General features: G+C 49.5%; 3 protein-coding genes across 3 annotated transcripts in view; 1 reads left to right on the forward strand and 2 right to left on the reverse strand.

Annotated features, from left to right (window-relative positions):
- The window catches only part of BSG (basigin (Ok blood group)), a 37,172-nt gene extending 27,743 nt beyond the window's left edge, over nucleotides 1-9,429 (forward strand). Inside the window, exons 6-9 of the mRNA XM_083594276.1 lie at nucleotides 8-197; nucleotides 3,700-3,724; nucleotides 4,833-4,902; nucleotides 8,568-9,429. Coding sequence (XP_083450402.1) covers nucleotides 8-197; nucleotides 3,700-3,724; nucleotides 4,833-4,890 — 273 coding nt within the window. The 3' untranslated portion in view covers nucleotides 4,891-4,902; nucleotides 8,568-9,429. The remainder of the gene's footprint in view (nucleotides 1-7; nucleotides 198-3,699; nucleotides 3,725-4,832; nucleotides 4,903-8,567) is intronic.
- A 23,774-nt stretch (nucleotides 9,430-33,203) lies between these two features.
- Nucleotides 33,204-81,040, reverse strand: HCN2 (hyperpolarization activated cyclic nucleotide gated potassium and sodium channel 2). The gene is made up of 8 exons (XM_083594456.1): nucleotides 80,577-81,040; nucleotides 54,921-55,344; nucleotides 46,664-46,825; nucleotides 43,145-43,363; nucleotides 39,488-39,634; nucleotides 38,498-38,738; nucleotides 37,560-37,724; nucleotides 33,204-35,963 (listed from the first exon to the last, which is right to left on the reverse strand). The coding sequence occupies exons 1-8, from the start codon at nucleotides 80,942-80,944 to the stop codon at nucleotides 34,969-34,971; spliced, it is 2,721 nt and encodes a 906-aa protein (XP_083450582.1). The 5' UTR covers nucleotides 80,945-81,040; the 3' UTR covers nucleotides 33,204-34,968.
- Nucleotides 81,041-95,278: 14,238 nt separating this feature from the next.
- The window catches only part of POLRMT (RNA polymerase mitochondrial), a 46,751-nt gene continuing 32,029 nt past the window's right edge, over nucleotides 95,279-110,000 (reverse strand). The window contains exons 17-21 of the mRNA XM_083594375.1: nucleotides 108,457-108,555; nucleotides 105,331-105,403; nucleotides 103,659-103,750; nucleotides 101,610-101,683; nucleotides 95,279-96,328 (exon numbers count right to left, since the gene is read on the reverse strand). Coding sequence (XP_083450501.1) covers nucleotides 96,279-96,328; nucleotides 101,610-101,683; nucleotides 103,659-103,750; nucleotides 105,331-105,403; nucleotides 108,457-108,555 — 388 coding nt within the window. The 3' untranslated portion in view covers nucleotides 95,279-96,278. The remainder of the gene's footprint in view (nucleotides 96,329-101,609; nucleotides 101,684-103,658; nucleotides 103,751-105,330; nucleotides 105,404-108,456; nucleotides 108,556-110,000) is intronic.

Below are 110,000 nucleotides of genomic sequence, written 5' to 3' on the forward strand. Positions count from 1 at the left end.
CCTCGAGAAGGACCCGGGCGACTACATGTGCAACGGCACCAACGAGAAGGGCGAGGGGAACGCCGTGATTAGCCTACGGGTGCGCAGCCGCCTGGCAGCTCTGTGGCCGTTCCTGGGGATCGTGGCTGAAGTACTGGTCCTCGTCACTATCATCTTCATCTACGAGAAGAGGAGGCAGCCCAACCAGGTCCCTGACGGTAAGTTGCCTGGGGAGGGGTCAGTGAGCCTGCTTTGGGGGACAGGAAACACATGGCTCCTCTTCAGCGGGCTTCTTTACTTTTAAGAAACTGGGTTAGGGCAGGCATAAGGACCTCCTTTAACGTTATGGTCTGGCTCTACCCCTGAATGGTTAGGTGGATTTTATCAAATGAAAGATCCAGAGAGCATCACCGCCTTTTTCCAGAGAGGTCCTTTTTATTTTTATATATATATATATATATAAACCCAAAATCCAAGCCTTATACCATCTGTCCCTGGGTTGAATAAAAACACTACGTGAAAGCTCCCCACGCTCCGGATAAGCCCTTAAAGGCGTGCCCAACATTCTTGCCCCTTTTCCACATTGACCCTCGCTCATGCGCCCTTGTTTCAGAGTTAGCCTTCCTTCACAATGACCAGCGTGAAAGGAAATGCCCAAAATATAAGAGTTTTTCTTGAGCAGCATGGCAGGTGGGCGTGGAGCGGTCCCCCTTTTGCGGGACGGATTCCCTGTGGCCTACCAAACCATCCCTTCCGATTCCAGTGTCCAGGCTGTGAGTGCTGGTGCTCTTACGCTGTCCGAAAACAGGGGAGGCATTTGTTGTGAGTGTGCAGGTTGGAGAAGATTCAGGGGGATGGAGAACAGACCAAAGTGGGCCACAATCTTGCTCCCCCCCCCGCCCCGTTCAGAAAGAGCTGCCTAGAGAAGGGGTGGTTGTGTGAGGGAGGAAAAAGAGTCCTGGATGGGGGACAGGAAGCGTTAACAGCTACCAGAAATTCTGCTAGTTGAGGTTTCACCAGTTCCCCTTTCTCTGAGGTCTCCTGAAACAAGCACAGAGCTGTCCAAAACAACAGACTGGAGCCTTTAATTTTTATTTTTTGTCACTGCCACGGAAGTATCCGTAGTCCCTATAAAACAGCTCTGTGCATCCTATTATTGGGTGTTTGTTTCTGCAGATCTGCTGTGCCTTTTTTCTCCGATGTGGATACACCCTTTTCAACTGCATGCCACCCCCCCCCCCAAACACACACACTTCTTCTGCCGTGTAGGGCTAAGAGCACACTTGGCTGTTTTTCTAAACTTACCTCTGTGTTTTGCATCTGCTGCCCCCCCCCCCAACTAATATGCAGTCGCCATCTTCGGGGGTTTAGGCTCCTGAAAGCTCTACTTTGAAATATCTGCCATGTGGAGGAGGCCCACTGGACTCCATCTCTCACCAGTCCCAGTATGGCCGGTAGCAAAGGGTAATGGGAGGGGGAGGAGTTTGGAGTTGGGATTTGATATCCCGCTTTATCACTACCCAAAGGAGTCTCAAAGCGGCTCACATTCTCCTTTCCCTTCCTCCCCCACAACAAACTCTGTGAGGTGAGTGGGGCTGAGAGACTTCAGAGAAGTGTGACTGGCCCAAGGTCACCCAGCGGCTGCATGTGGAGGAGCGGAGACGCGAACCCGGTTCCCCAGATTACGAGTACCGCTCTTAACCACTACACCACGCTGGCTCTACAACACATTGGGAGTTGTAGTGCAGTGGCAGCACCCGGGCGGCCACGAGCTCGCCACTCACACTTTACAGTATGGATTTATGTAATGAATCTCTTGCTCCTAAAATGCTTTGTTGAAAACAAAAAGCTGCTTAGGGCTACATTCAGCCACAAAGTTCACAAGGTGACATTGGGCCAATTGTCTGATCATAGAGCGGGCAAGACAGTACAAACCCCCAGTGGGGTAAAGAAGGTTTGTGTGTTCAGAAAACCAAAACCTTATCTCTGTGGTGTGGTGTGTCCTTGCTGGCATTATCTTTGCACTCTTCCTTCCTCTTCTTCGGCTGCATGTTATCTGCTTGTGGTAAGTGGAAGAGCCAGCTCCCAAGTATCACCCTCTTCCCCATGTGTTGGTGATGGTCTTACCTGCTGTGTGTGTGTGAGAGAGAGACAAGACATCTAGCAGCCCTGTGCTAAAATGAGAGTCTAGTGATATTGGGAAGGTGACAGCGTCCCTGCCCCTGTTGTGAAGAATAGGCATAGGGGGCTTCTCTGCCCATCAGATGGCAGCATGGTGTCCACCTGAAAGGGTCTGTGTGTGCTCCTGCAACGCCGCCGGCAGCCATTTTCCTCTAGCTCATAGTGCTGTTTCGTTGTGCTCTTGTGGTGGTTCGGTCCAGAAATGTGGAGACCCTTTTTGTTGTGCTTCAGCCTTCAAACAGCCTCTTCGCTTGCTCGCTCGCTTGAATGTGCTTCCCTGGTGTGGAGTCGGCAGTCTGCCACACCAGCAGAGTTGGGGGAGCCTGGGAACTTAAGATTTCCCAGGTCTCCCTTTCTCTCTAAACCTTACAAAGCCCACAATGGCCAGCCCTTGTTATATCAGCAGTAAACTGGAGGTGAACTTGAGAGAGGGTTTTTTGTCCTAAGGGGACAGATACCCACAGAATTTTGGAGTCCACGGTTTTGACGGTACAAGCTAGTTAAAGGGGAACTGCAGTGTTGAGCCCCTCTCCAGCAGAGATGATATGGGTGGGGGATGTCAGATCAGTGGAATCCTGTGTCGCTCTTGAGAGCATGTGGACGGTTTCAGGGAACCCTTCATCACATGCGCAGAAGCACACAGGCCAGGCAGTCGCGTTGTGGGGTACACCCCCGCTGCCAGAGGGTGGGTGGGAGTTGTAGTTCAAAACATCAGGAGGGCATCAGCTTGGTGAACGTTGGTGTGCAAGCAGTGTTAGAAACTCAGATATATATATAAGCTATGTACCAAATGGGCTCCTTACACCAAGGTTGCAGTTGCAAAACCAAATGCCTAGTTGCCATTTTGGGACAAGGCGGCTCTAAAGTCTTTGATTCTCAGTTAAACATCTGGCTAGTCCAGGTGTCAACCTTGACCTAGGTTAAGAGCTTTGAGAACTTAGGAGAAAAGTCCCTTGTTCCAGGAACAGTCCACATATATATTGGCCTATTCTGACGTCTTTTTCTTAATGCTGACTGCGCCTTCTCGGTAGTGGCGCTCGCCCTATGGAACGCCCTCCCATCAGATGTCAAGGAAATAAACAACTATCTGAAGCCAGTCCTGTTTAGGAAAGTTTTTAATGTTAGATGTTTTATTGTGTTTTTAATATTCTGTTAGGAGCCACCCAGAGTGGCTGGGGAAACCAAGCCAGATGGGTGAGGTATAAATAAATTACTACTAGTACTACTACTACTGCTCAGGCTGCACAAAAAAGATATTAGGTTCCAGAAATCCATTCTGATTGTTTATTAGTGTGTGAAAACATGCCCAGATCCCCATACGGTAGAGATGTCAGGTGCCATCCTGGTACTCGGGTATCTTCCCTTGGTCACAAGTAGCCAATAGCCAGGTGCAAAATGCGCATGGCAAATTTCAAGCTGTAGGTGTCTTTAGGCAGGCTGGGGTGGCGAGTTGGGAATGCATACGCCAGTCATCCAAAACTGGCTTTCTAATCTTGTTTTTTTCCTCTTTCCCCCCGTCTTGCTTCCATCTCCCTGAAGATGACGATGGAGGGTCTGCACCACTGTGAGTATCAAGGCACAAACACGTGCCCCTTCCTCCTACCCAACCCCCCCCCTCTCTCTCATTGGTGGGAAGTGGTATTGAAAGGGGCTGAATCTCTTTAACCCTCTTGGAGGGGCTGCATTGTTCCTGGCAAAGCACACAGTTCTATTGGTTGGTTCTTCTCTCTCTCTCCATTTTTATTTCTAAACTGCTTAGTGGGGTTGGAAAAAGCCGGGGGGTGGGTGAGAGAGGAGCTGTACTAAACAGAGATACAAAGAGCTGCATCTCTCCAAAGATCATCTAGCAAGGCCGGAAGTGTCAACTGTGTGCTTGGCGTGAAAGCTGATAGCTGGGATGGCCAGTCTAGGGCAGATTTTGGGGAGAGAAGAGCCAATCCCTTCATGGGCCAGGTTTAATCAGCGATCTCTAAACAGGAGTCAGACCCACCAGCCCACATCCAGTATTTGTTTCCTAAGAGGCTGGGAGCCCTGCACTTTCCATGGGAACCTCTGCCTACCTCAGTTGCTTAGAGCATGGGTAGGCAAACTAGGGGCCGGATCTGGCCCAGTCGCCTTCTAAATCTGGCCTGCGGACAGTCCAGGAATCTATGTGTTTTTACATGAGTAGAATGTGTCCTTTTATTTAAAATGCATCTCTGGGTTATTTGTGGGGCGTAGGAATTCGTTCATTTTTTCGCCTTCAAAATATAGTCCGGCCCTCCACAAGGTCTGAGGGACAGTGGGCCGGCCCCCTGCTGAAAAAGTTTGCTGACCCCTGGCCTTAGAGCATGGTGCCAAGATTGCAGCTTTGATCCCCATATGGGACAGCCGCTTATTCCTGCATTGCAGGGGGTGGGACAAGATGATCCTTAAGGCCCTTTGCAACTTTGCACGTCTGCAGCGGTTGCACTCCCCTTGTCTGAATCGTCCAACTAAGCTAGCCCCAGGTTCTAGTATTATTTTGGGTGGGGCGTCCTGCAGGAAAGAATTTGGGTTCCTTATATTAATTTGGGTAGGAGGGGGCACTTGGATTTTCCTGCTTTGATGCCTTTTTGTGGCCCATCACCAAGTTCGGAGATTTCCTCTGGGTCTCACATGTCCTGTTTCTTCTCCGTTCCTTTCCCCTCCAGGAAGAGCAATGCCACAAATTATAAGGACAAGAATGTGCGCCAGAGGAACGCAAATTAAGCAGACGGCAAGGTAGGGGTTCAATCTGGGTGTCTGGAAGTGGCAGGGTGGGGCAAGAACTTCCAAAAAGGTACCATATTTTTCACTCTATAAGACGCACCAGACCACAAGACGCACCTAGTTTTTGGAGGAGGAAAACAAGAAAAAATATATTCTGAATCTCAGAAGCCAGAACAGCAAGAGGGATCGCTGCGCAGCGAAAGCAGCAATCCCTCTTGCTGTTCTGGCTTCTGGGATAGCTGCGCAGCCTGCATTCGCTCCATAAGACGCACACACATTTCCCCTTACTTTTTAGGAGGGAAAAAGTGAGCCTTATAGAGCAAAAAATACAGTACCTAGCCTTTCCCAGAGATAAAAGCTCTGCTTGCTTGCTCTCTCTGGTTCTGGCTTAGGAAATGGCTCTTCCAAATTGCCTAAGCAGGGGCCTTTGTGGTGTTTATGTGTGGGAGAACTGAGTTTGAATCTCCACTTGGACATCACATGCACACACACCTCATAGGGTGTTCTTGGGCCTGTCACACCAGGCCAGGGGTGTTGTAAGGGGCAGAGCAAGATTACTCCCCCCATACATCACCCTGAGAAGGGCCAAGGTAGAAAGGCGGTTGATCAGTTCCATGGATTAATAATTGTTTGGAACAAGAGGGAAGGTGATCTAACACTTCATATATTGTCGGTGGTATCGTGGCCCTCCTCAATCCTGTCTGTGATGTCATTCCCAATTCACAGATGGGGAAACTTGTGTGTTGAGCTCTATTGGCAGGGTGGGGACGTATTATACAGCCATACCTTGGAAGTCGAACAGAATCTGTTCCAGAAGTGCGTTCGACTTCCCAAACATTCGGAAACTGAAGCGTGGCTTCCGATTGGCTGCTGGAAGCTCCGGCAGCCAATTGGAACACCCGTCGGACGTTCAGGTTCCAAAGAATGTTCACAAACCTGAACACTTACTTTCCGGTTTGCAGCGTTCAGGAGCCAAAAAATCTGAGTATGAAGGTGTTTGGGATCCAAGGTATGACTGTAATAACCTAGGAGCAGGACATTCTTAGTTACTGTATGTACCGCATTTTTCGTTCTATAGGACGCGCCTTGTTTTAGAGGGGGAGAACAAGAAAAAAAAATCTCCCCCTCTCTGCCCAGCGCCCCTTCAGCGAAGCGGCAGGAGGCGCTGCACAAAGAGGGGGAGAATTTTTTTTCCTTGTTCTCCCCCTCTAAAACAAGGTGCCTTCAGGCGGCTATCGTATTTTTCGCTCTATAGGACGTACTTTTTCCCCTCCAAAAATTAAGGGGAAATGTGTGTGCGCCCTATAGAGTGAGTGCAGGCTGCGCAGCTAAGCCCAAAGCCAGAACAGGGAGGCGGAGCGCTCTGTCCCGCTGTTCTAGCTTGGGTGTAGCTGTGTAAAGCCTGTCCCGGAAGCCTCACGCCTTTGGAGTGCAGCGGGAACTCGCACTGCGCTCCAAAGGCTTCAGGGATCTTTGAGGCTGGCAGTGGGGGAAAGCAGCGCTTCCCCCCACCGCCAGCCCCACAAGCTTGGGGGGCAGCAGGAAGGCGGCTCGCCACCTTTGTGCTGCTCCCAGACCTCTTTGAGGCTTTTCCCCCGAGGAGGGAGAAGGGACTGACTGGCCGTGTCAGTCCCTTCTCCCTCCTGGTCGAAAAGCCCGCAGGAGCTGTGCGCTCCTTAAAGAGTGCGTGGCTCCTGTGGGCTTTTGTGGGAGATGGGGGAATTCCCCCACCGCACGCAAAAGCAGGGAGAAGGTCTGGGGAAAGCGCACAGGCTGCGTGCAGCCTGTCCGCTGCGGGGAATCATATTTTTTCCCTTGATTTCCCCCTCTGAAAACTAGGTGCGCCCTATGGAGTGAAAAATACGGTACCTTGGAAGCCTGGAGGGCGAGAGGGGTCGGTGCGCACCAACCCCTCTCACTCTCCAGTGAAGGCAACCCGAAGCCTCTGGAGCGCTGTGGGAGTTCCCGCTGCGTTCCGGAAGCTTCGGGTTCCTTTCGACCTGCTCTTTGGGGCTGGTGGGGGGAAGCCCACCGCCAGCCCCAAAGAGCAGGTCGGGGAGCAGCGGCAAGGCCCGCAGCCTTCCTGCTGCTCTGCGAGCTTCTCGGGGCTGCCAGGGAAGCCCAGGTCTCCCCCCAGCCCCAAAGAGCAAAGAAGCCAAGACAGCGAGCGGGACGCATCCTGCTCGCTGTCTTGGCTTCTGCCATAGCCGCGCGCAATCTCTTCAGCCGGGAGAGGCTGCCTCCCGCAAAAGCTAACAGGAGCACACGGCTCCTGTGGGCTTTTCTACGAGGAGGGAGAAGGGACTGACTGGCTGCGTCAGTCACTTCTCCCTCCTGAGGAAAAGCCCGCAAGAGCCGCACGGAGCTTCTGTGCGGCTTTTGGGGGCTTTTCCTGCCTGCCTCCCCCCTGCATTCGCTCCATAGGACGCACACGCATTTCCCCTTCGTTTTTGGAGGGGGAAAAGTGCGTCCTATAGAGCGAAAAAATACGGTGCTTGAGTATAAGCCGGCTTATACTCAAGTGAGGTGGCGGTGGCGGGACGAGCGGCCTGAAAGGAGCCCTTTCTCATTTTTGTTCCCGCCGCCGCCTCTCGCAAGGGCAGGAGCCGCAGTTGGGAGAGGCTCTGCCCCGCGCTGTGCCTTTCCCAATTGCGGCTCCTGTGCCTGCTCTTGCAAGCATCAGAGGCAGAGGGACAAGCGGCGAGAAAGGAGCCCTTTTGGGCCGCTCGTCCCTCCACCGCTGTCTCTGCCGCTCGCAAGGGCAGGCACAGGAGCCGCAGTTGGGAGAGGCAGGTGGTGGCGGAGGGACCAGCAGCGAGAAAGGGCCTTTCGTCCCACCGCCTTTGCCCCTGTCGGCGGTGGAGAAGGAGGAATGAGCAGCCCGAAAGCAGCCCTTTCTGGCTGCTTGTTCTTACTCCACCGCTGCTGCCACCACCAGGTTTGTGGTGAAACTCATAATTTTATTCTTTGAGTTTGTTTTTACAATCAAGCGGCGTACAAATGTCATGAAACAGTTTTTTCGCTCCATAAGAGGCACTATTTTCCTCCTAAAATGTAAGGGGTTATGTCTGTGCGTCTTGTGGAGCGAATGCACTGGGCGGCAGAGGGATCCCTCGGCTACCGCTGCAGTCGCGAGCTGAGGGATGCCTCCGCAGCCGGAGCCATGGCTCCCCTCCGTCGCTCGCTGAGAAGCCAGCAGAGCAAGAGCCACTGCGCAGCTATCACTCTTGCTCTGCTGGCTTCCCAGCAAAGCGGGAGGAGGGACGGACGGGAGCAAGCAAAGCGAGAGCCGCTTACATGGCTTCTCTCCCGCTTTGCGCAGCTCTCACTTTGCTTGCCCATCCCTCGCCGTAAAAGAGGAGGAGACACCGGGACAGGTGCTTTGCAGCAAGGCGGGAGCAGGGATGGGCAAGCAAAGTGAGAGCTGCGCAAAGCGGGAGAGAAGCCATGTAAGCGGCTCTCGCTTTGCTTGCTTTAAAGCAAGAAAAAGCGAGAGCCACTTACATGCTCTGCGCGGAATATTTTTTTTTCTTGCTTTCTCCCTCTAAAAACTAGGTGCATCTTACGGAGCAAAAAACACAGTAAATGAAAATTTCCTTAAAACAGCATTAGCATGCTGAAGAGTCATACACAGTGATGAACTTACCCTAATTCTACGTCTTCTTTCTCTCTTTCAGGTGACATGTCAGCTGAGCTGAGCGCTTAGGGTGTTCCTTCCAATCGTCCCATGCCATAGCACCAAGAATATCATAGCGCCCCCTCGCAAAGATCAATTCACTACACGTTTTAAGAGAAACAAAATCGTAGAGTAAAATCTTCCTCTTTTTTTTTTTTTTAAGGAAAAAAACCCAGTCTTTTTTTTTTTTTTACCTATACATTAGCACATCCCTTTTTAATTTTTATTTCTTTAATGTAGTCCTCACAATTTGAGCCTCGGGTGTTGCGGGGGACAGGACAGGAGGCGTTCTTTGGGAAGGGGAATTTGAAGGGTGAGCTAAGATCTGTCTGCCTTCCCCGCAGCCCCAAGTTGGAGACTTTATTTCCCTGGCAGCAAACCGCACGGGAAGCCGATCAAAGCCACGCTTTACGATACAGCACAGCAGGGCATCTCTCCCCTTCTCCCCCTTCCTAAAATGACCCTCAGCTTTGGGGAGGACACCAGACGACCAGCTGCTGGTTTGGCCGGAGAATGCAAAAAGGCAAAGGGTTTCGCCTCCTTTTCCACCTCAGCAGCTTCTGTTAGGTCAGAAAATAGCCAGCTTGAGCCCCACTGCCTTTTTCTAAGACCCATAGGGAAGCCTCCCAAGAAACGTGCAACTCCTGAAACCACGCGTGGTCTCCTATAGCTTCCCTACCCTGCCCCACACGGCCACCAGCAATGGGTACCACTGCCACCAAGATCCTCGCTTTTTCCAGCACTGTGGCTTCTCTAAACACCACATCCTTCTTCTTTTGGCCCCCTTTTTGGGCCCTTGTAGCTTTCTCTGCAGTGACCCGTTTCAACACTACAAAAAAAAACAACAAAAAACCAGAAACAAATACTGTGTGCCGTGCCTGCTTTTTTTAAAAAAAGGGGGGGGGAGTTCATGGGGGTGAACCAATCTCTCGTGTTCTGTGTCAAAGCTTGGGGTGGGAGCTGAGGGCATGCCGCTGCTTGGAAGTTTCTCCCTTTCTGTCCTCTTAAGCTGTTGCTTGTGGGACTTAGGGGGGAGGGCTATTTGCAAGGTCTGCAGCCCCCACCCAGCCATGACCTGAGTCTGCAACCCTGCAGCGTCTGAGAAGAGATTCACACTGTCCTGTCACCCATCCTCTTCCACTTGCTGCAAACAGCTCACCTGCTTTAAGAACAAGCTGATTTTCCTCCAAATAAAGCAGATTTACTTTTCCCGCCCCCCCCCCCTTGGTCTCTTCACCCCCTGCCACCCCTCTGTGGAGTTGCACATTTCTGCGACTCACCTTCCCATAAAAACACGGCAAGAGCCTAGTCCTCATCGTGCTGGGGAAAAGGAGCTGATTTAAATCGGAAGCTGCCAATAAGGTTACCAGGCGCCCCCGTTTCCCGGAGACAGTCCCCGGATTTACAAATCAGTCCCCATACAAAATCCACTGAAGTTGAAAAGTGTCCCCGGATTCACTGAAAAAAAACCTGGTAAATTTACCCTAGGCTGAGGCAGCCTGTCTAGCTCTGTTGCCTGTTCTGATTTTTTTGGGGGGGGTGGGGGAGATCCTAGGAACTGTGCCTGAATGCAAGGCAGATAGATGAAAGAGGTAAAAGCGGCGTGGACCTTGCCTCCTTGACCTTAGAATGGAATTTGTAGCCAAAGGGCACACCAGGTGAGGGTTCATCCTGAGTGGATGATGATGGGGAGAGAGAGAAAAGGGACGGGGGACAAAGGTGTAGAGAGGAGCAGAAGGTGCCTAGCTAGGGCAGAGGAAAGTACAGCCATACCTCAGGTTACAGACGCATCAGGTTGCATTTTTCCAGGTTGCAGACTGCCGAAACCCTGAAGTACCGGAACAGGTTACTTCCGGGTTTTGGCGGCCGTGCGTGAGCAAAAGCGCTGAATCGCAACCCAAGCGTGCGCAGACACAGGTTGCGAACGTGCATCCCGCACGGATCACGTTCGCAACCCTAGCGTCCACTGTACCTATGAAAAATCGGCACGCCTTGGGGTAGCAGCCGGGGAGACTGGCGCTAAAGGAGCTTGAGGAAGACGGAGTTTTTAAAAATGAGAACTAGAACCCTGGAATCAGACGTGAGGCTTAAATCGTTCAGAAGGAAAATCCCACAGAAGAGGAGCAGGGTGCGAGAGGAAAGTACAGGAGAGGAAGGTATCCAGTTGTAAGAAGAACTGTTTACTATCTCACAAATGCAGCAGACAAAACAGGTGGAGATCTCGAGGGCTGAGAAATAGATATTTGGCTGCTGTTCCACAGAGGCAGACCGCAAGTGGGCCTTGCAAAGGATTTTAGTCCTGGGTTTTTTGGGGGGAGAAAAGGAAGCTTCAGAACAATAACCAGGAACATCTCTAGGACCCATTACCCTGCTCACAAAACCAGAGGTGTTAGCGTTTAAAATGCACAGCAAGAGAGAACTGGGCCGCCTGCGGGAGCAAAGCAAAGACCCATCGACCGCATGACCTTTAAAGCCTTCCCTCTGGCACAAGATTTTGACAACAACCTTATCTCCCGTTCCCATCGTCCCTCCCAAGGTGCATGATGCAAGCTGCATGTTTACAAGCTCTTGTCGTTCCCCAGATAGGACAACGTCCAGCTCTGTCCCTGATGAACTCTGCATGCTCTCTGCGTATATAAAACCATGGCTTTTGTAGAAAGCTTTGAAGCCACCTGTTAATTTAAAATTTGGACAGCTCCAGCCCATGAGTGAAGGCAGGCTGTGGGGGGCATCTATCATCTGCAGGGGTGCATTCCGTTCTGTACAAATGTGCTTTGGCAATAACCGTATCCCTTTCTTCCAGTGCACAGAAACATCCTAGTAATGGGCAGGGCAAACCTAAGATTTCCCTTTTTTAAGGTGCAGTCACTGGGGGTTGGTGGAAAGGGAGCCTGGGACCTTCGCCTAATTTCATCTGTGAGAAAAGGAGGTATCTGAAGGAGAAAATTCTTAAGTAGATCTGCGTAACTTGCTCCCCCTCCCCAAGTACCATATTTTTCACTCTATAAGACGCACCAGACCACAAGACGCACCTAGTTTTTGGAGGAGGAAAATAAGAAAAAAAATATTCTGAATCTCAGAAGCCAGAACAGCAAGAGGGACCACTGCGCAGTGAAAACAGCAATCCCTCTTGCTGTTCTGGCTTCTGGGATAGCTGCGCAGCCTGCATTCGCTCCGTAAGATGCACACACATTTCCCCTTACTTTTTAGGAGGGAAAAAGGGAGGCTTGTAGAGCAAAAAATACAGTAGCTTCATTCCCTGCTAGGGAGGAAGCAAATACAAGACTCCAGGCTAGAAGTCTTGCATAACAGAGATTTCCCTGCTCCTTACACTAAGCAGAAATGAAAACTAGAAGCTTGGCTTAAAAAACACACATAGGATTTGGAATCCTAAGACAGGCACAGCATGCTTTCAGTTTCCCCATTACCACTTTCGTTTTCAATATAAAGGCAAAGGACCCCTGGAAAGTTAAGTCCAGTCAAAGGCGACTACAGTGGTACCTCGGGTTACAGACGCTTCAGGTTACAGACTCCGCTAACGCAGAATTAGTGCCTCAGGTTAAGAACTTTGCTTCAGGATGAGAACAGAAATCGCATAGCAGCAGCAGGAGACCCCACTGGCTAAATAGGTGCTTCAGGTTAAGAACAGTTTCAGGTTAAGAACGGACCTCCAGAACGAATTAAGTTCTTAACCAGAGGTACCACTGTAAAGGTAAAGGACCCCTGGACGGTTAAGTCCAGTCCAAGGCGACTATGGGGTTGCGGCGCTCATCTCGCTTTCAGGCCGAGGGAGCCGGCGTTTGTTCGCAGACAGCTTTCTGGGTCCTGTGGCCAGCAGGACTAAACCGCTTCTGGTGCAACGGGACACCGTGACAGAAACCAGAGCGCACGGAAACGCAATTTACCATATTTTTCGCTCTATAAGACGCACCAGACCACAAGACGCGCCTAGTTTTTGGAGGAGGAAAACAAGAAAAAAATATTCTGAATCTCCGAAGCCAGAACAGCAAGAGGGATCGCTGTGCAGCGGAAGCAGCAATCCCTCTTGCTGTTCTGGCTTCTGGGATAGCTGCGCAGCCTGCATTCGCTCCATAAGACGCACACACATTTTCCCTTACTTTTTAGGAGGGGAAAAGTGAGTCTTATAGAGCAAAAAATACGGTAGCTCCCCGCTGCAGTGGTACCTATTTATCTACTTCAGGGGTCAACAATCTTTCAGCCATGGGCCAGCCCACCGTCCCACAGACCTTGTGGGGGGCCAGACTATTTTGAAAGGGAAAAAAAAATGAACGAATTCCTATGCCCCACAAATAACCCAGAGATGCGTTTTAAATAAAAGCACACATTCTACTCCTGTAAAAACACAGATTCCCAGACCATCCTCGGGCCGGATTGAGAAGGCGATTGGGCCGCATGCGGCCCCCGGGCCTAAGGTTGCCTACCCCTGATCTACTTGCACTGGTTTCCAACTGGTAGGTTTTAAATATAAGCTTGTGATAACACACATTTGCTGCCCTGTTTGGGTCTGCAAAACGACAGTGTGTCTTGGTTGCTCCAGTAGGAACAAACTGTATCCTGCCAATGAGCTTGGGTAGATTCAAAAGTGGGAAACAGTGGCTTCCCTATTAAAAGGGGAGGGTAGCTTTAAAAAAGAGAGAATCAATTTGAGAGTGCTGGCATGAGAGCTGGGATCCATCCATATTCATTTTAGCATGCTCTTTCCCAAACCGCCACCACTCAAAACCCCAAAGCACCCTCTTGCAGATAATGGTGTGCGTTCCTGCTTTTATTGACTTGTTCCTTGCATCTGGGGCAGTGCCCCAAGCTGTGCAGAATAATAATAATATAATAATAATAATAATTTATTATTTATACCCTGACCATCTGGCTGGGTTTCCCCAGCCACTCTGGGCGGCTTCCAACAGAACACTAAAATACAATAACCTATTAAACATTAAAAGCTTCCCTAAACAGGGCTGCCTTCAGATGTCTTCTAAAAGTTCGGTAGTTATTTTTCTCTTTGACATCTGGTGGGAGGGCGTTCCACAGGGTGGGCGCCACCACCGAGAAGGCCCTTTGCCTGGTTCCCTGTAACTTGGCTTCTTGCAGGGAGGGAACCGCCAGAAGGCCCTCGGAGCTGGACCTCAGTGTCTGGGTTGAATGATGGGGGTGGAGACGCTCCTTCAGGTATTCTGGACCGAGGCCGTTTAGGGCTTTAAAGGTCAGCACCAACACTTTGAATTGTGCTCGGAAACATACTGGGAGCCAATGTAGGTCTTTCAAGACCGGTGTTATATGGTCTCGGCGGCCGCTCCCAGTCCCCAGTCTAGCTGCCGCGTTCTGGATTAGTTGCAGTTTCCGGGTCACCTTCAAAGGTAGCCCCACATAGAGCGCATTGCAGTAGTCCAAGCGGGAGATAACTAGAGCGTGCACTACTCTGGTGAGACAGTCTGTGGGCAGCGAGGGTCTCATCCTGCATACCAGATGGAGCTGCCCTGAACACAGAATTGACCTGCACCTCCATGGACAGCTGTGAGTCCAAAATGACTCCCAGGCTGCGCACCTGGTCCACAAGGTTGCTGGTTCTATTCTGAGGGCAACTAATACTCTTCTACGCAAACCCTCGTTCAAACAACCTATTGAGAGTTTATGTCCATTTAAAAAATGAGCAGGAGAAAAACACTGTGCCTCCGTTAATCAAGAACTTATCTGGTGGCTGGCAGCCAAAGAAACAGCAGCCATCAACATGGTGGGGTTTGAGTTTTATACAGCTCTGGCCCTCTCGGTCCATTTTCTGTAAAAGGTAAAGGACCCCTGACTGTTAGGTCCAGCCGTGGCCGACTCTGGGGTTGCGGCGCTCATCTCGCTTTACTGGCCGAGGGAGCCGACGTACAGCTTCCGGGTCATGTGGCCAGCAGGACTAAGCCGCTTTTGGCGAACCAGAGCAGCGCATGGAGATGCCGTCTGCCTTTCCGCCAGAGCGGTACCTATTTATCTACTTGCACTTTGACGTGCTTTCGAACTGCTAGGTTGGTAGGAGCAGGGACCGAGCAACGGGAGCTCACCCCGTCATTGCGGGGATTCGAACTGCCGACCTTCTGATCGGCAAGTCCTAGGCTCTGTGGTTTAACCCACAGCGCCACCCGCGTCCCTTTCCATTTTTCATTTTCATGTTTCCATTTTCTGAAAACAGCCCAAATATTCTAGCCCCGGAATGGGGAATACTCCGGCTTGCAGCTCACAATGTGGCCCTCCAGTCCTCTCTGCGAGGCCCTCAGGAAACCCCTCAGGCCACACCCCCTAATGCCCATCAAGTCTGGCTGTGATGTGCCCTTGCTTAACCTGGTTGAAGGGGCACAGAAAATAAGAGGTGGTGTTATTTATCAAGCAACGTGCAGATTTTGTCAAAATAAAGTAACTAGTTATACCGAGAGACACCACACGAGGGCGCCCTTTCCCTACCGCAGCCTGTTCCTAACTCGCATTTTAACCCCTTGCAGCCCTTTCCTTTGTGCATGTGTATGTGTGTGTCTTTTTGAAACTTACTGTTTTATTGGGTCTTCATAAAAGGAAGCACAGTGGCGAAGGAGGGAACCATTTTCAGCCGGAGAGGGCCACAATCTCTTCGGCACAGCCTTCTGAGAGCCGCATGCTGGAGGTGGGGCAGGGAAACAGTTTTACATTCTGCCCCCACCAGGGAAACAAGAAGCATTAAGAGAACTAGCAAAAGTAAAAAAATCACTCAAGGAGGGAAAGCAGCCTCAGGGAGGATTCTGAGGGCCAGGTAGGGAGAATTAGAGGGCCACATTGGCCTGAGAGCCCCCACCCTCGCATATTACAATTTTTCACTGCGAAAACACCCTTTGCCAGTCGCTTTGTTTGGTCCCAGGGTTTCATTTCATCGCCTCTTTTTCTCAACGGGAGTGCAAGGCGGCGGGCGCATGGCGCACGCCTCCCCCCCAAAAAAAATATACCGTATTTTTTGCTCTATAAGACTCACTTTTTCCCTCCTAAAAAGTAAGGGGAAATGTGTGTGCGTCTTATGGAGCGAATGCAGGCTGTGCAGCTATCCCAGAAGCCAGAACAACAAGAGGGATTGCTGCTTTCACTGCGCAGCGATCCCTCTTGCTGTTCTGGCTTCTGAGATTCAGAATATTTCTTTTCTTGTTTTCCTCCTCCAAAAACTAGGTGCGTCTTGTGGTCTGGTGCGTCTTATAGAGCGAAAAATACGGTAATTCCCAAAACAACCCTCTGAGGTTGGTTGGGAAGAGAAAAGTCAGCAAAGAGAGCTTCACGGCCAACTGGAGGGGATGGGCGAGGCTGGATTTGAACCCTGATCTGGGCCAGGTCCTGGGAGCTGAGCAGCCAAGCTAACGGGAAGGGGTGCCCCATCCTGGCGCCATCGAGCCGGCCAGAGGAGACCCCCAAAGCTGAGGGCCCAGAGGCCTCACCAGCTGCTTGCCTTTGCTGCTCCCTCTCAGATGCCAGAGACATCACTCAGCCATGACTCAGAGCAAGACACAGCCTACATGAGCAGCTGTTGACTCATTCCTGGGGTGTGTGGGCGCCTAAGCGCATGGCTGCGCATTGTGATAGGAATTCTGAGGTCTTAGATATATGGCAATGTTCATAAGCGTACCAACCAAGCACGTACATAGATCAGCACAGGAAGACCGACCTGGAACCATTTTGACTCCCAAACTGAGCAAATGTTTTCTCTGCAAGGCCAAAGTGGGAAACCTCCCCATTGTCTTTTCCTTCACAAATCCTGTCTTAAGGGTATGTCTGTGTTTGAATAGGGTGTGAGCCTGTGACCTGGCCCAGGAACGAAGTATTTATCACTACAAAAGACTGGCCAGGATCCCCAATCAAGTAACCTGCCAGACAGGAAATAAACAACGACAGGAGAAAAACATTCAATTTTCTGTTTAGACCACCTTTTTTGTGATGTAGGTGTGATGTATCTGGGGGGTGGTCTTAGGTTACACCCCTTCTGTGATGTATGTATGATGTTTCCGGGGGTGGTCTTGATCTAAAGGTAAAGGGACCCCTGACCGTTAGGTCCAGTCGTGGCCGACTCTGGGGTTGCGGCGCTCATCTTGCTTTATTGCCCAAGGGAGCCGGCGTACAGCTTCCGGGTCACGTGGCCAGCAGGACTAAGCCGCTTCTGGCGAACCAGAGCAGCGCACGGAAATGCTGTTTACCTTCCCACCGCAGTGGTACCTATTTATCCACTTGCACTTTGATGTGCTTTCGAACTGCTAGGTTGGCAGGAGCTGGGACAGAGCAACGGGAGCTCACTCCGTCGCAGGGATTCGAACCGCCAATCTTCTGATATGAAAGTCCTAGGCTCTGTGGTTTAACCCACAGTGCCACCCACGTCCCGGTCTTGATCTACAGGGTGGCAATTTCAAAAGTCTTTATAAGGCCTTGTGCGCCATTGTTCGGGGTTCCTCCTCCCTCCTGCATGTGGTGTGTGAGGACCCTGTTGCAACAGATCAATAAAGATCAGGCTTACTAGCTGCTTTGCTTCTCAATATTCTCTGGTTGGCCTCTGTTATCTTCTCCTACCAATAGGGAACCTATGTAAGGACTCTATAAAGGTTCTTGGATACCCCATAAGGGCAATTTTTGTTTACAACAGCATACAGGGAAGAGGTTTGAAGCCTCTCTCGCCACCGTAAGCAAAGCATGGCGCTGCTACCCACTCCTTCAGCTTTCCTGGATTCGGTGGGGTCCCTAAGGGTCATCTAGTCCAACCCCCCGCAATGCCCAACTTTTATCGGAATGCAAAAGGCCAGACGACAGCCAGTTTTAAAGCCCCAACACACACACACACACACACATTTCTGGGCACTCGCTTTATGACCTGGCGGTCAAGGCAAGCAAGCTTCTCTATCCAGCCCCCAGAAGCCACACCATACCTGTCAACCGTCCCTTATTTGGCGGGAAACTCCCTTATCCCAGCGCCGTGTCCCGCTGCTGTCCCTTATTGATGATGTCCCTTAAATTTCCCGGGTTTCAAAGGAAGCAGCTCCTCTCCCTCCCTCCCTGCCGGCCAGGGAGGAGGGAGGCTCCAACTGTGTTGCTTGGCTGCGTTGCTCACCCAATAAGGAGTCTAAGAACGACGGGGGGGTGGAGCTTGCATGCCTTGTGCCGATCAAATCGGCCGCGTTGCCTGGGGACTCGCCTTTGCTCAGCGCTTCCCAGCGGAGAGGTGACGGTGGTTTTCCTTGCTGCATCCCCTTTGCCGGGTTGCTGCGCTGTGGGAACCACTGCTTGAGGCTTCGTTTGGCTGCTGGCTGGGCTTTCTGCCTTTGGCTCGGAGGGGCTCAGAAGTCGAACATACCTGTGCCCCTTGGAAAATCCCTTATTTTGGCTGCTGATCCCTTATATCCGTGGCTGCTGGTCCCTTATTTTCAAATCTGTAAGTTGACAGCTATGAGCCACACCCCTTCCCACAAGCCACACCCCTTCCCACAAGCCACGCCCCTAACCAGCCCTGCCTTGCACCCTCCTCTTGAGCGCTTTCACCGGACGGGAAACGTGTCCTTGAACTCCAATCACGATTTCTTCCAGAGATAAAAGAGGGCTGTGTGTAGCAACCCGCCTAACGTACATACGGGAAATTTGTGTACATTGCCCCTCCCACTTTTGCCTCTGGCTCCGCCCACTTCTAGAATGCGGCTCCTGGAAAGTTGCCCAGAAAGAAATGTGGCCCTCGTGCCCCAAAAAAGCTTCTCAAACTCTGAAACAGAGAACAGTCCTCAATGAAGCTGCTGCCAACCCGTGCAGGGGACGCTAGCTTCAGCGTCCCCCGCCATCTTCCAGCTCTGCATCTGTCAAAACCCGGCTGATAATTAAAATACTGTCTGTGTTTCTCAATTAACCAGAGAAAGCGCTTCTTGATAGCCCTGCGTCCTCCCCCCTTGGCCCTGAAAAAAAGCAAAGAAACCCAGTTTATTTAATTTAATGGCTGCCTGTGTGTCAGACCCCAGGCAGGGAGGAGACTCAGCTCGTTAGCAGCAATTAGCGAGCTTCTGCCCATACACGACTTCTAATGATCCCCAAAGAAACAACAGGCCTCATCTATTTATAGGCAATATCCTCCCCCCCCCATTTTTTTCTTCTCTCTGCTACCCCATCACCACCACCAGGCAACCTCTCCATTCCAGCTTCCTCGGGAGCGGGGCGCTAAACAGAAAATCAAATCTTCGCTCCTGGGCTCAGCTCTCAGAATTGTCATAGGAATTTTATGGTCTTAGATATATTATAATGTTCATAAGCGTACCAAGCAAGCACGTACATAGATCAGCACAGGAAGGCCAACCTGGAACCATTTTGATTCCCAAACTGAGCAAATGTTTTCTCTGCAAGGTCAAAGCGGGAAACCTCCCCATTGTCTTTTCCTTCATAAATCCTGTCTTAAGGGTATGTCTGTGTTTGAATAGGGTGTGAGCCTGTGACCTGGCTCAGGAACTAAGTATTTAGCATTACAAAAGACTGGCCAGGCTCCCCAGGAAATCCAATCAAGTACCTGGGGACGTGGGTGGCGCTGCGGGTTAAACCACAGAGCCTAGGACTTGCCGATGTGAAGGTCGGAGGTTCGAATCCCCGCGACTGAGTGAGCTCCCGTTGCTCGGTCCCTGCTCCTGCCCACCTAGCAGTTCGAAAGCACGTCAAAGTGCAAGTAGATAAATAGGTACCACTCCGGCAGGAAGGTAAACAGTGTTTCCGTGCACTGCTCTGGTTTTCCAGAAGCGGCTTAGTCCTGCTGGCCAGATGACCTGGAAGCTGTACGCTGGCTCACCCGGCCAATAAAGCGAGATGAGCGCCGCAACCCCAGAGTCGGCCACGACTGGACCTAATGGTCAGGGGTCCCTTTACCTTTACCTTACAGTGGTACCTCAGTTTATGAACAGCCCTGTTTATAAACTATTCGGTTTACGAAACTCCGCAAAACCAAATAGTTCGGTTCCGGTTTGCAAGCTTAACTTGGTCTACAAATGGAAGCCCACCGGTGGCGGGAGGCCTCATTAGGGAAAGCACGCCTTGGTTTAAGAACAGATTTGGTTTAAGAACGGACTTCCAGAACGCTGTAGACCTGTTTCTGCACACCCTGCCATTCACGTTCTCCTCCAGCCAGCTGGGCCCTCAGAGTTCAAGGACAAATATTCGTTGTTGACATCCACCCGTCTCGAGAGACAACCGAAGGGTGAAGTCAAACCATTACACCAAAATGCCATCTCAAGTCTGGGCAGGGGGTCCTGGGCTGCCCAAGCAACAAGACCCCCTTCTCGGCCTCAAAGATGGGGGTCCAAAGGAGAGTGGAGCTAGACATTTGGCACCAGTTTGGGTACAGGGGTCACCAGAAGGAAGCGTACAAAGCGCTATCCAGACTACACTCTGGATTTGTGTGGGGTTTACGCGGGGGGGGGGGGGGACGCTGTGGTCTAAAGCCTCTTCGGCTTGCCGATCGGAAGGTCGGCGGTTCAAATCCCTGCAGTGGAGTGAGCTCCCTGCTCCTGCCAACCTCACAGTTCGAAAGCACACCAGTGCAAGTAGATAAATAGGTACCATTGCGGCGGGAAGGTAAATGGCATTTCCGTGCACTCTGGTTTCTGTCATGCACCAGAAGCTGTTTAGTCCTGCTGGCCACATGACCCAGAAAGCTGTCTGCGGACAAACGCCAGCTCCCTCGGCCTGTAAAGCGAGATGAGCACCTCAACCCCATAGTCGCCTTTAACTGGATTTAACCGTGCAGGGGTCCTTTACCTTTACCTTACTCTCCTGAGCCTTTTCGTCTCCCAAATATACCTCACAATGCAGTGATGGTTTAGGATTAGAATCTTTCTTCACTCTGCAGCAAGTGCAGAAATGGCTTTCTTGACCATCAGACCCAATTTTCTCATCCTCTCCATGCACTGGAGCCTGTCTTCACATGGCGGGGGGGGGGGTGAGAGAATCCTTAACTCCCTAAGGGTTTGAAACCCATCACCTGGTTTAGCCAGGCAGAAACACACCAGTGGGGTGTCTGTCAAGATCCTCCGGGGCAGCAACCAGGGGCCGGATCGAGGACTCCGGAGGGCCACATTTGGGCCCGAACATCCCCATCCCAGGGCTAGACGAAAAACGTCACTTATATCAAACAGAGGACCGATCTTTGATCTCACCCTAAAACAAAGAGAGGGCACTTGCCGTTCGCCAACTGATGTTGGGTAACTCCCAACCCCCTCCCCCCAAAAACCGCAACTTACATTAGAAATCAGGGAATTGTGGACTCGCGGCACGGGCTGGGCCCTTAAGTGGTCATCCACTCCAACCCCGGGCTCAATGCAGAAATTTAGGGGGAAAGGACTGCCCTGCAAAGCAGAGATTTCTGGGCTACACGGATCTATAATTTGACATTCTTGTGTATGCCATAAGGGAAAGGGAGCAGTTTTTGTTTACAACAAAATGAATGGAAAGTTAATGAATTCCTCAGATCAGAGAGTGATGATCCCCAGACAGAACAGCTTGCAAACCAAGGAGGGAAAGAAGGGGAGTTTGGCGAGGGGGGGGGGACACATTCCAAAGATGCTGTGATTAATTAGCCTGGAAATCTGTGAAGAATCAGTTCCTGTGATAATGATCTACATTGAGGAGCTGCTATCTTCCTCCCTTTCCCATCCCGTAACTTTCCTGCTGCCTTTAAAAAATTAAAATAATCATCATCCTTCTCTTCCCCCCAGAAGAAATAACACTCAACTAAATTTGACTTAAGATTCCAGGAGGCTTACCTTTCGGACCGAGGGCAGAATCGGGGAAGAGTTTTTCCTCCCTCTCTCGTACGGCTAGAATTCGTGGGCACCCAAGCGAGCCAAAGGACAGACAAAAGGAATTCTTTGCACGGTGAGGAGTTAAAACCGTGGAACTACCCGCCACAGGAGGCGGCCATTGCTGGGACGGCTTTAAAAGAGGACTGGGCAAATTCAAAGAGGAGAGGGCTATCGATGCCTACTAGCCAGAAAGGCTGTGCTCTTCCCTTCACAGCAATGATTCCGAATACCAGCTGCTGAGAACCGCAGGAGCAGAGCGGTCTTGTGTTCAAATCCTGCAGTTCACAGGCATCTGGTTGGCGACTGTGAGATGCGCCCCTGGTCTGATTCTTCAGGCTCCCTTTATGCTAGCAGGCAGTATTTACCAGACGCAGAATTCATGAGAACCCTGTCGTTTAAAAGATCACCATCCAATTTCTAGGCCTTATGGTGGAAAAGGTGTAGACAGAATATCGTGATAGGAATTTTGAGGTCTTAGATATACGTTAAATGTTCGTAAGTGTACCAACCAAGCACGTACATAGATCAGCACAGGAAGACCGACCTGGAACCATTTTTGATTCCCAAACTGACCAAATGTTTTCCATGCAAGGTCAAAGGAAAATGGAAAAGCCTCCCATTGTCTTTTCCTTCACAAATCCTGTCTTAAGGGTATGTCTGTGTTTGAATAGGGTGTGAGCCTGTGACCTGGCCCAGGAACTAAGTATTTATCATTACAAAAGACTGGCCAGGCTCCCCAGGCAATCCAGTCAAGTGAGCATTAACAGGTAACCTGGCAGACAACAGGCAAACAAAGCACTCAGATTTCTGCTGTAGACCGCCCTTTCTGTGATGTAGGTATGATGTATCTGGGGGTAGTCTTGGAAATTTAAAATGTCTATATAAGGGCAGGCACACTTTTGTTTGGGGTTCCTCCTCCCTCCTGCGTGTGGGAAGTGAGGACCCTGTTGCAACAGATCAATAAAGATCAGGCTTGCTAGCTGCTTTGCTTCTCAATATTCTCTGCTTGGCCTCTGTTAGTTTCTCCTACCAAGAGGGAACCTACGTAAGGACTCTATATGGGCTCTTGGATACCCCATAAGGGGAAAAGGGCAGGTTTTTGTTTACAACAGTGCCCTTTTTCTCAGAAGCTGGGTAAGCTTCTCAGTGGTCATAGGGCGGCCGGGCGGGGGTCTTTTATATACCACCCAGATCTCCCCATGAAATGAGAGCCCATATATAATGGCTAGTGTGCTGGACCAGGGTTCAAATCCCCACTCAGTCACTGAAAGGGATTTTTTGGGGGTTTTTTGGGGGGGGGGCTGCCACCATCTCTCTCAGCCCTGACAGGGCTGTTGTGAGGACAAAATTCAGTGTCGAAGAGCCCCCACCTCGGGCGAACAGGCGGCATTCAAATTCCAGAAATACCGTAATTTGTGCTCTATAAGACTCACTTTTCCCCTCCTAAAAAGTACGGGGAAATGTGTGTGCGTCTTATGGAGCGAACGCAGGCTGCGCAGCTATCCCAGAAGCCAGAACAGCAAGAGGGTTTGCTGCTTTCATTGCCCAGCGATCCCTCTTGCTGTTCTGGCTTCTGAGATTCAGAATATTTTTTTTCTTGTTTCCCTCCTCCAAAAACTAGGTGCGTCTTGTGGTCTGGTGCGTCTTATGGAGCGAAAAATACGGTGATCGAATAAAACCGTTGTTTCGCCGGAGAAGCAAAGTGGTGCAAACCCGAATCGTATAGGCAGCCAATTCTCTTCCAAATCTGGACTGGCGCAGTCCAGAAATTTAACACACGCCCCCCCCCCACACACACACCAGAGGAAGACCCCGCTCCCGTCTCCCCACCATCATATACACTTCGTAAGTTCAATAAATGTGAATTTGGATGAGGTGAAGGACAGAAGAGCAACGCCGGTGGACGGCAAAGGAGCACTTTGGTTCTGCCATGTTTTATTACACAGGATGGGTCTGGATGAACAGGTAAGACTTTTTTGTTTTGTCCACGGGACAGAAAGCAGCCACTTCTGAATTAGCAAAATAACGAGAGAAACCCCACTTGCCTCCGCCAATCGGACATTTGGTCAGCAAAGCCACGATCAGTTTAAAACCAGTTGTACATTCAACATCAAAAGGCGCGTGGTTTTTGGCGAGAGGCGCTGTTGCGGAGAGGCGCAGACTCTCCCCTCGTGGAAAAGGAGGTCGGCTCGCCGGAAAGTGGAAGACGAGCGGCCGGTTTGCTCGCCGCGGAACGAGAGGCGAGCCAGACCGCATCGTGATTCAGAAGCGGCCCCACGGAGGAGATGGTCAAGGCGGCGCGACTTCCAGACGCCGAGACCGTGGACGGGACGGGAAAGGTATTCGTGGGAAAGCGAAGATTTCAAGGGTCAAAAACAGATTCGCAGGGAGGGGAGAGCGGAAAGCGATCTCCCCCCGTGAGGTCCCAAGGCCAGTCCTTGGAGAAATTCAATCCTAAACATGGATTACTCGCAAGGAAAAGCTGCAGGTGTTTCAAGCGGCCTTCCGCCTTTGCGAGGGGCCTTGCAAACACACAAACATACACACACGCTCCTATTGCATTTTAAGAAAGTTCCTTATATCCACACCCCTTTAGAAAAAGAGGGGGAAAGCTCATTCTCAACTGTAACTGACTTGCGGGACAGCATTTGACCACTGTCCTCCGATTGCAACCTCCTTGAGGACAGAGACCCGTCCAGGTTTCCTGCGTAAGTAAGGTGCTGTCTACAACAGTGTAGATAAAGTCTCCTAAAACCAGTTTTCAGTTTTTGGCCTCTTCCCACTGCTGTAAGTCTTGCTGATTCTATAGATTCACAAAATCTTGTTTGCCTAAAACCAAGGGCTCCAGGTTCCCCGCATTTTCCAAAGCCACGCTGCCTTTTGGAGACGATATTGAGGGTGACTTTTAGATTCCCCCCCCAGCTCTCCCCCTTCCAGATCTCTGAAAATCAACGATGGCAAGCTGAAAGCGCGTATTATCTGCCAACATTTACAGTACGGCTCTAATTTCATAGCGACAGTTTGAAGCAGAGAAGCTGCAAGGGAAAGGGAGAGCTTGACCCTGTCCGCCGCCTTAGACTTAACCCTCATCGCCATCCCATATTTTCTCTGTCCTATCCTGCTTTACGGGACACAGGTGGCACTGTGGGTTAAACCACAGAGCCTAGGACTTGCCGATCAGAAGGTCGGCGGTTCGAATCCCTGCGACGGAGTGAGCTCCCGTTGCTCGGTCCCTGCTCCTGCCAACCTAGCAGTTCGAAAGCATGAAGTGCAAGTAGATAAATAGGTACCGCTCTGGCGGGAAGGTAAACGGCGTTTCTGTGCGCTGCTCTGGTTCGCCAGAAGTGGCTTAGTCCTGCTGGCCACATGACCCGGAAGCTGTACGCCGGCTCCCTCGGCCAATAAAGCTAGATGAGCGCCGCAACCCCAGAGTCGGCCACGACTGGACCTAATGGTCAGGGGTCCCTTTACCTTTTATCTTTACGTTGACAAGCACCCACAAAGGCCAAATCAAAGCTCCCTAGACTGTATCGCCCCATTTCCCCCCCGTAATGCAGACAGACTCCCCATTTCAGCATTGACATCCCAGCTCTTGTTTCCTGGAAAGGAGCAGGGAAACCATGGCTTGCAAAAACGTAAAATAAAAAAATAAAGCAGGAACTAAACATGGATGATATGGACAGGGAATTTGGACTTCACAACTCACCCCCCCCACAAAAAAATACTATTACCAGTTCCTTCCTTGTCTCCACCTCCTTCTCATCCTGGTCAAATGACTCACATTTAATGCCATAATGCCAGGGGGACAAATTCACGTCCTTCCGCAGGGCCTGTAAGACAGAGCTATTCCGCCTGGCTTTCAATTTGAACTTAGCCTGATCTTTTATTCCCCTTCCTTCCCTCCCTCTCCCCTTTTATGAAGATTACCCGCTCTGGGATCCCACAGCTAATTCTCCCCTGGTCTCCTTGCTGGCCCAAATAGGACTAATTTAGCCAGCTAGCCCTGGTGATCATCTAATGTTTATTAGATGGCTTTCCTCCCTAAATTGATTTTTAATTCTGAATTTATTCAAAAATTATTTTTCGACATAGGACTTATTTAGCCAGCTAGCCCTGGTGATCATCTAATGTTTATTGGATGGCTTTCCCCCCTAAATTGATTTTTGAATTCTGAATTTATTGTTATTCAAGTTTTATACGGCGTTGTATGCTGTTTTTTGTTGCATCAATTAAGTGTTTTAAATTTGTTGTTAGCCGCCCTGAGCCCGGTTTTCTGAACCGGGAAGGGCGGGGTATAAATAAAATTTAATTATTATTTATTATTCACACAACTGAGGGGGGCAGCCCTCTTTTCGCCCAAAGGGGGAGTTGATCATCTTGCATGAAACTTTTATTTTCCAGAATGCAAATCATCTTAGCAGACCAGAGGCCTTTAAACTGCACACACACAGGCACACCTTCCTATTTCTCATCACAAAAAAATGGGATTTTGTTGCAAAGGGTCAGTTTTCTAGCTCTCGTCGTCCCCTGGGGAATGTAGGGCGTGTCAAATCCTTAGCAACCAAAACAGCGGGGAGGGGGGGGTCAGGATTTCCCCACTCAGCGCAAAACCCAGGCATCAACCCCCTTTCTCCCCATTGCTCCAGCTACCTTGCGACTTCCCAACGCGGGACCCAGCTACGCTAGTAAAAATAAAACGTTATAAATGCATTATAACACTGCGACGCCAGAGGGCGCTGTAGAGCTGAAATCAGAATTCTACAAAATTTCCCATTGTGAGCTTTAAAACGGGGGTTTTTTCCCCCAGAGCGTTTTTTTGATAGCTGTGAGTAGATGCAGCACAAGGGAATTGTTCCAAATTTTGTGCACAAAGGCTTCTAAGCCACACATCCCTAGAAACATACTCTCTCCCCCTCGCAAAATTATAAATTGATCGCGGACGCAGCCCAACGAATGTTTGGTGGCTCAACGCTATCGCCACAAATCCACAAATCTCTGGTACCCAGGATTCACGACGCTGGGAATTGTTTCTCGCTGAAATAAAGTTTATAGTCCTCAAGAGAGAGGCGGCAGCCCCCAGCGAAATTCTCAGGAGCCAGAACGATCAGGCCAGACTGAGGTTGACTGAAGAGAATAACCCGGAGGGTACCAGAATCTATAGGGCTGAACTGCCATCTTGTTAGATGGAGGTCAAGTGAGGATGATGGACCGAGACTTCCCCAACCTAGTACCCTCCAGATGTTTAAAAAGCACAGCTGGGGATCAAACCTGGGACATTCTGAATGAAATGCAGATGTTCTAAGCCAGGGGTGCCCAAACTTTTTCCAGAGAGGGCCACATTTGATGAAGTGAACATGCGTGAGGGCCGGCCAAAGTTATTGACATTTTTTAGGATTGAAGTTGAGCTTTTTTTTACAATTTTTGGGGGGAGATTTTAGGATTTCGCCCCAGGACACATGCTGCCACTGGGCCCCCGGATTAAATCAACCACCAGGCCGGATTAGGCCCCCGAAACGGACTCTGGACATGCCTGCTCTAAGCACTAAGCGACGCTGCCTCCTCGCGACTGTGGCTCCACCAAACATGCGCACAAACACACAATTCCGAAGACAAGGGACGAAACGACAGGTTGACGTACAGACATGCGCACCACAACACGTCTCACAAGAGGCTGGCAGAGGGAGAGGCACAAAACCCGAGGCTGGCTTGTTACGACACGAGAGTAAGGAAGAGGGCCTGGCTAGCTGTGGAAGGTGGCGGCTGCCTTGTGAGTCTGTTTTGGAGATCTCTTATCCTCCCCACATACTTCAGGCAAGAAGGAGGGATGGGAGAAGGTGCGTCTGGACCGCCTAACCCCATGCAAAATCTGACGCACTGCTCAAACAGTTCTCAATTCATGGTATGCAACAATAGCAGCAAGAATACTGATTGCAAAGTATTGGAAGACACAAGATTTACCCACCCTGGAAGAGTGGCAGATGAAGGTGATGGACTATATGAAATTAGCGGAAATGACTGGCAGAATCCGAGACCTGGGAGAAGAGTTGGTGGAAGACTGGAAGAAATTTAAAGACTATCTGCAGAAACACTGTAAAATTAACGAATGTTAAAATGATGTTGGATTGAAAATAAGTGGCATTAGCAACAAAGTTAACAAGAGTATGCAAAATTGAACTGAAAATGGATGAAAATATAGAGTTATGATATGTTAAGATATAGAGTTAAGATAAACGAAAGAGGGTAAGGATTTGCTGATTTGATTATTTAAATGGGGATACAAAAAGCGGAGGTGTGAGGAGGCCAAGGAAACAAGATAATGAGTTAGGGTTACAAAAATGGATTTGTTTTTATTCTTTTTTTTCTTATTTTATGTATTTTTCTATGTTTCTTTTATTGTATTTTTTTGTTTTTATATGATCCTTTAAATTTATGTTTTTGTAAAACTCCAATAAATATCTTAAAAAAAAAAAAAACAATCCTCAATTCATGCCCAAATTCCCAACGCATGCATGCGCCGCTTCTTTTTGCAACCCTCTGATTGGTTGGTTGAGTGATTGAGCTCTTGTTTAGCCCACTCTTCGTGAAAAACCGATCCTAGACATCTTAAGAATGTCTATAATGTAATGTGGTGCAAGATTTACGTATAAGCTAAGCAAGCTATGGCTTAGGGCCAAAAAAGGACAAAAAAAAAACCAGGATGTACATTTCCAAAATATAAGATACAAAACAAATAAAATAAAACCTACATCCAGCAACAGTGTTTTGTGTTGTGTAGGCTCCTAGGATGTAAGTCATGGGCCCCGCCTGCTCCTTAAAATATCACTGCTTTGCTCCTTTCTATATATAGGGTGCCTACATTCTGCATAGGGATGCGGGTGGCGCTGTGGTCTAAACCACAGAGCCTAGAGCTTGCTGACTGGAAGGTCGGCAGTTCGAATCCCCGCGATGACGGGGTGAGCTCCCGTTGCTCGGTCCCTGCTCCTGCCAACCTAGCAGTTCGAAAGCACGTCAAAGCGCAAGTAGATAAATAGGTACCGCTCCGGCAGGAAGGTAAACATCGTTTCCGTGCGCTGCTCTGATTCGCAAGAAGCGGCTTAGTCCTGCTGGCCACATGACCCGGAAGCTGTACGCCGGCTCCCTTGGCCAATAAAGGAAGATGAGCGCCGCAACCCCAGAGTTGGCCACGACTGGACTTAACGGTCAGGGGTCCCTTTACCTTTACCTACAGCAACAGTGTTTTGTGTTGTGTAGGCTCCTAGGATGTAAGTCATGTGCCCCACCTGCTCCCTAAAATATCCCTGATTTGCTCCTTTCCATATATATATATATATATATATATATATATATATATATATATGGACCCTATATATATATGCTCAGTCCCAGCGCCTGCCAACCTAGCAGTTCGAAAGCACCCTCGGGTGCAAGTAGGATAAATAGGGACCGCTTACTAGCGGGAAGGTAAACGGCGTTTCCGTGTGCTGCGCTGGTGCTGGCTCGCCAGAGCAGCTTCGTCACGCTGGCCACGTGACCCGGAAGTGTCTTCGGACAGCGCGAGATGGGCGCGCAAGCCCAGAGTCGGACACGACTGGCCCGTACGGACAGGGGTACCTTTACCTTTATATATAGGGTGCCTACATTCTGCATGGACTGGTTGCACGGCAACATGGGCAAATGGCTTGAGATACCTATGAGGTCCATAAATGACCATATAGCATATATTCAACACAAAAAAACAGCAGCAAATAGTTGTTGGCAAAGGACAGCTGGACATAGAAAGGGCCCCATTACCTTCTGGAGCTTAGGGCCTCATCAAACCTAAATCCGGCCCTGATGTAAGGAAAACAAACTAAGTAATCGGAGGGGGAGGGTCAAATCCCAACAAGAATAAATCAAACTTCTACCACAGTCTGGGGGGTGGTGGAGAATAAAAATGTATTTCACACCTCCATAAAATAACTTTGCATGTTACCAAAAAACCCATCAAGGGCTGTATTATTGACTGAGCCTTCCCCAAATCGGGATATCCTATCCAGCTAAATCCTACTCACCGGGCTGCAAGCCGATCTTAGCCTTACTCACGAGAAGATCCGTCGAAACAAAGGCGCACATGCACAACTAATGCATTGCTTCCGTTACAATTCAGCCGCAATGCAACCCACCGGTTGCAATGGGGAGTCCATTGTCTCTCGAAAAAGGGCTGGCTGGTTTCATTTGCTGGCATTAAAACAGTTTAAAAAGCCAGCCTTTAAACCGTAACCCATTTCACAAAGCCGGCAAAGGAGCTATTAAGATTTAATTGCAAAAAAACCTCTCACTGACCTGTTCCTTCCCCAGCAGAGCACCCAGGTGGAAATCCTGAATTTAAGAGGCTACAGGTGCAGAGGCCAATATTATTAAAGGAGCAGGGCAGAGCTCCTGCTTCTTGTAGCAACCTCAAAAGCAATGTTGTAAAATTCCTCCAGGTGATTGATATATATATAATCAACCTGCCGCTGGACTCCATTTATCCCTGACCATTGCTTATATAAAACTGATTTTGATTTAAAAAAATCTAATTGACATTTCCATCATTAAATATCCACTGTTGCAGTCATACATTCATTGACTTCCCTCCTTGCCCTTCCACGGTTCTTTAAATTTCCCCATAATTTCTGCATGTTCTAAGAACAAAACAAACAAACAAACAAACAATCATTGAATTTAGTTTCCCCTCTCCACCCAATTATATCTCTCTATTGTGTGTTACACTGCTGAATTTACCTTAATCCAGGTAGCATTTTCACTTGCTGGAGTCTCAATATTTCAAGAGCAACAGTTTCCACCAGCCTTGTTCACCTACTCCCTTGTAATTTGGGCTCACCTGTCTGCACTGCACATTTTAAAGCAGTATCACACCGCTTTAAAACTGCCATGGCTCCCCCCCAAAGGATTCTGGGAGCTGTAGTTTCTTAAGAGTTCTTAGGCTATCCATTATTCCCTTCCTAGAGCTACAATCTATAGAGAGGTTTCACCATAAATTTCTCTTCCCAGGGAATTCAGTGAATTGTAGCTCTGCAAGGAGTCTCTAAACCAGGCTTTCAGCTCCCATAGAAAAGACTACAGTTCCCATGATTCTTTGGGTCAATCTTGTTTTAACAGATGTTTCAGAGTTTTGAGATTTTTTAAATTGTAAACCCTTTCATTTCTGTTTAATAGCAAGCAGTCTATTATAATAAACAGGGGGCAGGAACCCCTTTAAAAGTGCAAAGTTACCACTGACGAAGGGAGCTGATGTTATTTTTATTTTTAATGTTGGAAGGGGAACCATAAAGCAAATTGGTACTCAGCAAAAACCTTTGCCAGTCTGCTGCCAATCATCTAGACACCGGCCATCAATCATATAACACCGGTCCTGAAAGACCTACATTGGCTCCCAAGACGTTTCCGAGCACAATTCAAAGTGTTGGTGCTGACCTTGAAAGCCCTAAACGGCCCAGTATCCCTGAAGGAGCGTCTCCACCCCCATCGTCCAGCCTGGACACTGAGGTCCAGCTCCGAGGACCTTCTGGCGGTTCCCTCCCTGGGAGAAGCGAGGTTACAGGGAACCAGGCGGAGGGCCTTCTCGGTGGTGGCGCCCTCCCATCAGATGTCAAAGAAATAAACATCTCTCTGACTTTTAGAAGACATCTGAAGGCAGCCCTGTTTAGGGAACCTTTTAACATTTGATGTTTTATCGTTTTTAATATTCTGTTGGGAGCCGCCCAGAGCGGCTTGGGAAACCCAGCCAGATGGGCGGGGTGCAAATAATAAATCATTATTAATATTATTATTACTGTTCAACCGCCCCTGATCCAGAGGTGCTGAGCAGGGACTGCCAGCCATTAAGGTAAAGGGACCCCTGACCATTAGGTCCAGTCGTGGCCGACTCTGGGGTTGCGGCGCTCATCTCGCTTTATTGGCCGAGGGAGCCGGCGTACAGCTTCCGGGTCATGTGGCCAGCAGGACGAAGCAGCTTCTGGCTAACCAGAGCAGCGCACGGAAACGCCGTTTACCTTCCCGCCAGAGGGGTACCTATTTATCTACTTGCACTCTGACGTGCTTTTGAACTGCTAGGTTGGCATGAGCAGGGACAGAGCAACGGGAGCTGACCCCATCGCGGGGATTCGAACCGCCGACCTTCTGATCAGCAAATCTTTGCACAAATCCTCTCGTTCTCCATCTATGCAGAACAAGGACTGACGACATCCCCCGGAAGTCTTTCTAAGAGATTCCCAGGGAAACAGCTGTTTCCCTACTGCTCCCTCCTATGGATTTTCTTATCTCCATCTGTGGCCCTTTTAGCTTGATAGATTTCTTGCCATTTTTTAAAGGAGGAAGCACAGATGCTCGTGGGTGCATGTGAAAGGACCATATTGCATTCAGAGAAAGGAAGGGAAAGACTTTACAGCTTGATTTTCGCTTTTTTTAAAAAGAGGAACAGAGTGGGGATGGGAATAGAGACTCCAAGCCTCGCTCTCTTGAAGATGCCAACTTATTTCCGCTGGAGAATTCATTTCTCCACCCACAGAGCAGCCAGTCACCAGCAGCCAAGGAGGCCCTGAATACCGTGTTTTTTGCTCTATAAGACTCACTTTTCCCCTCCTAAAAGGTAAGGGGAAATGTGTGTGCGTCTTATGGGGCGAATGCAGGCTGCGCAGCTATCCCAGAAGCCAGAACAGCAAGAGGGATTGCTGCTTTCGCTGCGCAGCGATCCCTCTTGCTGTTCTGGTTTCTGAGATTCAGAATATTTTTTTTCTTGTTTTCCTCCTCCAAAAACTAGGTGCGTCTTGTGGTCTGGTATGTCTTACAGAGCAAAAAATACGGTATATTGACAGATTTTCTAACCCTGCCATGCCTTCTGCTTATAGAAAGAAGCCCGGTTTTTAAAAGATATAGATGGGCTGCCTTCAATGAATTCCTACTCAGAGGAGACCCATTGAGATAAAGGGACCAGAGATTCTCAGAAGACTGGAATAAACATGCGAACTATTTGAAAAGCAGCCGTAATTAACAGATCACGCTAGCAGGACCACAAGAAGTTTTGCAAGGAGGAATATATGAAATATTGTAAGGGAGGCTATGATGAGAGAGTCAATAGATAATGAAAAGCAATAGTGAAATTAAGAAATGTAAATTAAGTGGGAAAATTGGAAAATTTTCAGATGGGGTTGATGGAAGTCCAGAAAAACTGTATAAGGTGTGACCTGTGTTGAATGACTATTGAAAATTATATATTAAAAAACTAATAAATATATAAATGCAAGTCGCATTTATTTCAATGCTCCAAGGAGGACAAATATTTGGTACAATGCGGTATCTTGGAGGAGACTGGCGGGAACTAATTATTATTATTATTATTATTATTATTATTATTATTATTATTATTAAAATTTGCATACTGCCCAATAGCCATAGATCTCAAGGCAGCTGACAACGTAAAATTGCAACATGAAAAATGCAAAATAGATGACGAAAACAACAAGAAGGAAAGCAATAACCCCTTCTTCCACAACAGATTTTAAAGGGCATAGGGCGTCAATCACCCCAAGGCCCGGTTGAAGAGGAACGTTTTCGCCTGGCACCTAAAGGTGTACAGCGGTCCCTTGGTTCTCAAACGCCTTGGTACTCAAACCACTTGGAACCCAAACACTGCAAACCCGGAAGGTTTGCGAACTTTTTCCAGAAGCCGAACGTGCGCCGTTTTGAGTGTTACGCTTCTGATTTGAGTGTTACACTGAGGTCTGTCTGTTTTTGCTATTTATTTTGGGTTTCTGTTTTTGCGGCTCTTTTTCTGTGACTGCGTGGAACCCAGTTCAGCTACTGATTTTTTGATTGTGTGACAGCAGTACATTGCTTATTGCTTTCGTTTTATGGATCCATGGTCTCGTTCGATAGTAAAATCCATGTTACATTGCCGTTTTAGGGGTTGTTTTTAAAAGTCTGGAACGGATTAATCCGTTTCGAATTACTTCCTATGGGAAAGCGCGCCTTGGTTTTGGAACGCTTTGGTTTTGGAACGGACCTCCGAAACAGATTAAGTTTGAGAACCAAAGTACCACTGTATATGTTCTGTGAAACGCATTTGTTTTAAACCATTGGTTACGCTGGCTGTTTGGGGGGGGCTGACGGGAATTGGGGGTCTCTGAGGGGGCACACACAGAGAGCCTCCAAATTCCCCCCCCCTCCACACACAAACACCCCATGCAATTGCGTTTCCACTGATCACCACTGTCAGGTAGACTGGCTCTGAATGTGGATGCTCTGTTTTAACTTTTGCAGTTAAGTAAGTAAAGTAAAATAAGCCACATGGAAGGAACACTAAGAAGCTAAATTAGTCCAGCTGGAACAGATCACCAGACCATCAAGACCAGTACCTCGACTCCCAACACCAGTAGGAAGCAGCCAGTGATATACTGCCTTCAGCGATGAATTTTTTCCCGACGCTCCAAAGGGCCGGGAAACCCGCAAATCCCGCCAACGCACACGCGAGGAAACAAACGGGGGGGGGGGGAGGTTGTCGCTAGAACTGCCCTCCCTGAATTTGCCCGAAACCTTGTGGCAGTGAGTTCCGTAAGCTGCTAACGACAGGCTTTCAACAGGAAGGCACTAGAGAGGAAAGTTTGGGTGGGGGGCGGAATAGCAGACAGGCAAAAACACACAAATCCTTCTCCACGGATTGGGGACTTCCAGAGAACCCACTCGCCATTTCCCCAAATGTCGCACCCGGTATTTAATACGTCCCCCCACAAAAAATTAAAGCCTTTTAGCAGGCATGCAAAGACAGGAAAACCAGGTTTTCACAGGAGGCGGAGGGTTCGACTGCTGGCAAAGTGTGGGGCCGCCGCCGCCGCAAATCCCCTCTCTCCAACGACACCACTTTTTCCTAACTGTCCCTCCCCAAAATCCCCTTCCTTCCGGGGTTCTCCGTGGAGCGGTTGCATAAGGCTCTGCGCATGTGGTCTTTTACCGTATAGATATCTATAATTGATATTAACTGTTGGAGATATATATGTATTTATGCATGTATATATCTTACACATATTGGGTTAAAGTTGCGCGTTAAGTCTAGAATATGGCTTTTGGTGGTGCAGTCACAGCAGGGCGAGGTGGGATGGAGAGGAGATGGGGTCACCGGGAGCCAAACTTTGGTCAGGAGCGACGGGTGACGGTGGAGGGGCAGCTGGCTCTCTTAATCTCTCTCTCTCTCAACACACACTCAAATACCAACACCCCCCTAACAGGGCTCCCCCCTAAACTTTCCCCAGCTTCTGTACGAACCATGGGAGTTCCTGCCCCACTTTCCCCACAAGCAGGCTTCGTAAGCTGCCCGGCGGGCCCCCGGCGTTGCGGCGGGCACCGGGGCACGACACCCATCCGCCCGAAGATCTGGCCTGCCCCCCTTTTCCCCTTGCCACCAGTTTTGTGCAGCAAAAGGAGCGGTCCGCAAGAGAGAAAAGGCGCCCCCGCGATGGGCACTGAAGTGGCGCCTTGCCGCCAGCCGGGTTGGGGGTGCCGCCCTCACCCCGCGGCCGCCACGGTGCCGCCGGCTGCTCGGGTCAAAGGTCACAAGTTGGAAGGAAGCCTGGATTTTGCTGGGTCTGTGTCGGGCGTGCTAAGGGCAGAGTCCTTGCGGGCAGCACCCGAGTCCGGCGGTGGTGTAGGGGACCCCACGGGCACCGGGTGGGGCAAGCTCCCACGGGCTGGAGGCGCAGCCCCCCGGGGCGTACCTCCGGGGCTCTGGGCGGAGGGGGCCGGCGAGGGGGAAGAGGAGGCCGGGGACGCCCCTTGGCCTTGCCCCGCGGCGATGGAGGAAGAGGACTCGCCGGCGGACGGCGGCGGGCTTTGGCCCATGGTCTGAGAGACGCCATGCGGCAGCGACGGCTGCGAGGCCGAGAGTGGGCGCGTCTCCTGGCTTAGGCTGCTGGTGGGGAGCGCCTGCGTGCTTTTGTGCGCCGCTAGCCGCTGTGGCGAGCCGGGCGCCTTCTGCTGAGTCAGCGAGAGCTGGGAGCCCGACTGGCCTTTGGCGCCGCCGTAGGGGAACGTCCGGCTGGCCAGGGGGCTTTGCACGGGCGGCCTAGGCGCCACTGCGGGGAAGGGGGCGGGAGGCTGCTGTGTCGGCGGGCGCTGCGGTGGCTGTGGCTGCGGCGCGCCGTGTTGTTGTTGTTGCTGCTGTTGCTGCTGTTGTTGTTGCTGCAGGTTGAGCTGCTGGTGTTGTTGCAGCAGCGCTGGCGAGATGGCGAAGGGCCCCGGGACGGCGCCTTGGTACTGCAGCCGGCGCACCATGCGCGGGGACCCCAGTCCCAGAGGCCCCACCAACGGGCTGGCCATCTGCGGGCAGAAACTCATGGCCACGGCCTGCTGGAGCGTGGCGATGGCCGATGTCACCTGGGGCTGAGGCGCTGGGGCAAACATGGCCGCGTGATGATGGAGTTCCGCCTGTTGGACCATCTCGCGGTCGTAGCGGACGATCTCCTGTATGATCTCGTTCTCCTGGTTGTTGAAGACGCCCGAGTTGAGGTCGTGCTGGACTTTGTGCAGCAGGATGGAGTTCTTCTTGCCTGGCGGGGAGAGGGGGAAAAGGAGAGAGGATCAACATTGTAGCATCATACTCATGATAATAGGGATGCGGGCGGCGCTGTGGGTTAAACCACAGAGCCTAGGACTTGCCGATCAGAAGGTCGGCGGTTCAAATCCCCGCAATGACGGGGTGAGCTTCCATTGCTCGGTCCCTGCTCCTGCCAACCTAGCAGTTCGAAAGCACGTCAAAGTGCAAGTAGATAAATAGGTACCGCTCCGGCGGGAAGGTAAACGGTGTTTCCGTGTGCTGCTCTGGTTCTCCAGAAGCAGCTTACTCCTGCTGGCCACATGACCTGGAAGCTGTACGCCGGCTCCCTCGGCCAGTAAAGCGAGATGAGCGCCGCAACCCCAGAGTCGGTCGCGACTGGACCTAATGGTCGGGGGTCCCTTTACCTTATGTCGTTCGGATGCCTGATGATCGTCTTCCAAAGAAACTACTCTATTCCTTACTTAAGAGTGGAAAGCGTAATGCTGGTGGTCAACAAAAGAGGTTCAAAGACTCTTTCAAGGCAAATATTAAAAAATGTAGTATGAACACCGACAACTGGGAAACACTGGCCTGTGAGCGCTCCAGTTGGAGAACAGCCTTTCCCAAAGGTGTCGTGGGCTTTGAAGACACTCGAACTCAGGACGCAAGGGAGAGACGTGCTAAGAGGAAGGCACGCTTGGCAAACCCTCACCGGGATCAACTCCCACCTGGAAACCAACGTCCCCACTGTGGAAGGACGTGGGGATCCAGAATTGGCCTCCACAGTCATTATGAACTCACTGTTAAAACCGTGTTTGTGGAAGACAAACCAGTGATTGCCAAAGAAAATGAAGATCATCATCATCATCATCACTCTCAGTGGCGCTGAAAGTGGTACTGCCGGAAACCGCAAGCGGGGAGAGTCTTGTGTTCGAATTCCGTGGAGACTTTCCCTGATCTGGTTGCTCAGGCTGCCGGACAAGGTTGGCCAGCCGCTGGCCTGACCCACCAAGGCTCTTCCGATACTCCCTCAGCTCAGTCTGTGTGAAGCTGGGAGATTTCAGTCGACAGAGCACGACTCTTAATCTCAAGGTTGCGGGTTCGAGCCCCAGGTTGGGCGAAAGATTCCTGCATTGGAGGGGGCTGGACTAGATGCCTCACGGGGTCCCTTCCGACTCTACAATTCTGATTCTGATCAAGCGCAAGATGCTAGAATAGAGGGGCCCCTTTGGAAAAAACTCTGGATGTACATTTCTAAAATATAAGATAAAAAACAAATAAAATAAAACCTACATCCAGCAACAGTGTTTTGTGTTGTGTACATTGCTGTCAACGTTTCCCTTTTTTTAAGGGAAATTCCCTTATTCCGAATAGGATTCCTCGCAAGAAAAGGGAAAAGTGAACAGCTATGGTTGTGCACGCTCCTACGATGTAAGTCATGGGCCCCGCCTGCTCCCTAAAATATCACCAGTTTGCTCCTTTCTATATACAGGGTGCCTACATTCTGCTATTTATAATTATTAGTAGTCTGCCAAGGCTCTTCTACCCCTTCTGAAGTTGAGGAATGGGGCAGAATTTCCCCCATGGGGTGGGGGACCCCACAAAATACCTATGCGGTCTAGGCGGTCGATGGCGACTGTTTCGAAAGCTCGTCTCATCATGGGATATTCCTCCAAGACTTCGTTGAAGTTGTCCACCGAGAGGGAGTAGAGGCGGCAGTACGTGTCTGCTCGGACGCTGGCTGTACGCCGGCCTCTGGTCAGCAGGCAGATTTCTGCAAGGCAAGATAGGGAAAAAGCTTTTTTTTCCAGCACACAAACACACACAGAGGCAACACGGATTTCGGTCGCAACCCCCGCCAAGGGAATAAAACCCCACCACGCCGTACATAGCTGTCAACTTACATATTTGAAAATAAAGGACCAGCAGCCTCGAAAATAAGGGATCAGCAGCCAAAATAAGGGATTTTCCAAGCACAGGTATGTTCAATTTCTGAGCCCCTCCGAGCCAAAGGCAGAAAGCCCAGCCAGCAGCCAAACGGAGCCTCAAGCGGTGGTTCCCACAGCGCAGCAACCCGGCAAAGGGGATGCAGCAAGGAAAACCACCGTCACCTCTCCGCTGGGAAGCGCTGAGCAAAGGCGAGTCCCCAGGCAACGCGGCCGATTGGATCGGCACAAGGCATGCAAGCTCCACCCCCCAGTCATTCTTAGACTTCTTATTGGGTGAGCAAGGCAGCCAAGCAACACAGTTGGAGCCTCCCTCCTCCCTGGCCGGCAGGGAGGGAGGGAGAGGAGCTGCTTCCTTTGAAACCCGGGAAATTTAAGGGACATCATCAATAAGGGACAGCAGCGGGACACGGCTCTGGGATACAGGACTTACCAGCCAAATAAGGAACGGTTGACAGCTATGACACCGTATCACCTCAAAAAGCTTACTGGTCTGGTCCATGGGGTTACGAAGAGTCGGACACGACTAAACGACTAAACAACATTTAGGGAGGGGAAATGACAACCCCCCCTGCCCTATATTTTAGACCCTGAGCCTCACCTCCAAAATAGGAGCCATCTGAGAGCTTCATCTCCTTGTTGCCCTTGGTGAGGACACTGACCACGCCGTGCTGGATGAAATACATCTTCTTGCCAATGGTTCCCTCCCGGATGATGTAGTCACCTGGCTGGAAGACCTCGAACTTCAGCTTCGTCAACATGGCGGTGACAAAGTTGGGGTCAGCATTGGCGAAGAGAGGCATGGAGGCCACCAGTTTACGGCAGTTGAAGTTGACAATCTCCTGGAGAGAAGGGCGGGAGAAGGAACGGGGGGCGGTGAGCAGTGCCGGATTTACGTATAAGCTAAACAAGCGATAGCTTAGGGCCCCGCTCTCTTGGGGGCGCCAAAAAAATTTAAAGGAAAAAACCTGGATGTACATTTCCAAAATATAAGATACAAAACAAATAAAATAAAACCTACATACAGCAACAGTGTTTTGTGTTGTGTTGGCTCCTAGGATATAAGTCATGGGCCCTGCCTGCTCACCTGCTCCCTAAAATATCACTGGTTTGCTCCTTTCTATATATAGGGTGCCTACATTCTGCTATTTATAATTATTAGTAAAGGTAAAGGGACCCCTGACCATTAGGTCCAGTCATGGACGACTCTGGGGTTGCGGCGCTCATCTCGCTTTACTGGCCAAGGGAGCTGGCGTACAGCTTCCAGGTCATGTGGCCAGCAGGACTAAGCCGCTTCTGGCGAACCAGAGCAGCGCACGGAAACACCGTTTACCTTCCCGCCGGAGCGGTACCTATTTATCTACTTGCACTTTGACGTGCTTTTGAACTGCTAGGTTGGCAGGAGCAGGGACCGGGCAATGGGAGCTCACCCCGTCGTCGCGGGGATTCGAACCGCTGACCTTCTGATCGGCAAGTCCTAGGCTCTGTGGTTTAACCCACAGCGCCACCCCAGTTTAAAAATCCAGCCTTTAATCTGTAACCCATTTCACAAGCTGCCCTCAGGATGCAAGGGAGAAAGGACAACTCTTACCTCTCTCAGAGGCTCGTTCAGTTCCTCAAGGATGCTGTCCTCATCGAACATCTTGCCTTGATAGCGGTGCTCATAGTAATCGTGGATTTTCTGTCGGAAGTCGGCAGGAAGCTTGTGGAAAGACATATACTGTTCCACTTGTTTGTACTGCGGGAAGAAGAGAGAGAAACTGCAGTGAGCGTGAAGGCATTTTGAACCCTTAATTTATTGATATATGGCATTTGAAGGTTATGATTCATTGGGCCAAGGATTTTGGGTGTAATATACAGCTGAGTGATTGGGTAAAATTATGGAAAGAAGGTTTAAAATTTACTGCATGCAATGCCCTAAAGGAAAATGTGATGAAAATGATGTATAGATGGCATATTACATCCGTAAAGTTAGCAAAAATGTATAAAGTCAGTAATAAATGTTGGAAATGTCAAGAAAAAGAGGGAACATTTTATCACATGTGGTGGGAATGTAAAAAGGTGAAATGCTTCTGGGAGATGATATATAATGAGATGAAAAAAATGTTGAAATATACATTGATAAAGAAACCAGAAGCATTTCTTTTGGGTATTGTTGGAAATGATATAAATAGAAAGGAATGTAAGCTTTTCTCACATGCAATAACAGCAGCAAGAATATTATTGGCCCAAAAATGGAAGCAAGAAAAATTACCGAAGATTGAAGAATGGAGGATGAAGTTAATGGACTATGCAGAACTAGATAAACTAAGAGGAAGGATCCGAAACCGGCAGGACCAGAAATTCACGGAAGACTGGAGTAAATTGACGGACTATCTGAAAAGTATTTGTGAAGATCAGACGATGTTTGTAGGTTTGCAAGAAGTTTTGTGAGGAGGAGTATTGGAATTATGGCAAAAATGGACAAAGGGGAGGATGATTTGTTAAGAAATGTAAAGGCAATATAAAGTTTAGAAATGCATAAGAAGTGGTGAAAACGGTGGATCATCCGAGGTGCTGATGGAAGTCTAAAAAGATCGTATAAGTGATGTTTTGTGGTACACTTGATAATTTATATGTTAAAATCAATAAAAATTATTTTTTAAAAAAATATTGATATGTGTGGACTGATTTCACAAAGCCAAGCTAAGCTAAGCAGATATATAAGATTGAATGTTGCTCATCTCGGCGCTCATCTCGCTTTATTGGCCGAGGGAGCCGGCATACAGCTTCCAGGTCATGTGGCCAGCAGGACTAAGCCGCTTCTGGAGAACCAGAGCAGCGCACGGAAACGCCATTTACCTTCCCGCTGGAGCGGTACCTATTTATCTACTTGTACTTCGTGCTTTCGAACTGCTAGGCTGGCAGGAGCAGGGACCGAGCAACGGGAGCTCACCCCGTCACGGGGATTCGAACCGCCGACCTTCTGATCGGCAAACCCTAGGCTCTGTGGTTTAACCCACAGCGCCACCCGTCTCCCTCCAAAAACTTTCAGCTTAAGTCCCATAAAAACAGCTTTTACCAGAGGAATCGCCAGTATTAAATAAACGGCGGCAATTGCTGACACTACCACCTGAAGCAACATGTCCCAAACGGTGGGAATCAAACCTGGTTATTTGGATCCCTGAGCAGAACATTTAGTCGGCCGTGAAGCATCGTTGGACGCCAGGAAAGCCCATGCAGAAAACAGTCCTTTCTTTGAGACAGCAACCTCCTTAATAAGCCGCCTCCTCTTGTGAGAGATAGAAAGCCAGAGATCTTCACCACGGCCTGAAAAACCGCTTGACCTACAAAGTCTAGAAAGGTGAGATTTGCCCTACAGGTTTGCCTGGCAGGAATGCCAAGGCGTTGGCGACAGAGAACTCTCTTTGCTTTCTGCATCTTGCGCCAACCGCCAGCCCCACGAGGCCTGGCTGTCAGAATATGGGTGGCAGTCGCATCCGGAGATCGCTCAGTCGAAGCGGTTTTTTTTGGTGGTGTGGGTGCCTCTGAGGACCCAACGAGGTTGTCAAAAAAAGAGCCTTTTGCTTCAGGAGACAGGAAGAGGGCTGGTCAAAACAGCCTCCAGCCGTCGGCTCTAAAACCAAGCTGTCATCTATCCCTTAAAGATTTTCACGGGGAAAGGAAAGGAGTGATTCCTCAATTGAAAATAAATATTCTTTAACAGAAAGCAGAGAAGACGGATGTTCGCATGGGTCGGAGGTTTTTAATACAGCAATCCTATGTTCTTTCACGTAAACACCAGGTGGAAATATTTTCTCATTTACTGCTGCATTTATTTTTCTATTTCTCTCTCTTTCCTCCCTTTATTTCTATTGTTCCTTTCTTTCTTTCTTCCCTCCCCCCACACAGCTGCAATTTTACTGTTGTTATGGGAAAATCTCAACAAAAAAATCTGATCAAAAGAAAAGAAGATTGAGATCCTCTTGGTTCTTAAAAGACTCTTGGTTCTAAAGGAAGAATTAAATAGGAGACCTTATTGCTCCCTATATATTGACATACATATCGATAGATTAAATAAAATCATATCTACTGTGTCTCAGGGCAGTGGGAGAAAGGAGAGGTTGTAATGGAAATGACCGCAGGGCTCTGTTTCTGCTTTCCTTGTTCCCAGCTAGATGGAGCTTCCACATTCAGGAGCAATCTACCGCCATAGGAATAAATGCGAAAGAGCAGGAACGTATGAGGTTTGTCACACTCGTGCTCTCCCTGGGACAAGGAAACGCTGGGACAAGACGCTGAAGGAGTGTCTCCACCTCCATCGTTCTGCCTGGACACTGAGGTCCAGCGCAGAGGGCCTTCTGGCAGTTCCCTCCCTGCAAGAAGCCAAGTTACAGGGAACCAGGCAGAGGGCCTTCTCGGTGGTGGCACCCGCCCTGTGGAACGCCCTCCCACCAGATGTCAAAGAGAAAAAGAACTACCAGACTTTTAGAAGACATCTGAAGGCAGCCCTGTTTAGGGAATCTTTTAATGTTTAATGTTGTTGTTGTTTAGTCGTTTAGTTGTGCCCGACTCTTTGTGACCCCCTGGACCAGAGCACGCCAGGCACTCCTGTCTTCCACTGCCTCCCCCAGTTTGGTCAAACTCATGCTAGCCACTTCGAGAACACTGTCCCACCATCTGGCCCTCTGTCGTCCCCTTCTCCTTGTGCCCTCCATCTTTCCCAACATCAGGGTCTTTTCCAGGGAGTCTTCTCTTCTCATGAGGTGGCCAAAGTCTTGGAGCCTCAGCTTCACGATCTGTCCTTCCAGTGAGCATTCAGGGCTGATTTCTTTCAGAATGGAGAGGTTTGATCTTCTTGCAGTCCATGGGACTCTCAAGAGTCTCCTCCAGCACCAGAATTCAAAAGCATCCATTCTCCGGCAATCAGCCCTCTTTATGGTCCAGCTCTCACTTCCATACATCACTGCTGGGAAAACCATAGCTTGAACTATACGGACCTTTGTTGGCAAGGTGATGTCTCTGCTTTTTAATGTTTAATAGGTTATTGTATTTTAGTGTTTTGTTGTAAGCCGCCCAGAGTGGCTGGGGAGACCCAGCCAGATGGGCAGGGTATAAATAATAAATTATTATTATTATTATTATTATTATTATTATTATTATTAAACAACGGGATCCGTGCCACCGGTCGCCCTGTCTCAGCCACGGAAACGCCACCCAACGGACCGCGCGTCTTTGCGCAACCTCGCCTTCCCTGCCCAACAAATACCTTCTCTTGATACTGGCGCCGGGAGGAATCGAGGGACTGGATGAGGGCTGTGGCATGGCCAATGAACATGGCGTAACATGTGGCTCCCACGATCATGCTCAACATTGTCAGCCAGATGTCGGTCATGCTCTCCGGCGCTTGGCGGCCGTAACCAATGCACAGCATGTGGCTCATCGACTTGAAGAGGGCGAAAGAATACAGTTCGCTCCAGGAGTCGTTCTGGAACAGAGAGAGAGGCAGGTCACAGGAGGAAGTTACCCTTGATCTTAGCCAAATGGCCGAGAAGCGATTATTTTAATGAACTGACTTTTGCACAGCTTCAGAAAGCTTTTACAGAGTTACGACTAAATACAATAAGCTCTGCTTCTAGAGATGGGAGACACAGAGGCATACCAAAAAACGAACGTGTTTGCATCAGGGGATGTTCTGAAGTAGAGGACCTTGTGCATTATATCATGCACTGTCTCTTATATAATGATGCAAGAAAAAGATTTATAGTACCTATAATGACAAGGTCCCCTGGCCAGAACCCCTCGGACATGATTTTATATCTCCTCGCAGGCACAGATAAGTATGTGACCTGGCGTGTAGCACTTTATGCAACTGCTGCTAGGAAAATTAGGGCAAATTATATAGCCAAGGTAGCCATGAACTGTAAAGGAGGTGAATTTATTTGATCCTATCTATCTACCTGAGTATAAATTGCACACTGTATTAATTGACATTGCTTTTAACATTAGTGGCCATGTGATGATTTTAGCTTACGAATTTTATTGTTTAATGTCTTGTTTTGTACATTGGGGTACTTTTATAGCTCTGTTTAGAGTACGTAATGTTTTGATAATATAAATGTTTTAAGTCTTTTTTTATCAATTCAGTATATTTTCTTTAAATTGCCAAATAATTCTGTGTACATTGCGGCAGCCTTTGGCTATGAGCAATAAAACTGACTGAGACTGAGACACAGGAGGCAGCAGGCAGCCTGGGCACAACACAAACCAGTCCTCCTGTCTGACAGGTCCGTGTTTTCGCTATTACAGTCATACCTCGGGTTACAGCCGCTTCAGGTTGCGTTTTTTCGGGTTGCGCACCGCCAAAACCTGGAAGTACCGGAACGGGTTACTTCCGGGTTTTAGCAGTCGCACATGCTTAGAAGTGCTAAATCGAACTTTGTGCATGCGCAGAAGCGCCGAATCGCAACCCGCGTGTGCACGGACGCAGGTTGCGAACGTGCATCCCGCACGGACCATGTTCGCAACCTGAGCATTCACTGTACTAGCTCAACCAGTGCCGGATTTACGTACAGTGGTACCTCTGGTTACATACTTAATTTGTTCCAGAAGTCCATTCTTAACCTGAAACTGTTCTTAACCTGAAGCACCACTTTAGCTAATGGGGTCTCCTGCTGCTGCCGCGTGATTTCTGTTCTCATCCTGAAGCAAAGTTCTTAACCCGAGGTACTATCTCTGGGTTAGTGGAGTCTGTAACCTGAAGCGTATGTAACCTGAGGTACCACTGTATAAGCTAAACAAGCTACAGCTTAGGGCCCCAGTCTCTTGGGGACCCCCGAAAAAAATTAAAGGAAAAAAACTGGATGTACATTTCCAAAATATAAGATAAAGAACAAATAAAATAAAACCTACATACAGCAACGGTGTTTTGTGTTGTGTAGGCTCCTACGATGTATGTCATGGGCCCCGCCTGCTAGCCTGCTCCCTAAAATATCCCTGGTTTGCTCCTTTCTATATATAGGGTGCCTACATTCTGCATGGACATTAGATGATCACCAGGGCTAGCTGGCTAAATTAGTCCTATTTGGGCCAGCGAGGAGACCAGGGGAGAATTAGCTGTGGGATCCCAGAGCGGGTAATCTTCATAAAAAGGGGAGGGGGAGGGAAGGAAGGGGAATAAAAGATCAGGCTGAATTCAAATTAAAGGCCAGGCGGAATAGCTCTGTCTTACAGGCCCTGCGGAAGGAAGTTAAATCCTGCAGGGCCCTGGTCTCATGGGACAGAGCATTCCACCAGGTCGGAGCCACCACTGAAAAGGCCCTGGCCCTGGTGGAGGATAGTCTGACTTCCTTAGGGCCTGGGACCTCTAAACTGTGATTATTCATGGACCTTAAGGTCCTCTGCGGGGCAGACCAGGAGAGGCGGTCCCATAAATACGAGGGCCCTAAGCCACAAAGGGCTTTAAAGGTCATAACCTGTAAACATTTTTCTTTAAGGAAAAAAAAGGACTGTGTAAAACCAAATAAAAAATTACTAGAGAGAGAGGGAGAAAGGAAGGGGGGAAGGGGGGGCTATGTTTCCCCAAGGTCTGCATTTCCGTGATGAGGAGGCAATTAGGGGGACGAAGCTGTTCCTAGTCCTCATGGACTGTTTTTGGGGGACAGGGGGCGGGCAGGTGTGGGGGACTCCCTGGTCCTGAATGGGGTAACTGTGCCCCTGAAGGACCAGGTGCGCAGCCTGGGAGTCATTTTGGACTCACAGCTGTCCATGGAGGCGCAGGTTAATTCTGTGTTCAGGGCGGCTGTCTACCAGCTCCATCTGGTATGCAGGATGAGACCCTATCTGCCTGCGCACTGTCTGGCCAGAGTGGCGCATGCTCTGGTTATCTCCCGCTTGGACTACTGCAATGCGCTCTACGTGGGGCTACCTTTGAAGGTGACCCGGAAACTACAACTAATCCAGAATGCGGCAGCTACACCGGTGACTGGGAGCAGCCGCTGAGACCACATAACACCGGTCCTGAAAGACGTATGTACATTGGCTCCCAGTACGTTTCCGAGAGCAATTCATAGTGTTGGTGCTGACCTTGAAAGCCCTAAATGGCCTTGGTCCAGTATACCTGGAGGAGCGTGTCCCCCCATATCGTTCACTGAGATCCAGCTCCGAGGGCCTTCTGGTGGTTCCCTCACTTGCAGAAGGGAAGCTACCGGGAACCAGGCAGAGGGCCTTCTCAGTAGTGGCACCTGCCCTGTGGAACGCCCTCCCACCAGATGTCAAGGAAATAAACAACTACCAGACCTTTAGAAGACATCTGAAGGCAGCCCTGTTTAGGGAAGCTTTTCATATTTAATGTTGTATTGTTTTTAACACTTGATTGGAAGCCGTCCAGAGTGGCTGGGGAAACTCAGCCAGATGGGCAGGGTATAAATACCGTATTTTTCGCTCTATAAGACGCACCAGACCACAAGACGCACCTAGTTTTTGGAGGAGGAAAACAAGAAAAAAAATATTCTGAGTCTCAGAAGCCAGAACAGCAAGAGGGATCGCTGCGCAGTGAAAGCAGCAATCCCTCTTGCTGTTCTGGCTTCTGGGATAGCTGCGCAGCCTGCATTCGCTCCATAAGACGCACACACATTTCCCCTTACATTTTAGGAGGGAAAAGGTGAGTCTTATAGAGCAAAAATACGGTAATAAATTATTATTATTATTATTATTATTATTATTATTGAGGCCGGCTCCCGGTAGCAAGAGCCAAGATGGGGGAAGATTTCGAGGCAACCAGACTCACCACCATCCCGTTGATGGAGACCCAGCAGTCGCTGGGGAAATCTTGGAGCATGGGAACCAGGAACTGGAGGCAGCCATCCCAGTGACACAGAAGAAGCATCATTCCAATGAGGTTGATGATCCTCATGACGGCGCTGGCCAGGTCGTAGGTCATGTGGAAGATCTGAAAGGGAAACGCATATATTATTTCAGGACTGTAATGGACCGGAGAACTGGGCCCAGGTTAAGAAAATGAATTTCAACAGGGACAAAGGTAAGGTTCTGCACTTAGGCAAGAAGAACCAGGATGGGGGATAGACACGTGGCTTGCTAGCGGTACGTGTGAAAAGGATCTAGGGGTCTTGGTGGACCACAAGCTGAACATGAGCCCACTGTGTGATGCAGCAGCAAAAAAGGCTAATGCTATTCCAGGCTGCATTAAACAAGAATCTAGTGTCCAGATCAAGGGAAGTCATAAAGGTAAAGGTAAAGGGACCCCTGACCATTAGGTCCAGTCGTAACCAACTCTGGGGTTGTGGCGCTCATCTCGCTTTACTGGCCGAGGGAGCCGGCGTACAGCTTCCGGGTCATGTGGCCAGCAGGACTGAGCTGCTTCTGACGAACCAGAGCAGTGCACGGAAACGCCGTCTACCTTCCCACCGGAGTGGTACCTATTTATCTACTTGCACTTTGAGGTGCTTTCGAACTGCTAGGTTGGCAGGAGCAGGGACTGAGCAACGGGAGCTCACCCCGTCGCGGGGATTCGAACCGCCGACCTTCTGATCGGCAAGTCCTAGGCTCTGTGGTTTAACCCACAGCGCCACCCGCGTCCCTAAAAGGGAAGTCATAATCCATAGTCCCGCTCTATTCTGCCCAGCTCAGATCACACCTGTGTCCAGTTCTGGGTGCCACAATTTAAGAAGGATGTTGACAAGCCAGAAAGTGGGCAAAGGAGGGTGACCAAGATTATCAAGGGTCTGGAAACCAAGCCTGATGAGGAACAGTCGAAGGAGCTGGGTATGTTTATCCTGGAAAAGAGGAGATATGAGAGCCACCTTCAGATATCTGAAGGGCTGCCACATGGAAGAGGGAGCACGCTTGTTTTCTCCTGCTCCGGAAGGCAGGACTCGAACCCGTGGCTTCAAGTGACAGGAAAGGAGATTCCGACTAAACATTTGGAAAAACTTTCTGACAGTAAGAGCTGTTCGGCAGTGGAACAGACTCCCACGAGAGGTTGTGACCTCTCCTTCCTTGGAGGATTTTAAGCAGAGGTTGGGGGCCATCTGTCATGGGTACTTTAGCAGAGATTCCTGCATCACAGGGGGTTGGACTAGATGACCGCTGGGGTCCCTTCTAACTCTACGATTCTATGATCTACACCCCACATTTCTGTGATAAGCCAGTTTGGAAGACAAATATCTCAATTGAGACAGATGAAAGGCCAGTTCTAGAGAAATAACACTAAACTGGGTGAGATATATATATATATATCAGCACATTGAAAACAGGGGGGGGCGCAATTACTGTTAAAGTTCTGAAGTTTCGTTCTGTTTCTTTGAAAAGCTCGCCAGACTAAAATGGTCTTAAGAGCCACTTCAAAGACTCTCCTGCACCTACAAAACAGAACAAGATGGCCAGTCCATTGATTTTCCGTTTCGTTCTTTATTTTACTTTAAATTTAAAACAGAAAACGGGTCTGCAGACTCCTCTCGATGCTGCACTCCCAAGAGCAAAAGGAATAATTATTAAAGTTATCATTATGTTTATATCCTGCTCCCCCCCCCCCCAAAGACTGGGGCTCGAAGCAGCTTACGCAAATTAAAACAACACGAAAAAAACCACAGAAAACTAAATACAATGGTACCTCGGGTTAAGTACTTAATTCGTTCCGGAGGTCCATTCTTAACCTGAAACTGTTCTTAACCTGAAGCACCACTTTAGCTAATGGGGCCTCCCGCTGCCGTCGCACGATTTCTGTTCTCAGCCTGAAGCAAAGTTCTTAACCCGAGGTACTATTTCTGGGCTAGCGGAGTCTGTGACCTGAAGTGTCTGTAACCTGAAGCGTATGTAACCTGAGGTACCACTGTACATATAAAAGGCTGAGAGGTGACCAGATTGCTGTCTTCAAATATTTGGAAGATGTACAGTCACACCTCAGGTTACAGACGCTTGAGGTTGTGTTTCTTCGGGTTACAGACCCGCCGAACCCTGGAAGTACCAGAACGGGTTACTTTCGGGTTTCGGCGGTCGCACATGCACAGAAGCGCTAAACAGTTGATGTTTAAAGACAGGTTGGAAATATCGCTAAGCGACTGAGCAGGAAGGTTGATCGAGAGAGGAGGCCCTCTGGTATTCCAACTCTTACTAAGTCCAGTGGTACCTCGGGTTACATACACTTCAGGTTACATACACTTCAGGTTACAGACTCTGCTAACCCAGAAATAGTACCTTGGGTTAAGAACTTTGCTTCAGGATGAGAACAGAAATCGCGCGGCGGCAGCGGGAGGCCCCATTAGCTAAAGTGGTGCTTCAGGTTAAGAACAGTTTCAGGTTAAGAACGGACCTCCGGAACGTGTTAAGTACATAACCAGAGGTACCACTGTAGACGTGCCAGAAATTGAACCCAGGGTTTTGCAGACGTCACAGGTGCGGCCTAATAAAACAGCTCCCGCTTCCCAGAAGTAGTTAAGGCAGGATTCGAACCGGCGACCGCAGTCATTTGCAGCGGGGGGATGGGGCTCTCCCCCACCTGCCCTGTGGACCACCAACGCTGCTGCCGCCGTTTTGATCGCAGGCTCGAGGCAGCGTGGAAATAGCTCTCTCTCTCTCTGCGCGGAGGAAACGCAATCACAAAAGGCTCGTCGTTTGACGAGGACGTATTAATTGTTCCAACATTCAATCTAGCGGGTAATTACAGCTGGGGTCAGGGGAGAGACAAGGGCCTCTCTGCGGCGCATGGCCTGCGTCGAGGGGGGGGGAGCCGGCATGTGGAAGCTCGCAGCCGATGCACAGATGCTCCCCTTCCGGCAAAAATTACGACACGGAGATGGCTGCAGTTTCTCTGCGAGACGCAGAAGGACAGGGCAAAAGCGTGGACACGAGGCAGCATCCACCTTTGGGGTCCTGCCATGTCCCGCTCCAGGCCATAAACTCCCCCCCCCGGCTCCATAAACTCATCCGCCGTGCCCCCTACCCAACCAAAAGCATCTACCTTGGATCTCAAATGCCTCGTCTCCTGAACAAATCCGCTCCCGAACGATCGAAACCCGGAAGTGATTGTTCCAGTTTGCGAACTGTCGTATCTTCCGTCTATAAGACGCCCCCCATGTATAAGACGCCTCCTATTTGGGGGGGCTCCGATTTAAGAAAATGGGGGGGGGGAGAGATACAGTGGTACCTTGGGTTAAGAACTTAATTCGTTCCAGAGGTCTGTTCTTACCCTGAAACTGTTCTTAACCTGAGGTACCACTTTAGCTAATGGGGCCTCACGCTGCCGCCGCATGATTTCTGTTCTCATCCTGAAGCAAAGTTCTTAACCCGAGGTACTATTTCTGGGTTAGCGGAGTCTGTAACCTGAAGCGTATGTAACCTGAAGCGTATGTAACCTGAGGTACCACTGTACTATCCATGTATAAGACGAGCCCAGATTTTGAACATTAAAAAGGTAAAGGGACCCCTGACCATTAGGTCCAGTCGTGACGGACTCTGAGGTTGCAGTGCTCATCTCGCTTTACTGGCCAAGGGAGCCGGCGTACAGCTTCCGGGTCATGTGGCCAGCATGACTAAGCCGCTTCTGGCAAACCAGAGCAGCGCACGGAAACGCCGTTTACCTTCCCGCCAGAGCGATACCTATTTATCTACTTGCACTTTGATGTACTTTCGAACTGCTAGGTGGGCAGGAGCAGGGACCGAGCAACGGGAGCTCACCCCGTCGCGGGGTTTCGAACCGCCAATCTTCTGATCGGCAAGCCCAAGAGGCTCCGTGGTTTATTTTAGAGTAAAAAAGCATAGTCTTATACACGGAAAAGTATAGTATTTTCGGAAGCTGAACGTCCAGGGCGGCTTCTGCGCATGCGCAAAGCACGATTTAGCGCTTCTGCACATGCGCAACCGCCGAAACCTGGAAGTAATCCATTGCGGTACTTCCGGGTTTTGGCAGTCCGTAACCCAAAAAACCTGAAAAAGACCCTGATGTTGGGAAAGATGGAGGGCACAAGGAGAAGGGGACGACGGAGGACGAGATGGTGGGACAGTGTTCTTGAAGCTACCAGCATGAGTTTGACCAAAGTGCGGGAGGCAGTGGAAGACAGGTGTGCTTGGCGTGCTCTGGTCCAGGGGGTCACGAAGAATCGGACACGACTAAACGACTAAACAACAACAACAACCCGAAAAAAACGCAACCTGAAGCATCTGTAACCCGAGGTATGACTGTATCCTTTGGCTGCTATCCACACTCACGCTGCTAATAACATGTTCTCTAAGAAGTTTAGTCGAGATTCCTGCCTTGCAGGGGGCGGAGGTGTCCCTCAAGATTCCTTCCAACCCTAAAATTATAAGATTCCAAGTACATCACACTCTGTTCAGCATCATTTACTTTCAAGTAAGTAGCTGCAAATGCCAAACTAAAGCCCTTTATTTTTCTCCTTGTTTATACCGGTCCCAGTTTCCTATTGCAGAATTTGCCCAGGGGACACAGTTAGGAACTTAGCTGCCCATGTCTTGTTCCTCCTTGTCGCTCGTCATCGTTTAAGGTGCCAAAACTGAGGATCTCTCCCTGTTAATGAGCGACGAAGTGTCAAATTGAGGGAGAAAATCATAGACTTGCAGAAACCACTTAGGAGTGTGGCTTCAGCACCATGGACAGAGGACTAAATTTGCCTCCAGGTCAGAAAGAGATTGAGGTTTTTTCCCCTTCCCGTCCCACAAATTAGAAAAGCCTTTCATGCCAAGTATATTCCCACACAGAAATGGAGGCAGTGAGAGATTTTACTTTCCTGGGCTCCATGATCACTGCAGATGGTGACAGCAGTCACAAAATTAAAAGACGCCTGCTTCTTGGGAGAAAAGCAATGACAAACCTAGACAGCATCTTCAAAAGCAGAGACATCACCTTGCCAACATAGGTCCGTATAGTAAAAGCTATGGTTTTCCCAGCAGTGATGTATGGAAGTGAAAGCTGGACCATCAAGACGGCTGGTGGCCAAAGAATGGATGCTTTTGAATTATGGTGCTGGAGGAGAGTCCCATGGACTGCAAGAAGATCAAACCTCTCCATTTAAAATGTGTTTGCTTTTTTAATGGACTTGATGGTCCAATAAAGCCTCCATGTCTAGGGGCAGTCTACCTTTGCAAAAGCTCTGGTTTTCCCAGTAGTGATGTATGGAAGTGAGACTTGGACCATAAAGAAGTCTGATCGCCGAAGAATGGATGCTTTTGAATTTTGGGGCTGGAGGAGACTCTTGAGAGTCCCATGGACTGCAAGAAGAGCAAACCTCTCCATTCTGAAGGAAATCAGCCCTGAGAGCTCACTGGAAGGACAGATCCTGAAGCTGAGGCTCCAAGACTTTGGCCACCTCAGGAGAAGAGAAGACTCCCTGGAAAAGACCCTGATGTTGGGAAAGATGGAGGGCGCAAGGAGAAGGGGACGATGGAGGACGAGATGGTGGGACAGTGTTCTCAAAGCTACCAACGTGAGTTTGACCAAACTGCGGGAGGCAGTGGAAGACAGGAGTGCCTGGTGTGCTCTGGTCCATGGGGTCACGAAGAGTCGGACACGACTAAACAACAACAACAACATATTCCCACACAATATCCATTGTACACGGAAGACAACGGAAGACGGTGGTGAAGAATATTCTTAAGTTATGAATGATCCGTGTCACCATTAAGAAAAAGAAGTAGGGACAGGTTAATAATTACCGTATTTTTCGCCCTATAGGACGCACCGTTCCATAAGGCGCACCTAGTTTTTTGGGGGGAAATAAAGGGGAAAACATTATTTTCCCCCCCCAGGCACGGGGCTGGGGCGGGGGAGGCCGAGCTTCCCCCGACCCCAGCCCCCAAACAGGCAGCTCTCTGCAAGCCGTGGGAGCCCAGCGCTGGCTCCCGCTGCTTGCGGAGAGGTCCGCGAAGCCTGGACGCGCTGAGGTCAGCGCGCGTAGGCTTCGGCATGCTGGCAACTCTCCGGGAGTTCCCGCTGCTTGCGGAGAGGTCCGCGAAGCCTGGAGGTCCGCGAAGCCCACCAACCTCTCTCGCTCCCCAGGCTTCAGCGAAAGCCTGCATTCGCCCCATAGGACGCACACACATTTCGCCTTCATTTTTGGAGGGGAAAAAGTGTGTCCTATAGGGCGAAAAATACGGTATGTGGACTTGACCCTGGATCAAGGGACTTTTCTTCTTTAAGTTCTCAAAGCTCTTAACTCAGCTCAAGGTTGTCAACTGAACTAGCCAGATATTTCACTGAGAATCGATCACAGCCCATCAATCAATCAATAAAAAAGGCTTTAGAGCTGTCTTGCCCCAAAATGGCAACAAGGCATTCTGTTTTGGCATCTGCAACCTTGAATTAAGGAGCCATTTGGCTCCTAGCTTATATTATCTGAGTTTCTAACACTACTTGGATGGCTTCAAATTCTAGTGGTGATGATGATAATGATTTTATTTACACACACACATACACACACACACACACATTTACCCCGCCCATCTGTCCAGGTTTCCCCAGCCACTCTGGGTGGCTCCCAACAGAATATTAAAAACACAATAAAACATCAAACATTAAAAACTTCCCTAAACTGCGAGAGGAGAAAAAACTCTCCCCCTTTCCTTTCTGCATAGGTAAAGGGTAAAGGGACCCCTGACCATTAGGTCCAGTCGTGACAGACTCTGGGGTTGCAGTGCTCATCTTGCTTTATTGGCCGAGGGAGCCGGCGTACAGCTTCCGGGTCATGTGGCCAGCAGGACTAAGCCGCTTCTGGCGAACCAGAGCAGCGCACGGAAACACCATTTACCTTCTTGCACAGCGCTTTGCTGTGCTTTCGAACTGGTAGGTTGGCAGGAGCAGGGACCGAGCAACGGGAGCTCACCCCGCCATTGCGGGGATTCGAACCGCCGACCTTCTGATTGGCAAGTCCTAGGCTCTGTGGTTTAACCCACAGCGCCACCCGCGTCCCTATCCTTTCTGCATGGCATGCATTTATTTTCCAAACCTCCATCACATTCCCCCTTGCTGACTTTCCTCCCAAACTAAAAAATCCCAGATGTTGTACCCCTTCGTTATCAGAGGGAGGCGTGTGGGTTATTCCTGCCCCTTGATAATTTGGATCGCCCATTTCTGAATCCTCTCTAGCTCTGCGATATCTGAGGACCGTCCACATCTGACATGTCCTTTCCTGAAAAGTGGGAAGGCCAGGCTGTCTCCATTTATTCAACCATATGTCTTTAACCACTATCTATTAAAAATGTATGTTTTTTGTGTTTTTCACGTACATCTCCATTTTCCTCCAAGGATCTCAGGGTTCTCCCCCATCATCATAGCCTCCCACCCTTCAAGGTAGCTTAGGTCATGGAAGAGAGGACAGGCAGAGGTTGCCGGTGGCCAATTTCATCCCATCTGGATTTGTAACTCTGGAGAAAACCTCGGCCAAAAAGCCAGCTCTTGGTTTGTTCTGGGCTCAATCCAAATTTTGGGTCCCAGAACAAAAAAAATACAGACCAACAACCCCCTACCACAAACACGTTTCAAAGGCCATAGGATGTTAATCAGCCCAAGGCCTGGTTATAGAGAAACATTTATGCCTGGAGCCTAATGTTAATGATATGTTAATGAAGGCGCCAGACGAGCCTTCCTGGGGAAAGGATTCCACAAATGGGGAGCAACGGCACTGAAAGATAACTGCGGAGCTCTCCGTGGTCCTGAATGATCACGTAGTGCTCTCCATGGTACTGAAAGACCACCTGAAATTCCACTGCGCTGAATGAGCTCTTGGAACTCTCCATGGTATTGAAACACAACCTCAAATTCCTTTATAACACTGAATGGCCACTTCAGAGCTCTCCATGGTACTGCACGACTTGCCTGAGCTCCCCACCTACTTGGAAGCTCTCTGCGCTTCAGGGAAACAACTACCCCAAGCTCAGAGCTCTCCATGGTGCTGAAAGACTACAGGACCACAACTCCTATCATCCTTGACCACTGCTGCTGAAGGGAGCTGTAGTCCAGCAAAATCTGGGGGAAACCAGTGGGTTAAGGAAGGCTGCAAATGAATAAACAATCTTACCTCCTCCCATTGGTGAATGTAACGGATAAGCCTCGAAAGGCGAAGCAGCCGCAAAAGGCTGAGGATCTTAGTGAAGCGGACGATGCGCAGAGCCCGGGCGGTCTTGTAGACCTCCGAGTCGATGCCCTTCTCCACGATGAGGAAAATATAATCCACAGGGATGGAGGAGACCAAGTCCACCACGAACCACGTCTTGAGGTACTTCTTCTTGATGCGCTCAGGGTCCAGGATGATCTCTGTGTTGTCCTCAATGACTATCCCCGTCCGGAAGTTCATCACCAGGTCCATGAGGAAGAAGGTGTCCGACACCACGTTGAACACGATCCAGGGGGCCGTGGTCTCGTCCTTGAAGAAGGTGATACCGACGGGGATGATGATGAGGTTCCCCACCATGAATAGAAGCATGGTAAAGTCCCAGTAGAACCTAGAGAGGGAAGGGGGAAAGACGTCTTAGGAACACGGGAACCAGCCAAACAGCGAGTGTCATAAACTGATTGGATGCAATGGCAGAAACCAGCTGGGGAATCTTCAGCGGAAGAAGGTTCAGAGCCAGGGGAAGGGTGTCTTCGCTTTTTAAGTAAAATGTGTGTACAGTGGTACCTCAGGTTAGATACGTTTCAGGTTACACACTTCGCTAACCCAGAAATAGTGCTTCAGGTTAAGAACTTTGCATCAGGATAAGAACAGAAATCGTGCTCCGGCAGTGCGGCGGCAGCAGGAGGCCCCATTAGCTAAAGTGGTGCTTCAGGTTAAGAACAGTTTCAGGTTAAGAACAGACCTCCGGAACGAATTAAGTACTTAACCTGAGGTACCACTGTACTTGCCAAGCTAAACGTTGTCCAGTCACACAAAAATACCAGATTTGAACCCCTCACACCCCAAAAAAACCCTGTTTTTAAAACACCTCCCTGAAGAAAGTCGCAAGAACTAAGTTTCACTTCCTTAAAACGACACGCCCTACTCTTACAGTTTACAAATTGCAGCGACTGAAGGACTACTTGTTCTGTTCTGGAAAGAAGGCAGATCCGAACTTTGAACACCCTGATTGTCACTGCAGGTGCCCTTGGAGCACCCACAAAATTCCCCATGAAGAGGCCGGGCACCCACAAATTTCAGTGCCAGGGCTTTGCACTCTGCGTGGCACGCACGTCCCCGGGCACTCCTGATGGCCATGATGTAGCCCTGGAGATATGTAAAAAGATCTGCAGCGTAAAAAATATAAGGCACATCTTTCAGGAGAGGGGAGTTGGCTCCTGCCCCCCAAAGCCCATCCACGCACCCTTCCTCCCTGATCCCCACCAGCCATGCAACTCGAACTGTCAACGACCTTCTTGGAGAGCCTGCAAGGTCGAACAAGGCAGCATGCAGCAATGTGGAGATCGCTGTGCATTGTCACTCAAGATTAAACGCTGCAACGCCTTTCCACAAACACACACGAATACAGAGAGGGGTTCTCAAAAGGGTGTCTATCGGGGGGCAGGGACAAGAATGATGGGGAAGTCTGCATCCTAAAGGTAAACGAACCCAGCTGCCAAGAGTGTCAAAAGCTATAATAATAATAATAATAATAATAATAATAATAATAATAATAATAATAATAATAAATTTTAATTATACTCTGCCTTCCCCAGCCAAGACCGGGCTCAGGGCGGCTAACACCAAATATAAAACAAATTGATTGATGATGATGATGTCAGGCCTAATGAGCGCAGCAATTCTTCTTCAGAAGGTCTTGCCCTCCACGAAGCATTTGCTGAGACTGAAGGTCCCTGCCTCGCCACAGCTGCCCAGGTTCCCTCTTCTCCCGGGTTTCCCCAAGCAATCTGAGATGGAGCCTGCATGAAGCTAACATCTCCTCCGCCGTTTTCATGCCTCTCCTAGTCCTGGGAGACCAGGGTGGAGAAGAGCCTGTTGCAACAAAAGAGGGAGACACCCTGGCTTCTTTACCAGCCAGACTCCTCTCTGCCTCCTGGTCCCCCTCCTCTCCTGCCTCTGATTCTGGACTGCTCTCTGACACAGACTCTCCCTGCTCACTAAAGCCTGTTCCCTCTTCAGTTTCCGACGCATTCTCCTCCCAGTCTTGTCCCACTGACCACTCGTCGTCATCCAACCACCACTTCCTGGGCTCTGAGCCTTCTTCCCCTGGGGGTTCCCTTGGGGGTTTCCCAGCTGGTGCCCCCCCACTCCTCTGCCTCCAACCAGCCCATGACACAAGGGGCTCTTGCACTAGCAGATGGGTGAGTTGTAGCACGGCGTAAGGACTCCCTGGTCCTGAATGGGGTAACTGTGCCCCTGAAGGACCAGGTGCGCAGCCTAGGAGTCATTCTGGACTCACAGCTGTCCATAGAGGCACAGGTCAATTCTGTGTCCAGGGCAGCTCCATCTGGTATGCAGGATGAGACCCTCCCTGCCCACAGACTGTCTGGCCAGAGTGGTGCATGCTCTGGTTATCTCCCGCTTGGACTACTGCAATGCGCTCTATGTGGGGCTACCTTTGAAGGTGACCCGAAAACTACAACTAATCCAGAACGCAGCAGCTAGACTGGGGACTGGGAGTGGCTGCCGAGACCACATAACACCGGTCCTGAAAGACCTACATTGGCTCCTAGTATGTTTCCGAGCACCATTCAAAGTGTTGGTGCTGACCTTTAAAGCCCTCAATGGTCTCGGTCCAGTATACCTGAAAGAGCGTCTCCACCCCCATCTTTCTGCTCGGACACCGGGGTCCCTCTCCCGAGGGCCTTCTGGCGGTTCCCTCGCTGCGAGAAGCCAAGTTACAGGTAACCAGGCAGAGGGCCTTCTCGGTAGTGGCGCCCGCCCTGTAGAACGCCCTCCCACCAGATGTCAAAGAGAACAACTACTACCAGACTTTTAGAAGACATCTGAAGGCAGCCCTGTTTAGGGAAGCTTTTAATGTTTGATGTATTTTAATATTTTTTTTGGAACCTGCCCAGAGTTGCTGGGGAAGCCCAGCCAGATGGGCAGGGTATAAATAAATTATTATTATTATTATTATTATTATTATTATTATTATTATTAATTACCGAAAAATGCAATGCAGCTACTGCAGGGAAACTTGTTGCAGAAACAACCACCCAGCCAAGTCTCTTGCATAACAACATTTCCCCCGAGTTATACTGCGAAGTGAATTTAACTCTGTACTCCACGCTTAGGCCCCCACTTCCAGGATAAAGTTCTTATCGCACCACTTTTAAACAGCAAGGGCTTCCCGGGATCTGTAGTTTTCTAAGGGCGCAGCGAATTGTTAGAAAAACACACACACACACACCCGGCTCCATCTCCCTCACAGAGCTATGTTTCCCGAAGTTCCCCACGAAGAGGGGTTATTTGAGAATCGTAGCTCTATATCTGAAGAGCAACTGTAATCAACAAATTACGCAAGAAGTTTTGTAAGAAGAAATATACAAAGTGTTGCAAAGTAGAGAAAGGTAGAGATATTGGTTATGAGTTTGAAATGTACCGTATTTTTCGCTCTATAAGACGCACCAGACCACAAGACACACCTAGTTTTTGGAGGAGGAAAACAAGAAAAAAGATATTCTGAATCTCAGAAGCCAGAACAGCAAGAGGGATTGCTGTGCAGTGAAAGCAGCAATCCCTCTTGCTGTTCTGGCTTCTGGGATAGCTGCGCAGCATGCATTCGCTCCGTAAGACGCACACACATTTCCCCTTATTTTTTAGGAGGGGAAAAGTGAGTCTTATAGAGCAAAAAATACGGTAATAGGGAAAATAAGAAATGCATACTAAGAGATTAGATTGGAAAATTTTCAGACAGGACTGATGGAAGTCAAAAAAATTGAGTTAGATGTAAAAGTATGTTTAATTACTGTTGAAAATGATAGGTTAAAAAACTAATAAAAAATTATATATGAAAGAGAATCGTAGCTCTAAGGAGGGGAATTAGGGGTTCTCTGAACGATTTGCGGTGCCCACATCAAACTACAGTTTCCAGTATTTTGGGGAGTAGGGAAAACCACAATCGCTTAAAATGGTGCAATACTGCTTTAAATGCACAGTGCAGACAGAGCGTCAGTTGGATTCAACCCAAGTTATTTTTGAAAGCCGGGGCAGAATCTTAAGAAACAGCGATTGGGGAGACAGTTCTCTCCAGGGTTTGTAGACCCATCAACTTGGAGACAGTAAACTGGGTGGAAAAGGAGAGAGGGACTCCAGACCTTAATCCAATGACAGCGTTTGGGAGCTGAGAGTTGCCACGGCAACTGCCTGTGACGTCACAGCCACGCAATTTTGACTTCAGGGATGCTGTGTTGGCTCCTGGGTACCCTTCAACTCTCCCTAGCGACTGCAGCAAAGCCAGAACCAAAAAAATCACCAGAGAGAGAGAGAACAGAGGCGAGCTGGCCAGCCGTGTTATGAAGCAAAGTGAAGGGCATTTATGTATTTTGTTTTTTAAGCATCCCAGAGTAACGTAAGGCCCTAAAACACACGACACAAAAGGAAAGAGGAGGGAGGAGGGAGGAGGAAAAAAGCAAACTCAAGACACTGGTTCTTAGGTGTTAAGATTTCTCCCAATAACCAGCTGGAATGGAAAAGTTTCATGGCTAGAAAGAGCCAAAGCTGCAGTTTCCCTGGTGGGGAAAAGTCATGGGAGTTGTAGTTTTTTCAGGGTGCTGCGAGTTGTTAGGAAACTGTGAGAATTGATTTCCTCTATTCATCATTGATTCGTAAGCAAAAGCAACTGACAACGGAAGACCAAAGCATTAAAAAACCCAAAATCTAAGTACAAAAGCATGAACCTAACATGCTCCTAGAGACATCACCTTGCCAACAAAGGTCTGTATAGTAAAAGCTATGGTTTTCCCAGTAGTGATGTATGGAAGTGAGAGCTGGACCATAAAGAAGGCTGATCGCCAAAGAATTGATGCTTTTGAATTCTGGTGCTGGAGGAGACTCTTGAAAGTCCCATGGACTGCAAGAAGATCCAACCTCTCCATTCGGAAGGAAATCAGCCCTGAGTGCTCACTGGAAGGACAGATCCTGAAGCTGAGGCTCCAAGACTTTGGCCACCTCATGAGAAAAGAAGACTCTCTGGAAAAGACCCTGATGTTGGGAAAGATGGAGGGCGCAAGGAGAAGGGGACGACAGAGGACAAGATGGTGGGACAGTGTTCTCGAAGCTACCAACATGAGTCTGACCAAACTGTGGGAGGCAGTGGAAGAAAAGAGTGCCTGGCGTGCTCTGGTCCAAGGGGTCATGAAGAGTCAGACACGACTAAACGACTAAACAACAACAACATGCTCCTACAACAAATCCAAACTTGAGTACCAGAGACCACAGAATTGCCCCCAAATTCAGGGGCAAAGGATAAATGGAAATTTTAAGAAGCGACCCAGCCCCTGCTTCCTGCATTAACTACAAGCAGATTTCTGGCTGCAGGCTTGAAAGCCCATTTAACAGATGGGGAAAACTGAGGCACTGTCAGCACTGAGAGGTTACGCCCAGAACCAGACGTCCATGGAGATTCTGGCCTCTCTCGGTTCTCCAAACACCCCTATTTTAATTTCTTATGCCCGCAGACATCGGTACCTCTCTCTCTCTCAACAAAAGACAGGCTGGCCAATCCACAGGGACGTTTTGTTATTTAAGACAGCGTCCCATTGCACCAGCGCGAGGCAAAAAATAGCAGGCGGCATCTTTTAAGGGGTGACCCGTAATGGATGTGCTTTGTCCTTGGCTGGCTGGCTGGCTGCAGCCGGCCGGCCAGCTTTCCTCCCTCTCCCCCACCTCCCCAGTTTGTAAACTGACCCTGATTCTCATCTGCTGCAAAATTTCCTTGTGGCTATTTGGATGCAGAGCTGCAGAGATTGGAGGGGGGGCGGCAGAGAAAAAGGAGGGCCAGAGATGGATGGAGGATAGGGCACAGAGAGAGGGAGAGAGAGATTTGCCAGCGGAGAGTTTGAGCAGCAGGCTGGTTTGAGAGGCTGGTGGGGGGAGCCCATTAAAAGCATCTTATCATTCCTTGAAGGAGAACTACCGGATTTTCCCCGTGTGGGTTAAACCACAGAGCCTAGGGCTTGCCGATCGGAAGGTCGGCGGTTCGAATCCCCGCGACGGGGTGAGCTCCCGTTGCTCGGTCCCTGCTCCTGCCCACCTAGCAGTTCGAAAGTACGTCAATGTGCAAGTAGATAAATAGGTACCGCTCCGGCGGGAAGGTAAACGCCGTTTTCATGCGCTGCTCTGGTTCGCCAGAAGCAGCTTAGTCCTGCTGGCCACATGACCCGGAAGCTGTACACCGGCTCCCTCGGCCAGTAAAGCGAGATGAGCACTGCAACCCCAGAGTCGGCCACGACTGGACCTGACAGTCAGGGGTCCCTTTACTCTATCTATCTATCTATCTATCTATCTATCTATCTATCTATCTATCTATCTCTATCATCTATCTATCTATCTATCTATCTATCTATCTATCTATCTATCTATCTATCTTTGTATATCAGTTTAATATTCCACATATCAATCATATACAGTGGTACCTCAGGTTAAGAACTTAATTCGTTCTGGAGGTCCGTTCTTAACCTGAAACTGTTCTTAACCTGAGGTACCACTTTAGCTAATGGGGCCTCCTGCCGCCGCTGCGCGATTTCTGTTCTCATCCTGAAGCAAAGTTCTTAACCCAAGTTACTATTTCTGGGTTAGCGGAGTCTGTAACCTGAAGCGTCTATAACCCAAGGTAAAGGAAAATAATAATAAAAATCCAAATATCCCCCCGGCCTATGACTTCCCTCAACTTCCCCTTTCGGCACTTTAAAAATTTGCTACTTCTGCTTAATTTATTTTTCCTTATTTTGTTAATCTTTAAATTAAATGCTCCGATATTCTTATCATTTTTTATACAATATTTTCTTTCCAATTATGTCTTGCACTTAATGAATTTCCAAATTGCAATTTCTTAACCTTTATATTTGTTTTCTTAGTTGTGAGTGTTTACTCAAATCCTGCTAAGGAGTCCAATTCTCTACAATGTCTTTTTTAAAGTCTCTAGGTCTTCCCGTGCGTTTTGCCATTTCTGCGTATTCCACAAGTTTAACTTGCCATTCTTTTTTCGCTGGTACATACATGAATAGCTTCTTCTGTTCTTTTGGCAATTCCTGTCCTATAATACCTAACGAAAAAGCTTCTGTCTTTTTAACAAAAAAAAGTTATCTTGAACATCTTCTTCCGTTCATTATAAATCATTTCCCAATAATTTCTGATTACTTCACAACTCTGCCACATATGGTAAAACAGGAATATTCTTGTTCTTATTCCTTCCCGTTTTTAAATACCAGCTGCTATAGCTCTCTCGCACATCCCTTCCGCTGTCTCAAAGCACACAGATCATATTCTCCCTTCCAGGAAGCTTTCGCCACTATTGCTATTTTTAAGTCGTTAAGCCTCATTTACTAAGCAGCGTTCTCAGTTTTCCTTTTTACACTGTCTGCGGTTATCACCGTGTGGGATATGGAATCGTTTTAACGATGCGGGTGACAGGACGATAGCCGTATGTGGTCTTCACCTTAGACGCACTGCAAAAAGTCCCCGGTCAAAACATCAGCTGCGCTGTGAAATTCCGCAAGGCTTCCAAGGGTTGCCCCAGGAGCAGTGCGCTGCGGTAGCCCAGCTTCAATTATTTGCACAGGTTTTCTGTGATCCATAAAACTAAGCCCCGTACCGCCAACATTTTTCTCCGTACAACATCGCTCGCGTCCCTCTGTTTTATGGTGCTGTGCACCGCTCAGAACCCTTCAAAACATTAGCATCTTTAGAAAATACTTTAGAATACTTTAGAATATTCTGTTGGGAGCCGCCCAGAGTGGCTAGGGAAGCCCAGCCAGATGGGGGGGGGGTAGAAGGAATAAATTATTATTATATTTGAGTAAGCTTGCCTAAAGAAAAAAGTTTTAGCAGGCACCGAAAAGAGTACAGGCTGCTATGAACAGGCAGGGAGTTTGAAAGTGGCAGTGCCACGTGAAAAGATGGAAGCTTCACATTCCTGCATTGCCGGGGTTTGAACCAATGACTCTCATGTCCCCTTTTCAACTTTATGATTCTATGGCCATCCAGTTTTCAGGGCGCCACCACCAAGAAGGCCCTCTGCCTGGTTCCCTGTCACCTTGCTTCTCGCAGGGAGGGAACCGCCAGAAGGCCCTCGGGAGATGGACCTCAGTGTCTGGGCAAAACAATGGGGGTGGAGACGCTCCTTCAGGTATACTGGGCCATTTTTGGCTATGAAGGTCAGCACCAACATTTTGAATTGTGCTCGGAAACGTACTGGGAGCCCTGGGGCTCAGTGGGCAGCCTTGTAAACGAAATAACGGATAAATAAATACTAAAGGGAGTCTGATACTGAGTAAAAGTATATGTACAGTGGTCCCTTGGTTCTCAAACTTAATCCGTTCTAGAAGTCCATTCCAAAACCAAAGTGTTCCAAAACCAAGGCGCGCTTCCCCATAGAAAGTAATGCAGAATGGATCAATCCGTTCCAGACTTTTAAAAACAACCCCTAAAACAGCAACTTAACGTGAATTTTGCTATCTAACGAGACCACGGATCCATAAAATGAAAGCAATAAACAATGGACTGCAGTCACACAGTCAAGCAATCAGTAGCTGGACTGGGTTCCGCACAGTCACAAAAGCAAAACGAAAAAGAGCCGCAAAAAACGCAAAATAAATAGCGAAAACAGACAGACGTCACCGTGACGATCAAAACGGAAGCGTGGCACTCAAAACGGAGCATGTTCAGCTTCCGAAAAAAGTTCGCAAAGCGGAACACTTACTTCCAGGTTTGCAGTGTTTGGGTTCCAATTTGTTTTGAGTACCAAGGCGTTTGAGAACCAAGGCACCATTATATCTGAAGCTCATCTTCAGCACCGCGGACAGCACCCTGAGGAATAAGGATTTCTGATGGCTGGGTCTCAGCTGATAACTGCTCCTTTGCAATGTCCCAAACTAGTTCCCAGCTTTCAACCATTTTTTTGTGGGAAGGGACAGTCCATGCCCCCACAAAAAAATTCAGGGTGCTTTTCACTATTTGGCGATCGATTGCAAGCATAGCGCAATCCCGTTTACTCAGATGTCAAGTCCCACTAAATTCAACGGGACTTACACACTTGTAAGTGTATTGATGCTTTTGAATTCTGGTGCTGGAGGAGACCCTTGAGAGTCCCATGGACTGCAAGAAGATCAAAACTATCCATTCTGAAGGAAATCAGCCCTGAGTGCTCACTGGAAGGACAGATCCTGAAGCTGAGGCTCCAAGACTTTGGCCACCTCAGGAGAAGAGAAGACTCCCTGGAAAAGACCCTGATGTTGGGAAAGATGGAGGGCACAAGGAGAAGGGGACGACAGAGGACGAGATGGTGGGACAGTGTTATCGAAGCTACGAACATGAGTTTGACCAAACTGCGGGAGGCAGTGGAAGACAGGAGGGCCTGGCGTGCTCTGGTCCAGGGGGTCACGAAGAGTCGGACACGACTAAACGACTAAACAACAACAAGTGTATTTTAAATCGCAGCCATAATGAATGGACAGTGTACAATGCACTTCCCCTCACTTTATTGTCCTTTATGTCAGCCTGATATAAAAAAAACAGAGGCTATTTCTGCACAGCTCTTAGCAACATTGAAGTGCTTTAGATTGCAGTTAAAAACTCTAGTCCTAAAATCAACCAACAAACAAAGACAGACTGGATGGAAGGTATTTTCCCTGCTGTAACTCAGCGACATGCAAATCCACCTCTGAGTATGTGCAGAGTTCCTTACCATCACCGCAGCCAGCCTATCCAAGTCCAGGGGTGGGAGTTTTTAAACCCCTGAATGTTTCACTTCAGTGCTTGGAATCTGAAAACCTGAGTTTCAGTCCTTCCAGCAGGAACTCATTATATCTGGGCTCCCACAATTACTCTCTCGGCCTCAGTATCACCCTCTGTAAAATGGACACAAAGTCATCTTTGTTACAGGGCAACAGACTGTAGCTTTACACTTCCTGAACAAAGGAAGTCCGGTGAAAAGTCCACCCACCTCTAACGCTCGTTTTCAAGATGTGAGCGAGCACTGCTGCAATCATGACTAGAAATAAGATTTAATAATAAAAAATTAAACCAAGGTTCTCAGGAAGTTAAACCCCATGGCAGTCAGCCGTACTTCAGTTCAACAACGGCTTTGATAAATTTTATATTTTGTGATGTGCAAATGGCTTGAGATACCTATAAGGTCCATCAATTACCATATAGCATATATTCAACACACAAAAACAGCGGCAATTTGTTGTTGGCAAAGGACAGCTGGACATATAAAGGGCCCCATTACCGTACTGTTTTTGGGGGGCAGGAGGCGGGCAGGTGTGGAGGATTCCCTGGTCCTGAATGGGGTAACTGTGCCCCTGAAGGACCAGGTGCGCAGCCTGGGAGTCATTTTGGACTCACTGCTGTCCATGGAGGAATAGGTCAAATCTGTGTCCAGGGCAGCTGTTTACCAGCTCCATCTGGTACATAGGCTGAGACCCCATCTGCTCGCAGACTGTCTCGCCAGAGTGGCGCATGCTCTGGTTATCTCCCGCTTGGACTACTGCAATGTGCTCTACGTGGGGCTACCTTTGAAGGTGACCCGGAAACTGCAATTAATCCAGAATGCGGCAGCTAGACTGGGCACTGGGAGCGGCCGCCAAGACCACATAACACCGGTCCTGAAAGACCTACATTGGCTCCCAGTACGTTTCCGAGCACAATTCAAAGTGTTGGTGCTGACCTTTAAAGCCCTAAATGGCCTCGGTCCAGTATATCTGAAGGAGCGTCTCCACCTCTATCGTTCTGCCCGGACACTGAGGTCCAGCGCCGAGGGCCTTCTGGCGGTTCCCTCGCTGCGAAAAGCCAAGTTACAGGGAACCAGTCAGAAGGCCTTCTCGGTGGTGGCGCCCGCCCTGTGGAACGCCCTCCCATCAGATGTCAAAGAGAACAACAACTACCAGACTTTTAGAAGACATCTGAAGGCAGCCCTGTTCAGGGAAGCTTTTAATGTTTCATGTATTACAGTATTTTAATATTTTTTTTGGAAGCCGCCCAGAGCGGCTGGGGAATCCCAGCCAGATGGGCAGGGTATAAATAAATTATTATTATTATTATTATTATTATTATTATTATTATTATTATTCAATAGCTGAGGGCCTCATCAAACCGAAATCTGGCCCTGATCTTGATATAATTTCTTCACTATGGTGAATGATTTTTCCCCTCCTGGACCCATCCGTCATATCCCTGGCTGCTTCAAAACTTAATCCCCTATCGGTTTCTGAAAAGGATAATGCCGGGAACCTCCTTATCAGGTTATCGCGGCGCTATTAAGAGCGGAGGAGGCAAGATGCTCTCGCGCCCCTTTTTTGGTCGCTGTTGAAAACCCAACCACTTGATAAGAGGGCAAGCGATTATTCCCCGTTCAAAAAAGGCGCAGGCTTATTAACAAAATTCCAGAAAGTAAGTAATCACAACACTGGAAGGGAGAGATTTTCTGTTTTTCATGAGGCAATGGCATTTCCACCTCTGACTTTGAGAACAGCAGCAGCAGTAGGGAAAACAGTTCAGGGATATATATTTATAAAAAACAAAGTTCTGCTTTATTTTTAAAGTTTTATAAGTTGTGCTTCTTCGTTTCGCAATTTGACCCTTTCACGTGGTTTTGTATGTTTTGTAGCATTTTCTGCATTGTGGTTTGCTGTTACTTTCATCGATTAAAAGGTAAAGGTAAAGGGACCCCTGACCATTAGGTCCAGTCGTGGCCGACTCTGGGGTTGCGGCGCTCATCTCGCTTTATTGGCTGAGGGAGCCGGCATACAGCTTCCGGGTCATGTGGCCAGCAGGACTAAGCCGCTTCTGGCGAACCAGAGCAGCGCACGGAAACGCCGTTTATCTTCCCGCTGGAGTGGTACCTATTGATCTACTTGCACTTTGACGTGCTTTCGAACTGCTAGGTTGGCAGGAGCAGGGACCGAGCAACGGGAGCTCACCCCGTTACAGGGTGGGACAGTGTTCTCGAAGCTACAAACATGAGTCTGACCAAACTGCGGGAGGCAGTGGAAGACAGGAGGGCCTGGCGTGCTCTGGTCCAGGGGGTCACGAAGAGTCGGACACGACTAAACGACTAAATAACAACAACCACAAACCCTTATTCTGAATAGGATTCCTCGCAAAAAAGGAAAAAGTTGACAGCTATGGTCTCAGCAACTGCTACGTGGAGGGCAAGACCTACTGTAGAAGAATTGCCGCACTCATTATCCCTGATCCTGCTTTTGCTAATAAAGAGCTAACTCCATTTACATTGTGCAATTTACTGCCAGCTTTCTCAAGACACCATGGCTACATGCCACAATAGCTATGTTGTACACTGCCGGGAGAAGACATCTCTCTGAATAGGCAAGTAGGGAGAGCTGCTTTTTCCTACAAACTTCCACTTGACAATGTGTTCTCTTATGTTCCCATAAGCTAATGCAGCATGACAAAGTACCCAGTGGCAGAGTTGGGCCCAACTGAGCTCTACCCATTGAAGTTAATGGACCCAAAGATGCCCATTAACTTCCACAAGTCTGAATTAATGGTGCACTTTGCTTTAAGCGAATCCCTGAATACCCAGAGAGATGCCTCCGGAAGCATCTCAGCTCAACACCTTGGGAAGAACAATGGCAGGACAACTGCAACACGGCCTCAACTAATAAACCATGCAAAATTCATAAAAAACATTAAATCGATAAATCCTCCTAGCGTTTCAACAGCAGGGAAGTGGATCATATTGCACGGGGGCTGGGCGGTGGATAGAAGCTACGGTTGCAGCGTGAAATGATTAATAATAATAATAATAGTAATAATAATTAATTATTTATACCCCGCCCATCTGGCTGAGTTTCCCCAGCCACTCTGGGCGGCTCCCAATCAAGTGTTAAAAACAGTACGGCGTTACATATTAAAAACTTCCCTGAACAGGGCTGCCTTAAGATGTCTTCTGAATGTCAGGTAGTTGTTTATCTCTTTGACATCTGGTGGGAGGGTGTTCCACAGGGAGGGAGCCACCACCGAGATGGCCCTCTGCCTGGTTCCCTGTAGCTTCACTTCTCGCAGGGAGGGAACCGCCAGAAGGCCAGAAGGCCCTCGGAGCTGGACCTCAGTGTCCGGGCTGGATGATGGGGGTGGAGACGCTCCTTCAGAGATACTGGGCCAAGGCCGTTTAGGGGTTTAAAGGTCAGCACCAACACTTTGAATTGTGCTCAGAAACATACTGGGAGCCAATGGAGGTATTTCAAGACCGGTGTTATGTGGTCACGGTGGCTGCTCCGAGTCACCAGTCTGGCAGCCGCATTCTGGATTAATTGTAGTTTCTGAGTCAACTTCAAAGGTAGCCCCACATAGAGCGCATTGCAGTAGTCCAAGCAGGAGATAACCAGAGCATGCACCACTCTGGCCAGACAGTCTGCGGGCAGGGAGGGTCTCATCCTGCGTACCAGATGGAGCTGGTAGGCAGCCGCCCTGGACACAGAATTGACCTGCGCCTCCATGGACAGCTGTGAGTCCAAAATGACACCCAGGCTGTGCACCTGGTCCTTCGGGGGCACAGTTGCCCCATTCAGGACCAGGGAGTCCCCCACACCTGCCTGCCCCCTGTCCATTTAAGGCTTCAAAGTTCAGCACCAACACTTTGAATTGTGCTCGGAAACGTCCTGGGAGCCAACGTAGGTCTTTCAGGACCGGTGTTATATGGTCTCGGCGGCCGCTCCCAGTCCCCAGTCTGGCTGCCACATTCTGGATTAGTTGCAGTTTCCGGGTCACCTTCAAAGGGAGCCCCACGTAGAGCACATTGCAGTAGTCCAAGCGGGAGATAACCAGAGCATGCACCACTCTGGCCAGACAGTCTGCGGGCAGGGAGGGTCTCATCCTGCGTACCAGACAGAGTTTGGAGCTATAAGGGAGCTGTTGCTTCAGCACTGGAGCAAGAAGAACCGAGAGCGCCTGTGGAAGCTGTTGGCGCAGCGCTGCACAGGTGTTTCCCTGCACTTTCTCCCCTGCATGCATTTTCTCCGGAAAGCTTTGCATGCAACTAACTAAGCACTGCATCATCACCTTCAGAGTTTCTGCCTGACTCGCTGCCTCCTCCATCCCTGTGGCTTTGAGGGAGACTAGAGTCAGAAAAGCAGAAAAGCAATGACAATGACAGACCTAGACAGCATCTTAAAAAGCAGAGACATCACGTTTCCAACAAAGGTCCGTATAGCTAAAGCTATGGTTTTCCCAGTAGTGATGTATGGAAGTGAGAGCTGGATCATAAAGAAGGCTGATCACCGAAGAATGGATGCTTTTGAATTCTGGTGCTGGAGGAGACTCTTGAGAGTCCCATGGACTGCAAGAAGATCCAACCTCTCCATTCGGAAGGAAATCAGCCCTGAGTGCTCACTGGAAGGACAGATCCTGAAGCTGAGGCTCCAAGACTTTGGCCACCTCATGAGAAGAGAAGACTCCCTGGAAAAGACCCTGATGTTGGGAAAGATGGAGGGCACAAGGAAAAGGGGACGACAGAGGACCAGATGGTGGGACAGTGTTCTCGAAGCTACCAGCATGAGTCTGACCAAACTGCGGGAGGCAGTGGAAGACAGGAGGGCCTGGCATGCTCTGGTCCAGGGGGTCACGAAGAGTCGGACACGACTAAACGACTCAACAACAACAAGAGTCAGCCAGGAAACTCAAGCAGCACAGTTGACAAATAGCCTGAGAGGCAATTCAAAACAAAAATTTATGGGAAAATGGGATAGATATAAGATTTATGTTCAAAAATATAGTGAAGGTCCGCTATCTATGCTAGCATTCGATTGACGTTGGAGAGAAATTATCTTGGCCTTCTATATTATCTTGGCAGCAAAAGAAGCAATTGCAACGGATTGGGAAACAGCTCAAATCTGAACGCTTGCCTAATATAGCTAAAACAGAGAAAATTACATATAATTTGAGATTTTGGAGAGGACCAGAACCTCCATACAATTTTTATATGATTTGGCACTCCTTTATTATACATAAGCAATAGAAACATCGTTTTCAAGACAAGCCTGGAAAATCCTGAACTATACTTGACAGTCAAATAACAGGAATATTCTTTCTTATAATAAAGACCGCCCAACCGGATCGGGACCACCCAGCAGCCTGCTCCCACAGTGGCCAACCAGGGACCCCAAAGAGAAACCCCCAACCAACTGGTGGAGGCAGAATATAACCATCAATAACCTTATGAAATTGCCTAATCCTTTTTCAAAGTCGCCCCCTGCAGCAGTGAGTTCCATAGTTCGCATAGTGAGTAAGTGCTTACTTTTATTCGTCCTGGGTCTCACAACATTCAGCTTCGTTGCAGGTCCCTGAGTTTTAGTGTCATGGATCATTTCTGTGGGCCATGGATCATTTTTATAAACATCTGTCATAGGTAAAGGTAAAGGGACCCCTGACCATTAGGTCCAGTCGTGGCCGACTCTGGGGTTGCGGCGCTCATCTCGCTTTACTGGCCGAGGGAGCCGGCGTACAGCTTCCGGGTCATGTGGCCAGCAGGACTAAGCCGCTCCTGGCGAACCAGAGCAGCGCATGGAAACGCCGTTTACCTTCCCGCTGGAGCAGTACCTATTTATCTACTTGCACTTTGACGTGCTTTCGAACTGCTAGGTTGGCAGGAGCTGGGATCGAGCAACGGGAGCTCACCCCGTCATGGCGGGGATTCGAACCTCCGACCTTCTGATCGGCAAGTCCTAGGCTCTGTGGTTTAAGCCACAGCGCATGCCTCCCGCTTAATCCCCTTTTCTCTAAACTAAAAAAAGTCCAAAATGCAGAAATTCTGACTTGAGTACGCTGGCCGTAATCAGCATTGATTGATTGATTGATGGATTGAAAAACCCTGCAACTTTTGCTCACAGGGAGGGCTGCAAATCAGGACTGGTGAGAGGTGCAGCTCAGAAGAGGGTTTGGCATGTGGGGGGGAGAGACTGAAGGGCCACATCAGAAAGTTATCGGGAGCCACACTCCTTTGCTTTAGAGCTTCTAAGGCTCTGAAGAAATTACGTCCATCTTTGCCCATATTGCTACCGTTTTAAATCAAATGCACATCCCAGACTTTCCTGTTTAGGTCTTGCCTTAAAATCAACGCAGCAATCTGCAATAAGACACAAAACACCCACCGCTTTCAAGTGGATTTGCGGCTTCTAAGAAGCTACAGCCGCTTATCCGAGCTGCTTCCTAATCAGACAGCATTTTTAAATAATATTTAACGTTTTATCGGGTGCCAGAGGCTGGCATTCGCTTCCCTCCTCCCTGCCGTCGAACCGTGAATAACGATGGTGCTTTCTGAGACGGTGCAAGAAAGAGTCCAGCCCATTGGTCCGTTTCAATTTGCAGAGAGACAGATGTGTTTCAAAAAAATAAAAAAATTTAAGCCATCTGCATCTTAAGAGCAGATTCTATTACGTTGATCAGATTTTAAAAAGCGTTGGGCAGGGAGCCAGATATCAGTGCTTCGTGTCTGCAGGGTAATAATCGTAATTCTTTGCAACCGTACACAACTTTCCCACCCTCTGTCAGCGTCATCCAGACAGGATTTTGAAGAGTCTGACAACAGTCCTGTAAAGTACAGTGGTACCTCAGGTTACATATGCTTCAGGTTACAGACTCCGCTAACCCAGAAATAGTACTTCGGGTTAAGAACTTTGCTTCAGGATGAGAACAGAAATCGTGCTCCAGCAGCAGCAGGAGGCCCCATTAGCTAAAGTGGTGCTTCAGGTTAAGAACAGTTTCAGGTTAAGAACGGACCTCCGGAACGAATTAAGTTCTTAACCCGAGGGCTACAAAACTGGGAAAGGGTCTCGTGATTATGATTTGATATGTTAATTGGATGTCTTTTATTGGAAAATTAATAAAAACGATCTAACCAAAAAAAAAAAAAAAAAAGGAAAGGTTGCTCATGAAACGTCCAGCTGTGGTTTGCAAAAAACACCTGCCAAAACAGAGCGCTGGGGGAGGATTAATAAAGTAACACACACACCCGTGAATCCATAACATAGGAGGTTGCCCATTACAAGACCCAAGGCTGTTCCTAATACTTTAATTTTCATCTGTTGCTATAGCTCAGGCATCCTCAACCTCGGCCCTCCAGATGTTTTTGGCCTACAACTCCCATGATCCCTAGCTAGCAGGACCAGCGGTCAGTAATGATGGGGACTGTAGTCTCAAAACATCTGGAGGGCCGGGGTTGAGGAAGCCTGCATAGCTGTTCTCCCTGTTTTATATCCGTTATAAAATCAAAACAGAAAATCTTTACACACAAAAAACCCCCCTAACGTTTATTTCAGCATCTGATCAGATCCAAATTTTCCGATTCTAACGTTTGACAGACATGGATTTCAGAAACAGGGAGTCGCAAACTCGGGGATGGTTTCGAATGCGGCCCTCTGTACCTTCACCCGGCCCCTGTGACTCTCCCCTAGGCCACGCCCCTCCCTTAGGCCACGCCTTCCTCACACCCTCCTTGAGTCTTTCTGCCAGCCAGGGGTGTTGCCCTTGAACGCTGATGTTTCCCGGGCAAAGGTCGTTTTGGCACCTGTTGCTTCACCTGGCCCCACCCACCACTGGCGTGCGGCCCCTGAGTCGCTGCCCAGAAAAGGAGGTGGCCCTCGAGGGAAAGGCCAAGGCAAGCGAGAGGCAGAGGTTGAGTACACATCCCATTCAGACACGTGGATGTGAAGCAACAGCACCCGGGAGGGGTGTGACTTTGGGAGAGTTCTCGAGGGCCGGGTGGCGAAGTGTGGAGGGCCGCATTCAGCTCCCAGACCTGAGGTTTCCCTGCCCCTGAACTAAGGCTTAAACCTGGACGTTCACTGCCTGGGCAAAGTAACCTTCTGGCATCAATACAGCACCTGCCACGCTGTTTCAATAATAATAATAATAATAATAAAAATTTTTTATTTATACCCCACCCATCTGGCTGGGTTTCCCCAGCCACTCTGGGCGGCTTCCAACAGAACACTAAAATACAATAACCTATTAAACATTAAAAGCTTCCCTAAACAAGGCTGCCTTCAGATGTCTTCTAAAAGTTTCGTAGTTATTTTTCTCTTTGACATCTGATGGGAGGGCGTTTCACAGGGCGGGCGCCACCACCGAGAAGGCCCTCTGCCTGGTTCCCTGTAACTTGGCTTCTCGCAGCGAGGGAACCGCCAGAAGGCCCTCGGCGCTGGACCTCAGTGTCCGGGCAGAAAGATGGGGGTGGAGACGCTCCTTCAGGTCTACTGGACCGAGGCCATTTAGGGCTTTAAAGGTCAGTACCAACAATGTCCTGCTGGCATAAATGTGCTCCCAGAGGCATGGTCTCGGGGTGGGGGGTGCCCCCACTTTTTGGAAGATAAACAGGGTAAGGCCTGGGAGGTGGGAGACTGGTCACCTCCACTGAGCTCCAATTTCAAATGGTTCCCTCGCTGCGAGAAGCCAAGTTACAGGGAACCAGGCACAGGGCCTTCTTGGTGGTGGCGCCCGCCCTGTGGAACACCCTCCCACCAGATGTCAAAGAGAACAACAACTACCAGACTTTTAGAAGACATCTGAAGGCAGCCCTGTTTAGGGAAGCTTTTAGTGTTGAATAGGTTATTGTATTTTAGTGTTCTGTTGGGAGCCGCCCAGAGTGGCTGGGGAAACCCAGCCAGATGGGAAGGGTATAAGTAATAAATTATTATTATTATTATCAAGATCATCATCAGCATCATCAGACAGATGGGTGGGGTTGTTTATTATTATTATTATTTATTATTATTATTATTATGAAATCGAACTAAACTTTGGCCACTAAGTTCCTTGTGCATGCGCAGAGTGCCTTTGCAGCAGGAATCAGATGCAGCAATGGGGACCTTTTAAAAGAATCACTAACAATACCCTGCCCTACCTTGAAAGAAAACAGTGCCATGGGAACCAAGGTCCTTTTTATCCTCACAACAGCTCTGCAAGGTAGGCCAGGCCAAAGTCGCCTAGCGAATCATGCGATCGAGAAATAGAGCGTGGCCCTGCCTCTCCCCCCCCCCCTTGTCTGTAGCACAGCCTCAAGCCTCAGTTCAGTCCAAAATCTCCAGCTGAAACCTGCTCTAACCACTGCACGGCGCTGCCCCGAGTCTCGGAAAAGCCCCCTCCCAAACTCATTTTCCAGATACATTCCCGAGCATTCAGCAGAGGCGGACACATCGCCACTGGCTGCAAAAACGCAGCAGCAACGCTCCGCCGTCTCCCTCCCAAAATTCAAGGCACGCCAGATCCAGTTTATAAACACACCTGAGAAGGGAGGGAGGGGGCTGGGAGCAGAGAGGGAAGGGGGGGCAACACACCGCAGAAAAAGCCGGCAAATTGAGAGTTCGGCGCCCAGGCATTTTGCACGGAAATTAGGAGGAAATCGGCGTCATAAATCTTTGTCTTTTTGCAATCCTGTCCAAAAAAAAAAAAAAAAAAAAAGGACACATGTAGTTTGGCAGGGATTAGTGGTTTAAGAGCATGCAATGGGGGGGCGGTTTTGAGATGAGAGGGGGAATATCAGCATTCCTGCAATGCCTCTAGATGCAACCCCCCCTCCCCAAAAAAACCACACACACACAGCACAACCACCCAAATCTATCCGTCACCTGACCATGTTTTTTTTTTTGCAAAAGGATGAGTTATATTATGATCCTGCTCCTGCCCCCCCCCCACAACAACACACAACCTCAAGGACGGGAAGCACGCACAGAAAAAAAAAATACAAGGGGGGGGGACGGACAAAATGAACATCCTTGTTCAAGATGGATTCTCTCCCCCCCAGTCCCCCCAGGCAACTGCTTATTCTATAAAGGGGCTGTTGCGTTTCCCAAATTGTGGGGAGTGTCAGAGATCCAGAAAACTGGGGAGGGCCGGGTGTGTGTGTGGGGGGGGTGAGATTAGTTATCAGACACATATCTATAGTGGTGCAGATACAGGAAGGGGAAAAATATAGCAGCTCGTTTCTGCCACCCCCAAATACATGATCTCAGACAGCATCTTCCCTCTGAACATCTCAAGGTGCCCTTTCAAGCATCCTGATCTCTCCAAATTTGGGGGAGGGGTGGGGGCTCAGAAGGGTACCAAAAACAGAGGGGGGTGGGAGAAGGAAGACGCATAGGTCCCGGGGAGATAGGATGGGGGGGCGGGAGAAAGAGAGATAACCTTTTATCCTAATTCAAGCCTTTAAAAACCCAAAAAAATGAAATGCACATTTTTCCCCCCTGCTGGCCAATTCGAGTCACGGTGAGGGACCCCCTCCCAGACCCGGTAAAGTCGCCCCCCGCCCCCCCAAATCCACACACCGAGTCATTTCCTTCCTTTGGTGTTACTCGAGTGTCAATCCAGCTTCTTCCTCAAACAGCCCCCCCACCCCAGACCCGAACCTTGCCGGTTATGGGATGCAGAGCTTGATTTCAAAGGTCTCCCTCCATCCTCATCCCCAGCCAGCCGGTCCTTGGGAGGGGGGGCACATTTGGGAAGGTGCCCCCCCTCCCCGCCAGAGCCTTCGGTTGAAGAGGGGGCCCAGGGGGGATCTGCCCCCAAAGTCATCGCCCGGTGGGCACCCCAATTTCTCATAACAACAGAAGGAACTCAGGAAAGTCGCTATTTCCTTGCATAGCTGCCCTAACATATCTCGCCCCCCCAACCCAACAAAATAACAAGGATTAATACACACAGGTAATTGATAAACAGACACACAAAAAACTAGATATTGCCCCCCACCTCATCGTAAAACTTCAAAACTATTAAGAAAGGGGTGAGAGATCTTTTTCCCCCACACACAAACACTTGCAGGGAAGTTGCAGGGACCCAAAATCTGAAGTTGATTGTTTGGGTTGGGTCAGCACCCCAAAATCGCTGCAGGGGTCGTCCAGCTTTACAGCCCCCCCAAATAAAAAATATATATGTGGGGTGATTGGAAATGACTTGGGAGACCAGGGTTCAAATCTCTCCCCCCTTCACCCGGCCATGAAGTTCGCTGAGTGTGACCTTGGGGGGGGGGACTTGCCATTTCTCTAGGCCTAGTCTACCTCACAGGGTTGTTGTGGAGATTAAAAGATCTTTAGCGGGGGCGGGGGGGAGAGGAGGTGGATATAGAATAAATAAATTAAATCTGGGTCGGATTCCTGGAGCTGTCTCCAACATCAGGCCCTGCTCAGAGCAGACCGGTTGAAAATAGCAGCCAGCTAATTTCAGCCGGTGTGCTCTCGGCAAATCTCTGCTGGCAAACAACCCTTTTTGGGGTCCTCTTCCAGCGTTACAACCGATTGCAGCAAAAAAAACACCTGTTTTGAAGGACATCGAAGGTGCGGTTAAGACCACCAAGTCGTTTTCGTCCCCAAACCTCGTGGCTAGCTGCTTCCCCTCCCCTCTCCGCCCTCCCCCAACCTGCCGTTTTTGGGTCTCCCTAAATAGTTGCCCAGGGACGCAGGTCGCGCTGTGGGTTAAACAACAGAGCCTAGGGCTTGCCGATCAGAAGGTCGGCGGTTCAAATCCCCGTGATGGGGTGAGCTCCCGTTGCTTGGTCCCTGCTCCTGCCAACCTAGCAGTTTGAAAGCACGCCAGTGCAAGTAGATAAATAGGTACGGCTCCGGCGGGAAGGTAAACGGCGTTTCCGTGCGCTGCTCTGGTTCGCCAGAAGCGGCTTAGTCCTGCTGGCCACATGACCCGGAAGCTGTACGCCGGCTCCCTCGGCCAATAAAGCGAGATGAGCACCGCAACCCCAGAGTCGGCCACCACTGGACCTAATGGTCAGGAGTTCCTTTACCTTTTAACTGTTCCTAAATGGGACGCGGGTGGCGCTGTGGTCTAAACCACAGAGCCTAGGGCTTGCCGATCAGAAGGTCGGCGGTTCGAATCCCCGCGGCTTAGTCCTGCTGGCCACATGACCCGGAAGCTGTACGCCGGCTCCCTCAGCCAGTAAAGCGAGATGAGCGCCGCAACCCCAGAGTCGGCCATGACTGGACCTAACGGTCAGGGGTCCCTTTACCTTTAAATAGTTGCACAAACTCCGGAGCGCTTCAAACTGACCCTCCACAAATCCCAGAGGTGGAATCGGACATTGGGTTGGTGGGCAAAGGTTGATTTTCCTCTTTTAATGGTTTCAGAGAGTGAACCAGCTACCTTGGGGTGGAAGGGGGGTAAACAGACACAACTCCCGGGCTCTGTTACCCCAGGCTTACTCCCGTTTTCTGCCTCTGGAAAGGTGATTGGCGGCTCCATACCCCAGAAGTACCCCTACCGTACTTCTCTAGAGGCTTGTCTCCCACAGAGAGGCTTAAGAGGTGACCCCACACCTGCCAACGCCCCACCCCCACCCCAGCAGAGCTTCTTGGAGTTAAATGAAGAATTTTGCAAAGTCATTTTCAGTGCAAATACCACGTTCTGCGCAGAAGGTCGCTGTGTGGAGCTGAACTCAATCAGCTTCAGGGTTTCAACCTTTAACATCTCACGAATATTTCCACATACACACACACCCTTTGAAGGGGGGAAACGACCCTCCAAGGTTATCCCACCCCATAGAAAGGCACCTTGCACTGCCCTTGAACCCTAAACAACGTCCCCCTCCCCTCAAACCACTGGACGGTTGAAGAATCTAGAACCATCAAGTTGGGAGGGAACTCCAAGGCTCATCTAGTCTAGGCTCTGGGGAACCTCTGCCCCCCCAAAAGATGTTCCTGAACTACAACTCCCATCATCGCTGGGCGCTGGTGGGAGTTGTAGTTCAGCAGCACCCAGCAGGCCAAAGGCTCTTCCACACACACACACACCCCTGCCTTACAGTCTACAAGCAGTGGCCAGATTATACTGGCTGATTATTAACTTTGGAGGCGAGCAATCCTAAAACAGACTTGCCTACGCAAGGGTAGGGGAGAGGGGGTTGCTTTCAAGTCGACGCGCATTGGATCCGCCCCCCCCCAAAAAAAATCACTGCCTTGAACTGCCAACTCTTGTCTCCCCACTCCTGAATAAAAGCGAAGCCTTAAATCACTAAAGGGAGAGGTGCATTTTTGAACCTGTCCCCATTGCCTCAAAATTGGCATTTCTCTGCTCCCTAGAAAAAGGACGACCCGGCCCCCCACCCTGGTGGGAACTGCCTTTGAGCCCCCACCCTAAAGATCCCCCAGAGTAGATCCCTGGAGGAGCCGTAATAAGAAATGAAACAGCCGAAGAAATCCCCCATCATGGCCGGCTTATGGCATCGATCCTTATGAGCCTTACCCCTCGATGCTACCCCTCCAGGGTAGTTAACCTCACCCAGCCAGCTCTGCCCCCCCCCATTCCCTGCCTTAAATCACCCACGGGGGTGACTGGTGGTACAAAACATTCCCCACCACTTAGGGAGTCAAATTGCCATCTTTTCCACCACTCACCCCCCCCTCTCCAGAGGTAGTTACCCCAGATTACTGCCACCAAGGCAGTTGCCCTCAAATAACCACCCTTCCTCTTTTGCTGCCCCCCCCCAGATCCTCCACCCAATTTAACCCCCTAAATTTTGACTGGCCGGAAATCTCCTTGCGCCGTTCGATCAGTACAAAGCCCTGGCTCATCTGTAACCCCGAGGTAGTTACCCCAGAGTTGCCAGGTTTTCCATTGGCATTTTCCCCAACTCACAACAGGTATTTCCAGCAGGAAAAGTGATCCTCTGTCACTACCCCCCCCCGCAAGAATTTCTACCTCTCTCCCACCCCCGAGAGACCTTGCCACAGTGGGATCCAGCCCAGATTTCTCCATGACGCCTCGGCCACGCTGAATATCTCCCTCCGTCCCTAACTGAGGTAGTTACTTTGGGTTAGTTACCCCAGTTGCTCCTCCCTCAATTCGGGGGGGGGGGGGAAGGAGTGGGGAAAAACCCTTGCTAGGCCTGAATTTGCTGTGTGACAGATATATTCAAGTACATATTGTATAGGGTTTTCTGTCCCTAGACAAAGTAGTTACCCCTGAATTATTTCCTCCCTTGCTGGAGGGGGGGGGGCGGCAGAGAATCCCTGTCCTTGCCTAAAATTGCCTTAAGGCTCACTGTCAGGACCAACCAGAGGCAACTACCCTGCGGCAGTTACCCCCCCTAAGTATGTTCCCCCCAAGTTTACATACCCTAGGTCTCCCCTGCTTCACAGCCCAAAAAAAGCGGCAGGTAGTTAACGCCCTACCCCCCAATATGCATTACTACAAAAACCGCCTCTTCCCCCAAATCGCAAGGTAGTTACCCCAAGGTGAGTTAGCCAAATTGCCTGAAATTTGCTGCAGTTGCTTACCCCCCCCTCCGAAGGAGATCCCCCCCCACTCCGTCACTAGCCCCAATTCTCTGCAGGTAGTTCCCCCATGAGATAAGTTACCCCACGGGTGAGTTACCCCTGATCTCCCCCACTTGCCTGAAATCACTGCAGGTAGTTATCCCTGAGACGACCACCCTGTTTCCCCAAATCGCTGAAGGTAGCAACCCCCCCCCAGGTGAGTTACCCCGGGAGTGAGTTCCCCCGGGGTGAATTACCCCCGATCCCCCCCACTTGCCTGAAATCATTACAGGTAGTTATCCCTGAGGCTAGTTACCCCAGACCACCACCACCCAGTTCCCCCAAATTGCTGAAGGTAGCACCCCCCAGGGGTGAGTTACCCCAGGGGTGAGTTACCCCAGGAGTGAGTTACCCCCAATCTACCTCACTTGCCTGAAATCACTGCAGGTAGTTATCCCCAAGGCAAGGTAACCCAGAGCCCCATTCCCTGTTTCTCCAAATCGCAGGTAAGTTACCCCAGGGGTGAGTTACCCCAGGAGTGAGTTACGCCCGATCCCTCCCACTTTCCTGAAACCACTGCAGGTAGTTTCCCCAAGGCAAGGTAACCCAGACCCCTGTCCCATTTCTCCAAATCGCAGGTGAGTTACCCCAGGGGTGAGTTACCCCAGGGGTAAGTTACCCCCGATCCCCCCCCACTTGCCTGAAATCACCGCAGGTAACCCAGGCAAGGTAACCAGGACCCCCCCCCCCCGCCGTTTCTCCAAATCGCAGGTGAGTCACCCCAGGGCGCGAGCAAGCTTGCCTAAAATCCCTGTAGGTTTCTAACCCCTCCTGGCAAGGACAGTTCCCCTCAGGTGCTTCGCCTCTGTGCAGCTAGTACCCATCCCCCCAGGTGAGTTCCCCACACAGATGAGGACCAGGGGTCAAGGGGAAAAGGCCCACTGGCCTGAAATCACTGCAGGTATGTATCCCCATGGCAAGGTATGTATCCCCCTTCCTCCAAATCGCAGGTGAGTCACCCCAGGGCGCGCTGTAAGCTTGCCTAAAATCCCTGTTGGTTTCTAACCCCTCCTGGCAAGGACAGTTCCCCTTAGGTGCTTCGCCTCTCTGCAGCTAGTACCCACCCCCCAGGTGAGTTCCCCACACAGGTGAGGGCCAGGGGTCAAGGGGAAAAGGCCCACTGGCCTGAAATCACCGCAGGTATGTCTCCCCATGGCAAGCTAACCCAGACCCCCCTTCCCTGTTTCCCCAAATCGCAGGTGAGTCACCCCAGGTGAGTCCCCTTCCCACCCACACAGGTGAGTCCACTCCCCGGCCAGGGGCGGAGGGAAGGCGGCCCACTCGCCTGAAATCGCTGTAGGGGTGGATGATCCAGGCTCCGGCGGACTTGACCCGCTCCTGCTCCCGCTCGACGGCCTTCTGCGAGCCGAACATCCGCAGCGAGAACTTGTTGACGCCCGGCTGGAGCATGGCGCTGAACTGGCGCTGCATGAAGCTGGCCTGGCTGCCGCCCGGCTCGCCCTCCGACGGGGCGCCCGCCGCCCCCGATGACGCCCCTTCCTCGGCCGCCTTGGGGGAGCCGTCGGCGCTGCAGGAGAAGGAGACCTTGGGCTGGGAGGAGGGCGCCGGATCGGGGCCGCCGACGCCCTCCTCGCCGCCCCCCCGACGGCACTCTCCGTTGGGGGAGCCCCCCTTGCCGGCGCGGCTGCCCATGCCGCCTCCGCGCAGGGACAGCAGCCGCCCCTTCGAGGCCGGAGACGCCGCCGGCGAGGACGCGGCCGGAGAGGCGCAGCCCGAGGATGCTGCGGATGCTGCGGATGCTGCGGCAGTGCGCGCCCCGCCGCCGCCGCCTCCGCCGCCGCCGCCCGTCCGCATGCTGGACCCGCCGCGCAAGCCAGCCCCACCAGCCCCTCGGCTGCTGCTGCTGCTGCTGCAGCGGCGGCGACGGCGGAGGAGAGCGGGGAGGAGAGGCAGAGACGGGGAGGGGAGGGGAGGAGGAGCGTCGAGGGCCGGGGGAGGGGCTGGCTGGCAGGGGAGGGGGGAGGGAGGGAGGAAGAGGAAGGGGAAGGTCAAAGAGAGGGAGGGGGGACAAGGGCAAAGGATGGAGAGGGAGGGGAGGGGAGAGGGAGGTCAAGAGAGGGGGGCGGGGAGGAAGAGGGAGGGCAAAGAGGGGGGGGAGAGAAGGGCAAAGGATGGAGAGGGAGGGTTGGGGAGAGATGGGGAGGGAGGGGAAGGTCAAGAGAGGGGGGAGGGGAGGAAGGGGAAGGTCAAACAGAGGGGGGAGAGAAGGGCAAAGGATGGAGAGGGAGGGTTGGGGAGAGATGGGGAGGGAGGGGAAGGTCAAGAGAGGGGGGAGGGGAGGAAGGGGAAGGTCAAACAGAGGGGGGAGAGAAGGGCAAAGGATGGAGGGGAGGGGAGGGAAGGGGAGGTCAAGAGAGAGGGGGAGGGGAGGAAGGTCAAAAGGGGGAGGGGAGAGAAGGGGGAGGGGAGAAAGGTCAAATAGAGGGGGGAGGGGAGAGAAGGGGAGGGAGGGGAGGTCAAGAGAGAGGGGGAGGGAGGAAGGGGAAGGTCAAAGAGAGAGGGGGAGAGAAGGGCAAAGGAGGGAGGGGGGAGAAGAGGAGGGAGTGGAAGGTCAAGAGAGAGGGGGGAGGGAAGGTAGGTCAAACAGGGGGAGGGGAGGAAGGTCAAAGAGAGAGGGGGGAAAGAAGGGCAAAGGGTGGAGGGGGAGGGGAGGGAGGGAAGGTCAAGAGAGAGGGGGAGGGGAGGAAGGTCAAACGGGGGAGGGGAGAGAAGTGGAGGGAGGGGGAGGTCAAGAGGGGGGAGGAAGAGAAAAGCCAAACGGGGCAGGGAGACAAGGGCAAAAGGATGGAGAGAAGGGGAAGGTCAAGCAGGGACAAGGACAAAGGATGGGGGAGAGAAGGAAGAGTAGGGTCAAGAGGGGAGAGGGAGGTCAAACAGAGGGGGACAGGGGCAAAAGATGGAGAGGAGGGGAGGTCAAGAGAGAGGGAAGGAGGGGAGGGGTAAAGGGAGAGGGATGGGAGGGAGGTCAAACAGAGAGGGGGGAAGGAGTGGAGTGTAATGGTAGGAATGATGGGGAGGAAGGTCAAGGAGGGGAGGAAGGTCAAGAGAGTACGGGAGGGAGGAGGAAAGGGAGGGAGGTCAGAGAGAAGGGGCAAAGGGGAGAAGGGAGATGGTGAAGAAGGAAGGAACAGGAGGGAAGGAAAGAGGGAGGCAAGAAGGTTAAGCAGAAGGAAGGAGAGAAAGGAAGAATAAATGGGAAGAAAGGAGGAGGTGGGAATGAAGGTCAAAAGTGCAGGGGGATGGAAGAAATGGTGCTTTTTTAAAAAAAAATGGTGCCTCGACTTTCCATTATGGCGACCGTAACCCAGGTTTAAGGTGCTATTTGGCGATTAGTTTATACAGTGGTACCTCGGGTTACATACACTTCAGGTTGCAGACTCCGCTAACCCACAAATAGTACCTCAGGTTAAGAACTTTGCTTCAGGGTGAGAACAGAAATCGTGCAGCAGCAGCAGCAGCAGGAGACCCCATTAGCTAAAGTGGTGCTTCAGGTTAAGACACATAGCTGTCAACTTACAGATTTGAAAATAAGGGACCAGCAGCCTCGGAAATAAGGGATCAGCAGCCAAAATAAGGGATTTTCCGGGCACAGGTTATGTTCAACTTCTGAGCCCCTCCGAGCCAAAGGCAGAAAGCCCAGCCAGCAGCCAAACGAAGCCTCATCAATAAGGGACAGCAGCGGGACATGGCGCTGGGATAAGGGACTTTCCCGCCAAATAAGGGACACTTGACAGCTATGGGTTAAGAACAATTTCAGGTTAAGAACGAACCTCCGGAACGAATTAAGTTCGTAACTAGAGGTACCACTGTATATCCAATGCCAGCCGGGGCAACTGTTTGGCCGCTATGAGAACAGGGTGCTGGACCAAGATGGACATCCAGCCTCATTGAGCTGCCTCTTCTGATAGATTATGGAGGAGATTTCTGCCCAAATGCTTAGGCTGCCTCCGTGGGTTAAGACTGCGGCCTGATGCGACCCAGAATTTCCATGCTGACCCACACACCTCCCCATTTTGCCGCCGGAGAGGCTTCTAATTTAGGCTGCCCATGCTCAAGAAAGAGGGCGAAATAGTATTAGTGTCACAGCCCATAATACTCAGGTCCCGGGATGCAGAGCAGCCTAATTTCATATGCAAATGCATGAAGGCATTTTTTTAAAATAAAAAATTAAGTGGAAGTGGTGTCTGGATGGGGAAGCAGGGAATCAGTTGTGAATATTTCGCTTTAGATGCAGAGAGCATTTCAGCCTTGCATTGGCCCTTAAAGCAGCCCCATGGGGCAGGCTATTCTCGGGCTTGGGTACCCATTTTCCAGACAGCAAAACTGAGCGGAAGTGGCTTGCAAATCTGTGCCGGAGGACCAACGTTGACCTTGCTCTCCAGTTTACATCCTTGACAGAACGGGAGCTCGCGTTCTGAAATCGGGGAGGTGTAGTGGTTAGAACCACCTTCCCCAACTGAACAATATCCAGATGTTTCGAGTTCAAGCTGGGGATAGTGGCAGCTGCTGTCTGAAAACATCTGGAGTAAAGAACTAGGCTAGCTGCTCACATCCTCTCAGCCTGACCTACTCTGCAGGGTTATTGTGGCGCTTAAATGATGCGACGGGGTGGAGACAACCATGCAGATCTTTAAGTGTGCGGAAGGGATACAAAAAATAATGTAGAACTTCATGCGGTGCATAAACTACGTAACTCACTCCTGCAGGGGCAGCTACCAAGCTTAAAAAAAAAAGGTAAAGGACCCCTGACCGTTAAGTCTAGTCGCAAACGACTCTGGGGTTGCAGCGCTCAACTCGCTTTACTGGCCGAGGGAGCCAGCGTTTGTCCGCAGACAGTTTTTCCGGGTCATGTGGCCAGCAGGACTGAGCCGCTTCTGGCGAAACCAGAGCAGCGCACGGAAATGCCGTTTACCTTCCCGCCGGAGCGGTACCTATTCATCTACTTGCACTTTGACATGCTTTCGAACTGCTAGGTGGGCAGGAGCAGGGACCGAGCAACGGGAGCTCACCCCGTCATCGTGGGGATTCGAACTGCCGACCTTCCGGTCGGTGAGTCCTAGGCTCTGTGGTTTAACCCACAGCTACCAAGCTAGAGGAAGGTTTGAAGCAGGGTTTTGAGCTCTAAGGCCGACGCTAAGGCAAGTTTCTTCTCTATAACCAACCCTTAGAATTTGTTTTTATACTCTCCCATTTTATTTCTTAACACCTTTTAGTGCTACGTTTTGTTGTTTTAATTTACAGTGGTTAAGTACTTAATTCGTTCCGGAGGTCCGTTCTTAACCTGAAACTGTTCTTAACCCGAAGCACCACTTTAGCTAATAGGGCCTCCTGCTGCCGCCGTGGCACGATTTCTGTTCTCATCCTGAAGCAAAGTTCTTAACCTGAGGTACTATTTCTGGGTTAGCGGAGTCTGTAACCTGAAGCGTCTGTAACCCGAGGTACCACGGTATTGTTTTATCTCATTGTTTTATTGTTCTAACTCCCCTAAACTGTGAGGCTGCCAGAAGCTGAGCTGGGGCTGAGCACTTTAGCAAAAGATCGAGCCAGATTACTGCCACCAGACCTCCACTTTCATGATGTAACCGTGATGTATGAGTGATCTAGTTTGGAGAGGATGTAACATGGGGATTAGCAGCTAATAAAAGTTTGGGTTCTCTTTTGTTCGGGGCTTCCATCTTGTTCCACCTTGTGGCAGGTGGGAGTCCTGTCGCGACAGTCTTCAATCAAGACCAAGCCTACTGGCTGCTGTTTTGCTCTGGTATTCCTGGCTGGTGTCCTTGGTTTTTTTGTCAGATTTCTCCGTTAACAGTTGTAAACCCTACACAAATCTGGAGTGGTTTGATGGCGCCTTGTACACCTCCTTCTGGCAACTGCTGCAGCCAAGCTGGTGCCAAACGTCTCGCTCTGCTTTCCTTCGGACCCCCATCTTTGAGGCAGAGAGGGGGTGGTCCTGTCATCTGGGTAGTCCAGGACCTCCAGACGCGCTGCCCAGGGGAGGTCGCTTGAGTGCTGCTAGCACAGCGGTTTGACTTCACCCCTGGAGGTGAACCCCATTGCCTCTCAAGGCAGATAGATAAAGGTAAAGGGACCCCTGACCATTAGGTCCAGTCGTGGCCGACTCTGGGGTTGTGGCACTCATCTCGCTTTACTGGCCGAGGGAGCCGGCGTACAGCTTCCGAGTCATGTGGCCAGCAGGACTAAGCCGCTTCTGGCGAACCAGAGCAGCGCACGGAAATGCCGTTTACCTTCCCGCCGGAGCGGTACCTATTGATCTACTTGCACTTCGTGCTTTCGAACTGCAAGGTTGGCAGGAGCAGGGACCGAGCAATGGGAGCTCACCCCGTCACTGCGGGGATTTGAACCGCCGACCTTCAGATCTGCAAGTCGTAGGCTCTGTGGTTTAACCCACAGTGCCACCCGCGTCCCTGATAGATACCAACATACAAATTCAAGGGCTGTTGATGGCTAAGCCACGATGGCTTTGCCCCGTGTCCACAGCAGCGGCGCTTCCAGAAACCACAGAAGGGGAATGTGCCCATGTGTGCCTGAATCCTGTTTGCGGTCCAGCCACTTTAAGAACAGGATGTTGGTCCAGATGGGTCGTTGATCCATCAGGGCTCGTCTTCTGTCCTTACGATGCTGTTCTGCCTTTGCCTCGGAACGACTTTCGCCATTCCCTTTCTCCTCACTTTTCTGCCGGGTGGGATTTCATTTCAAAACACGATGCACCATTCTGCAAAGCGTTCGAGACCTATTTGGCCTTTCCTCGCACGTCCTTCTGTCTGCTTTTCCTGGGGCTGTCTGGCCCCTGGGAGTGGCTGTTTGGCTGAGTCCTGTATGGCAATGAGCCGAGAGGCACAGGCAAGGCAGCGATGACATTTTGGAAGGTGTGTTTATGTGTGTGTGTGTGTGTGTGAGAGAGAGAGAGAGAGAGAGAGAGAGCGCACGACCGGCAGACAGACAGACAGAGTTATCTCCTCCCACTCTTGATGCCAGCAGAAGAGCTGTTTGTGCCCATGCACAAAAACTGCATCCGTGCTTAAACACATGAGTTTTTGCATGCCTTCCGACTAGGAAAGAGAGAGGGGGAAGGCAAGTGTTGACTCAGTAAGAGTGTCACAAGATACAGTGAGTGACTGGGTGGCTTTAAGAGAGGATTAGACCAATTCATGGAGGATGTGTCTGTCCTGGCCCTTCTCAGAAAAACGTCAAGGATTGAATAAAGGGCTTTGGCATGCAAAGCAGATGTTCTGCCCTTGAGCTGAGGGCCTTCTCTGGAAGATCAAGTAAGATTCCAGTCCTCATTGGGTTTTTTTTTTAAATAAAGTGGTTTTTGTTGCCGTTTTTTAGCTCTCTTTTTTAATGCTTTAGGTAAAGGTAAAGGGATCCCTGACCATTAGGTCCAGTCGTGACCAACTCTGGGGTTGCGGCGCTCATCTCGCTTTACTGGCCGAGGGAGCCGGTGTATAGCTTCCGGGTCATGTGGCCAGCAGGACTAAGCCGCTTCTGGAGAACCAGAGCAGCACACGGAAACGCCGTTTCCCTTCCTGCTGGAGCGGTACCTATTTATCTACTTGCACTTTGACGTGCTTTTGAACTGCTAGGTTGGCAGGAGCAGGGACTGAGCAACGGGAGCTCACCCCGTCGCAGGGCTTCGAACCGCCGACCTTCTGATCAGCAAGTCCTAGGCTCTGTGGTTTAACCCACAGCGCCACCCGCGTCCCTAACCAAGTTTGTAATTCCATTTTTTAAAAAAAAGAAAAGAAAGGAGATTGGTCTGTCATGGCTTATTTTTGAAAAACCCGTGCTGGGGCTCAGTAATCACATCCTTTTCTAAGGGTAAGAAAGAATAATAAAATAATGATAATAATAATAATAATATATAGATGTCCATCACTTCGAAAATAAGACTGGGAGACAAGGGGCCTCATCACAACTTAACAGTATCCTGTAAGTGACTCATGAATTTATTTACACTTGAGGGAAATAAGAAGCTTGCATATACCGTATACGTTGTTTTATAACCTTGATTACATTTTACTGTCATTTGGGTGTTTTTGTTTTCCTCTGTTTGTTTTTCGTTTCTGTGTAGTTCTTTTCTTCCCCCTTCGTTTTAATTCACCGTGAAACTTTTAATAAAATATAAATATTTAAGAAACCCAAAAATTAACAGTATCCTGCAGGAAGACTCGCTATCTAGGCCGCTCACGGCTCGCTATCCATGCTGCAGAATTTGGTTGCGGGCCGCAATCACTGCCATAATCCTCAAACGCGGAGGGAAAGAGTCGAGGGAGCTGATAGGAGAGACCAAAAGAGCCTCTGTTTAAAAAACATTCTACCTTCCAGTTCTGAAGGAGCCAGCTGCTTCTGGGGCCACAACCAGTGGACCCGACACTAAACCGTTCTGATCTCAGCCACAGGGAGAGCAGCAAAATTGTCATTTAAAAATATAAGAGATGCATCCTTTCCGGTTTGTTTGTTCGCCTCTTTAACCCAAACGCATCCAGTGTCCTAACTCTCGCTCCCGATTTCAGCTGTGCGGCGCTTAGCAAAGTTAGCGCAGCAGAACCTCCATTTGCAAGAGCAGTGTACCTCTCAGCACTCGCTGCTCAGGGACGACAGTGCCAATGCAATGTCTAATAATAATAATAATAATAATAATAATTTATTATTTGTACCCCGTCCATCTGGCTGGGTTTCCCCAGCCACTCTGGGCGGCTTCCACAAAGACCAAAAATACACTAAGATGTCGCACATTAAAAACTTCCCTGAACAGGGCTGCCTTAAGATGTCTTCTGAATGTCAGGTAGTTCTTTGACATCTGGTGGGAGGGCATTCCACAGGGCGGGCGTCACCACCGAGAAGGCCCTCTGCCTGGTTCCCTTGTAGCTTTGCTTCTCGCAATGAGGGAACCGCCAGAAGGCCCTCAGCGCTGGACCTCAGCATCCAGGCTGAACAATGGGGGTGGAGATGCTCCTTCAGAGGCCGTTTAGAGCTTTCAAGGTCAACACCAACACTTTGAATTGTGCTTGGAAACGTACTGGGAGCCAGTGTAGGTCTTTCAAGACCGGTGTTATGTGGTCTCGGCGGCCGCTCCCAGTCACCAGTCTAGCTGCCACATTCTGGATTAGTTGTAGTTTCCGTGTCACCTTCAAAGGCAGCCCCACATAGCATGCACCACTCTGGTCAGACAGTCTGAGGGCAGGTAGGGTCTCATCCTGCATAACAGATGGAACTGGTAGACAGCTGCCCTGGACACAGAATTGACCTGCACCTCCATGAACAGCTGTGAGTCCAAAATGACTCCCAGGCTGCACACCTGGTCCTTCAGGGGCACAGTCACCCCATTCAGGACCAGGGCGTCCTCCACACCAGCCCGCCCCCTGTCCCCCAGAAACAGTACTTCTGTCTTGTCAAGATTCAACCTCAATCCATTAGCCACCATCCATCCTCCAACTGCTTGCTAGTTTCTACGGCTTGCTAGTGTCAACAGGCATTGGGCGCCAAGATCGGTAGCGGGTTAGGCCCTCTTGGTAGTTCCTCTGCCCTCAAACTGGAACGTGTCCAGAGGAGGGCAACCAAAATGGTCAAAGGCCTGGAAACGATGCCTCCTTCTTTGGAGGTCTTTAAGCAGAGGCTTGACAACCATATGTCAGGAGTGCTCTGGTGGTGTTTCCTGCTTGGCAGGGGGTTGGACTCGATGGCCCTTGTGGTCTCTTCCAACTCTATGATTCTATGATTCAAACGCTCATGGGTTGGCAGCCCAGGGGAGGGAGTTCTGTGGGGCAGCCCCTAAGCAGTGGAGCTCCTTCCTGACAGAGGTATGCCTGGTGTCTTCAGTGTACAACTTCTGGCAAAAGCTCAAGACCAGGGGTCAGCAAACTTTTTCAGCAGGGGGCTGGTCCACTGTCCCTCAGACCTTGTGGGGGGCCGGAATATTTTTTTTTGAGGGGGGGGGGGAATGAAAGAATTCCTATGCCCCACAAATAACCCAGAGATGCATTTTAAATAAAAGCACACATTCTTCTTCTTGTTGTTAAGTCGTTTAGTCGTGTCCGACTCTTCGTGACCCCATGGACCAGAGCACGCCAGGCCCTCCTGTCTTCCACTGCCTCCCGCAGTTTGGTCAAACTCATGCTGGTAGCTTCGAGAACACTGTCCCACCATTTCGTCCTCCATCGTCCCCTTCTCCTTGCACCCTCCATCTTTCCCAGCATCAGGGTCTTTTCCAGGGTCTTCTCTTCTCATGAGGTGGCCAAAGTCTTGGAGCCTCAGCTTCAGGATCTGTCCTTCCAGTGAGCACTCAGGGCTGATTTCCTTCAGAATGGAGAGGTTGGATCTTCTTGCAGTCCATGGGACTCTCAAGAGTCTCCTCCAGCACCAGAATTCAAAAGCATCAATTCTTCGGCGATCAGCCTTCTTGATGGTCCAGCTCTCACTTCCATACATCACTACTGGGAAAACCATGGCTTTCACTATACGGACCTTTGTTGGCAAGGTGATGTCTCTGCTTTTTAAGATGCTGTCTAGGTTTGTCATTGCTTTTCTCCCAAGAAGCAGGCGTCTTTTAATTTCGTGACTGCTGTCACCATCTGCAGTGATCGGAGCAGGGACCGGCAAGCCACTCCAGTATCCCTGCCAAGAAAACTCCATGGACAAAGGACACATTCTACTCATGTAAAAACACGCTGATTCCTGGACCGTCTGCGGGCCGGATTTAGAGTGTGATGCACCAATTGGGAAAAACTGGCCTATGGGATTGATCTCCAGGCAGAGCTGCTCACGGAGTCCCACCTCAACCGTGGCGAGCTGCTGCTGGGTCACTGAGCTGGGTTGGCCAATGCTGTAGCTCAGTATAAGGGAGCTTCCATCTTTCCTACTTAATTCCATTTTTTGAAAATTCAGAACCATGTGGACTAGCACCTTACTTTGCCTTTAGAGGAAAAGAACACTCAGTGGAAGAGCTGCATCATAGGCCAATGGTCTGACTCAGTATTAATCAGCTTCCTGCATTCCCAGTGCTCCGTGGGCTTTTCACAGAATTGCGGAGTTTGGAAGGGACCCTGAGGGTCATCTAGACCAACCCCCTGTGCTGCAGGGTCTTTTCCCAATGTGGGGCTCGAACTCACAACCTTGAGATTAACAGCCCAATGCTCTTATCAACTGAGCTACCCCAGCAGCACCGAATTCAATAATAATAATAATAATAATAATAATAATAATAATAATAATACAGTGGTTACATACGCTTCAGGTTACAGACTCCGCTAACCCAGAAATATTACCTCAGGTTAAGAACTTCGCTTCAGGATGAGAACAGAAATCGTGCTCCGGCGGCGCGGCGGCATAAGGAGCCCCATTAGCTAAAGTGGTGCTTCAGGTTAAGAACAGTTTCAGGTTAAGAACGGACCTCCGGAACGAATCAAGTACTTAACCCGAGTTACCACTGTAATAATAGATTATTTATACCCTGCCCATCTGCCTGGGTTTCCCCAGCCACTCTGGGAGGCTCCCAACAGAATATTAAGAACACTAATAAAAAAGCGATAAAACATCAAACGTTAAAAACTTCCCTAAACAGGGCTGCCTTCAGATGTCTTCTAAAAGTCAGATAGTTGTTTATCTTCCTGACATCTGGTGGGAGGGAGTTCCACAGGGCCACCACCGAGAAGGCCCTCTGCCTGGTTCCCTGCAACCTCACTTCTCGAAGGGAGGGAACCACCAGAAGGCCCTTGGAGCTGGACCTCATTGATGCTGTATTTTGATTTCCACTTTAAAGCTGGGCAGCTTTTTACTTATTATGACGCTTGCCAGCTTCGAGGGTTTCCCTTTTCGGGCAAGAAATGTAAACATCTAAATGCACAAATGGGTAATATTAATAATAATAAACCTGCCCAGTTTTCTGCTTCTTGCTCACGTTGCCCTGCGACCGAATTTAAGCAAGGGACTCGGGCATATAATGTAGATATTAGGGAGCCAAATCGCATCGCAACCTTCAGCTGAAAACTTACCCACGGGCTTTAAGGCCCTTGTCAAGAATGAGAGAGATTCGGAAGTCTGCAGCCGCAATAAGAAACAAGGCACAGAATTGTATTAAAAACCTACTAATTATAGCGCAAACAACACACTCCCTTGGTAACATTCCAGATAACTAATAGGCAGGCTGTGTTTCTAATTTTAGCCACAAGTGAAGCGTTAAGACGCCACAGCCTCTTGCGAGTGAAGCATCCTTATCTTGGAACAGGTAGGGGAAATGTCTTGTGTCGTCGGAATGACGCAGGGACGCAGAAGGGGGCCCTGACTTCGAATCTAGCCCCATCATCCTGTCCTCACAGTGGCCAGCCGGCTGCCCCCATGCGAATCCTACAAGCTGGTTCTCTCCACCTTGAGAACCAGCACTGAATACCTACATTTGTTGTTGTTTAGTCACTTAGTCGTGTCCGACTCTTCGTGACCCCCTGGACCAGAGCACGCCAGGCCCTCCTGTCTTCCACTGCCTCCCGCAGTTTGGTCAAACTCATGCTGGTAGCTTCGAGAACACTGTCCCACCATCTCGCCCTCCGTCATCCCCTTCTCCTTGTGCCCTCCATCTTTCCCAGCATCAGGGTCTTTTCCAGGGAGTCTTCTCTTCTCCTGAGGTGGCCAAAGTCTTGGAGCCTCAGCTTCAGGATCTGTCCTTCCAGTGAGCACTCAGGGCTGATTTCCTTCAGAACGGAGAGGTTTGATCTTCTCGCAGTCCATGGGACTCTCAAGAGTCTCCTCCAGCACCAGAATTCAGAAGCATCAATTCTCCGGCCATCAGCCTTCTTTATGGTCCAGCTCTCACTTCCATACATCACAGCTGGGAAAACCATAGCTTTAACTATACGGACCTCTGTTGGCAAGCTGATGTCTCTGCTTTTTAAGATGTTGTCTAGGTACCTATATTTTTAGCACCCACAAAATTAGCAAAGATGTATAAAACTGCTTCAAAGGTATGCTGGAAGTGTAAGGAGGAGGAAGGTACTTTATACGATATGTGGAGGACATGCAAGACAACAAAAGCATTCTGTGAAATGATATACAGTGGTACCTTGGTTCTCAAATGCCTTGGTACTCAAACACTGCAAACCCGTGAGTGTTCCGGTTTGCAAACATTTTTCGGAAGCTGAACATGCTCCGTTTTGAGTTTTAACGCTTCCGTTTTGAGTGCCACATTTCTGATTTGAGGTCTGTCTGTTTTTGCTATTTATTTTGCGTTTTTGTAGTAGCAGCTCTTTTTCGTTTTGTTTTTGTGACTGTGCAGAACCCAGTCCAGCTACTGACGGATTGTGTGACTGCAGTACATTGCTTATCGCTTTCATTTTACGGATCAGTGGTAAAATTTTAGATAGTAAAATTCCTGTTCAATTGCTGTTTTAGGGCTTGTTTTTAAAAGTCTGGAACAGATTAATCCGTTCTGCATTACTTTGTATGGGAAAGCGTGCCTTGGTTTTGGAACGCTTTGGTTTAGGAACGGACTTCCAGAACGGATTAAGTTTGAGAACCAAGGTACCACTGTATAACGAGTTGGGAAAAACTTTTGTGGGGGAAAACCAGAAGCTTTTTTATGAGGAATTTTAGATGCAGAGATACCAAAGTTGCAGAAACAATTGTTTATGTACGTGACGACAGCAGCGCGGATGCTAATGGCCCAGAGATGGAAAGGAGATAAAAGTCTCGACCAGAGACCAATGGCTGATGAAGATGATGGACTATGCCGAAATGGCGAAAATGATGGGGAAAACCAGAAACCAGGGAGATAGAAGCTTTAATAAGGAATGGGGAAAATTTACAATTTACTTAAGAGAACGTTGTAAACAACTAAAAGCCTCGGGAGGATTTGAGTAACACTTGCAATGTATTAGAAATTAAGGTGAAAATGGATTATTTCAAGAAAGAGAAAATATATGATATGCAGCAGAAAAGGTTTGATAGTGGAAACCATGGAACAGTGGAGGGGAGTCTAAGGTTTCAAGGGATCCTAAATGTTGATGGTTATGACTAATGTTTGAATTCAACTGTATTCCGTAAAACTGAATAAAAAGTTTGTTTTTTATAAAGAGACTGATGGGAAAGATCTGAAACCAGGAAGACCAAGTATTCTTAAAAGACTGGAATAACTTTCTAACGTATTTGAGAGATCACTGTAAACAGTTGAAACCATTGACAGGAATAACAATGACACTTGTGACGTAACAGGGATTTTGGATACTGTGATTGTATAACAGATACGGATCACCGTAAAAGATGCAGGGATAAAATTTAGAACTGGAGACCGTGGAGGGAAGGAAGGAGGTCTCAAGGTTTGAAAGAACTTTTTTTTTTTTAAAGTGCGAAAATGTTATGTTTATGGTGTATGACTTTTATGTAAAACTAATAAAAATAATTATAAAAATAAAAATGGGGAGTTACTCCGACCCCCCTTTAGAGCTAGCTGTTCAGGGGCGGGAGTCAAGAAAGCACCAATGTCAGTGAAGATAACTCTTTATTCAAAGAAACAAAACAGGCTCAAGGCCTAGTGGTTGCAGCAGCCCTTTCCCAGTAGGTCTTGCCCCAAAGGAACGGCTGCAAGGACTGAGAGTCCCTGCCTTCCCACCGCTAAGGCTCCTCCACCGGTACCTTCTCCAGCAGCCTACGGCTCCATCGTCTCTCTTTACTCCGCCCTCTTCATATCTCTGCTGGTTCTGGGAAACCAGGGAGCAGGGGGGAACTGGTCGCACCAGGAGGAGGAGACTCCCTGGAGTTTGTTGCGGCAGGAGGGGAAGACACTCGTGCCTCATATCATCTCCTGTTTCCCCTTCCTCTCCTGTCTTCCGATTCTGCACTGCTCTCTGCCACGGCCTCTTCCCGCTCACTAAACCCTGTCGCCTCTTCCGCTTCTGCTACCTCTTCCCAGTCTTCTCCTTCTGACCACCCATCGTTGCCCCCACCGCCAATCCCCAGGCTCTGAGCCTTCTTCCATATGGGGGGGGGGAGAGTTTTCCCAGAGCGGGGGTGTTCTCCAGCTGAAAATTTTGTGCTCAGGCCGCCGTATTAACAACGTCGGCTGCCTGCCTCCGGTGGCAGTGAGTTCTGCAGGTCGCGCGGTGCCTTTTGCCTGCCTCAAATCTTTCAGCGCTCAGTTTCATTGGGTTTCCTCAAGCATTCAAGTATTAGAAGGGATAACGTTTTCCTCTCTCCAGCCACTTTCTCTGTAAAGGTAAAGGTAAAGGTAAAGGGACCCCTGACCATTAGGTCCAGTCGTGACTGACTCTGGGGTTGCAGCGCTCATCTCACTTTATTGGCCGAGGGAGCCAGCATACAGCATCCGGGTCATGTGGCCAGCAGGACTAAGCCGCTTCTGGCGAACCAGAGCAGCACACGGAAACGCCGTTTCGCTTCCCGCCAGAGCGGTACCTATTTATCTACTTGCACTTGGACGTGCTTTCGAACTGCTAGGTGGGCAGGAGCAGGGACCGAGCAACGGGAGCTCACCCGTCATTGCGGGGATTCGAACCGCTGACCTTCTGATCCGCAAGTCCTAGGCTCTGTGGTTTAACCCACAGCGCCACCCGCGTCCCTTACCTTATAGAATTCCCGTCATGTCTGGTCTTACCCGCCTTTTCTCTAAACGAAAAAAGAAGAAAAACGCTGCAAGCTTTCCCCAAAGTGGAGCTGTCCCATCCCCCTTAACCATTTGGGCTTTCCATTTTCTGAACCTTTCCCAACTCTGCCATATCCATTCTCAGCTGAGGCGACCAGAACTTCAAGCGGGTATTACTCTCGGTGTTGCTGAACTGCATCTCTCCTTATCCCCCGACCGCCAGCTGAGCTTGAAAAAACACCACGGGCAGAGACTCAGTGCAGAGACACTGCGGGCTGCCTCCTCGCTTCTCAAGTCAAGAGCATTGGCCGAATTCGTTCCCCATCATCGACGGATCAGGAATTCCAGAGGCGAGGCAGATATTTCTTGTAGGCTTTTAATTTACAGGGATTGGCCAAGGGGCGGGGGACAAACACAGCTCTCCTGGTGCATCAAAATGGCCCTCCCCAGGCCACTCTGCCAGAACAAACTTAACCGTTCCCTGATGGGAGAGGATAACACACAGCTGTCAACTTTCCCCTTTTTTAAAAGGGAAATTCCCTTATTCCAAATAGGATTCCTCGCAAGGGGAAAGTTGACAGCTATGGGATAACATCCCCTGCAGGGGAAGCTCGGGACTCGATTCTGTACCCCACAGGCGGCGGTTCGAGGGGGCAGCCCCGTGCCGTGGTACCCAAAAAGTGGCAAGTGGGACGATGAAGGCAGAACCAAAGCAGACAGCGCCAGGCAAGGGAATTTCACCCATATTTCTCTTCCCATGTGGTTCCTATGCTCTGCCGTTGCAAGAACGAATCCCCCAGAAGCTGTGGGGTCTGCTCCAACCAGCCCCCCAAAGGTTCGGGGGCCGGACGGGAGCTGGAGCCTAGCACGTTCGCAATGCCAGCCTTCAGTCATCGCCAACGTGGGCAATCCTGTGAAGGGAAGCTGTGGGTCAAAGCTACCATCTCCTGCCTCCACTAAACTCTCCTGGTTAAGGGCAAAGGTACCCCTTCTCCACAGGGCTGGCAGAGATTCGGGGTGGCAAGCCAAGTACCCTTTGGAGGGGGCACCAAATGACCTAAGCAGCACCAAGCCAGGAAGACGGTTTCCTCCCTTCGATTCTTCACCGTTTGGGCATTTGAAAAACAAACGAAAACAGTGGTTGTATAGAGGTAGCTGGGGCTGATCAGAGTTCTGGGATGGAACGGAGGAAAAGAAAACCTGATGGAGGCTCTGGGCAGAGAGACCGAATACGTTTTGCACGGTGCAAGAAATTCCTCCCCACCGTTTTTCACTCTGGAGGTAGCAGAGCCCGTTCTGAGCCGGATTACGGGGCGACGGAGGGCAGGGTCCCTGGAAAAGCTTCCGAGCCGCCTTCCGGGGTCAGCTGAAGAAGTACGTGGACTCTTTTACCTTCTCCAGGTCGAAGTCACCTGGAAGGGAAAGAAAGTGTGTAACATTCAGAATACAAGGAGAGGCCGGATTTACGTATAAGCTAAACAAGCTATAGATTAGGGCCCCACTCTCTTGGGGGCCCCCAAAAAAATTAAAGGGGAAAAAAACACCTGGATGTACGTTTCCAAAATATAAGATTAAAGACAAATAAAATAAAACCTACATCCAGCAACAGTGTTTTGTGTTGGGTAGGCTCCTACGATGTAAGTCATGGGCCCCGCCTGCTAGCCTGCTCCCTAAAATATCACCGGTTTGCTCCTTTCTATATATAGGGTGCCTAGCTCCCGTTGCTCGGTTCCAGCTCCTGCCAACCTAGCAGTTCGAAAGCACGTCAAAGTGCAAGTAGATAAATAGGTACCACTCCGGCGGGAAGGTAAACGGCGTTTCCGTGAGCTTCTCTGGCTCGCCAGAAGCGGCTTAGTCCTGCTGGCCACATGACCTGGAAGCTGTACGCCGGCTCCCTTGGCCAATAAAGCGAGATGAGCGCCGCAACCCCAGAGTCGGCCACGACTGGACCTAATGGTCAGGGGTCCCTTTACCTTTACCTCACATTCAGCATGGACTGGTTGCATGACAATATGTGCAAACGGCTTGAGTTACCTATTAGGTCCATCAATTACCATGCAGCATATATTCAACACAAAAAACAGAGGCAATTTGTTGTTGAAAAAGGACAGCTGGACATAGAAAGGGCCCGTTACCTTCAGTAGCTTAGGGTCTCATCAAACCGAAATCCGGCCCTAATCCTGCCCTCCCATGGCGGAAAACCAGCTGCCCGTGGAAAACTGACCTGAGCACAAAAGCCCCATCCCCTCCTGCGGCAACCAGAATCGGTTCCTTCCCTGCGAGAAGTGAGGTTACAGGGAACCAGGCAGAGGGCCTTCTCGGTGGTGGCGCCCTCCCTGTGGAACGCCCTCCCACCAGATGTCAAAGGAATAAACAACTATCTGACTTTTATAAGACATCTGAAGGCAGAACTGTTTTGGGAAGTTTTTTAATGTTTGATGTTTTATCGTGCTTTTAATATTCTGCTGGGAGCCGCCCAGAGTGGCTGGGGAAACCCAGCCAGATGGGCAGGTATAAGCACTAAATAATAAGAATAATAGTTCTATTGGGATTGTAGTTCCATTTGTGTTTTACAAGCTGGTCTCTGACCGTAATAAATTTCATTAGAAATAATAATAATTGTTGTTGTTGTTATTTAGACCTGGAAGCGGGGAAACATCTTCTCAGCTTCAAAAGCAAATTGGAAATTTGAGGACGAAATTAATGGACTATGCAGAATTGGACAAAATGACAGGAAGGATTCGAAACCTGCGGGACCGGAGATTTACAGAAGATTGGAAGAAGTATATGAATTATTTGAAGAGCAACTGTCATCAACAAATTACGCTAGTAGGACTACAATAAGTTTTGTAAGGAGAAATATACGAAGTGTTGCAAAGTAGAAAAAGACAGAGATATTGGTTATGAGTTTGAAATGTAATAGGGAAGATAAGAAACGCATACTGAGAGAATAAAGTGGAAAATTTTCAGACAGGATTGATGGAAGTCAAAATTTTGAATAAGATGCAAAAGTATGTTTAATTATTGTTGAAAATGATATGTTAAAAAAACTAATAAAAAATTATATATTAAGAAAGGAAATTTGAGGATGGAAGCAGAGAGAAGAGAAGGGAAGGGAAGGGAAGGGAAGGGAAGGGAAGGGAAGGGAAGGGAAGGGAAGGGAAGGGAAGAGACAAGACTCTGTAGAAACTGGGCAGCCAGCCACAGATCCCCTGAAGAGGGTTTGTGTACGACTACAGAGATGAACTGAGAGCAGCAACAGAACACCCCAGGGAGGAAGATTGAAGGAGGTGGAAACTGCCTTTGAAATAAAGCTTTAGATAGCGGCTTCCCACCTCCAGAGCGGCAGATGGTGATGGGAGTCTTTGGCTACAATTCAGGTGAGGTTTCTTTGGGCGGGGGGGGGGGGGCAGATACTTATGCCCCTTCTGCCAAAAAACCAACAAGAAGGCTGGACCAGAACGGTTGGTCTAAACCAGGGCTGCATTGGGAGCAAACCTGTGGATTTTATACTTTGAAGGAAGGAAGGTCCCGGGAGACGCTGTGGGATCGGGCCCATTTAGTCCCACGTCTGCAGGTGGTGCTGTGGGTTAAACCACAGAGCCTAGGACTTGCCGATCAGAAGGTCGGCGGTTCGAATCCCCGCAACGGAGTGAGCTCCCGTTGCTCAGTCCCTGCTCCTGCCAACGTAGCAGTTCGAAAGCACGTCAAAAGTGCAAGTAGATAAATAGGTACCGCTCCGGCGGGAAGGTAAACGGCGTTTCTGTGCGCTGCTCTCGTTCGCCAGAAGCGGCTTAGTACTGCTGGCCACATGACCCGGAAGCTGTACGCCGGCTCCCTCGGCCAATAAAGCGAGATGAGCGCCGCAACCCCAGAGTCGGCCACGACTGGACCTAACGGTCAGGGGTCCCTTTACCTTACCTGTTCTCACAGCGGCCGACTGGGTGGCAGGGAGTTCCGCAGCTAAACAGGCCTGTCCTGGACCTTCCGACGTCCAGGTTCAGATCCAGTGTCAGGGTGACACACGGAACTTTTTACAAACTTCCGCCCCACGTCCCCTCGCTTGTCTGAAAGTTCCCAGACACAGCAACCTCTCCTCGTTGGGTGCGACAGGGAGACACGGAACCCACAGCGATGCTACAACCATGAGGACTAGGAACCTGGCTTTGTTTCAAGCCAGTCGCCTGTCCCCTGCAGTTTGGAGCTAAAAGGCCAATTCCACGTGGAAGGCCACGTAGGGGGTGAGAAAGGCCAGGAGCCCCCCATGCGAATCTTGGTCCAAGCTGCGAAATCAGAGAAAGCAGGAATTGCGATATTGGCTGGGATGTGGAGCTGATGAGCCCGAGGCGAGTGAAATGTTAAAAACCGCCCCATGAAACGCCAAGGATGGCTACCATTTGGACTACTGCAATGCGCTCTACGTGGGGCTACCTTTGAAGGCGACCCAGAAACTGCATTTAATCCAGAATGCGGCGGCTAGACTGGTGACTGGGGGCGGCCGCCGGGACCACATAACACCGGTTCTGAGAGATCTGCATTGGCTCCCAGTATGTTACTGAGCACAATTCAAAGTGTTGGTGCTGACCTTTCAAGCCCTAAATGGCCCAGTATCCCTGAAGGAGCATCTCCACCCCCATCGTTCAGCCCGGACACCTGGGTCCATCTCCTGAGGGCCTTCTGGCGGTTCCCTCCCTGCGAGAAGTGAGGTTACAGGGAACCAGGCAGAGGGCCTTCTTGGTGGTGGCGCCCGCCCTGTGGAACGCCCTCCCTTCAGATATGAAGGAAATAAGCAGCTATCTTCTTTTTAAAAGACATCTGAAGGCAGCCCTGTTTAGGGAAGTTTTTAATATTTAATGCTGTCTTGTTTTTAACACTTGATTGGAAGCCGCGCAGAGTGGCTGGGGAAACTCAGCCAGATAGGCGGGGTATAAATATATTATTATTATTATTTTATTATTATTATTAAAGAGTTTGGCACGCGCGGCAGAATGCCAACTGCGTTTTTTTACGCTAATCGGGCTTTGCCTGGATTCTCTCTTGTTACCAACAAACAGGTGAGCCAAACATAGAGTCGGGAGCCAAAATGAAGAGGCTTAAAAGATAAGATTATGAAGAGTTCAGCATGGCTAGGAAGGGAGGTGATGAAGGAGGGGGGTGAAGAATTAGGCAACGCATGGGGCAGTGTTGACTGGGAGCGGCCGCCGAGACCACATAACACCGGTCTTGAAAGACCTACATTGGCTCCCAGTACGTTTCCGAGCACAATTCAAAGTGTTGGTGCTGACCTTTAAAGCCCTAAACAGCCTCAGTCCAGTATACCTGAAGGAGTGTCTCCACTGCCATCGTTCTGCCTGGACACTGAGGTCCAGCTCCAAGGGCCTTCTGGCGGTTCCCTCACTGCGAGAAGCCAAGTTACAGGGAACCAGGCAGAGGGCCTTCTCGGTGGTGGCACCCGCCCTGTGGAACACCCTCCCAGCAGATGTCAAAGAGAACAACAACTACCAAACTTTTAGAAGACATCTGAAGGCAGCTCTGTTTAGGGAAGCTTTTATTGTTTGATGTATTACTGTATTTTGATGTTTGGTTGGAGGCTGTCCAGGGTGGCTGGGGAAGCCCAGCCAGATGGGTGGGGTATAAATAAATAAATAATAATAATAATAATAATAATAATAATAATAATAATAATAATAATTATCATTATAATTATAATTATTATTATTATTATTTTCCTGGAAATGTTTTCCCCCTGCCCAATTGCTGCATCCGCAGAAATGGGGTGCTTTTCAGATACCCGTACGCCCCAGGGCCCACGATTCACATCAGCCAGGAACCGGGCGCTACGAAAATGGTGCACTTGACATTTTTGCTCCCCCTGAAAACTCCTCTTCTTACAGCCACTTCAACACCAAATCTGCTTCTTGGGAGAAAAGCAATGACAAATCTAGACAGCATCTTAAAAAGTAGAGACATCACCTTGCCGACAAAAGTCCGTATAGTTAAAGCTCTGGTTTTCCCAGTAGTGATGTATGGAAGTGAGAGCTGGACCATAAAGAAGGTTGATCGCCGAAGAATGGATGCTTTTGAATTCTGGTGCTGGAGGAGACTCTTGAGAGTCCCATCGACTGCAAGAAGATCAAACCTCTCCATTCTGAAGGAAATCAGCCCTGAGTGCTCACTGGAAGGACAGATCCTGAAGCTGAGGCTCCAAGACTTTGGCCACCTCAGGAGAAGAGAAGACTCTGATGTTGGGAAAGATGGAGGGCACAAGGAGAAGGGGACGACAGAGGACAAGATGGTGGGACAGTGTTCTCGAAGCTACCAGCATGGGTTTGACCAAACTGTGGGAGGCAGTGGAAGACAGGAGTGCCTGGCGTGCTCTGGTCCAGGGGGTCATGAAGAGTCGGACATGACTAAATGAGTAAACAACAACAACAACAAGGCGCCTCTCTTTATCTCAACTGGCAGGGAGTTCCAAAGGCTCTGCCACGCTAAATGACTGAGTTGCTTTAAAGTTAAGAAATTTCAGTGGTATTAGTATTTTTAGGTATTTGTATGGTCTGGGTTCCTTTGGAGGCAGGTCCAGGGAAGAAATCTAAGGAATAAGCATTGGGATTGTCCCTGGAGTGGATTGTCTGCTGACAGAAGGATCTCCCGGCCCCCGGCCCCCAAAATAAATATGCTATGTGCTCGTACCTTTTTTTGGGATGCTAGACAGAAGCTGAAACAGCCTCTGGTACTCATTCGCCTTCTTATCCTTCCACTCAACCCTGGAGAAGGAAAATATCATTTTCTGTAATAAAGGCGTCACCCAAATAATAATTAAACATCTTTGCAGGAAAAAACAACAACAACAAGGAAAGCTTCTTTGCTTTCCCCCGGAGCCATCCCTGACTTAAGGCTTAAGAACACAATCCTATAAGACTGAAGGAGGCGGTCTCCAATAATGTATGCACCTTGGGAACTACCTGCCACTACAAACCAGGCAGGCGCTATCTGTATTTTCTTTTTGGCATCCTCTGTCCTCATGGAGGCGCAGGTCAGTTTTGTGTCCAGGGCTGCTGTCTGCCAGCTCCATCTGGTACGCAGACTGAGACCCTCCCTGCCCGCAGACTGTCTCGCCAGAGTGGTGCATGCTCTGGCTGTCTCCCGCTTGGACTACTGCCATGCGCTCTACGTGGGGCTACCTTTGAAGGTGACCCGGAAACTATAACTAATCCAGAATGCGGCAGCTAGACTGGGGACTGGGAGCGGCCACCGAGACCATATAACACCGGTTCTGAAAGACATCCCAGGACGTTTCCAAGCACAATTCAGAGTGTTGGTGCTGAACTTTAAAGCCCTAAATGGCCCAGTATCCCTGAAGGAGCGTCTCCACCCCCATCGTTCATCCCGGACACTGAGGTTCAGCTCCGAGGGCCTTCTGGCAGTTCCCTCACTGCAAGAAGTGATGTTACAGGGAACCAGGCAGAGGGCCTTCTCGGTGGTGGCACCTGCCCTGTGGAATCCCATCAGATGTCAAGAAATTAAACAACTACCTGACTTTTAGAAGACACCTGAAGGCAGCCCTGTTTAAGGAAGTTTTTAATGTTTGGTGTTTTATCGTGTTTTTCATAGTCTGTTGGGGACTGCCCAGAGTGGCTGGGGAAACCCAGCCAGATGGGCGGGGTATAAATAATAAATTACTATTATTATTATTATTACTGGAAATTATTCCAGCAGATGAAAATATTCCATTAAATACAACCCATAACACTACAAAACAAAACTGTAAGATGTACTGTAAGGTGAACACTGAGAGTGGGGTATGTATGTATGTATGTATGTATGTATGTAATAATAATTATAATTATTATAATTATTATAATTATTATTATAATTATTATTATTATTATTATTATTATTATTATTATTATACGTGCCTTTAAAGGGAAGATCATTATCCTAGCTTGCATTGGATCTGAAATACATTTCTACAACTGAAAGCCCTAATTTTTTTGCAGGGGGGAGTTTTGTTTGTTGCAACTGCATACAAAATAATTCCGCTGCTCTTATCTCTGTTTTATTTTTTAAAAAACTCTGAAATGGCTGCGGCAGATCTTTTGCAAAGCGGTCCAACAAACGGAAACCGATCCAATGTTTAAATAGAATATTGGATAATGCACACAGTGACTTGCGATCTCGGTCACACGCAGTCTGTAGTCCGCTGGCAGTAGGAGTACAATATGGGCATGTCTTTAAGTTAACATCTTACATTAAAAACCTGACAGTACCAAATTATCGAAGGCTTTTCACCAAAGCCAGACTAAATGTCTTTCCCTCTGCAGTGTTGGATGGCAGGTTGAGAGGAGTTCCCTACCAGGACAGACTTTGCTCGTGTGCTCAAGACATCAATTCCATAAAACATATTTTGTTGCACTGTGCAAAATATGAGCAAGCCAGGGCTGAACTGATACTACCCTTGCTGGTACCTTTCCCGGGAAAATCAGAGGCTCACTATGTCAGGTTCCTATTGGAAGACCGGACAAATGCTAGAACATTAGCAGTGGCGAAGTTTTTATCGGTGGTTGCAAGAACCAATGATCCCTATATTCTGAACGAAATGCTTGTTTAACCTGGAGGTAGGCTGTCTGAATAGTGCATTGCTTTGTAACGATTTGTTGGGTCTCTGGACTGTAATAAAGGTTGATTGATTGAAATAGAGTATTTGAAGAGGGGCGGGCGAAGAAAGCGACACACACTTACGGAACGTGGGAACAGTATTTCTGCAGCATGAACTGGGAGAGTTCCTCTAGGATAGGGTGCTTGTGGAGCTGCACAAATTGTTCGCGGCACACCTGAAACGCAAGAGTGTGGAGACAGCTCAATTGACTAGTAAACTCTTGACCGAAGAACGGTACACTCCTATCTGGGATGGTTGTCCTCTTCCACTGAGGGCGCAGCTTCGGGAGGGACGCACATGGAGCGGTGAGGGAGGAAGGGGACACCCGACTAGCCAGCCAGATCAGCCGAATCAACCCTGGCAATCAATGGGGTGACAGATGTCGCAGCCAGATCGCCCTCACATTCATGAAAAGCCCCAAACACGATTCCATGGGTGATTCTGAGTCAGCTCCCTGGGACAGTCTATTGTTGTACATTGTTTCCCTTGGTTCTCAAACTTAATCCGTTCCGGAAGTCCGTTCCAAAACCAAAGCGTTCCAAAACCAAGAAATGCATTACTGTATTTAAATATTTTACGGGAAGCCGCCCCGAGTGGCTGGGGAAGTGACTTCTCCCTCCCTGCGAGAAGTGAGGTTACAGGGAACCAGGCAGAGGGCCTTCTCGGTAGTGGCGCCCGCCCTGTGGAACGCCCTCCCACCAGATGTGAAGGAAATAAGCAGCTATCTTCTTTTTAAAAGACATCTGAAGGCAGCCCTGTTTAGGGAAGTTTTTAATATTTGATGCTGTATTGTTTTTAACACTTGATTGGAAGCCGCCCAGAGTGGCTGGGGAAACTCAGCCAGATGGGCGGGGTATAAATAATAAATTATTATTATTATTATTATTATTATTATTATTATTATTATTATTATTATTATTATTTTCCCATAGAAAGTAATGCAGAACGGAGTAATCGGTTCCAGACTTTTAAAAACAACCCCTAAAACAGCAATTTAACATGATTTTTACTATCTAACGAGACCACTGAGCTCCCAGTACATTTCCGAGCACCATTCAAAGTGTTGGTGCTGACCTTTAAAGCCCTAAACGGCCCCAAAGGCCCAGTATACCTGAAGGAGCGTCTCCACACCCATCGTTTTGCCCGGACGCTGAGGTCCAGCTCCGAGGGCCTTCTGGCGGTTCCCTCACTGCGAGAAGCAAAGCTACAGGGTGCCAGGCAGAGGGCCTTCTCGGTGGTGGCGCCCACCCTGTGGAACACCCTTCCTTCAGATATGAAGGAAATAAGTAGCTATCCTATCTTTAAAAGACATCTGAAGGGAAGTTTTTAATGTGTGACATTTTAATGTATTTTTAATCTTTGTTGGAAGCCGCCCAGAGTGGCTGGGGAAACCCAGCCAGATGCGAGGGGTACAAATAATAAATTATTATTATTATTAGCCAGCAGCCTAGTTTGCCAGCTACCTGTCATGGATGCTCCATCTGAGATTACTGCAACGCGGGGTTGGACTAGATGACCTGGGGGGGGCATTCTGACTCCAGCATTCTACATTTCTGTGACTAGGTGGGCTCCCGTCGGCCGGATCCAGCTAGAGCTATTCTTACATTCCTATCCTCATTGCTGCTTGCAAGGGTAAACGTCACGTTTTTCCTGCTGAAGGGAGCTCTTCAGATAAGCAAGCGCCAAACCCCGGGCAGGTTTCGCCGTGGGTCAGGGCTGAGATCTGGCGCGGCAGCGGAGGTGAGGGCAGCTTACCCGATTCATGATGTCGACTGTGAGCGCGTGAGTCCAGTAGCAATCGTGCACCGAGACAAAGGTCAGCCCCTCCCTAGGAGACACAAAAAAGCCAAGATGCACAACGGCTGAGGTCATGGCTTTCCTGTTCAGATAAGCCCACCCAGGTGCTGAGACATACCAATGTGAAATATATACCGTATTTTTTGCTCTATAAGACTCCCTTTTTCCCTCCTAAAAAGTAAGGGGAAATGTGTGTGCGTCTTATGGAGCAAATGCAGGCTGCACAGCTATCCCAGAAGCCAGAACAGCAAGAGGGATTGCTGCTTTCACTGCGCAACGATCCCTCTTGCTGTTCTGGCTTCTGAGATTCAGAATATTTTCTTTCTTGTTTTCCTCCTCCAAGAACTAGGTGCGTCTTGTGGTCTGGTGCGTCTTACAGAGCGAAAAGTACGCTATATTTTTGTATACTGTTTCCGGGTCACCTTCAAAGGTAGCCCCGCGGAGAGCGCATGGCAGTAGTCCAAGCGGGAGATAACCAGAGCGTGTGCCACTCTGGCGAATAAAGCCTCGGGGGGGGAGCCTTCCCCTCCCCGAGGGCCGCATTCACTTCGGGGCAAGTTCCAAGGGGCCACATAATACCGGTGGGGCAGGGCCAGGGCCAGAGGCCAAAATAGGCAGAGCAATGAATCTTAAGTTCGCAGCTTGGGACGAGAAAATCCGGCCGCCTCCAGGATTATTTAATTACAGTGGTATCTCGAGTTAAGAACTTAATTCGTTCCGGAGGTCCGTTCTTAACCTGAAACTGTTCTTAACCTGAAGCACCACTTTAGCTAATGGGGCCTCCCACTGCCGCCAGAGCACGATTTCTGTTCTCATCCTGAAGCAAAGTTCTTAACCCGAGGTTCTATTTCTGGGTTAGCGGAGTCTGTAACCTGAAGCGTATGTAACCAGAGCTGCCACTGTATTTAAATATAAATAATTTTTTAAGAAAGACAGATAAAGAGGAAGAGGCAGTCAGGCCAGTGAAACCCTGTCTGCTCCCTGACCGTCTCCTGAGCCACAGTCTCCCAGAACCTGGACCCCTAAAATCTCCAGGTTAGGAAAGAGTCCGTATCTGCAGAGATGCTGCCAACCGGTGCAGGCAGTGGTGGTCTAAATGGGTAAAAGGGTAAAGGGACCCCTGACCATTAGGTCCAGTCGTGACCGACTCTGGGGTTGCGGCGCTCATCTCGCTTTACTGGCCGAGGGAGCCGACGTACAGCTTCCGGGTCATGTGGCCAGCAGGACTAAGCCGCTTCTGGAGTACCAGAGCAGCGCACGGAAACGCCGTTTACCTTCCCGCCGGAGTGGTACCTATTTATCTACTTGCACTTTGATGTGCTTTCGAACTGCTAGGTTGGCAGGAGCTGGGACTGAGCAACAGGAGCTCACCCCATCACAGGGATTCGAACCGCCGACCTTCTGATCGGCAAGTCCTAGGCTCTGTGGTTTAACCCACAGTGCCACCTGTGTCCCTTGGTCTAAATGGGAGCAGTGGCTTAACACTGCATAAGGCAGCTTCTGACGTCCCTCGATTGTGACCAGGGGCTGCCGTCAGCCTCATAAAAGGAAAAACTGTTCTCCAAAATAAAAACGGATTGGGAGGAGGGCAAAGGAGGGCTGACCCCTCCCTGTGGTCAAGGGATCCCTTCTGATCTAATCCCCGGGCTGGGAGCACCACCCAGTGGTGTTAGAGCAAAGAGCAAGAAAAGGAGCGGCTCTGAGCTGGCTACTTTCCTAAAAGCCAGGCCCAGTGTATGCCGACGGGCTTCGCAAGTTGGATTACCGTATTTTTTGCTCTATAAGACTCACTTTTTCCCTCCTAAAAAGTAAGGGGAAACGTGTGTGCGCCTTATGGAGCAAATGCAGGCTGCGCAGCTATCCCAGAAGCCAGAACAGCAAGAGGGATTGCTGCTTTCACTGCGCAGTGATCGCTCTTGCTGCTCTGGCTTCTGAGATTCAGAATATTTTTTCTCTTGTTTTCCTCCTCCAAAAACTAGGTGCGTCTTGTGGTCTGGTGCGTCTTATAAAGCGAAAAATACGGTATTTAATTTACGGCCCAGGGGACGCCCCAATACCACCCCAAACCCGTGGACTGGATCAGGGCCACGCGCCTTTCTTGTGCTTTGAATCCGTCGGCTCGGGTCCTGCCCTCCGGAGCAGCAGGAAACGAGGGACAGCTCCGTCGGGAACAGAATGAGACACTCAACACCCGGGTTGCGAGTTCGAATCCTACGCTTGGCAAAAGATTCCTGCACTGCACGGGGTTGGGACAGATAGTGCTTGTGTCCCTTCGAACCTTAATGCAGAAATGGCAAAATTAACTGGGAAGCTCAAGGAACCAAGAGGACAAGAACTTTTTTTTAAAAATGGGAAGCTTTTATTTAGGAGACCATCGTAAGCAGATGAAAACATGAGCAGGATTTTAACCACACTTGCAACAAAAACTATGGACAGCTTCGATGGATAAAAAATGTGGATAACGGACTGATATAACATTGACATTAGGACCCATAGAGGGGGGAAGTCTTGAGATTCAAAGTAATCTCTTGATTTGGATTTTTCATTGACTTGGTTATAACTTTATATTTTCTAAAATCAAATACCGTATTTTTTTGCTCTATAAGACTCACTTTTTCCCTCCTAAAAAGTACGGGGGAATGTGTGTGCGTCTTATGGAGCGAATGCAGGCTGCGCAGCTATCCCAGAAGCCAGAACAGCAAGAGGGATTGCTGCTTTCGCTGCGCAGCGATCCCTCTTGCTGTTCTGGCTTCTGAGATTCAGAATATTTTTTTTCTTGTTTTCCTCCTCCAAAAACTAGGTGCGTCTTGTGGTCTGGTGCGTCTTATAGAGGGAAAAATACGGTAGAAATGACTAAATAAGTAATAAATTGGGAAGTGCCTGCAGCATGTAAAGCAAACTACGACAACAAATTCGTCAGAATAACTAACACAACTTTGGCGTTGCAGAAAGTTGCTGTCCCTCTGTTGGCTGATTTCTCTGTTAACGCCGTTTGAGGAAAGGGAGCCCTGTGCCCCGTTTTTAGCCGCCTGAGGGAAGGGGCACCCCAAAAGCGTCTCAGAACACAAAAAAAGAACCACTTACCTGTGACAGTGCAAAGCTGTTAGCATCATGTGTGTGGAGTCCAGGGAATGGATGAAGTTCGGAGGGAAAGCGTTTTTCTGCTTCACCGTGTCGGGCTTCCTGAAGGGAAATCGAGGCAAGAGAGGGTGTTTTAGGAGGAGGGCAGAGTCGCTATCGTGCTCAGTTCTCGCTTGTGAGCTTCCTGCGGACGCCCTGGGCGATTTCCAGCGCTGCACGATGTTCAGCTGTCTCCCAGCTCCATCTGGTACGCAGGATTAGACCCTCCCTGCCCACGGGCTGTCTGGCCAGAGTGGTGCATGTTCTGGTTATCTCCCGCTTGGACTACTGCCATGCACTCTCCGTGGGGCTACCTTTGAAGGTGACCCGGAAACTACAACTAATCCAGAATGCGGCAGCTAGACTGGGGACTGGGAGCGGCCGCCGAGACCACATACCACCGGTCTTGAAAGACCTCCATTGGCTCCCAGGACGTTTCCGAGCACAATTCAAAGTGTTGGGGCTGACCTTTGAAAGCCCTAAAGGGCCCAGTATCCCTGAAGGAGCATCTCCACTCCCATCGTCCATCCCGGACATGGAGGTCCAGCTCCGAGGGCCTTCTGGCAGTTCCCTCCCTGCGGGATGTGAGGTTACAAGGAACCAGGCAGAGGGCCTTCTCAGTGGTGGCACCCTCCCTTCAGATGTCAAGGAAATAAACAACTATCTGACTTTTAGAATGCAGCCCTGTTTAGAGAAGTTTTTAATGTTTTATGTTTTGTCGCTTTTAAAAATTATTATTAATATTCCGTTGGGAGCCGCCCAGAGTGGCTGGGAAACCCAGCCAGATGGGCAGGCTATAAATAATTCTAATTATAACAACATGCCTTTTGAGGGAGGATCTTTATCCCACCTACGCTTGATCCAAAAAAGTTTCTACAACTGAAAGATGGGCAGGGTATAAATAAATAAGAACTATTATTATTATCAGTGCTCTTATTTCTTAAAAAATGTCTAGGGGTAATCTCATTTTCCTACTCATATTGAAATACTGCCCCTCTATGAGGCCAAACTTCTGGGCATTGTCGGCCATTTGGTGCCAAAGAAGGACAGAACTTTTTTTATGTACGCTACAACAGCAGCAAGAATACTTATCGCAAAGTATTGGAAGACACAAGATCTACCCACTTTGGAAGGTGATGGACTATATGGGATTGGCAGAAATGACTGGCAGAATCCGAGACCAGGGAGAAGAGTCGGTGGAAGAAGATTGGAAGAAATTTAAAGATTATCTACAGAAATATTGTAAAATTAACGAATGTTAGAATGATGTTGGATAGAAATTAAGTGGTTTCCAGCTGTAATGCTTTAAGAGAATATGAAAAAAAGGGTTATAAATAGGTAAAAACATAATGGTAAGGATTTGCTGAACCAACAATTTGAGGTGGAATACAAAAAAGGGAGGTATGAGGAGGTCTGGGAAACAGGCTAAAGGAAAATAAGCAATGGAAAATTTGTGTGTTTTTAATTATTTTTATTTTGTATTTTTGTTATTGTTATTTTTTTCATTT

The sequence above is a fragment of the Podarcis filfolensis genome (genome assembly GCF_964270895.1).
Source record: "Podarcis filfolensis genome assembly, chromosome: 18".
Classification (NCBI taxonomy): domain Eukaryota; kingdom Metazoa; phylum Chordata; class Lepidosauria; order Squamata; family Lacertidae; genus Podarcis; species Podarcis filfolensis.

Coding starts and splice junctions, on each gene's coding strand:
- HCN2 (XM_083594456.1), bottom strand. CDS start 80,944: ATGGGCAGCCGCGCCGGCAAGGGGGGCTCCCCCAACGGAGAGTGCCGT. Junction 46,826..54,920: donor ACATTCACCAATGGGAGGAG/GTAAGATTGTTT, acceptor TTTCCCTTTCAG/ATCTTCCACATGACCTACGA. Junction 43,364..46,663: donor TCTCCATCAACGGGATGGTG/GTGAGTCTGGTT, acceptor TCTCTGTTCCAG/AACGACTCCTGGAGCGAACT.